Here is a 144179-nt window from a genome sequence, read left to right as displayed (position 1 = left end):
TCGGGATTGCCCATTGCAAGTCCCACCAAATTAACTCCTCTCCAATAACACAAGGTAACAACAAAACAGACCCAGAGGCCAAACAAGCAGCACTCTCAACTCTACCTCCCACCATAATGCTCATCACTAATGAGCCACCAGACCCCCCACAGCCCACAAAATTAACACCTACACAACCACCTGACCCATCAAACACGCCCTTTTACATACCTTCACTCCACTTTCCATACCGGCCCTCAGGCCCTAAAGGCATTCCTCAGTGCTTTCTTCACTTTAAGCTCCTCCGACTTACAATTTCTAAAACAGCTCACGTCCACCTGCACCATCTGCCAACGAACCAACCCACAAACCCCCTTAAGACCAGGACCCTTCCTGACTCACCAGGCTAGGGGACACACTCCAGGGAGCGATTAGCAACTTGACTTTACTCACATGCCCTCTGTAAAAAGGTTTAAATACCTTCTAGTCATAGTCGACACCTTTTCCGGGTGGGTTGAGGCCTTCCCAATGACTAATGAGAGCAGGTACAGTTGCTTCAATCTTCCTATCCAAAATCATCCCACAGTTCAGAATTCCCTCCTCTCTCCAAATTGACAATAGCCCCGAGTTCACATCCCAAATCTCACAAAACATTGCAACTGCTCTCAACATTCCCTGGCACTTTCACATCCCCTACCATCCGCAATCCTCTAGCAAAGTTGAGCGAACAAACCGCACCCTTAAGGAAACTCTAACCAAACTTACCCTAGAACTACACCAAGATTGGGTAAAACTATTACCCACTGCCCTGTTTAAACTTCGGGTCCTCCCAAAAAACCTACCCTGTTGTCTCCCTTTAAAATCATGTACGGCAACATTCTTTTCCCCTTAAACCTGGGGAGTGGGTGTTCTACTCCTTACCAAACTCTACACAATCTATACCCCTAGCCCCAAAGTGGAAAGGCCCCCTCCAAATTACACTGTGCACTCCCACAGCCACCAAATACACCTGCACACCAATACCTGACAATCCCTTCAAACTCCGCATCTCAAAAACGCCTTCACTTCCTCCCATCTCGGAAGACTAACTATCCACCCACATGCATCTTCCACGTTCTCTTCTCTGGCTTCCCGTCTTCTGCATTGCCTCACTGTCATCCACCAATAAACCCTCCTCCCAGCCATACTATCTCTTCACCGTCAAAGAATCATATAACCTAAACAGACGGACACACACCAAATTTATCAGCCACACTCGGTGCTCCATTAATGTTTCCACAGTTAATCTTCCCCTCCGCAAACTTTCCATGATAGAAAATGGGTGAGACCCCCTCTTCCACATGTTTCATTTTGCCATCTGCTTTCTACACCAACAAACCAACACAGCCTGCAAAACCGAATGGCCCCAAAATTATAGTTGTCCATGGTCAAGCTGTGTCATGCAGTGGATTTCCTGAAAAACTAGCACACACACACCCTTTTATATTACACCACCAAACAAAATGCTATTCACATCACCAACCCCACAGACCCCATCTGGGGCCAATATGTTACAGAAGGCATATACCCCAGTAACGCTTGGTCATACCCCACACAAACCATAACCATCTCTCGATCCCTCAAGACTGACTCACAACAAGGCTTCTCCCAAATTATTAAACACATTGCCCAAGGAGAGACCGAGCTACAATCACAACTAGACTCACAAACAAATCAAACCCCCTACCTTCCTCTTGGTTATTCTTAAACCAAGGATTACACCTATTAAATGCCTCCAAAGTCGCCACTTCTGATTGTTTCCTATGCGCCAACCTCAACAAGCCCCCTCTTGCCGCCATTCCCTTGGCTGAGCCCATACCCACCAATAAGTCATCTACCCCCTCAAATAGTTTTACAATTTCTGATGTTCCTCTCCTTACAAACTCCAGTTTCCCTATTTGCTACAATACCAGCAGCTACCACGAGGCTTTTAACACCAGCTTTTGCAAACTCCTCCTTACCCGGCCCCTGTATACCGACTACATTAGTCAACTCACCTTACTCTCCTTCGCCGAAAGCTTACAAGCCTACCAATTCAATCACCCAAGATCTAACTCTCTCCAGACTAGCCGCAATCTTCCTTCCCATCATGCTCGGAATCTCCCTAACAACCTCCCTCCTAGGAACAGGACTCGGCGCCACCTCTCTAGGATATAGTGTTTCCCAACTCTCAGATTTCCAGACGCAAATGCAAGATGCCATTAAGGAAACAGCACAATCCTTAGCTGCCCTCCAATGCCAAATCACATCTCTAGCTGGTGTAACCCTATAAAATTGGCGTGCTATTGACTTACTCACAGCCGAAAAAGGAGGTACTTGTATCTTCTTACAAGAAAATTGCTGTTACTACATTAATGAGTCTCAAGTAGTTAAAACCAACATAAAAAACCTCAACCAAATCGAATGAAAACTAATAGATGTAAGGTCCCAGACCTCCTTATGGGAAGCCCTAAAGACCCCCCTCATAGCCTGGCTTCTCCCCTTTTAGGCCCAGTAATGGGCATCCTTGCCTTTTGTGCACTCCTGCCTTGCCTCATCAAATTCATGAAAAAACAAATTAATTCTATATCTAACCAAACATTTAACCAGCTTCTCCTCAGAAATTATCAACTCCCGGTGACCTGCGAAGACACAGCGGAATCCAGGGACAGTCTCACGCCCTGTTAACTGTCAGCGCACCAAACAACCGGTACCAGTCCTCCAGATGCTGTCCAGCCTGCGTTGTACACCCCATTGCTCACCGAAAGTAGGTCTACCAGGTGCTAAACATAGCTGTCCTTTTCTTAGACATAACTAATGTTTTCCCTCTTTATTTTCTTCTTAAAGCAGATTGCCCTACAAAATGACTACAGCTCCACTACCTACAGCCTACCGCTTTTGCCAGTTCTTAAACTGCCTTCGCACAGATAGCTGGCTCATCACCAACCTCTCCTTACCTCTCAACTGGCTTACGTCATTAGAAGACCTATACCTACAAGGAACATTCATGGACTTATACTGTACCCCATGCACAACTCTGACAGTTCTCCCTGTGCCCCCTCCCCACAGTGCCGCCACTCAGCAAGAAGCAGCCAGATGAACCATGATGCCCATTTTCCTCCATTTAAGAAAACAAAAAGGAGGAATGTTAGGTAACATGGGGTACCTTAAAATGGCGCCGTACCTTAAGATGGGGCCGGTTCTGGGTTCTTCTCCCCTCCTTGACCGGGCACTGTCTGAACCCGCCAAAGGAGGGCCAATCAGAGAGAAGCATCTCCCGCCTTCCCTTGGGCCTGCTCCACGTAGGCCCAAGGGATATAAAACCCAGCACACCAGCAGCCCTCTCTCTCTTCTCTTCCTTCTCCTTGCGTGGTGCCACTCGATACCTCCAATAAAGATCTCTTGACTGCGACCGGTGTAGTTTGGTCTCCGCCCAGCCCCTTTCACTTGGGAAATGAATATAACCTAAAATACCGAAATGGCTTAAATAAATTATATTTGTAAACTATCTGGCCCAATTATAAATACAGTACAACAATGACTATATATTTTTTAAAATTCTATCCATGAAAACAAGGCTTAAAAGACAATAAAATATTAAGAGCAAGTTTGGGTAGTGGGATTATAGCTGATTTCTTTCCTTCATGTTTTACCTAATTTCTCTACTTTTTTTTAATTAGTTCTTATTAATTTAAAATTTTAAGAAAATAGACTGCTGCTCAATTTGGGCAGGACTTTTATACAATCATGACTTACCAAAATGCATTTATATTTAAGTGTGCAATTTGTTGGAGTTTCAAAAGCCTCCCTTCTTTAAAGCTTCCTACAAACTTTATGAAGAATTATCATTTCTTGATCAGCTGAAGAAATAAAGGCACATAGAACTTAAGTAACTTGGCCTAAGTCACACAGTCAGGAAGTGGAGGAGCCAGAATTTGAAACCATAGTTGCTGATTTTAAATTCTGAAATTCATTAAATTATGGATCACTGAGGTCAGGAGTTCGAGACCAGCCTGGCAAACATGGTGAAATGCCATATCTACTAAAAATATAAAAATTGGTTGGGCGTGGTGGTGGGTGCCTGTAGTCCCAGCTACTTGGAAGGCTGAGGCAAGAGAATCATTTGAACCTGGAAGGCAGAAGTTGCAGTGGATTTATTGATATAAAACATATGTAACTTAAAATTTACCATTTTAACCGTTAAGTGTACACTAGTGTCATTAAGCACAGGTGCAGTAGTCACCACTATTTCCAGAACTTTTTCATCATCCCAAATAGAAACTCTAACTATTATTGGAGGAAAAACTGGGTTCTTGTCACATGACCAGGAAATATTAGCTTTGCAGGCACTTTGAAGGGAGAGGGGTATGGAATTTATTGGGCAAAAAGGAAAAAGGAAAAACTACACAGCCAGGTGAGAAGGGTTCCTGTTAACAGGCCCTCATATCACAGACTGAATCCCAGGTTACCACATAGAAACAGGAGCGGAGGGGCCAGGCTCCTCCCTGCTGCAAACAGCCTGAATTTCTCAAAGCCCTACCCCATCCTCCCAGTGTGCAGGCCAGTTGGGGATTCCCCGGGGAGGCCCTTTTACTTGGATGTCTCATTCCCCACTCTAAAGAAGTACATCTAACTGCCCTTAGAATAAGGATAACGATTAGGATAAGAACAAAGACTGATTTTAACTCCTTCCTGCTGACAGGTGTGTACTGTTTTCGGAAAATGGCGGTCAGAGCTCCCGCAGAGGCCTCTCTAAGGGTCCCTGGCAAAAGGGGCCATTGTTCCAGGCTCCAGTTGCATGACCGTTTGGAGTTTGATGACCTCAAGGCAAGAACAGACAAACTAGGCTATTAGAAAACATGTATCAAAATGAAACAAAGTAGGGCTAAGGACAGCTCAAAACTCTTGATGCCTTTTACCAGTTTGCACAGGAAGAGAGGGACCAAAGACTGGTTAAAAACAAAACAAACAAACAAAAAAAAACTTTTATTCTTTTGCCAGCATGTCAGCCTTCTGGGTTCCCTTCCCCTGAGCCCAATCCTAAGCCGACCAGTTTAAGGTTTGGGAAATTGACTCTTCCCACTTTGGAGGATGTATCCAACGGGAGTGCCCTGTAGTACAGAGACACAATTACCTAACTGTGAAGGGGGGATAGAAAAGGAGAAAGGAAAAAATAAGACTTTTTTTTTCAAAGGAGTCCCAGGGGTTCAGGATGTATTCAAAAGGGATACAGATTGAAGATGAATGGCTACGCATCTAGAAAGAGGGGAGCCTTCTCTTCCTAGCAAATACTTGGGGTACATGAAGGAGGGAAAGTGAGGCATTCCTTTTTCCTCCTTCCTTGAATACTTATGTCCTGGCAACCCCAACAGGGTGCCACCCATGGATGTTAAAGTGGCTTTCACCCATGTTAATAAGGGGGTCTGGGGGGTGACAGTATTCACTCTTACCCATGTGCACCTTATCTCCCCTGCTGTCAGTAGCCTTTGAATTCCCTAGACCTCATTTATGCCATGGATACTAGCATGGCCTTTATCCGTGAAATGGAAAGCTTAGCTGAATCAGTAGAAATCAGCCACACTCACCTGCACTGGGTCTTTTAACTTCTGTTATTGCCTGCCTCTGGATCCCTCAGATCCAGTTTTCTTCCCTTGGGATTTGACCCAAAGCTTGTAATTGAGTTTGGGACAAAAATGTGTCTCGGGGGCAGTGCATGAACTTCTTATCATAAGCTGAATGCTAAGGTGAAACTGTGGAATTGAGTGCCCCCTCAACAAGGGAGAGAAAAGGATGTCTTGTGACATGCCCAGATAACTAGTGGCTATAATTTTGCTTGCTAAGTTTTGGGTGCATTGTGCTTGGCTTTGTTTAGTTCCCTTGGTCTTACTTTCCCAAAAAGGAAACCTCTGGGTGATGGGCATCCTATTTATTCACATAACCTGGCAGGATTTACAGGATAATTACTCAGAACTAGAATATCAACCCAGATTTCTACATTACCCATCCCTCTTGTTCCTTCTGAGCTGCAGTTGGAGATTGCTGGCTGGTTCACAGTAACAAGCAGTGTTAGTCTAAAATGTAGCCAAAAACTTAAAAACAACTAAGTTTATAATTTAATGACAAATGTATGATAAGTTTTGAAACATTTCTCTCTCTCCAGTCCTCATTTTTGTTAAAAAAAAAAAAAAAAAATCATGATAGAACTGAGTTATCTGCAAAATAGACTTTAGTCTTATACTTGGCTTGATTATTTGCATAAAGTGCAACAAGAATAATTATTTCTACATAGGTCTTTTAGATTGGCTTTGATGGAACTCTGTTCCACAAGGAATCTCAGATAGGATCTTTGAAAGCAGAGCCCAGCCATGGGTTTGTATCCTCAAATGCCTGTGAGTTGGGTGATATTCTCCTCTTAAGGTCCCAAGATAAACTTGCAGCTCCTGGGCCTGTTAGAAAGTAACACTCTTTACCACCACAGGTCAGGACCCCTGTACAAGAACTCTGTAGACAAGAGTATGAGGCCAGTTTTTTTCTTAAGGAACTTTTATCAGCTCTGCAAGTTGAGCTTGACTCCTTAAAGGGAAGCATATCCTTTCAGTCAAAGCCTTGGTAAAACAACCAGTTTCTCCAATTGTGTTCTGTTGCAAAAGAAAATTGATTTTATTGCACTGATGCAAACAACTATCTTGCCATAAGTTAAGAATATTCGCAGATAGTTTCCAAATTCTAGAGGAACCAGGCAGAGAGAAACCAACACGCTCCAAACTTTGTTCACAGGAGTATACCTTACTCAATTATAAAAGGCTGTAAATAGTTCAAAATAAGTTTTCTTGACTCTGAAAAACATAACAAAGATCAGCAATATTCCGAGCAAAAGTCAGAAGATTGTTTCAGTTTTCCGAGTTCAGTCAATTTAGTTCTTGTTTTGCTTGATATTCATAAATATTCAGCTCTTCATGAGTCCTGTACATTTCTCCTGTACTCAAATATCACAATTTACATAGTTATCAGAAACCTGTATTTAAGCACATTTGTCAGAGTTCTATAGCTTATTATAAACAATGTTTTGAAAAGGATTAAAACAAGACAACAATTGTCTGTGAATAACAAAATGTCCAGGGTAGTTACAGTTAGAAACAAAATTAATGAAGAAATTTAGTTATCTCTGTGGTTTACAATAACTTAACATAACAACTTCAATTATGATTGATAGCATATATCAGATATTAGAATTTTAGAAACCCCAGACAATTTTGGAACATATATTAGTATTATTCACCAAAATATAGCCTAAAGAAGACTGAACACAATTTTGGCAATCCCATGTAATGAAACATGTCAAATAATCCTGCTTACCTCTTTTCTGTATACTCCAGGGGCCCTTCTGAAGCATCCGAAAAGTCAGATGTCAGGAAAGACAATTTTGAAACTGAAGTGTGATTTTGAGAAGCCTGTTAAATATGTTAGAGGTTTAAAACATTTGATGTTATGAAACAGAATTCCAAATTACACAAATTATTTATTTTACCAAAATGATGACTCAGAAACTTTAAAAAAGCAAAAACCTCTTATAACCCTTTACAAATTTTGGTAAAGAGCAGTTGAGTGCCTAAGAGTACCTTGTGTGCTTATCTTAATGCTCAATTTACAGAAAAACCATATAATACCCTTTGAATTTAGTCAGTATGTTCACATGTGGAATTTTTGCAAGATTAATTTTTACAATCCTCCCATCACTTGTTTGAACTTTTAACTTCATCTTACTTAATTTAAAACAATTATTTAACCCTAGGCAAGAATTTACACTTTTATGCCTTCTTATAACCTTTTATTAAAAACACATTTTACTGTTCTCACACACCTTGCATGTAAATCTATTTCCAGCAGCCTCAATTATACATCATAATGGTAACTTTTAGCAATTTTTAACTTTAATGTAAAACCTGGTACGTTGTTTTGATTATGTGCTACATGCAGCCAAGGCTTGACCCCTTCCAGCATAATTAAGGGTGTGGCTATTTCCATATGTCCCCAGGCCTTACCTTCTTATTCTTATGTAAATATTCCTCCACCAGGGAGAAAAGCTTAATTGCTGGGGACAAAGCTGGACTCCCTGGCCAAGGACTGGGAGACTCCATGGTGCATGGCAGGGAATGCCAGCCAGCCACGTGGGGTGCCTTAAGGCCCTGGCAGCAGTTGTGGCTTATTGCTGCCCTGAGTGGCTGTTGAATACTGCACACACATGTGGCAGACATGGCCATGCACCCCAGGCAGCAGGGAAGGGGGAGCAGGGAGCTGCCCCACCCAACCATCCCATGCATGCACCCACCTGTGGCCATTGGGATGGGTGTGGACCACTTCCAGTATTGTAAAAGGAAAGACAGGTGCCATTACTCTCCTGAAAAAAGTAAGAGGAACGTCATAGGACCAAAAGGCTCAGAAGCAAAAGTAAAAGGTTTTGGTTCTCCATTTTCTCACCCTTCCTCAGGTCCCACATTCTGGGCACCAAAAACTATAAAGCAATAACTCCCCATTCTCCCCTTCCCCAAGACCCTGGAAACCAGCATTCTACTTTCTGTCTCTATGCATTTGCTTACTCTAGGTACCTCATATAAGTGAAACCATACAATATTTGTCTTTCTGTGATGGGCTTACCTCACTTAGCATACTGTTTACAAATTTCACACATGTGGTGGCATGTATCCGAATTTCATTCCTTTTTAAGACAAATTAATATTCCACTGCATGTTTATACCAAACTTCATTCATGTATTGGTGGGCATGGGTATTTCTACTTTTAAGTTAAATTAAGTTTAGGCCTGAGGTTGCCTCTATACTTGAGCCCTTATGTGGCAAACTGCAACATTGGTAGACAGACTACTAACTGAAAGCTTAATTTAGGAGTACATAAACTCTTCTAACAACTGGCTCAGTTCTAGTCAATAACAGCAGCTGAGCTTCAGTTAATTGCAGGTGGCCCGCTATTCAAATAAGGCAAAACACTGAGTTGTAACCAACTAAGCTGATCATGCATCACTTCTGTTCTCCGTCCATAAATGTTATCTGACCACTTTGCAGTCCCAGAGTTCTTAGAATCTATTCTGGTTCTGAGGGCTGCCCAATTCCTGAACTGTGAATGAAAGCTAATTAAGGTCTTTAAACTAAATTTGTTGTAATTTTGTCTTTCAATACCACCTTTAGGCTACTGTGAATAATGCTGCTATGAACATTGGTGCAAAATAATCTCTTTGAGTTCCTGCTTTCAATTTTTTCAAGTATATACTGAGAAACTGAATTTTGGTAATTCTAAGTTTAGCTTTTTGAGGAACCACTGTACTATTGTCTACAACTGCTGCTTCATGTTACATTCCCATGAGCTATGCACTAAGGTTTTAATTTCTCCACATCTTCACCAACACTTGTTATTTTCTGTTTTTTTAAATAATAACCAATCTAATGAGTGTGATCATTTATTTTTATACATGTGCCCATTGTACTAAAAGTCCTAATTATCTTTTAATAGAAAATCTAAAGGATGAGATAAAGATACAGTATGAGTACACTTTATCCAAAATGCTCAAAATAGAAGTGTTTTGAATTTTAGATTTTTTTTCAGATTTTGGAACATTTGCATACATATATGCAACTCTTGAGGATGAGACCCAAGCCTAAACACCAAATTAATTTGTTTTATAGCAACCTTGTACACATAGCCTGAAGGTAATTTATACAATAGTTTAAATCATTTTGTGCATGAAACAAAGTTTTAACTGCTTTGACTGCAACACCTCACATGAGATCAGGTGTGGAATTTTCTACTTGTAGCATGATGTTTGCACTCAAAAAGTTTTGGATTTCAGGGCATTTCAGATTTTATAGTTTTACATTAGGGATACTCAACCTATAAAATCCATATTTTAAAATAAATTCAATTTGTATGTATTGTTTCTCAAATATTATGTTTATCCTAAAAAAACATTAATATTAATGGTTTAGGTAAACACAAAGTAACATATAACACCTTGTTATATTCTAAAGCTTAGTTCAGCACTTTGTGATGTCACTGAGTTTTAATGGCTATCATCAGAAAAAAGTTTATTATACATAATATTTACATCCACATGGAAAAACTATGTTATTGGTTGTAAACCGTGAAGTTTATGTTTTTACTTGCATTCACTAATTTTCAATATTTTTCTGTTAAAATACATCTCGTAAATTTTTATCTCTATGATATCAATCTGTTTTCTTATAAATAAATCAGAAAGTATTGTACTTTCTTACTGCAGATTAAACATCCCTAATCTAAAAATCTACAAAGTTCAAAACTTTTTAAGCACTGGACATGATGTCATAAGTGGAAAATTCCACACCTGACTTAATGTGATGGGTCACAGTGGATATGTAAGTACACAGCACAGTTTACTCAGTGTCCCCAAGAAAAAAAGACCCTCTCAGCCCTCTTCAGCTGCAACATATTTTTTTCCATGCATGCCCAGACTTCCCCATGCAAGCATGCCTGCAAAGGGTAATAAAATGCCCCTTGTGCAGGATGAATGCACCAATGGCAGATTCCCTGCAATGGCCCAAATGGACCAGGACCTATGTGCATTACTCACTGTTTTTTTGCTTATTCTTTGCTCTCTGATGTAAAGATACTATTGGACATGTCAAAAAGGCCTGCAGATACCCTATGATAATGGTGACAAGTGAAAGGGGAAGCATTTATGTTTATCTATAAAGCACAGAAAGATAAACGGTTGGAGAAACTGGACAGCAGTGTACAAGTGAAAGAGGAAGCATTTATGTTTATCTATAGCACAGAAAGATAAACTGTTGGAGAAACTGGACAGCGATGTAAGTGTAAAATGTCTTACAGAAGAGTACGGTGTTGGAATGTCCAGTATTTATGACCTGAAGCAACAGACAAATAAACTGTTGAATTTCTATGCCTAAAGTGATAAACAAAAGTTAATGAAAAATAGAAAAACACTGTGCAAAGCTAAAAATGAAAATATTGATTATGTATTGAAAGAATGGATCCACCAGTACTGCAGTGAACACATGCATATAATGATATGCTGATCATAAAACAAGCAAAGATCTATCACGATGAACTGAAGAGAATTGTGAATATTCAACAGGCTGGTTGTAGAAATTTAAGAAAAAATGTTGCATTGAATTTTTTAAATATCAGTAGTGATAAAACATCTGCTGAACATGAAACAACAGAGAAATTCATTGACAAGTTTGCCAAGGTCATCATCAAGGAAAATTTGACACCAGAAGAAGTCTATAATGCTGATGAAACATCACTGTTTTGGCCTTATTGCACCAGAAAGTCACTGACTGCAGATGATGAGACAGCCCCTACAGGAATCAAGGATGCCAAGGACAGAAGAATATTTGCATACACTACTCTGTGTATGCAAGATATCTTGGAGATGGGACCCAAGTTCCATCTGTGCTGGGCTGTGCTAATGCTGCAGGCATGCATACGTAAACGTGGTGTGATAGGCAAAAGCTGTGTCCTTTCTGTTTCCAAGGAATGAATTTCTTACCAGTCCATTATTATGCTGACAAAAAGGCATAGATCACCAGGGTCATCTTTTCTGTTTGCTTTCACAAACATTTTGTACCAGGATCTTATGCTCAGAGCAGGGAAGCTAGACTAGGTGATGACTGCAAGATTTTGTTATTCCTTGACAACTGTTCTGCTCATCCTCCAGCGGAAGTTCTCATCAAAAATGCTTATGCCCTGTACTTTTCCTCAAATGCGACTTCATTAACTGTGACCAGGGTATCCTTAGATCAATGAACAGTACATATGAAAACACTCTACTGAACAGCATGCTACAGCAGTGAAAAGAGGTGTGGATGTGGAAGATTTCAAAAGGAGTTTAGGATGAAGGCTGCTGGATATGTTGTTACCAACCCTTGGAACGCAGTGACTAATACACAGTTGTGCATGCCAGGCACAACCTCTGGTCTGTGACTCTGTTCAGTGAAGATGATAAAAAAGTTGGTGACTTTGAAAGATTCCATATATCAAGTGAGAAAAACTGATGTCTGACCTCCTTACATATTCAAAAAGATATACCTTCAGTGTTCATCAGTAAGCTAGAAGAAGTGGATATTGAAGAAGTTTTTAACATTGACAATGAGTCTCCAGTTGTTCATTCATTGATCAATGGTAAAACAGCTGAAATGGTTCTGAATCAAGATGATCAGGATAAAAGTGACAATGAAGATGAAGTTGTTAACACTGAAGAAAAAGTGCTTGTGGACAATGTGGTGAAAATGTGATGGGGTTATTGAAAGACTAGAGCAGTGTGCATTAATAACAGAACAAGAGTCATGTCTATTTATAAAATCAAAAAGAGACTTTGAAGACAAATATCATTGTTAATGAATCAGAAGACTCTGGAGGAAACATTTTAAAAAGCCATCCATCAGGCCAGGAGTGGTGGCTCACACCTGTAATCCCAGCATTTTGGGAGGCCAAGGCAATTGGATCACCTGAGGCCAGGAGTTCGAGACCAGCCTGGACAACAAGGTGAAACCTTGTCTCTACTGAAAATGCAAAAATTAGCCGGGTGTAGTGGCAGGTGCCTGTAGTTTCGACTACTCGGGAGGCTGAGGTAGGAGAATATCTTGAACCTAGGAGGCAGAGGTTGCAGTGAGCCGAGATCACACCATTAAACTCCAGCCTGGCGACAGAGTGAGACTCTGTCTCAAAAAGAAGAAAAGCCATCCAGCAGAATGGCTCCTTATCCCTAGACAACCTACCACTTCCTGGTCCCTTAATTGCTTCTGATAAAAAAATAAAATACAGTGTGCACTAAACTTTTAGTCAAAACACAACATCATCAGTGGAGACCGAAAGCCTGCTGCTGTTTGTGGTTGCTGATGTTTAACAGCTGGTACAGGTTTTCTGGTGATGCTACTGTGCTGCTTAGTTACCCTGAACACATTATTTTTTCACTGCATTCATGGTATCTCATATTTTTTGCTGTTAAGTATTTGCATGTGAACAAGCATAAGAAAATGATTGCTTTTTAGTAGCACATAAATTCAGAGTCAGGAATGATGGTGATGCCAAACAGCATAGATTATTTACATAGGTGGCTGAGATTGTGACACTTTTGCTTTCTGATAGTACAATGTATACAAACTTGGTTTATGCACAAAAGTATGTAAAATATTGGATACAATTACCTTCAGGCTATGTGTGCAGATGTATATAATCATAAATGAATTCTGTGTTTAGACTTGGGTCCCATCTCCAAGATATCTCATTAAGTGTACGCATATATTCCAAAATCCAAAATCCAGAACACTTCTATTCCCATGCATTTCAAATAAGGGATACTAAACGTGTATTATCAAATAGTTTGAAAACCCATTGTAACTCTTTATTTGAAATATGTTTTTAAATAGACAAAAAATTTACTTGTCAATTTTTTAAGTTTAGATACGAGAAAATTTGTGTGGGACACATACGCATTGTTTGGCAGTAAAATCATGGAACAATGGAAACATTTCCAAACATCCAATTTTAAAATGCTTTGTTCATAGCAGGAGTTTCTTTTGAAAAGCAATTACTTTTACATTCATTGTTAAAACATTACTTTAAACTTAGGGGATGGATTAAGTGTGTTTATATTTTCAAAAAAAAGTCTGGTGGGTAGCATACTATTGACAGACACTTGTCATCACAGAAAAGAGCAGAAAATCTGGAACACTTGTCTTTTCATTTTAAAAAGATGCAAATTATACATCTCTAAGTTAATTGTTAGTACTTTGCCATGATAAATGCAGAGAAACTTTTATGGTAATAAAGATTTTCACAATCTCTTCCCGTCTCATCGCAACATCTACTCTTTTATTTCGTTTTCGTAAAACTAAGTGCACCCGCACAGTCTGCATCACGAACAGGGCAATACATCAGGATAGGATGTCGTAAATGAATGAGTGGGGCAGGGCACTGTCAAGCCCACTGCTTGATATGATTCCCACTCGTAATAAGGCAAACGACCACAAAATATCTCCTTCCTTCTACCCTTTGCAATGTGACTTTGCAGCTCCTTTCAAAGAGAGAAATTACTTCCCCTTCCCTTGAATCTGGGGTAGTCTTGTGCCTTGCTTTGGCCAACAGAGCATGGCAGAAGCACCACAGTACCCGTTTCAAGCCTGGCCCACTAGACTCTGCCTGCTTCTGCTCTTGCTTGTGGAACTCTGCCACCAGGTGATCAAGCATGGGCTTCTTACAAATACGAATCCCCAGGGCACTTCTCCAGAGATTCTGATTCACTGGGTCCAGGGATTTATACTTTTATCAAGCATCAGAAGTAATTCTGATTCAGGAAGTCTTCAGATAACACCTCAGAAAACACTGCAAACCTGGATTATGGAGTGGCCTCAACTCCAAGCATATTATCAGAATCAGAAAATACATATGAACTAGGGTCCACTCAGAGCAGCCTAAACTAAGCGGTAAGGTTGCCTCAGTGTATGCTCCTGGTGCATGTAGGGAGTATCCCACATTGTGACAATATTGATACAACAATTAGAAGGAGGACCTCCAGAGAAGAGCAAAAGAAGTGCCCCTGGAGCTTTTCCTGTGTGTCAACTTTGCAGGACTCCTGAGCTTGACTTTAGTTCTGATTTTGTCTTTTACTAACTTCATGATCTTGTATAATTCCCCTAATCTCTCCAAGCTTTAGCCTTCTTATCTATAAAGTGGGAATTCTAACTGTGTCATAAGTTTATTGCAAGAAGAAAATGAGGTAAGTTGTAGAAAGCACTTAATACAGAACCTGGCATACAGAAGATGTTCAACTATTTATTATTCTTGTTTCATTATGATATTGTTATCCTTAGAAACCTACTCCTCTTAGGATGTGGAGAAATAGGAACGCTTTTACACTGTTGGTGGGAGTGTAAATTAGTTCAACCATTATGGCAGACAGTGTGGGAATTCCTCAAGGATCTAGAACTAGAATTACCATTTGACCCAGCAATCCCATTACTGGGTATATACCCAAAGGATTAGAAATCATGCTACTATAAAGACACATGCACACGTACGTTTATTGCATCACTATTCACAATAGCAAAGACTTGGAACCAACCCAAATGTTCATCAATGATAGACTGGATTAAGAAAATGTGGCACACATACACAATGGAATACTATGCAGCCAAAAAAAGGATGAGCTCATGTCCTTTGCAGGGACATGGATGAAGCTGGAAACCATCATTCTCAGCAAACTATCACAAGGACAGAAAACCAAACACCACATGTTCTTCCTCATAGGTGGGAATTGAACAATGAGATCACTTGGACACAGGGTGGGGAACATCACACACTGGGGCCTGTCAGGGGGTGGGGGGCTGGGGGAGGGATAGCATTAGGAGAAATACCTAATGTAAATGATGAGTTGATGGGTGCAGCAAACCAACATGGCACATCTATACCTATGTATCAAACCTGCACGTTATGCACATGTACCCTAGAACTTAAAAGTATATTAAAAAAAAAGTTGAGGTTTTCCCATTAATTTCCCATTAATAAAAAAAAGCCTATTCATCTCAAAGGGCTAATTTGCATTTCTGGACATCACCAGATCCCTCAATGGAAGCCTGTCTCACATATAGTCAAACTCTGGAATCAGCCATATCTTGGTTCCTGTCCTCAACTCCACCACATGTGACTTCAAGCAAGTCACTTATAAATCTCAGTGTTTTCATCTGTAAAACAGGGACAACAATATTACCTTATACCATAGGGTTGTGAAGATTAGAAGAGTTAATGTTCAATACCTCACACACTGCAACCCACAGCAAATATTAGCAATTAGCATTATTTCCTCAGGGCTATTCTTCATAAATTCTGAAATCCAAATCAAGAAAATGCACTTGCAGGTTTACAAGAAGCAACCCAGAAATTCAATGGTAAGGTCGCATCACTGTATGCTCCTAGTGCAGGTAGGGAGAATCCCTCAGTGTGACAAGATTGGTGGAACAATTAGAAAGAGGACCTCCAGAGAAGGAGGAAAGCAGAATCCTTGGAGTTTTCCTGAGGCACAGACCCTAAAAACAGACCTATCTGGCGTTTGGAGCTGCAGCAAGAAGAAAAATTTGCTTTTGTGGGACTCATATTGCCAAAAGCTCATCTGTGAGTGAATAACGAAGTTGAGACATACGTGGTCACCAAAAACAGACAAACAAACAAACAAAAAAACAGGTCAGGGCTTTGAGGCCCAGGAAGTAATTTAGGAAGAAAATAAAGGTATCCTCCCATCTCTATTACCTCTTTTACTACCTAAACCAGGCCCTCCTGACCTTCGGCCTGCAAAAGTGCAGGACTTTCAACTGGTCCCTCTGCATCTTGCTCTTCTGTTCCTCCCCTCCACTCAGCACACCAAAGCCCAAATTATTTACTGAAAACACCACTTGCCTTACACCATACTCCTGGGTAAAAACCTACAGAGGCCAGGTGCGGTGGTTCGTGCCTGTAATCCCTGCACTTTGGGAGGCTAAGGAAGGTGGATCACTTGAGGTCAGGAGTTCAATACCAGCCTGGCCAACATGGTGAAATCCTGTCTCTACTAAAAATACAAAAATTAGCTGGGTGTGGTGGCAGGCGCCTGTAATCCCAGCTACTTGGGAGGCTGAGACAGAAGGATCACTTGAACCTGAGAGGCAGAGGTTGCAGTAAACTGAGATCAGGCCACTGCACTCCAGCCTGGGCAACAATAGCGAAATTCCGTCTAAAAAAATAAAACAAAAAGCAAAACAAAACAAAAAACCCTGCAGAGGCCACTCCTATTGGGTCTGATGTAAACACTTCATTCTCACACAGTGGCTTCACCTTGCTGCTGTGTCCATGAATTTCTTCTCATTACGGTCATCAATACAAGTAGACCCCCTTTATCCAAGAGAGATACATTCCAACACCCCCACAGTGGATTCCTAAAACCTCAGATAGTACCAAACCCTATATATACTACGGTTTTTTTCCCTACACATACATACCTATGATAAGGTTTAATTAAGATTAAGTTAATCTGACACAACACAATGCTGTCAATCAGAACACATTTCTGTTTACGTTTTCCATCCACAAATTTAAGGCCTTTTCCATTTTAACTAAGCACTTATTGCTTGCTGTTTGAGGTGCCACAGCAAAACTAGCACTACACTACCATGACAGTAGATCTGATAACTGAGAGGACTGCAAAGTGACTAACAGGCAGGTAGGGCATGCAGGGTCAACGCACTGGCCAAAGGGATGATGCATGTCCCAGGCAGGATGGAGCAGGATGGCATGAGATTTCATCCCAATACTTGGAACAGTGTGCAGTTTAAAACAGATGAATTATTCATTTCTGGAATTTTCTGTTTAATATTTTCAGACCATGGGTAACTGAAAATGTGGAAAACAAAACTGTGGATAAGGAGGGATTACCGACTGTAGCCTTCCAACTGACAGAAGCAGGGGGAGGGGGATACTCTCCTGAACATTCTTGTAGCCCAAGTTAGAAGACAAATGTAGCAAAATTCCCCCAGACCTTCACATTTTAGGTCTGATTTAATTGCATTCTAGCCAACGTTAAACAAGATTCTTTAGGTTGTTTTAATTTTGCATTCAGAATAAATCTGCTATAGCTGAACATTTTCCCATGTTGGCTTTTTCACTGGTTGTATTTTATTCTTTTTTTAAATTTTTTTCTTTTATGATTTACAAATATTTCCCATATTCTTATTTTCTATAATAAGATTTTCTCTAACCTTTTAAAATCTATTTTCATTTTTAAATATGTTCTCAGAACCAGAAGTCTTGGTTCTCTTAAAGGGCCGCTTGCTTGGATAGAGCTAAGATTCTGACTTCCAACCTCCCATAGTCATTCCTGTGGGTCACTTCAATATTGGAATCTTCCACAAATGATTTTTGGCAACCAAAGAGGGAATGAGCTGTGTCTAGTGGCAAGGGGATGCCAGCCCCGTGAAGTATGGCAGGGTTGCCTTGCATTCCTCAGAGCTTGAAGCAAAGTTGAGAAAAAAAAAAAAAATGCTAACATTTAAAAGCTTGCCCCAAGGCCTCTGATAAGGAGCATGTTTCTGGTACTGAAGTGTTCCTGTCTTTCATACTTTATAACCTTGCCATTGCAGCAGGAGAGCCATGGAGAAAAAGAGATGGAAGCACGGAGAATGGGAGATTGGCTTTGCCCTGAAGAGAAAATGCCCGCAGTGTGACTTGTTTTCCCATGTTTTCCAGTTCAGCTGAGAGTACAAAAGGAAGCCTACAACACATGGGACTACCTGGGCTTTCCTCCTAGTGTCGGAGGGGCTTGTAAGGTAGGATCAACTTTGGGAGAATCTGGAGCTGTCTATAGGAACCTCATGACGTCTGCTAACTTAAAGGCCTGTTTAATTGATTATGAGGCTTTCAGCTAAGGAGCCTGAGCTCTCTGGAAAGTGTTCTGTCAATTCCTGCAAAAGCCTTGCATTAAGCAAACTATAAATCTCTAGTGGTAACATGGAAGCCAAAATAACATTAAAAATGTTCTTATTGCTATTGTTAGTGGTGGTCTTATCCTGTTCTAAGATTATATGGGCTCTTAGGAACTTCAGGAATTCCTGAGAATTATTTGTGGGAAAGCAAACATTTTTAAGCCTCACTAACAAAGGAGAAACAATTTATCAGAGCCCTAGTTCAGGAGGGGACCATCTTTGTTCTACCCCAGCTTTAGCTGAAAATATCGTGTTTACTCTCAACTTAAATATTCTCAAAATGTCCAAGGGACTAGGGCTTTACTCTTTGATTCTAAATAATAACTTCTCCATAAAATCCTCACTTCTGGAGCCGATAGTCAAGTCCAAATCTTATTAAAGTCTTCATTTGGAATGCATATCCAAATCACAACATATGATAACTTTTTAAAAATTCATCTCAGATTTTATGCCACCAAATACTAAGTTTTAGGTTGCATAAGAATGACACAAGGCACATATTTAAAATGCATATTCCTGGCTTCAATTCAGAAATACCAACCCAGGTGAATTTAATACAAATGGGCCAAGGCCACAATTTGAAAAACATGTCTTTAGGCTTTTCTCAGTTAAATACAACCAAACAGAAATTGCTAAATGACATCCATCACGTCTTGTCATACAGCTTGCTGAGGAAGAATTCTTGAGCCTGCCTACCAGACAGAAAAAAAAAAAAAGGAATTATTTTATGGTTAGCAGTGTCCACTCTCTTTTATAAGGAAAAAAAAAGCCTCCTCCTAAACAAAATTCTATTTAGGTCTCCTGGCCCAAACTTGTCCCATGGCCTCTCATAGCCACCACAGAGCCTGGGAAAGCTGGGAACAAGGCTGTCATGATCAGTCCAAGTGATCATGACCCAACACTAGGGCTTAGTATGTTGCCAACTTCAACAGAATCAGGATCCTGTCTATAAAGAAGGTGAAATAAACGCTAGGTAACTCCTAGTGTCTACCTGAAAAGGGAAGAAAGCAAATAAATGTTGAATACCTACTATTATACATGGAAAATTCTGGAACAGGTACTTTCACTTTTTTAAAAAATTTCATTTAACATAACATTATAGATATTATAGATATAGTGCCTGTAAACAGAGCCCTTTGCTTTTGTCATATCTTCTCTGATGATTTTCTAAAACGATTGCCTTTAAAAGTTTCTATTTAATGTAATTTTAATCACTCAAAACTGAGTTTTCAAGTGTGTCTCTAAGCTGTATTATACTTTAGTTTTCTGTATTGAGGTTCTTTGTTCTCTTTTGGTTGTTTCAGGCAGCAAGAGAAAATTTTTATGCAAACTTTGGGCATAATATTTTTAATCCATTTGAGATATGAATAAAAGGAACCAAATCCCTTCCCTACTTTCCCAAAGACAAAAATATTTTTAAAACCCTAAGACCTCAAATATAGCTATTATGTGGTATATGGTGATTTCCCTGACAGATTGGGACATTAAAATTTTTCTTTTGTTCTCAATTTTTAAAAGGAAACTAAATGCAAAAAAAAATACTTATACAATGCACAAGACGCCAATTAAAACATGGAAGTCAGGAAGCACAAAGGTGAATGTTCTCATAGGAACCTGAGGTCATGTACCCTATTTCTATGCATGATCTGGGTGTTTCTGCTGATAAACCTGACATTCTGTTTGTTTGTTTGTTTGTTTGTTTGTTTTATTCTGTTTTTTAAGATGGAGTTTCGCTCTTGTTACCCAGGCTACAGTGCAGTGGCATGATCTCGGCTCACTGCAACCTCTGCCTCCTGGGTTCGAGCAATTCTCCTAACCTCAGCCGCCCAAGTAGCTGGAATTACAGGCGCCCACCATCATGCCTGGCTAATTTTTTGTATGTTTAGTAGAGATGGAGTTTTATCATGTTGGCCAGGCTGGTCTCAAATCCCTGACCTCAGGTGATCCACTCATCTCGGCCTCCCAAAGTGCAGGGATTACAGGCGTGAGTCACTGTGTCCTGCCTAACCTGACATTCTAGTCATGAACCCTTGTAAATCTGTAACTGCCTGGACAGTCATCATATGTTTAGAAGTGAAAAAAACTACTAGAATAATTGCTTATTAAATTTCATATTTATTTTTATTCCCTTCATTGTATCTGTAAACAATATAATTATCTGTATTTTTATTCTCTGCACTGTATCTTAAAACAATATATTTATCTGTATTTACAGGTCTTTAGTTTCCATTACCAGAATTGGGGTGATGGATCAACACAGTGCTAAAAAACTCTGATCTAGGCCAGGTGCAGTGGCTCACGCCTGTAATGCCAGCACTTTGGGAGGCCGAGGTGGGTGGATCACGAGATCAGGAGTTCAAGACCAGCCTGCCCAACATGGTGAAACCCTGTCTCTACTAAAAGTACAAAAATTAGCTGGGCGTGGTGGCACATGTCTGTAATCCCAGCTACTTGGGAAGTTGGGGCAGAAGAATCGCTTGAACCCCGGAGGTGAAGGTTGCAGCGAGCCAAGATCGCACCACCGCACTCCAGCCTGAGTGACAGAGCAAGACCCTATCTCAAATAAATAAATAAATATAAAAACTCTATTCAGTAAACAGATCAGTCCACAAGGTCCCCCTCTTAATTGAATTGTTTAGACATTTTATAGTTGTAGACATCCAGTCTCACTCTTCCAATAGGAGGCAATTGAACAAGCACCACGCAGATTTCTTTGACTTTGAGGGGTTAAATCTGCTGGAGAGTTTTGGTCTCTTCCCTTTGTCATCTCCCCCTACCCTACTTCTTCCCTCCAAGTCAGAGAAGGGAATAGAAAGGCACGATATACAAACTAAACATTATATGTAATGCTATGTTCCCCAAATCTGTCCCCTTCTTTTAGGTGGAAACTGATACGCGGACCCCGTGATGTAGAATTAATTCTTGGTCTGGAGCAGGGGTTGGCGAACTTTTTCCTTAAAGGGTTAAATAGTAAATATTTTCAGCTTTTCAGGCTGTAAGATCTCTGTCTTGAACTCCTCACCTCTTCTGTTGGATCATGAAAGAAGCCACAGATAATACATAAACAAATGGGCATAGCTATGTTGCAATAAAACCTTATTTACAGAACCAGGCAGTGAGCCAGGTCATTTGCCGACTGCTGGTCTACAGAATTCTAGCTAGTTTGTTTTTCCTCATTGTATTAAGGATATATTCTATTTTATAGTTCAGTAATTCAACCCTATTTTTAAAAAATATACACTGTTGCCTGATTCCAGTTTATTTCTTGACACTACTATTCTTATTAATCTATCAGGCATTCTTCTAATTGTAAAGCTTCTAGCTCCAATTTCAGATTCCTTTAATTTTCTTTACCTTTATCACAACCCAAATTTCCCCAGCCTTCATCTGCTGATGAGTACAACCACAGCTGAGTTAGAACACATTAGCCTTAATACTTGTTTTAATTAGTGTAAGTCATCAGAATATGGCATCCCAAAATATGCCACTTTGGCATAAAAATTATTTTGAGTTGGAGGCATATGAGAATCAACAGATGTGTAAAGAAGTCTTCCTGGAGCTTTCCACATCCAACTAAACGCAGACAATTCTGAGAAGCGAGAACTGCCATGAATGTCCTCTCCTTGATGGCCATGAAGTCTGCACCAAGGTGGACCTGAACAAACAAACCTTACTCCATTCATTTCTCCCACATGTTCACCCTGCCTCTATTTGCCACTTGTCTTAGACCATTTTGTGCTGCTATAACAGAATACCTGAGGGTAGGTAATTTATAAAGAACAGAGATCTGTTTCTTATGGTTCTAGAGGCTAGAAAGTCAAAGATTGAAGGGCTGACACCTGGAGAGGGTCTTCTTGTGGCATTATCCCATGGCAGAAGGTAGAAGCGCAAGTGAGCACTCTTGTGAGAAAGAGAAGGGGGCTGAACTCAATCTTTTAACAGGTACCTACTTCCAAGATAACAACCCACTCCTGCATTAACAGCATTAATCGATTTCTGAGAGCAGAGCCCTCATGTCCTAATCACCTATTAAGATGCTACCTCTAAACACTGTTGCCTTGGGGATTAAGTTTCCAACACATGAACTTTGAGAGGCAAATTCAAACCACAGCACCACCTTTGAAAGCCTGAAACCCTTTTTTCTTTGTTTTGTTTCTTTACCACTGTTTGTTTGTTTGTTTGTTTGTTTGTTTGTTTGTTTTCATTAAAATGCTATTGGCCAGCGCAATGGCTCACATCTGTAATCCCAGCACTTTGGGAGGTTGAGGCGGATGGATCACCTGAGGTCAGGAGTTTGAGACCAGCCTGGCCAACATGGTGAAACCCAGTCTCTACTAAAAATAAAAAAATTAGCTGGGTAGCATGTGCCTGTAGTCCCGCTACTGGGGAGGCTGAGGCAGGAAAACTACTTGAACCTGGGAGGTGGAGGTTACAATGAGCTGAGATCAGCCCTGTCTCAAAAATAAATAAATACAAATAAAACAAAATACGCTATCTAAGCCAAATTCTAGCCTTTCTTTCATTTCAACTACCCATCAAGAGGTTTCTGCCTTGCTGTGCACTGCATCCATTAATAAACTGTTTTTCTCTTGTTAACCTTTTTTTAGTCTAATTTATAGGGCCCTAGCCAGAGAACATTAGTAGATGGAGCATATTTTTTGTCCCCTACAAAAGCTATTGCTGTATAACAAAGCAACCCAAAACTCAGTGTCTCAAGACAACTACTTAATATCTTTTGTGAGTCATTGGGTCTGACGGTTAAGTCTCTCCTCACTTTTTCATCATAACTTTCTCATCAGTTCTTGGTATTTATTATTCCAAATGAACTAATAAAACTATTTTCTCTAATTCCAAAAAGAAATCATTGAGGTTTTAATTGCAATTTCCCCAAATATTTATTTTAGAAAGATTGACGTTTTTATATTGTCTTTTCACCTAAAACCATGATATACCCTTCCATTTTTTCAGACCTTGTTTTCTATCTTTTCCTAAAATTTTACAGTTGTATTCAAGCAGGCCCTGGTTGTTTTTCTTAATTTTGTTCATAAGCATTTTACAAGTTTTATGGCTATCATCGGGGCATTTTCATTTGTAGTCAATTATTATTAATACAGAGAATTTTGATTTTTACACATTTATCTTATGCCTAACCTCTTTACTAAAGTCAAATTTAAGTTTTAAATTTCCCTTTCTACAAAATTATATTGTACTTTTCATTTTTCTTTCAATTCTCAATTTAGAACTCTTGTTTTTTCCTACTCCTTTCTTAATATTCGCCCAGTGTTGTTACAAGCATTAAATAAAATAGTATATGCAAAGCAGTTTGCACAATGGCTGGCAAAAAGAGCAGTAAGCACTCAGTAAATGTTAGGCATTATTAAGAATTTGCTGTTTATTCAAGATGATTAAACTTTATGCTATACTTTGGTCATCATCCTAGTCATAGCCATGAGATCTTTTGACTACGTGAAGCGGGAAAAAAATATATGTGTGGAAAACTCTGGGAAACAGTATACAATTTTGTATTTCATATTCCCATATTCCCAATACCTGTTAATATCCAGACTATACAAATAATGAGCTAACACATGAAGCACCATTTATAGTTAGTTCAATTCTAAAGATTAAATGTATGTAAGATTTTATGTTTTGATGAGAAGTATCAAATTGAATTTTTATATGAAAATTGTTATGCTTATAAAATACAGCTTTAATATAACCAATGAACACAATTAAAGCAGACCTTCTTAATTAAATATAATGTTGAGAATAATCTGTGTTTCTAATTCTGATATTCCACTATCTGTATTGAAAGACACTTGATTCTGCTTTCCCAAAGTGCTATCATTTTTTTCAATTTTTTTCTATTACATTTGAATTTGTCTATGCTTGTTTTAGACAAATGTTTCCATTTTTCTGCTTTTTCCCCTTGTAAAAATATACTTTTTTAAAAAAAATCTAAGAAACACTAGAGAAGTTGGACACAAGGAAAAAGAAGTGCAGCTGAACCAAGAATACTGTGTTTTGACTGCCTTTGGATTTTTATCTACCATGTATCTCTACAGTCACGTGCAGCATAAGGATGTTTCAGTAAACAGCAGACTATATTCCTAGACTGACTACATACCTACAGAGGGTAGTCCCATAAGACTGTAATGCTGTATTTTTACTGTACCATTTCTATGTTTACATACACAAATACTTACCATTGTACTACAACTGCCTATAGTATTCAGTACAGTAACATGCTGTTCAGTTTTATAGCCTAGGAGCAACAGGCTATACCATATAGCCTAGGTGTGTAGTAGGCTGTACCATCTAGGATTAAGTCAACTCTATGATGTTTGCACAATGACAAAATCACCTAAGGACACATTTCTCAGAATGTATCCCTGTCATTATATTTAGTCACTTGGCTCAGTGGGCTAGAGAGTGGTACTATGAAGCAAAGATTCCAAGGTCTAGTCTTGTCAATTTTGATATCACTGTATTTCTTGGCCCAAAGACTCTATTTTAAAATAAGTAATTATTAATAAAAGCAGCAGTTCTTTAATGCAGTATTTCATTTAATTCCTGACTATAACTTTTGCTTCACAAACAAGGAAACTGAAGCCTAATAAAGCTGAAAGTCAAAAACCAAGGAGGAATTAGTGGTTTGACTTCAGAATCTGAATTCTTAAACACAAAACTATATTCTCTTAAACGTTTGTCTTCTGTTTTGCCAAAACATTTTCTCCTAAGTAACTAAACTTTTAACTGATTTCTTACTCAAAATTCTTTATTGCTATGAGTAGCCCATTAGAAATTTCTTACAACATATCAAAAGTCAAATTCCTATATATGTGCCTGTATAGAACATACACATGTGGCCCTGGATCACACAAAATAGCACTGGCCATATGCTCAGGTTGAAAAATCACTTAAAGCAGGCTTCAGGGCAGCCAGATGGTGATTCCAGAAATGTATCAGACATAGCTCAGTCTTCCCTTTGAATTACTCTAACTTGGCTATTTTTTCTTGGAGAAGTGATTATGCAGCAAGGTCCCAGTAAGTTTGCTTTTAACATACAATTACTTTTCTCTTGGGAGGACAAGAGCAGATATCTTCTTGGGGAGAACACATGATTATCCAACCGGATAAGCCAAGGCGAAGGGAAACAGAGAGGACATTGGTCTTCTTATTTCAGTATAGATGTTTTCCCCTTCTTAATAAAGATCATTATAGATGCCCAGTGCTGGTACAAGTCCGGGAGATAAAAGTTCATGATGAAATTTTCCATGCTTCTTATTTCAGTTCCTTAAATCTAGGTCCTAAACTCTGGTGCCATTTCCCTTGGGAATCATGGAGAGCAGAAAGTGGGGATAAGAAGGCTTCAGTCTTACCCTGCCTCTGCTCGGCTACAGTCCTCAAATGCACACAATAAGGGAGGCCAGATTTTAGCTCAGTCTAGAAAAAGACAGACTGAGAGTTAGGTTGGCAGGGTATTTTTTGCACAACTTATATATAATTGTATTCAGGACAAGACTGTGTGGAATAGAGAATGCGATCCTGCAGAAATACAACCAAAAAGGCTTGCAGGCCTTCTAAGAAATACACTCCACACATAAAAGAAGTCCAGTGGGCAAATACCTCCTTACTTTGCAAGCCAACCCACTCCTGGATGTATATGTGCTGATAAGGATATATCATACGTGGGAAGCATGACTTCCGAATTTTCCCTGATAAAGAATTTGAATGCTGACTTCCAAGAGAAAGACATAATTGTTCCCCTCTTGGTTGGAAACGGAACTCAAATATGTGGTCTTGGTTATCAAATTGAAAGAGAATTGAGAGATTTCAAACATTATATTTCTGCCAAGATGATTACACTTTTCCTTCTCCCTTTAAAAAAATATATTTTTCGGGGGGTGGAGCCAAGATGGCCGAATAGGAACAGCTCTGGTCTCCAGCTCCCAGCCTGAGCGACACTGAAGATGGGTGATTTCTGCATTTCTGTTTGAGGTACCGGTTTCATCTCACTAGGGAGTGCCAAACAGTGGGTGCAGGACAGTCGGTGAAGCGCACTGTGCCCGAGCCGAAGCAGGGCGAAGCATTGCCTCACTTGGGAAGCGCGAGGGGTCAGGGAGTTCCCTTTCCTAGTCAAAGAAAGGGGTAACAGACGGCACCTGGAATATCGGGTCAGTCCCATCCTAATACTGCGCTTTTCCAACGGGCCTGGAAAACGGCACACTAGGAGATTGTGTCTAGGAGATTGTGTCCCGCACCTGGCTCGGAGGGTCCTATGCCCACGGAGTCTCGCTGATTGCTAGCACAGCAGTCTGAGATCAAGTTGCAAGGCAGCAGCGAGGCTGGGGGAGGGGCGCCCGCCATTGCCCAGGCTTGCTTAGGTAAACAAAGCAGCCAGGAAGCTCAAACTGGGTGGAGCCCACCACAGCTCAAGGAGGCCTGCCTGCCTCTGTAGGCTCCACCTCTGGGGACAGGGCACAGACAAACAAAAAGTCAGCAGGAACATCCACAGATTTAAATGTCCCTGTCTGACTGACAGCTTTGAAGAGGGTAGTGGTTCTCCCAGCACGCAGCTGGAGATCTGAGAACGGACAGACTGCCTCCTAAAGTGGGTCCCTCACCCCTGAGCAGCCTAACTGGTAGGCACCCCCCCAGCAGGGACAAACTGACAACTCATTCGGCCAGGTACTCCTCTGAGACAAAACTTCCAGAGGAACTATCAGACAGCTGAATTTGTGGTCGCACGAAAATCCACTGTTCTGAAGCCACCGCCGCTGACACCCAGCCAAACAGGGTCTGGAGTGGACCTCTAGTAAACTCCAACAGACCTGTAGCTGAGGGTCCTGTCTGGTAGAAGGAAAACTAACAAACAGAAAGAACATCCACACCAAAAACCCATCTGTACATCACCATCATCAAAGACCAAAAGTAGATAAAACCACAAAGATGGGGAAAAAACACAGCAGAAAAACTGGAAACTCTAAAAAGCAGAGCACCTCCCCTCCTCCAAAGGAACGCAGTTCCTCACCAGCAACGGAACAAAGCTGGATGGAGGATGACTTTGACGAGTTGACAGAAGAAGGATTCAGACAATCAAACTACTCTGAGCTACGGGAGGAAATTCAAAACAATAGCAAAGGAGTTAAAAACTTTGAAAAAAAATTAGAAGAATGGATAACTAGAATAACCAAAGGAGAGAAAGGCTTAAAGGAGCTGATGGAGCTGAAAGCCAAGTTTCGAGAACTACGCGAAGATTGCAGAAGCCTCAGTAGCAGATGCAATCAACTGGAAGAAAGGGTATCGCTGATGGAAGATGAAATGAATGAAATGAAGCGAGAAGGGAAGTTTAGAGAAAAAAGAATAAAAAGAAATGAACAAAGCCTCCAAGAAATTTGGGACTATGTGAAAAGACCTAACCTACGTCTGATTGGTGTACCTGAAAATGATGGGGAGAATGGAACCAAGTTGGAAAACACTCTGCAAGATATTATCCAGGAGAACTTCCCCAATCTAGCAAGGCAGACCAACATTCAGATTCAGGAAATACAGAGAATGCCACAAAGATACTCCTCAAGAAGAGCAACTCCAAGACACATAATTGTCAGATTCACCAAAGTTGAAATGAAGGAAAAAATGTTAAGGGCAGCCAGAAAGAAAGGTCAGGTTACCCACAAAGGGAAGCCCATCAGACTAACAGCTGATCTCTCAGCAGAAACTCTACAAGCCAGAAGACAGCGGGGGCCGATATTCAACATTCTTAAAGAAAAGAATTTTCAGCCCAGAATTTCATATTCAGCCAAACTAAGCTTCATAAGTGAAGGAGAAATAAAATACTTTACAGACAAGCAAATGCTGAGTGATTTTGTCACCACCAGGCCTGCCCTAAAAGAGCTCCTGAAGGAAGCACTAAACATGGAAAGGAACAACCGGTACCAGCCACTGCAAAAACATGCCAAATTGTAAAGACCATCGAGGCCAGGAAGAAACTGCATCAACTAACGAGCAAAATAACCAACTAACATCATAATGACAGGATCAGATTCACACAAAAAAATATTAACTTTAAATGTAAATGGGCTAAATGCTCCAATTAAAAGACACAGACTGGCAAACTGGATAAGGAGTCAGGACCCATCAGTGTGCTGTATTCAGGAAACCCATCTCACGTGCAGAGACACACACAGACTCAAAATAAAGGGATGGAGGAAGATCTATCAAGCAAATGGAAAACAAAAAAAGGCAGGGGTTGCAATCCTAGTCTCTGATAAAATAGACTTTAAACCAACAAAGATCAAAAGAGACAAAGAAGGCCATTACATAATGGTAAAGGGATCAATTCAACAAGAAGAGCTAACTATCCTAAATATACATGCACCCAACACAGGAGCACCCAGATTCATAAAGCAAGTCCTGAGTGACCTACAAAGGGAATTAAACTCCTATACAATAATAATGGGAGATTTTAACACCCCACTGTCAACATTAGACAGATCAATGAGACAGAAAGTTAACAAGGATATCCAGGAATTGAACTCAGCTCTACACAAAGTGGACCTAATAGACATCTACAGAACTCTCCACCCCAAATCAACAGAATATACATTTTTTTCAGCACCACACACCTATTCCAAAATTGACCACATAGTTGGAAGTAAAGCTCCCCTCAGCAAATGTAAAAGAACAGAAATTATAACAAACTGTCTCTCAGACCACAGTGCAATCAAACTAGAACTCAGGATTAAGAAACTCACTCAAAACCGCTCAACTACATGGAAACTGAACAACCTGCTCCTGAATGACTATTGGGTACATAATGAAATGAAGGCAGAAATAAAGATGTTCTTTGAAACCAAAGAGAACAAAGACACAACATACCAGAATCTCTGGGACACGTTCAAAGCAGTGTGTAGAGGGAAATTTATAGAACTAAATGCCCACAAGAGAAAGCAGGAAAGATCCAAAATTGACACCCTAACATCACAATTAAAAGAACTAGAAAAGCAAGAGCAAACACATTCAAAAGCTAGCAGAAGGCTAGAAATAACTAAAATCAGAGCAGAACTGAAGGAAATAGAGACACAAAAAACCCTTCAAAAAATTAATGAATCCAGGAGCTGGTTTTTTGAAAAGATCAACAAAATTGATAGACTGCTAGCAAGACTAATAAAGAAGAAAAGAGAGAAGAATCAAATAGATGCAATAAAAAATGAAAAAGGGGATATCACCACCAATCCCACAGAAATACAATCTACCATCAGAGAATACTACAAACACCTCTATGCAAATAAACTAGAAAATCTAGAAGAAATGGATAAGTTCCTCAACAAATACACCCTCCCAAGACTAAATCAGGAAGAAGTTGAATCTCTGAATAGACCAATAACAGGTTCTGAAATTGTGGCAATAATCAATAGCTTACCAACCAAAAAGAGTCCAGGACCTGATGGATTCACAGCCGAATTCTACCAGAGGTACAAGGAGGAACTGGTACCATTCCTTCTGAAACTATTCCAATCGATAGAAAAAGAGGGAATCCTCCGTAACACATTTTATGAAGCCAGCATCGTCCTGATACCAAAGCCTGGCAGAGACATAACCAAAAAAGAGAATTTCAGACCAATATCCTTGATGAACATTGATGCAAAAATCCTCAATAAAATACTGGCAAACCGAATCCAGCAGCACATCAAAAAGCTTATCCACCATAATCAAGTGGATTTCATCCCTGGGATGCAAGGCTGGTTCAACATACACAAATCAATAAATGTAATCCAGCATATAAACAGAACCAAAGACAAAAACCACATGATTATCTCAATAGATGCAGAAAAGGCCTTTGACAAAATTCAACAACCCTTCATGCTAAAAACTCTCAATAAATTAGGTATTGATGGGACGTATCTCAAAATAATAAGAGCTATCTATGACAAACCGACAGCCAATATCATACTGAATGGGCAAAAACTGGAAGCATTCCCTCTGAAAACTGGCACAAGACAGGGATGCCCTCTCTCACTGCTCCTATTCAACATAGTGCTGGAAGTTCTGGCCAGAGCAATCAGGCAGGAGAAGGAAATAAAGGGTATTCAATTAGGAAAAGAGGAAGTCAAATTGTCCCTGCTTGCAGATGACATGATTGTATATCTAGAAAAATCCATCATCTCAGCCCAAAATCTCCTTAGGCTGATTAGCAACTTCAGCAAAGTCTCAGGATACAAAATCAATGTACAAAAATCACAAGCATTCTTGTACACCAATCACAGACAGACAGACAGCCAAATCATGAGTGAACTCCCATTCACAATTGCTTCAAAGAGAATAAAATACCTAGGAATCCAACTTACAAGGGATGTGAAGGACCTCTTCAAGGAGAACTACAAACCACTGCTCAATGAGATAGAAGAGGATACAGACAAATGGAAGAACATTCCATGCTCATGGGTTGGAAGAATCAATATCGTGAAAATGGCCATACTGCCCAAGGTAATTTATAGATTCAATGCCATCCCCATCAAGCTACCAATGACTTTCTTCACAGAATTGGAAAAAACTACTTTAAAGTTCATATGGAACCAAAAAAGAGCCCGCATCGCCAAGTCAATCCTAAGCCAAAAGAACAAAGCTGGAGGCATCACGCTACCTGACTTCAAACTATACTACAAGGCTACAGTAACCAAAACAGCATGGTACTGGTACCACAACAGAGACATAGATCAATGGAACAGAACAGAGCCCTCAGAAATGATGCCGCATCTCTACAACTATCAGATCTTTGACAAACCTGACAAAAACAAGAAATGGGGAAAGGATTCCCTGTTTAATAAATGGTGCTGGGAAAACTGGCTAGCCATATGTAGAAAGCTGAAACTGGATCCCTTCCTTACACCTTATACAAAAATTAATTCAAGATGGATTAAAGACTTAAATCTTAGACCTAAAACCATTAAAATCCTACAAGAAAACCTAGGCAATACCATTCAGGACATAGGCATGGGCAAGGACTTCATGTCTAAAACACCAAAAGCAATGGCAACAAAAGCCAAAATTGACAAATGGGATCTAATTAAACTAAAGAGCTTCTGCACAGCAAAAGAAACTACCATTAGAGTGAGCAGGCAACCTACAGAATGGGAGAAAATTTTTGCAACCTACTCATCTGACAAAAGGCTAATATCTAGAATCTACAATGAACTCAAACAAATTTACAAGAAAAAAACAAACAACCCCATCAAAAAGTGGGCAAAGAACATGAACAGACACTTCTCAAAAGAAGACATTTATGCAGCCAAAAAACACATGAAAAAATGCTTATCATCACTGGCCAGCAGAGAAATGCAAATCAAAACCACAATGAGATACCATCTCACACCAGTTAGAATGGCCATCATTAAAAAGTCAGGAAACAACAGGTGCTGGAGAGGATGTGGAGAAATAGGAACACTTTTACACTGTTGGTGGGACTGTAAACTAGTTCAACCATTGTGGAAGTCAGTGTGGCAATTTCTCAGGGATCTAGAACTAGAAATACCATTTGACCCAGCCATCCCATTACTGGGTATATACCCAAAGGACTATAAATCATGCTGCTATAAAGACACATGCACACGTATGTTTATTGCGGCACTATTCACAATAACAAAGACTTGGAACCAACCCAAATGTCCAACAACGATAGACTGGATTAAGAAAATGTGGCACATATACACCATGGAATACTATGCAGCCATAAAAAATGATGAGTTCATGTCCTTTGTAGGGACATGGATGAAACTGGAAAACATCATTCTCAGTAAACTGTCGCAAGGACAAAAAACCAAACACCACATGTTCTCACTCATAGGTGGGAATTGAACAATGAGAACTCATGGACACAGGAAGGGGAACATCACACTCTGGGGACTGTTGTGGGGTTGGGGATGGGGGAGGGACAGCATTAGGAGATATACCTAATGCTAAATGACAAGTTAATGGGTGCAGGAAATCAACATGTCACATGGATACATATGTAACAAACCTGCACATTGTGCAAATGTACCCTAAACCTAAAGTATAATAAAAAAAAAAACTATGAGAAAAAAATAAATAAAATAAAATAAAAATGTATACTTTTCCATTCACTTTTCCAGCTAATGGATAGATAAAAATGGCACTGAGATTTCCAAGACCACTTGGCAGGAGAGGTTTGATATGAGGGTTGAATGTTTTAAACATTGGTTTGAGCTCATTTTTATGAACTGGGCAGAGGGAAAATGAAATTTCTGCACATATTAGATTTGTAAGGACTCAAATACCAACCTGTGAACTAGCGGAAATCATTGGTTGATTTTCTTTTCTGTATGGAACATACAAGTTGGTGACTTACCCCATGGGCACAGGAGTCTGGAATCATGTTCTCACCATGTCCCCCTCTGGTGAGCTGGAGGCAGGAGGTCACAGAGGGGACTAGACTAACGACAATTGCCAGATAGAACACATGGTTACTTTCCAGACCATATTTCACCCCAGTGCTGTTAATTTCTCTTCTCATTCTCACCTTAATAAGTATATTGGTGTAGTCTTGAAAGGATGCTATTTCTTGACTGCCAAGTATTTTTTAAAATGTCTTTCCCCCCATCCCCGCCATATGTTTAGCTTTTAAAATACACTGTTGACAGTAAAAATCATCTAGAGATTTGGCAGTATCAAGAATTTTATGAAAAGTACACTTTTTTTCACGTGCCACCTGTCATGGTCAGGGTTCTTGGTAGCAAATGATAGAAACTTACTCCAGATAATTTAGGAGTATCTGTGGTACCCTTCAGTCTTTGTAGAGAATTTATGGGAAGGCTACTTGGTATTTTACAGAATTGATGAAAAATGCAAAAGAATGAGGTTTAGAAAGTGGTTCAAGAATGAAAGTAAGTTGGTAGTAGAGGACCCAGCCAAAGTTATGTCCCTGGAATATTCTAGATAGGACAGCACTGATAGAGATGAGGAACTTGTTGGGAACTATTTGTTATGTTTTAGCAAATAGACTAGTGGCATTTTGCCCCTACTCTAGAGATCTGTGGAACTTGAGAGAGATGACTTAGGGTATCTGGAAGAAGAAATTTCTAAGCAGCAAAGCATTCAAGAGATGACTTGGGTACTGTTAAGAGCATTTCATTTTAAAAGGAAAACAGAGCATAAAAGTTAGGAAAATTTGCAGCCTGATGATGCAGTAGAAAAGAAAAACGCACTTTTTGAGGACAAATGCAAGCTGGCTGCAGAAATTTGCGTTAAGTAACGAGGAGCCAAATGTTCATCCCCAAGACAATGGGGAAAATATCTCCAGCCATGTCAGAAACCTTCATGGCAGGACCTCCCATCACAGGCCTGGAGCCCCAGGAGGAAGTGGTTTTGTGGCCCGGGTATAGGGTCCCTATGCTGTGTGCTGCCTAGGGACTTGGTGTCTTGTGTCCCAGCCACTCCAGCCATTGCTAAAAGGGGCCAAGAAACAGCCCATGGTTTCAGAGGATGCAAGCCCCAAACCTTGGCAGCTTCCACATGGTGTCGAGCCTGTCGGTGCACATAAGAATCGAGGTTTAGGAACCTCCCCCTAGATTTCAGAAGATGTATGGAAACGCCTGGATGGCCAGGCAAAAGTTTACTGCAGAAGTGGGGTCCTCATGGAGAACCTCTGCTAGGGCAGTGTGGAAGCGAAATGTGGGGTGGGAGCCCCCCAACCGAGTCCCTACTGGGGCACTGCCTAGAGGAGCTGTGAGTAGAGGGCCACTGTCCTCCAAACCCTAGAATGGTAGATCCACCGCCAGCCTGCACTGTGCACCTGGAAAAGCCACACTCTTAACGCCAGCCAGCAAAAGAAACCAGATGGGGGCTATACCCTGCAGTCACAGGGGCAGATCTGCCCAAGATAATGGGAAACTACTTCTTGCATCAGCGTGACCTGGAGTCAGAGAAGATCATTTTGGAGCTTTAAAATTGGACTGCCCCACTGGATTTCAGATTTGCATGGGCATTGTAACCCCTTTGTTTTGGCCAATTTCTCCCATTTGGGATGGCTGTATTTACCCAATACCTGTACCCCCATTGCATCTAGGAATAACTAGCTTGTTTTTGATTTTACAGGCTCATAGGTGAAAGGAACTTGCCTTGTCTCAGATGAGACTTTGGACTGTGGACTTTTGGGTTAATGTTGAAATGAGTTAAGACTTGGGGGGCTGTTGAGAAGGCATGATTGGTTTTGAAATATGAGGACATGAGATTTGGAGGGGCCAGAGGCAGAATGATATGGTTTGACTCTGTGTCCCCACCCAAATCTCATATTGAATTGTACTCCCATAATTCCCACGTGTTGTGGGAGGGACCTGGTGGGAGATAATTTAAATCATGGGGGCAGTTTCCCCCATACTGTTCTCAAGGTAGTGAATAAGTCTCACGAGATCTGACGGTTTTATCAGGGGTTTCCACTTTTGCATCTTCCTCATTTTCTCTTGCTGCCAACCATGTAAGAAGTGCCTTTCACCTCCCACCATGATTCTGGGGCTTCCCCAGCCATGTGGAACTGTAAGTCTAATTAAACCTTTTTTCCTTCCCAGTCTCGAGTATGTCTTTATCAGCAGCGTGAAAATGGACCAATACAAGAAACGTATCCCTACTCCCCACTTCCAAACATAAAGAACAGAATGGCAACTTTGGTACTTACTCATAACTCATGGTCACCAATATTCCCAGTCTACTTGCCTTCCTATACCCACAATAGTCTGCATTTCCTAACCCTCCTTACATGTGAGTGGGGCCGTGTGACCTGTTTTGCCCAATGAACCAGCAGGTGATGTGTGTTACTTCTGATTCAAAACACTGAAGAGTTGGTGTGTAATTTTTATGCTCCTTCCCTCTAAAACCTCTTTTTTGACATAGGAACATAAGATGGGAGAACTTCACCCTGAATGACTAAGGTGAACAGAATGTCAACCTGTATGGATCAAATGGCACAAATTTAGAGATGTGTTTCTACAGCATAAGCTAGTTTTTCCTAACTAAAGCAGTATGTACCCATCTATGTTCCAAATCCTTGGAAATTGTTATATAGGTGTTTTAAGAATATTAGAGAAATATTCAAAGAAACTTTTTTTTGGATGGACTAAGAATGCCTTATTATTTTCCCACTTAAAATAATGGAACACAGGCTCCTGCTATCAAAAATTTCACTGTAATACAGTATTAGAAACTAAGTATTAGATTCCAGTAATAAAAGATGCCTGCATTTTCCCTCTTCCATCAGAAACTTTTTCACAAGGAGGAAAGGGTATGTGGAAACAAAGCAATATAAAATAGATCACATAAATAAGAAGCCAAAAAATTAATTTTATTGAGTAAAGAAGTTCATTCAGAGCTTACACAGATCATAAGAGTACTTTAGATTATAACAGCTGGAAAGATCAATAGCTGACTGGAAAGAAGAAAGGAAGCAGTTTCTATTTTCAACGTAGAAAAAAAATCTAATTGCTACAGATGTCTTGTAAAATCCTCAAAACAAGGTCTAGTCAAGTTTATTGTTTGGTAATTTTTTCTTTTTCTAAGGGGAAAAAGGGCAAGATTTAATGTGTATACTACTGGTTACAACTAATATAACAGCTTGAAAAATCATGAGACGGAAGCATAAATATAATATAAAAAGACAAAATTTTAAAATTGTATTGTAGGAATATAACTATAATAAGTGGAAAAGATACATTAAAACCATCAGTGTGTTTGTTACACTTGTTCAAAACAGAACTCATAAGGCAGACCAAAACTGATGCAAGTTAAAGAAAATGGTCTGTTTTTAGGAAGCATGTCCAGACAGACACCACAAAGAAATGCCAACAGAGACTATGTGGTCCCCTCTTGTTACTAGTAACGTGTCAAAGGTGGAGTGACTGGGTTAACAGCCTAAGCTTTCTCCAAGGATTTGTAGTATTCCGTCAGCACGGTCCAAGCCTTCGGAGCCATGAAACCTTCAGGTGGTTTCTGGCCTTCTCGAGCAAGTTTGCGCATTCGTGTTCCTGAAATAAATTCAAAGTCTTCATGGCTAAAGGAGAGGAAAAAAAGAAAATTATTTCATAATTTTAGAAACTTAGACTTTTAAAAGCATTTGTTCCTTCTGTTCATATTAGACAAGCTTAATGAAAAAAATACTGAACATAGTACTTGTGAATATAAATCTCATTTCAAATTTGTCACTGAACAAAAAACAGCACTATTGAATATTACCAATTTTTAGAACCAGAAAAAAATTAGTATTGAAATTTTTATTGAGACCATTGTAGAGTCACATGAAATTGTAAGAAATAATATAGCCAGTCACCATTGTACCCTTTATCCAGTTTCTTCCCAAAGGTAACATCTTGCAAAATTATAGCATATCACAGCCAGGATATCAGTGTGGAAACAATCTACCAATCTTACTCAGACTTTCCTAATTTTACTTGTACTAATTTCTCTTATGCACTTAATACTATACTACTTTATCACATGTGTAGGTTCATGTAGCTGCCACAGTGAAGTTACAGAACACTTCCAAAACCACACCCAACTCACGGGTTGCCCTTTTATAGTCATACCCGCATTGCCCCTCTGCCCTCTCCTCCCCAGCTCCTGGCAACCACTAATCTAGAACTAGATGCTGTAGTTTTTTTTTTTTTCTTCAAGAAAACACTAAATCTAATTTAGCTAGCACAAATTGAAAACTTTTAAAGAAGTTTCAATCTGAAAGGCTAAATTAATACTGGAATATTAAGAGTAAAATTGAATTCTTTTTTTTTCTGGAATAGCAAGTAGCAATAATCAGTACTATTTAATTGACAAGACACAACAGAGGTAGTGTTGATAGTTTTTCTCATCTTCACACATACAAAAACACACAAAAGCCCTCAAACCACTAAGCACAGAGCACGTACAGCTATGGCATATATTGCTTACCTTAAATTCATCCATCCTCTTCTCTCAAACATGGAAACCAACCTAGATGGCCAACTAGGACTTAGCATGCATTCAGAGTCACTCAGGTCACCAGATCACGAGCCTGTTTACTTCTAGTTGGCAGTTCTGTGTTCCTTCCTCTCTTCATTATTTATAGACTTAACCTGAAAACCCAGTGCAATCATAAACTACCAAGTGGCCCTGGCTTCTGGAGGTATGCCAAGTATGTTTTAACTAATAATCACACTTCTACAAACCTAGAAGGAAATAATTAGAGGCAGACAAATATTATGCCTAAGACAGCTATGCGAAAGTCATTTTACAACAGCAAAATACTATAAATAACCTAAAGGCCGAAAGATCCTAAGTAAGTTACTACAGTCCTGAGTAGAATATTACATAGTCATTAAAGTATGGATGGGATAAGATGCTCATGATGTGATTAATGATAAATAAAATAACCAGGACACAAAACTATATACAAACATTGCTATGAACTTATAGGTGGAACCTTAGGGAAGTAATTAGAATTAAATGAGGCCAAAAGGGTGGGCCCCCTATGATGGGATTAATCTCCTTACAAGAAAATAAAGAGACAGGAGATTCTTGCTCTTTCCTCTACATAAGGACACAGCAAGAAGGCAGCCATCCACAACCAGGAAAAAGGGTCCTCACCAGACACCGCATCTGCTGGCACCTTGATCTTGAACTTCCCAACCTCTAGAACTGTGAGAAATAAATGTTTGTCATCTAAGCCTTTCAGGCTATGGTATTTTTTATAGCAGCCTGAACTCAGACAAATATCACTGCTATTTTTAGAAAATACAGAGAGAGAGAGAGAGAGAGAGTGCACACATAAAGAAATATGCCCTATGTAGTCATCGTTGGGGTTTTAAAAAAAGAAGAAATATGCCCAAATGTTAACAGTGGTTATTTCTAGGAAATGGTCTTACAAGTGCTTTTTATTTTGTTCATGTTTTCTGCAGTTTTCTACAATGATCATTTCATCAATTATCAATATTATCAAAATCAAATAAAAATGTCAATTATAATTTTATAATGAGTAAAAATTTATTTTAAAAATCTCTATCCAAAATGATCATTCTGGCCTCACAACAATTATAATGCCTATTAACACACCTGTAAATGACAGACATTAGCAGTAAAAAATACATCTGAATGGTGCTAGGGACACCAAATATATTCAATAAATATTAACTGACCAGTGATAAGGTGGTTTATTATTTAACTAGGAGCTCAGTAAGTATTTGGTGAAATATGAAAGGATAAATAGGTACATGTAAAGGAAAATGGTTCAATATAGCACCATTCATAGCCCTTAATGAGTGACTTTATACTGTGGCAAAAAGGGGAATTTAGCTTTACTGAATACTGAGGTTAATTTGTGCTACTACTTTGTTTTTTGAAAGACATTAATGTTTTATTCAAATGTAACAAATTAAGAATGGGTCTTAGAAGTGGGTGGCAGAGGGTCGTAAGACAAAAAACTAACATGCATTAAGATGGGATAGGAGTGTTGATATAAATAAGTGAACACATAAATACATAACATAAGAAATGTTAGTTACTGAAGTTTGGGCTACTTCTACATTCCCTTTTATCTAAATCTGGACTATTCATATTAGAAGTTTCAGCATGCCCTTCATAATGATCTCATCAATAATCCTCTTCAGATCTGTCTTCTCTCTGACCTCACTCACCTCCACACTAGTCAGCTTTCCACCATCTTCCTTATCACAGTTCACTGAGTCTAGCTATGAGCTTGTGGGCTATCCACTCACTAGGGTGGGCTCTAGAACAAGAAAGAAGTGTTATGATTTCCTTAGTGATCTAGGTGGTATATCAAGCTTCTGGTTTCTTCTGTTTGATGTTTGTTATCTGTGTGCTCAATGACTCAACTGCTCACAGGGTTTATATGAGTCTTGGGCTTGTTTTTTTTTTTTTTTTTTAACCACCGGCCTCCAAGCATCTCCTGTACCTGACCTACCCCTCTGCCTGACCACTGCTGTCAGTTCTTACAATCAACTTGACATTTGGTTCCCGGTCTAGTTCTACCTCTTAGATTCACTGTTGGCTCCAATTCTGGCCTTTCCAACTTCCCAGTGAGGAACCAGGATTTTAGCAAATGTTCCACTCCCCTTTGAAACATGTCTAAGAGTTTTACTCTGGAATGCTATACATATATGATATGAATATAAACTAGTGTGACTCATTTAATCAGTCACAAGAAAAATCAATGTCACTGTTTTATAATCTCATTTCTAACTATTAAGCAGAAAGGTACTACTACTTTAATTCAGATATGTGACATCCTCCCCTAGTCATCCTGTCTATTCTTCCTATTCCCTGCATTACGAGGAAGATAGACATACACATTCAACTCAGTATTTCAACTCTCATCATCTTAGGTAAAACACATTTTACATGTCTACACCAAATTATTAAAGATGATGGATAAAAAGGACAGATTAACAGATACTGCTTCAAAATAAGATGGTTTGATTCAGAGAGTTTATAATGTAGGGAGTATCTCCCAGCTCTATCATAGTCAATGTGCAAGAAATGTCAAGTTGACCATGATATACGGGTCCATGCAGATGAGCTGGTTACTACAGTTCAAAACAAAGTAAACTATCATCTTTATATGACATAAAGGACTATGACTTAAGGGGAGAAAAACAAAGTTACTGCATGTGAAATGAGCCTAGAAAAATAAGCAAGGCTATGAGAGAAGAGATTTCAAAAACAATCAGGAGAGCTGGAGTTAGAAACAATGTATAAGTTTATCAAAACTAAAATAAAAACTGAGTTTGAGAAAATGGAGAAGCTCTCCAAAGAAAGAAAACTCACCAAAAGGCAAAACATTTGTCAACAAGGTAGAAGGAGAACCAAGATGATTATATGTAGTCATGGAAGAAGGGAAACTTAAAAATGGAAAAGCCATAGAGGGCTTAGGAAGATGACCACAGTAGGGAACAAAACACTGAATCTACAAATCAGAATTTAAATCTTCCTTAATAGGAGAGTTTTAATAGATGATAAAAGAAAGAGATGGAGCAGTGAAACGGCAGAGATACACAATGGAGTTCAGATGTGTGTGTGTTTTTTTTTTTTTTTTTTTTTTTTTTTAAGGAAACAAGAGAAGGCTTACCAAGTTACATAGGCAGGAGAAAGTAAGTGGCAAGAATGACAAAGGGGAGGAGGATGAGTGCCAGGAGAAGAAACAAGAGAAACATAGGATGGAGAAGGAAGCCCAGGATGAAGACACAGGGAGAGGGGCTTTGACAAGGAGGAGGGTCAGGAGTGATGAAAAGAGGAAAGAAGGTGAAGGCGGAGTGGGGAGAGAGAGAGAGAAATGATTTGGTGTTAGAAAAAGATGTGGTGGTTAATGCAAGATGGTCTTAATTTTCTCAATAAAGATGTCAGGTTGCCTTCTGAGGGTGTGGAGAATCTGCGTGTGAATGAATGTATAAAATAATCCACCAATGCAGTTAGTTGACTTTATCTCCAGGCCAGAGAGGTTACATCTCAGGACAAGACTTAGCAAGCAGAGCCTAGACAGGAAGTTAAGGGAGTTGACTAGTTATGGAGGGGGTCCAGAGAGCTTTCCAACTGTATCCCAAAATGCTTGCTCTAACCAGATGTAAAATTAAAGCTGGTTTGGTCAATAATAATTTGACAAAATACTGACTGAATGTGTTTCAGTTCCTTAGGAGGTCCACTTATCGGCTCCCTAAATAAGCTTCATTTTGAAAAATGATGAAGCTACAGCTTTCTGTTCACGTAAATTTTAAACTCTGGTTTCAGAAAAGAAAAACTTGTCACTTGCTTTATGAAGTGCTTGTTGTTGAAGGCAATGAAAAAGAAGAGAGCAGCTTGCTGGATGACTCTGCCTAACTTTTCGGAAAAAAGCCAGACCAATTAAAGTCCTTTCTTTCCCCAAAATGCCAAACTGTCTGAAATCCAGAAGTTTGCTTGCATTCCTTCTCAAATTGCAATTTTAAACCAAGGTCTCTGGGTACCTCTTGTCCTGAAGCTATTTCACACTCCATCTGCCCTGCATGCCACAAGCATTTCTTCATCACACGGAATGGGAGTTTCCACTTCCACATGGTGGTGGTTCCACTCCACCCCGGCTACAGAAAACACATTTTTCTCCACCTCATACTTATATTTCTATCTCTGTCACATAAGGATTTTAACTTTTTATCAGAATGTAGGTTCAAGGAGTGGACACAAGAGTCACCATAATCAAATCATATTTTTCACAAGGACATCTTCAAATGGACATTTTTTTACAGAAATAACTAAATTAAAAAAAAACTGAAGAATTTCTGGAATGAGCTAAAATTATCTCTGAACTTCACCCATGAGTAATCAGGAATCTGCCAGTAGCAGGAAAGGCTACTAAATAAGGGACCTTAGGTTTTCACTACAAATAAATTCTAATTTGGGCCATTTCATTACATTAGTTAACCAATCTTCTATGGCACCTGGAAAAAGAAATACAAGTATGTTTGCTTTTTTCCTTCTCAAAACCACTTGGTTACAGATTCTTATAATCTACAGCAGACAGAATGCTAGCTCTTAAGACAAAAGAGAAGAGGTTAGAACAGCAAGGAGGGGAAAAAAACCCGAAATGAGCAGAATATGTGAAACCCTTCGTAACATACTAACCACATGTGGCCAGCATCTTGACGAACTCCAAAGTAGAAATGACTCTCGGCCACTTGTTCAAGATGTTAAATCTTTACAACCATCTGCTGTTTCTCACTCCACATACATGGCCATCAGAGCCACCATTACAAGTTGCTCACATGGACAAGAGCTGGGGTCAGCAGATGGCCCTTCAAGTGTATCTTTTGAAGGTTCATATTTGATTAGACCAGCTTTTTAAAAGTGCTAACTAGGCAACAAGCAATTCAGAGAAGTAAAAGGGAATTTCTTCTTTGATAGGACGAAAAATAATACTGGTAACTTATAAGTGAATCTGTTTTGAGTCTAACTAACTTTTTAATCTAACTTGAAAGTGGGTTACATCAAACATAGTATATATCAAAACATTAAGCATTCTTAAGACTGGGGTTAAAAATTCTCTTCAATATCAGATAAACATTTATGGCTTTCTTTTCAGGAACCTAAGCACTGTTTGACATCATACATGACAAACTTAACAATTTTTATTTTCAAACCAAAGACCAATTGAAAGACATGAAAAATTGAATTATCTAAAATCTAATTAATAAAAGCCATTCATCTGTCCATGTTTTCCCCCCAGCACTCGTCTTTTAAATAAAGGCTAGAGTGTGGCACCTATTAAATATTCAGCCAAATAATGGACTTCCAGGGCTGTCCTAAAGTGTACTGCAAAATCAACTCAATTTCTCAAGAGATGATTTTTGCCATCCTCTTCCCCCTCCCCAAGGCAAACATCCTATAATGCATAGGACAGCCTCTCCAGAACAAAGAATTATCTGGCCCAAAAGGCCAATACTCCTGAGATTGAGAAACCCTGCTAATGGGTATAATAAGAAAGAAAGAAAGATTGAGTTGATAGTTTTATAAAATGTAAATTTCACTCTCACCCTAAAGGGGCAGAAAAGAAAAAAGAGATCTCAAAGTCACAGGAAAAAAGAAAAGCAGGTAACAGAACAAAACATCACTATCTAAGACATATAGCTTTATTGTTATTTCCTCCTAGACCTCTTTACAGTAAGAAAGAAGGTCAATGACTGGACACAGCTCAGGTCTACAGCCTAAGGCAACATCATGGCCAGATCTCAGTGGCATCTGATGGTACAGATACAGAAAAACTATACTCTGTGTTTTTAAGAGGAGTGGGAAGAAATGGGACAAGGAGATGGATGCTACCTGCCCCCAGTGATACCTAAGGAGATGAGTGTGCTGTGAGGAAGCCTCTTCCAGAGTAGTGGGGAGCCTTCATAAACTTCTTTACTCAACTACAACCAGTGAGACTTACGGCATAGTATGGTACCAGATACTGACAAAGAGCCATTAAAATGATAACAAAGAACTTCTAGTAGCATGGAACGATGCTCATGAAAAGTAAATTAAAAAGCAGGACACAAAACTCATATTATAAAATCAACTATGTACAACTGTGTTAGATGAATGTATAAAGAGAATAAAAGCAAACCACACAAAAAGTATTGGTGACATAGGTGTTAATTTTCTCTTTTTAAATGCTCTTGTAATTTTTCTCAAACATATTTTCAACTGGTTGACCTCTTAGGGGGCACTTACTCCATCTACCCCTTATTCACTCAAGAATGCATCGAAATCAGGGCACCCTACTTAGTCACAAAGAAGAAACTTTCTAGGAAGACAGGATTTTTATCTTTTTTTTTTTTTTTTTGAGAAGGAGTCTTGCTCTCTCCCCCAGGCTGGAGTGCAGTGGCACGATCTCAGCTCACTGCAAGCTCCACCTCCTGGGTTCACGCCATTCTCCCGCCTCAGCCTCCCGAGTAGCTGGGACTACAGGTGCCTGCCACCACGCCTGGCTAATTTTTTTTTGTATTTTTTTTAGTAGAGATGGGGTTTCACCATGTTAGCCAGGATGGTCTCGATCTCCTGACCTTGTAATCCACCCGCCTCAGCCTCCCAAAGTGCTGGGATTACAGGCATAAGCCACCGCGCCTGGCCGGAAGACAGGTTTTTAAGAGTGAGCACAAATGGCTAGGACCTATTTTCCTTCCACTGGAGGACATCAAGGGCACTTGTATGGGGAGACCTGGACTGCTCTACATATGCACTAGGGAAAATACTCTTTCAGGAACTGTCTCATTTGCTCTTTTTACTTTTTCTCTGGTACTGATACTTTACAAGAGTGGTCAAACCTGGTCAGGGCTTTAGAGAGAGAGAAAATGACCTTTGTCCTGCTTTGGGTTCAAAGGTACTTTGGCTTCCTGGCATTAAAAAAAATGTCTTCAACGTACTCGATTCCAGTTCACTAGAATTCTACACTGCGGGCAAAGCCCAAGAGTACTGCTCTGTCTTCAACTGCTATTTACTGCTCCATGCATATCTCCCCTTCCCCCTCCCTTCTTTCTCCCAGATACTATGGTTGATTAAAAGCAGCATATGGCTATTGCTGGGTTTTATACCAAAAATATCATAATAACATCTCTTTAATGGTGTCTTATCTATCATTCCTAGTATCAACCACTAAGGGAAAAAAATCACTTCTATTTTATTTCCAGAAAATGTAAGCTTCTCACCTCTCCACAACGGTTTCAAAAGAGGGGCTTATGAAAAGATAAAACAAATAATGCATATTTCCATGTCATCTGTTTCATTACTGATTAAAGAAAGCTTGCCATAAAAACTAGGTAGGAATGTATCATCTTCTATTGTTAGATAATATTCTAAAGGGAGCAAAATACACAAAATCTTTTATTAACTGCTTTACGAAATGTAGAAGCAGACTCTTGCCATCAGAACACTTTTGGAATCAAAATATTTGCTGTTACAGAAAACTTAAAATTGTACACAATAATGATGGTGTGTGAAACACGAACCCTTCACTAATTCCATCACACCTTTATACCTACAGTTCTTTCCATTAAAACTCTCTGCCCATTATCTGTGGAATTACAAAAGACGATACTGAATTAAATTGGTTTTGTTTTGAAATGGGGGAGGTGAGTAGATTTATGTATTTGATAAGAAAAAGCAAAACAGCTTTCATTTAATATAACAATTATACTACAAGTCCTACTGACTGTGCCTCCTGAAGATGCTTTGAAGTCAAGCCACTTCCTCCAGTCTGCCCATTGCAACCCACCCATATGATACTGATACATGCCTACACACTGACCTCCCTGTCTTTCTTTCTCTTTTCTAAACTTCTAGGTCACTTTTATAACTTTTATGTTCCATGTGGATACTTTCACATTTGTCCTTGGTTTTACAAACACTACAAGTATACTGACTTTGTAATCTATATCTGGTAATTCTAACGTGAAGTCTCTGCAGGTCTGCTTCTGCTGACTATAGTTTCCATTTTTTTCTTGCTTATCGTTCTTTGTTTCCTTGTATCCTTTGTCATTTTTGACTAAAACTGTTCATTAAGTATATATAAATATTTATAGGAGTAAGTCGAGACCTAGGATGCTGATGTGCTCCTCTAGGAAGAGTTTATGTTTGCTTCTGCTGAATGCTTAGAGGCCTGCCTACTCAAGAACCACAAAAAACTAATTTCATGATCTGAGGGTTTTTTGTTTGTTTGTTTTAATATCATCCAGGTAATGTAAGTTTGGCCCATTTGAGCAGAGCTTTCAGCTTTCGAGCTTAAAGTAGAATGTACTGCTCACATTCTCCTAGAACAGAAGAAGGAACTGGGTTCATTTCAGGTTCTCCCTTACACTTAATTAAGGTGGGAGGGAGTCTCAACTGAATGGGAGTGTCTCCTGTTGGGCTCTCCACCTTGATCATGAGCAGAGTTGTATTTTCTATTCCCATCTACACTGAGGCATTGAAAATCAATACTCTCAAGTTTGTTAGGTTTACCAGGGCAAAAGCAGCTTCAACACTCAGCTTCTGTGAATTTTCAGCATTCACTTACTGGTTTTGGCCTCACAGTTCTTTTCATCATCTTGTCAGATCCACAATATTTTTATGAAAATGTTTCATTTAATCCAGCATTTTTAATTTCTTCAGAAAGGCAATCTGTTAAATCTAACCTACCTCTTTACTAGAAACCTGAATTTTTTATAACCAATCCATATAGTCACACCACCATCTTTTAAAAATTCTTATCAACTCCAGCTCCTACCTTTCAAGAACTGCCTTATCTGGCCCCTGAATATCCCCCCTTTGACTCTGTTCTACCTCACTCTGTTTAACCCTCTATGATCCTTCTCACCCAAGACTTTGACATGCACAGATCCTTTTGTCCAGAATACTATTATTCCCTTCTTCATCAAAGGAGTGCTGACTCATCTTTTGGAGCTCAGCGCAAACATCACTTACTCCAGGAACCCATCCCCAGTACCTCAGACTTGGTCAAACAAATGCTAACTGAGTTTCCCACAGTCTTCTGCCAAGTACTTACCATCCTTAATTGTATGGTCAGTGGTTTACTATCTGTCTTCTTTCCTAGAATTTAAGTTCCATAAGGGCAATGACAATATCTGCCTGTTTCCAACTATAGTACCTACAACTTAGCAATGACTTGCAAATAGTAAAGGCTCCATAAGAAATTAATAAATGAGGCTGGGCGCGGTGGCTCACGCCTGTAATCCCAGCACTTTGGGAGGCCGAGGCGGGCGGATCATGAGGTCAGGAGATCGAGACCATCCTGGCTAACACAGTGAAACCCCATCTCTACTAAAAATACAAAAAAAATTAGCCAGGCGTGATTGCAGGCGCCTGTAGTCCCAGCTACTCGGGAGGCTGAGGCAGGAGAATGGCCTGAACCCGGGAGGCGGAGCTTGCAGTGAGCCAAGATCGCGCCACTGCACTCCAGCCTGGGTGACAGAGCGAGACTCCATCTCAAAAAAAAAAAAAAAAAAAAAAAGAAATTAATAAATGAATAATGCAAAGTAAAGTCAAAGTTTTGTACTAATTTCAATAGAATATATTGACCTCAATACAAGATCCAGTATATATAAAATATATAATTTGATTTTCAAAAATATATATAGTTATACTATACCTAATTATAATTCAAATGCATACTAGAAGACAATATGATGGAGTTTAAATTAGGTCTTATCTATTAATGATCACGAAGCAACTCCCCACTATAAAGTATGTGCAAAATTAACAAATAAAGGATGAGACTCATTGGTAAATTCACGCAGTTATAGTCAGACTCTACATGTATTCAGAAGAAACATCAAAATTAATAAAAACAAAGCATTTTATGAATTAACAGAAAAGACAGTTTCCCAATACTCTAACAGAAATACTTGTGTATTGCAAAGACTGTGGCAAGAAAGGGAAAGGAAAGAATTCACACAAGAAACATTTCAGTGGTCAACTTGATAAGACTCGGCTATGAAGAGTGAGGGAAAAGGATAAAGGACTTTAAAGTTCTATATAGTATGAGTAAGAAGTAACTAAAGAAATGTAGGATTTGGGGATATTATGAGGGTAAAGGTAAAGCTGGTTTTGGCCATTTTAAGAAATGGCCGAAGAAGAAATAAATTTAGAAAGAAATCAAAGCAGCAAGAAATCTAAGTAGAAATGTTCACTAGTGTGGCAGGCAGAATTCTAACATGGCCCCAGTGACCTTTGCCCCCAGTGTTATTACCATCCTATGTTATTGCATGGCAAAAGAGATTTCGCAGATACAATTAAAGTTACTAATCAGTTGACCTTAAAACAGCAAAATTATCTGTGTGGCCCTAAGCTAATCACTCAGATTTTCCTGTCTTGTAGCAGAAGGGAAGTCAGAGAGATCTGAGGCATGACAGGGATGCAACATGAGAGAGGTTCTACTGCTGAGATGAAGCAGCCCACAAAGAAAGACCAAAAGTGGCCTCTAGGAGCAGACAGCAATGCTCAGCCAATAGCAGAAGACAAGGACTTCAGTTCTGTAACTAGAAGGAACTGAACTCGGCTAATAACAAGGTTCAACCTGACAGTGGATTGTTTTCAGAGCCTTCAGATAAGAACCCAACCTGGCCAGAGAACCCTGTCAAGCACACCCAGTCTTCTGACCTAAAGAACCACGCATGAGGTAATAAATGGGTGTTACTTTAAGTAGTGCTCTGTTACGCAACAATAAAAAACTAATACAACTGGGAAACACTGATGTACAGGTTTAAAAATTACCCCCACAGTAACGACAGGAACGGACGAGCTCTCCCATGGAAAGAATATCTGAAAAAGCCTTGGAGGATGCCTACAGTTAGAGTTTTTTTTTTAAAATGACACTAACAGTACATTATTTAAAGTATACTCTGGGCCAGGCGCAGTGGCTCATGCCTGTAATCCCAGCACTTTGGGAGGCCGAGGCGGGCGGATCACGAGGTCAGGAGATGGAGACCATCCTGGCTAACACGGTGAAACCGCATCTCTACAAAAAAAATACAAAAAATTAGCAGGCCGCGGTGGCAGGCGCCTATAGTCCCAGCTACTCGGGAGGCTGAGGCAGGAGAATGGCATGAAACAGGGAGGCAGCGCTTGCAGTGAGCCGAGATAGCGCCACTGCACTCCGGCCTGGGCAAAAGAGTGAGACTCCATCTCAAAAAATAAAAAAAGTATACTCTGGCATCAAAAACATGAAAGAAATACTCTATTGAAAATGTGGAAATAACCAGACAACAGGCATTTATGTCCACCTACCCATTCATTTACCCATTTCCACAAGGCACTCTCACTCGTTTGTACTGTCTGCTTTTTGAGTTTACTATTTCACTAATCTGAATAATTCTGTATCTATCTACCCTAATACAAAGACTTACTTTATAATAGAGGGGAAAAAAATACAAATAAGATAATTGAATTACCTCTAAAAGTTTATTTGCAATTTCTGAAAGAATGGACTTTAATCTTGTAGTCCTAAAACTAAATTTCCTTTAGTGCCTATTATAACTAATTTGAACCTCCTTAACTTTCTAAATATAAACAGATGATTTTTATCATAATTCTTATCAACAATGTTTTGCCTGAAATCATAAAGTTTGTTTCTTTTCTCCTAAGCATTGTCTTACATTGGTATTTAATCAAATAAAAAACAAAACAAATTCATTAGTTACATAAAAGCTGATGCTGAGTAACATCCATTAATCAAACAAAAGACAACCTCATCTGTGCATAATTAATAACTGTTTTCTCACTACATCAAACGCTATCGCCTTTCCACAAAATTTTAATCACTTTCCAACGTATTACCATCAACTTAATTATTTTTGAACACAAACACAAAAAGTTAGAAAACTAAGGCAGTTTTAAAGCTTCCCCAGTTATTACTTATTAAGATTTGGTAACCCCCAAAAAATTCCAAGACAATGAACCACTCATGCAACTAATATAGAATTCATCTTTGGAAAATCTTATGAGAACTGATGTAATTATTTAGCTTTTGAATGATTAAAAGAGAGACTTAAAGCAATACTATACAGTTATTTAACCAAACATCAAAGTTATCAAAGGCTTACCAGCACATCAGTCAACTACATACAGATGGGGTTTAGGGTCCTGCGTGTGATTAAACCAACTGATCATGCAAAAAGACCACAGTAATGAAACATTTCGGCACAAGAAGTGTAAAAGAAAAGCTCAACTCTTTTTAGTTTGGTTTTCATAACTCATCAAAATGGAAATTCACCTAAGTTTTAAGCATTTAGCCACTAGCAGAATAATTTTATTTCCCTCTCCTTGCTCTCCCTTGCCACTATATTAGCAACTTAAGGAAGTTAATCCTAACTCTCAGAACAAGATTGTGTTCATAATCCCTTATACACAAACTAAATAAATCTCATGCTAGGTGAGAAGCAAAAGGTTTCTGGGCCCAGCATTTCACCTGACATTGTATGTTTTACAGATCTGTAGGAAGGCACTGCTACCCTTTTTTAGTGGTTTTACAGTGGGGAGCTTTTAAAAGAACTACAAATTATAGGGCCCTCCCCAGACTAAGTAAATTAGAATTTTTGACAATGGCCTACCATAAAAGGGCAGAACTGTACCCAAAACTTTTTTACTTCCCTTAATAATCAATTTATATTTTAAAGTTTTAATCACCTTTTGTGGTAAAACAGTTCAAAGTTTACTATAATTTCTTTTTATTCTTTTTTTTTTTTCTTAAAAAAATTTTAAGGCATCCTTTTAGTAGAAAAGGTCCACTGGTAGAAAAAATCCTTTTATAACTCTCAGCACACCGCTTTTACAGTTGCACTTTTTAGACAGTGAAATCATACTAGGTGTACATATATAGTATATATACACATACATATAGATACGTATTTCTTTTAAAGGCAAAAAAAATCCCACATGATTTAGAACTATTTCTAAATGTTTATAAACCTAATTTTGTACAAGGGTAAAAATGTTCTAGTTTGTTGCAAATTTTTCTCTTGGTGTGGTTCAGAAGTATACTCGAATCTGGGCCACATTTCAGATCTTCAGAAAATATAAACTAGAGTATCTCCTGTCTTGAATTATATAGGGAATAGTCAGGAGTCCTTTTACACCTGCCTTTTCTGTTCATTTACTCTCATAAGACTTTCCTGTATTTTAGCTACAGTTCATCTCTCAGAAAAGTCTGCTGTCACCTAAAAGTATGCATTGTCTCCAGAATTATTTCTGTCATTAATGAGAAACCTAACATCCCCCAATCTCCACTGGTAACAACAGTATTTCTTTCTCTGGACAACTTATCATTTATTTCAAATAAATCAAATGACAACAAACTTTACATCCATTTTAGAAACAAGAGAATGTTGTTTTAATTTTTTAAACGTTTCTTTTTCTCTTCTGTCCCCACTATAACAAAATGAGCCATAAAAATGAGGACACAGGGTCAGGGCTGCATTATTCCTAAATGGGGAACCAACTATGAAGTATCATGGGAAAGGATGGCAGCTTTCAGACTAATGGTTATTAGGCCATAGTCAATTTCCAATTAGTACATGTCAGTAGAGCTGACACTGATAAAAATGTAAATTAAAAAAACTATCTGTTTTGCTTGTTGAATTATCTGTTTGCTTGCTGAATGTGGATTGTGATTTGTAATAAAAGAGCAGGTACACTAAATAAAGGTCAAGCACAAAACAATTCATATGTACAAGTACCTACTAAGCTGTAAAAATAAGTAGGTGCTATAGATAATGCAAAGAGCTATACATTTTGGGCTAAGAGGGAATCACCCTGTCTGCTGCCTTTATTCCACAGACAAGGAAACAGGGCAGAGAAGACAGGACTCTCAAGTCATATAGCAAGGACAGGGCTAGAATCCACAACTTCAGAGTTTACAGCTTCACACTACTGCTTTAAACTTACAGAGTGTACTACCTATAGATGAAAGTTAATACAATTCTGTCAGTCAAAGAGAGACAGATACAAGGGGCCTCCAAAAGGTTCATGGAAAACGTTCATTATCAAAAACAACTATGCATGGATTTCAATTTTTCACCAAAATAAACTTACACTAACTGATTATAACATGTCGGAACAGGATCTAGTTTGAGGCACTAAGAAGGGTAAGGCATCAGTATGAAAAGAGCCCCTATCAGGGCAATATGAGTTCTGCTAAAACTGAAGCAAGAACAAACATCAACTTTATGGTGAAGCTTGGGTAAAAGAATGGTGAAATCACTGATGCTTCAGGAAAAGTTTATGGGGATAACGTCCCAAAGAAATCACCAATTTACATTTTAAGAAGGGACAAAATGATGTTGGAGATGATGACCATAGTGGCAGACCACATAAATTTTCAAGGAAGAAATTAATCTTGTCCATGCCCAAGACCAACAATTTTGATAGTAGAAACAAAAGCCAACACCATAGACATCTCAAATGGTTTGGCTTACACGATACTGATAGTAAAATTAAAGTTGAGCAAACTTTCCACTTGACTCGTGCCAAAACCACTACACCCAGATCAGTTGCAGACAAGAGCAAAGCTTTCAATGGACATTTTAAACAAGTGGGATCAAGATCCTGGTAAGAACTGAGGGAGGAGATCAAACTTGAATTTATGAGCACAATCCTGAAAATAAAGCACAACCAAGCAATGATTACGAAGAGGCAGAAGTGGTCCAGTCAAAGCAAAAGTGAACCAGTCAAGAGCAAAGGTCGTGGAAACAGTTTTTTGGGATGCTCAAGGCATTTTGCTTGTTGACTTTCTGGAGGGCCAAAGAACAATAACATCTACTTATTATGAGAATGTTTTGACAAAGTTAGCCAAATCTTTAGTGGAAAAATGCCCAGGAAAGCTTGACCAGAGAGTCCTTCTCCACCATGGCAATGCTCCTGCTCATTCCTCTCATCAAACAAGGGCAATTTTACAGGAATTTCAACGGGACATTATTAGGCATCCACCTCTAAGGTCCTAATTTGGCTCTTTCTGGCTTCATTTCCTAATCTTAAAAAATCTTTAAGGGGCATCCATTTTTCTTCAGTCAAAAAAGACTACATTGACATGGTTAAATTCCCAGGACCCTTGGTTCTTTTTTATCCCTAGTCTCCAGATCTCCAGATACCCTCATCCTTCAGGAATGGATTAAATGACTGGTATCATCACTCACAAAAGTGTCCTGATCTTGATGGAGCTTATGTTGAGAAATAAAGTTTACATTTTTTATGTTTTAATTTCATTTTCCACAAACTTCTTGAAGTCCCCTCACGTATGTTTGATATGGTTTGGCTCTGTGTCCCCACACAAATTCCATCTTGAATTATAATCCCCACATGTCAGGGGAGGAACCTGGTGGAAGGTGATTAGATCATGGGTGCAGTTTCCCCCATGCTGTTCTCAAAGATAGTGAGTTCTCATAGATCTGACAGTTTAAAAGTGTGGCACTTCCCCGCTTTGTTCTCTTTCCTGTGGCCATGTAAAACGTGCTTTGCTTCCCCTTCACTCTCCAGCCATGCAGAACTGTGAGTCAATTAAACCTCTTTTGTTTATAAATTATCCAGTCTCATGTAGTTTTTTATAGCACATTGAAAATGGACAAATACAATGTTCAATACTACCGATAATTTGTACTAAAAGCTTGGGTTTTTTTGCTCTTCCTAAGATCTTTGAAGACAGAAGTTGTGCTGTTAACAATTAAGACCACAGACTCTACAACCAGACTGCCTGGGTTCATCTGCTGAGCTGCCATTTACTAGTCCTGTGACCTTATACAAGCTACTTGGTTTTGTATGCCTCTAGATACTCACCTATAAAATGGAGGTAACAGCACCTAGTTTAGAGATTGTTGTGGAAAATACAAGTTGAGCACCCCAATCCACAATCCAAAATACTCCAAAATCTGAAAATTTTTGAGCACCGACATGACAAAAGTGGAAAATTCCATCTCTGACACCTTTGCTTTCTGATGGCTCAATGTACACAAATTGTTTCATGCACAAAATTAGGTAAAATATTGTATACAATTACCTCCAGGCTATACATATAAGGTATATTTGAAACATAAATGAATTTCATGTTTAGAATTGAGTCTCATCCCCAAGGTACCTCATTCAAATATTCAAATATTCCAAAATCTGAAGGAATCCAAAATCAAAAACACTTCTGGCCCCAAGCATTTCATACAAGGGATACACAACCTGTAAATAATTTAATACTTGTAAATAATTAGGACATTGCCTGTCACATAGTGATTGCACAAACATTAGCTAAACTCTCTCTCCATACATAGATTCCCTGGGCTTACCAGGGTAAACATCACTAAGTCCTCAAACTACTTATGCTCAGTAAGCTACAGCAGACACAGTAGGCAGAGAAATAACAATATTGTCCTTATAGACTTCAAAACAAAATTCCTGAAACCATGAAACTAGATTCAAGTTCTTATTTCTACTTCTAATTTCCACAATATTGGGAAATTAGTTTTCTGGGTTTACCTTTCTCTGACATGGGTACCACAAAACCTGTCATCAGTAAAGAGTAGACAATAAGCTAAATCCCTGGGAGCAGCTAGACCACAGAGTACTTCAAAGATTTGTACAGAGAATGTAAGACTTACTGTTCAGAGTCATAGTAGTCCATACGCTTCTTTTTCTTGTTGTAAGCTGCAACTCGAAAGGGAACTATTTCCAAAGTGATTAAACCAGGGGCCATCGTCAGCACTTTGGCACCATGACTTGGCTCATAAAGATCCTTCCCTGTTTCTGGATGAGGCATGCCAGCAGGGTCTCGTCCAACAATGTAAAAGTTGGCTCCTGCAACCATCCGTGCTCTGCAATGCCACTGGACCTAGAATAAAAGTTTCATTTTAGATAACTTTGCTTTTATGACTATGTACTTAGAAATAGTAAGTGGATAATAAATGCATATGCTTTTTATATAATCACTATCAGCAGGATATCTCAATAAATTTAGACATATCATCCTGGGAAGCCAGAAACAAAACTAACAAAAAACAAAAACAAACCTCCCCCAAACCAAAAGATTAAAAGCATATACCCATAAATATTTATGGATATATATGTATATATATTTATGTATTACTTATAAGATATATGTAAATGTACATGTGTCTAGATGTTTGATTTTACACAACTACCAGATGCCATTTATACAGCTCAAAATCTAATATATGAGGTTAGAAGTCAGGATAATGGCTGATCCCTGGAGGGAGGCAACTGCAAGGAGCTTCTGGAATCATGGTAATGCTCTATTTCTTGATCCAGTATCTGGGTGCTGGTAATTAGGGTGTGCTCACTGTAAAAGTTCATTGAGATATATATACACTTAAAATTTATGAACTTTTCTGTATATTATACTTTAACAGGTTAAAAAAAAACCCTGTTGGATAAAAATGACATGTAAGTACTTATATAAACTTGTACTGAGAAACTCGTATAACTAATATATAACTAATCTTATAACATATGCCCAATACTAGTTAAAAAAAAAAGATTGGTTGTGAGTAAACGGCCATGCTGCATCCAAAACTAGCCATGAAGCCTCCAGTTTCAGACCTAGTAAGACCTATTATTAAAAACAAAAATTAGTCTAACACCTAGAATAATGAAACTTTAGAATTTAAAGTGACAGTAAAAGATCATCTCTAGTTCAACATTCTCCTTAAAATCTGAAGAAAGTGAAGCCCCCGAAAGGTTAAGTGACTGGCCAATAAAGTTTAGGATAAACTCAGGCCTAGAAATTTGGTCTTAGCTTCCTTTCAGTGTAAGCCTCTATCATTTAATAATTTATAAAACCATCACTGTTCCATATTAAAATAAGGTATAAATGATAACCACTACACATAAATAATCAAATCATCTTTTATTGTTTTGTTTTCATTTTCTCTCTCCTGGTAATTTCCTGCATACCAGGTACTTATCTATCTACCAACATAGATTAGAAAGTGCAATAGTAAAGAGGGCAATTCCATACCTCACAGTTGAATTGTTCACCCTGAGGGGTTTCAACCTTTTAAGTTGTTTCTACTGACATTTGCCTGCATGTTTTCAAACAGCATGCTTACACTGTTATGACTGTTCAATTTTACATAGTATATAGCATAGACCTTATTTCCACATCACTTAGACTTCCTACCATATTCGAGTATTTAATGAGGTTCTTATTCCCCAACAGGTACAGTGATATCAACATTTTTGGTAAAATCAATATTCATCTGTAAAGTGAGGATTATAATAGGATTTATCTCATAGAAGTTTTAAGAAAATTAATAAATGAAACATGTGAGGACTTAGAATAATACCTGGCACACAGTAAATATACAATAAATGTTAGCCATTATTATCTCTATTTTAATCCCCTTTTTGTACAATGGTTTTTTCTAGAGTTAATGATTGCCTTGATTTTTTTTCCACTTGCGTAGTTTTCCCAGATTTCCGTGTACCTTGCTCTAACCTGCTTCATGAGCACACAGTTTAACATAATAATAAAACTGTGTGTATGTGTGTAAAGATAAGGGAAAAAATACAAAATTCAGGACAGAGATTATCTGGGGCACGGGGTGGTGGATGATGGAAATGGCAGCATAAGAATGGGATTGGTGGCCGGGCGCAGTGGCTCACACCTGTACTCCCAGCACTTTGGGAGGCCGACGTGGGCAGATCACGAGGTCAGGAGATCGAGACCATCCTGGCTAACACGGTGAAACCCCATCTCTACTAAAAATACAAAAAATTAGCCGGGCGCAGTGGCGGGCGCCTGTAGTCACAGCTACTTGGGAGGCTGAGGCAGGAGAATGGTGTGAACTCGGGAGGCGGAGCTTGCAGTGAGCTGAGATAGCACCACCGCAGTCCGGCCTGGGCAAAAGAGTGAGACTCAGTCTCAAAAAAAAAAAAAAAAAAAAAAAAAAAGAATGGGATTCGTAGGACTACCTGCTAGATTATAAGTCATACTTATCAAGTTAGCAGCAATTCCATGTTGTTCATTAAATAGTCTGTTTATTGGTTTTGAGACAGGGTCTCACTCTGTTACTCAGGCTGGAGTGCAGTGGTGCAAAAATGGTTTACTGCATGTTCAGCCTCCCGGGCTCAGGCAATCCTCCCATCTCAGCCTCCCAAGTAGCTGGGACCACAGAGATGCGCCACCATGCCTGGCTATTTTTTATTTTTTGTAGAGACAAGGTCTTGCCATGTTCCCCAGGCTAGTCTCGAACTCCTGTGCTGAAATGACCCTCCCACCTCAGCCTCCCAAAGTGCTGGGATTACAGGTGTGAGCCACCATGCCTAGCCATTAAATAGTTTTTAAAAATAACAAATACATACATAATCAAGATTAAAAAGAGCAATTAATTCAGGGGCTAATGACAAGGCATCACGTACCACAGATAATGATTAATCCAATTCCGTGCATCTGAGGTCAATGCAAGATATTTTTAGGAAGTAATATTAATTTACATTCCCATCATGTTTTACTTTTTCCAAGTAAATGGTGGCACATTTTATTAAGGTTCAAATTTACCGACAAAATTAACAAGATATGTTATCTATACATCATTTAAAATAATCCCAAACAAAGAAACACATTTCTTAAAATGTAGCTCATACTTTACCTAATTTGGTTCATAGGGTTCCTAACTCACATTACTTAAATGTATTCCAAAGTATACGAACCACAAGATTCTGTATACATTACACAAGTTGGAAAAAAAATTAAAAGATGGCTAAATTTTGCAAAAAATATTCACAAGATCTAAAATTTCTACAATATTCTAGACATCTAGACTTTTTTTTTTTTTTTTTTTTGAGACGGAGTCTCGCTCTGTCGCCCAGGCTGGAGTGCAGTGGCACGATCTTTGCTCAATGCAAGCTCCGCCTCCTGGGTTCACACCATTCCCCTGCCTCAGCCTCCCGAGTAGCTGGGACTACAGGCGCCCACCACCATGCCCAGCTAATTTTTTTGTATTCTTAGTAGAGACGGGGTTTTACCGTGTTAGCCAGGATAGTCTCGATCTCCTGACCTTGTGATCTACCCGCCTCGGCCTCCCAAAGTGCTGGGATTACAGGCATGAGCCACCGTGCCCGGCCTATTCTAGACATATTTTTAAAGTTTTCCTAAAATGTTTCATTTTTCCTTATTTTTTATATTCTATTAGCCTTGACTAAAACATGAATACACTTTTTTAGATAGACTTCATCAATTTCCAGTTCCCTGACCAAAGAAACCCACTGTCTGAAAAAGATAAGTTCCCTAAAGATGACTGCTAAAAACAAAAAGTGAGAGAAAAAACTCGAGGGAAAAAAAATCTTAACTTTTATACTATATTTTATTCCCAAGCATTAATACGGTATACACTTGCTGATCTTTTTTTCACGAGGGTACAGCTTAAAATAAACTAAATGAATTAAAGGGAAAAATATTTCCACAAATATGATTCTTTCTGTCATCAACAAAGCCAAGAAGATGCTCATCCAACATGTCAATTCAATGACCTCTGCATTTAAAAGCAGGCCAATAATTAAAGGAAATAAGTGGAGCAAATAAGGACTGCTTTCCTCTACATACTTCCAATCTCTTACAAACTGTTTTTATGATAAAGTGAGGCAATTATAGGAAACAAAAAGGGAAACAATAGGATGTGACCAGTGAGTTAACATTTTAAAAATAAAACCACTTAAAAAATAAATAAATAAATAAATAAAACCACTAACATAAATTTATATGCTGGTAATAACCCTACAGAAAGAATAGTCTACATGCTGGGACCATGAAACTAAAAAATTACATAATAAACATTACTTTGTAAGACTTTAAAATATTCTTATCACCCGAAATAGCACCAACAGTTGCATTTTCTGGAAGCTGTGGTGTTTCATGGACTTGGTGACATAGGTACACAGAGACCCTGGCTTAGTAAGTGTGCTTCTCTGTTTATCTTGTCAGTCACAAACTTTCAAGCTTCCAGCATTTCAAAGTCAGTGACAAAGCAGGCGTGTGAGTGCACAGTGATTACCTTTTTAAACAGTATTATACTACTTTGCTCTGCTTACGTGAAAGAAAACTGGGTATAAGATATCTGAAAGCCAAGATTTTGATAACATGTCAAAAAACCAAAGCAATTTCAATTCCAGAAATATTTTGAGGCAAATATGCAAAAAGGTTCATTTCAGGATTCATTACGGGTTGTCAAAAGGCAGAAACTAACTCAAAGATCCTTCAATTGGGTGTTGTTATTGAATTAAATTCCTGAACAGCAGGGAACTGTGCCATCATTTAAAAAAAGATCAATATTTAAATTAACATAAGAAGATATTTATAATATAGAAAGGTTAAGAAGCAGTTTTACAATACAAAATACATAATAGAAATGTTGGGGAGAAACGAAACAAACGTTCTAGGCCTTGATCTCTAACACAATCATCATGCCCTAGAGAATCTGATTTTGGAAAATCACTCGCTGAATTTGCTTACTAGTGAAACAACAGCAGAAGCATGCAACTCAAGGAAGAGGAGGAATGAGAAGTGATGAGAAGTATGAATTCTAAGAAACGAAAGGGGGTAACACTCTGGAGTGTAAGGCAGGGCTTAACACTCCGGAAACAGAATAATGAAATCCCCAGTGTGCACCTGATTCACTATGTGGTACAAAATTTCCACACCGCCTTGTTCGAGAAAATGAAAAAGCAGGGGGGGACAGGAGGACCAAATTCAAATAAATAATACTTAGGTTCCACAATTATCTCATTTCACCATTAGACAGGGTTTCAGAATTGTCTTATCAAAATGGAAGGCAGAACATGGGCTACTAAAAATAAATAACTGTAATTAAAATAAACAGATATTTATTTCAAAATTTCCTTCCCAAGGACATTTGTGGAGCTAAGTTTTACTCAAATTTTTACTTAATCTCCATAGTGTGAGTCAAACAAGTAAGAATTAGTTAAGTTTACTATCCAATAGTGAGAATAAGAAAGTAGTTTCTGATCCAAATTATAGCCAATGCTTTAAAAAAATTTATCCATGAAAATTTTTATTCTATAATGGCTTCTCCTTGCCATCCATCATAGGTTAAGATACCACATGACTAATAAGTCAATGATCGCTGATGGATGAGAACCTCAGTTACATATCTCCACACACAACATTTATAATATAAAATCCTTCAGAGTTAGAATTGTTCTAGATTCATCCCAATATGGCATGTTACTGCGAAGAATTTCTTAACCTTTTAATTCATGCCCCTTTTTATAAACCTGAAAGTCTCATTTGTTCCAAATCCATTTGAAAATAGTGTCTATCACTTATCTCCCCACTTCCAAACTTGGCAAAGACTTTGGTAAATTTTATTTTCAGTAGTTTCTAAAACAAAAACAAATTAAAAACCTACTTTTCAAATTTAAAGTTACATTATAAAATTATAAAATGGACTATACCACTTACATATAATACCACTACTACTAAACCATTCTCTCCCCACACCTGATGGTTGAGAAATTTCACTGTTCCAGAAATCTGGCAGATTAGATATATGATATTTTCAATTTTTCTGAATTAAAAATACTGAGAATAATGAATTGAACAATTAAAATTTAAGTCCCACTTAAGTGGCTTATTTCTTTATATCTTCACACCAAAATCTGCATTTAAGTGTAATAAATTTTATTAAAGTCAACATTCTATAAGGCCAACTTTATATACTCAAAGCGTTTATAAAAGAACATCAAGCACAGAAACTATTTTTTTAGTAAATGTTTGAATATTATTTTCTAGACTGTCAAAAACGTTGTTTGTGTTAATGCTATAAAAATTCTTTAGGAAGTCAAGTGCATTACCTAATTTTGCTGTGTAAAAAATCTATACCTTAATTAATCTCGAGTTCCATATTAAAATATCCCTAATCTTGGTTGTACATTATCTAGCATTAATATGTTTTCTTGAAATTCCCAAATCATAGTGGCCTGCCTCTTGATTTTCCAGAGATAGGCATTATTTTAAACTCTTCAAGCTGACTGGAAGAATCTAGACAGGCAAGTGAAAGGCGAGGCTCATCCTCCCATCATACAGATTCCTGATACTGCGGCTTTTGGTCTTCTTTGTATTAATAAAACTGATATTCTAAGTGTTTCAATTAAGTTCTATTACTCTGTACTGGTACTGAACAGTAGTCTCATGAGAGTCACATTTCTAGTTTGCGATACAAAAATTATGAAATTTACTTGGACATTTCATTCTTCATCTTGTAGGAGAGAATTAAACATACCTTACAAAAACTCTCATACAATTTTAAGAGCTGAAAGGGAGTCTAGATCATGGAGTCTGAATTCCTCATTTCTTATATGAGGCCCAATACAAGATATACAGAATTTCCCCAAAATTTCCTTTAAGGATAATCTCTCAATCTCCAAAAAGATATACCTCAAATGTAAGAGCTGCATTTTTTTCAGAACAATCAGCAACCAAACTAATTTTATTCTTGGAAGTGACCGTGCCCTGGCTAAGCCCAGACCCCCAGTCAGGTGAGAACAGTAACAGCCCTCCCAGAGTGGGGGATCAGAGTGGAGACAGCAAGCCCAGAAATGCTCAGCCTCCAGCTCCTCTTCCTGCCTCCCAAACCCAGGGAACCTCAAGAGGCTCTCTGCCCTCCCACTGATTATTATTCTAAGAAAACAGAGGAAGGCAACCACGGTGATAAGGCACTGGAAAGTATTTCATGAGGTCCTTCATTAGGGTGAGAAGAAGAAATTAAAATAGGTAACAATTACCAAGCTCTTCCTAATATGCCAGTCACTGTACAAAATGTTTTATAAATATTATTTAATGTTTACAGCAAATCAATGAGATAGTTATTATTCCTGTTTTACAAATAAGAAAACAGGGACTTGGAGAATTCAAATAACATATCCCAGCTGCAAAATGAACTAGTGAAGGATCAAGTCTTTGGACCTGGGTCTGTGCGACCCCAAAACCCGCACATTCCTATTCATACTGAGCTATTGACACTGTGTCAAGGACATTTAGGGAGGAAACTGTATAGATTACCTAGCTGGGAAATCAGGAAAACCTGAAAAATCAGACTAACAGACAAATCTGAATTTGATACTGCTTTAGTAAGAAACAAGCAAGAACAAATTCTGAACTGAAACTCTATTAAGAGAAAAAAAATGACATTTTTTCCCTATGAAAAGCAACCTATTAACACCTGCAAAATCTGATGCTTCCTAATGAAATAAGTTCAGTTCTCAAGACATATATAAGCTAAAAGTATATAAAATAGACTACAGGGATCCCCAAAATTACTTTCAAAGTAAATCAACACACTCTAAATGCATTTGTGGTACAGGTCCACAATTGCTTTATCTAAAATTCTGAAATCTAAAACTCAGTTTTGTAACTCACTTGGTAGCAAAACCTGATCAAAACTGAGGAAGTTTCTACCAGCCTTTTTGCAGATCCTATTTGTGAGAAAAATCATTTACTTTGCCACAGGAATATTAATGGGCTTTAATATGGGGGTACCATCCCAGACCTATCAGGAGAAACAAGTAATACATAATCCTAAAGATTTTGGAAAAGAGACTGTGAACTGTGTCATACTACTCAATAAACTTTGGAACAAGATAAATGAGAAGATAAAATTATCAAAGACCCCCAAAGAGAGTCAAAGGTACCAGTAAAACTTGGGTGTCTATGGCTTGTATAATTAGACTGAGATCTCAAGAAGTAACATCAGTTGCTAGAGCTCCTGGAAGTGTGTAGAGGGAAGAACAAGTTTATATCCTAACAGACACCCTACTCACTGCTCCAGATACTGGTGTAAAGCATGGACTAATAAAACAAGCACACTGGCATCCATGTCATAGTATGTTCTACTGTCCCTGGTGAAGGGTATCCACTCGCTTATACAGAATCAGTTTCTTTTAAAGAGTCAATTAACAGTGCATGGGTAATTTTCATAGCAAAGGATAATCTCTACCTCCAACTGCATTTTCCCCCAAATTCAACTGATAATCCTCATTAAAACTTCATAAACCGAGGGTATAGCTGTTAGTAACATATATCCACATTCTCAAAAACATCTTACCTTTGACACTTTCATGTCACAGGTCTTAGAAAGCATTATTTATCCTTCACAAAACTGGATTTAGTATTTAGTGAGATGAGACAAATAGAATTTCCTACACAGTCAATTAATACCTCACAAAGACAAAATGTGTATCTATAACACCATTTTAGCATTAGAAAGTTAACACTCCCTCCACATCCTCGCCTCCTCCATTCCTGAAATGGAATTTAGGATTCAAGCAATAGAATCTTTATAGACTGTAAAATCAGGAACATCCTGTTGATAACCAAATAGGCTTAATAGCTGCCCATGGTTCTGAAAAGCATTTGTGCTAAGGAAACAAATCTGGTACCAATGCCTTCTAAATGACCTACAGAAAATGATTAAAGGAAGAGTCGTTTTTATTTTATTATTATTAGTTGGCAAATAAGCATTACTGACAGACTTTTTCCTGATGTCACTGGAAAAGCTACAAAAATGAGAGGTTTTTTTTTAATTACAAAAAAATTCTTCACTTATGGCTGCAAATAAGCCAAATAAGTCAAACACACAAGTTAGGCCCTCGAGAAAGATACTTTTCCTAAGCAGCTCAATCCAACAGCCTAAACACTGTCAGGCCAAAAACATTAAAACACTTCATGGTCTGAAATATTAAGATGGTTACTAGAATTTCCAAAGCTTATTCTTTACAAGTTCAGAAGTTAAAAAACCGCCTTTTGCTCAGGCATCAGAGCTGGGCCTTCCTGAAAAGAACCACATCTCTTACGCTCACAATTCACACTCCAGACAGAGATGTGGAGACAGACACAGCTTTAACGTGCCTCTTGGTCTCCCTAGAAAACCTGGGAGCTCTGTAGGCACTCAGAACAACTAACTTCTTGGCCTTCCCTCCAAATGCCAAAGCACAAAGCTACTTTGAGGCTACTTGGCAGCAAGGAGCCCTAGAAGGAAAAAAACAGGCCCAAGTTTCAGCCCCAGTTCTGTGTCTCTCCTAGACAGAACACTAACTAGTCAGGCTCCTCTGAGCCCTTTAAGCCTTGACCTTCAGTGTCCATCCTTATCAGGCCTGCATTGCCCAACTGTAGCAAAAATCTTGCTAAGTTTGTTTATTAAGAATCCTCTATTCTCAGTATCTGCTCACCCTCATTATCTGATCAAATTCCTTATCTTCCACCCACTTCCCAGGTATCTGATGATCCTGGCCTGCCTTCAGCAAGAATCCCTTTTATCCCAGAATCCCCTACTTCCAATGTTTCCTCTCAGTAATTTTCCATCCACTTACCTCCACCCTGTCCTTTGCTATCAATCCCCACCTGTCCATGCTGTATTCAGAGTTGAGCCCAGTTCTATACTGAGGTCTTTATTCTCCTGTTGCAATATTTCCTGAATAAAGTTCTGTTTTTATTACTTTAATCACTGTACAGCTCTGGTCTTCTTTGACAGACTACAGTTATGTCACTTAGCCTCTCTGAACTTCAGTAATCTCACCGGTAAAACAAGAATAAAACCTTCCTCACCAAGTTGTGGGGTAACCTAATGCATGCATGCAAAGCAGCTATTCAGTGAGTGACACATGCATAGGCACTCATAAAATGGGTATTTTCAATTTCTTTATATTAGCTTTATATATTATTAAACACCAAAGGATATCCCAAATCAGGGCTAGGACACACGCTTTGACATGAAGCCTATTAGGCAGTAGGTCATCCCAGGCTCCCTGCCATAATCAAACTCTAGGACTTCATAGACTTATGAAGCAGCCTGGGGATATAGACAGTTCCTCGGATGTGGGGCCAGAATCCTAGAAATGCTGAGAATTTGCAGCAAAGTAGTTTTTTAAAGGACGCCAATTATATTAATTACCACATATTATCATGAGCCAGGCAATGTGTTAAATGATTTACGTTGATCCTATTTGCTCCTCTCAACAATAGAAACATAGGCAGATATTACCAATATCATGAGTCAGGTATTGTAAGAATACAAAGATTAAGAATACATATTATACAAAGAATATCACAATCCACAACTCTAGGCTCTGATAAAAAAATAAGTTTATTTGGAGATTCCACCTCTAACGAATGTTGCCAGGGCCATCCTAACTCACTATTTTGGAACTCTTACAGGATATTATAAGAATTTATTTCAGTCTTTTCAAAAAAGATGTGGCTACATATTTTTAAAAATATTTTAATGTTATATAATATTAAAAATTATGTGAAATTATAGTACATAGCTCTGGAGCCAGATTACTTAGGTTCAGATTTTATCTCTACCATTTACTACTACTATGTGATCTTGAACATAGTTTAACCTCCCTACTTCAGGTTCCTCACCTGTGAACTGTGAATAATTATAGTACCTACCCTCTTAGTATTATAAGGATTAATCCTTATAACATAAGCTATAAAACCTAACATAAAACTTACAACAAATAACTGAATAACATAAGTTATGCATTAACTAGCAATCTTTATAAGGATTTAGTTAACATATGTAAAGCATTCAGAATATTGTCTGAAAAATACAGTAAGAAATCAATAAAATATGGACTTATATTCTATTTCTCAATCCTTTATAACTACAACTCATTTACTAAGACTCCATTTCAGTGAAACTGGTTCAATGAGGAGATTTTTTGAGGCTGGTTAAGAAATAGGAAAAGTATTACAGAGTGCTTGGCTAAGTAATCAGGACTAAAGGACCAAAATGGCTAAAATGAAAAGGACATTCAAGTACTGGTGAGGCAATACACTGCTGATGGGAGTGCAAAATGGTACAACCACATCAAAAAACTGACTGGTAGAATCTATTAACGCTGAACAAATACATATCCCAGGACCTAGCAATTCTCCTCCCTGGTATAACCAACAGAAATGTCCACAAAAAGACATGCACTAAAACCTTCACGCCAGTGCTATTCTTAAGAGCAAAAATCTGTCAAGTGCCCAAATGTCCAACAACAATATTGGGTAAAATCACACAACGAAACACCACACAGCATCAAGAATGAAAAATCTGCCACTAATTACATAACAATAAAGGTGAGTTTCACAAGCACAGTGTAAAGTGAAAGAAGCCAGACACAAGAGTATATATGCGGTATGATTTGAATTACAGAAATACTAAAAACCAGCTGGATTTAATGCTGTGATGCAATACTCAGGCCTCCTGCATGAAGGGAGCAGGCTCTCCAGGTTCTCAGCTGCCAGCAGACACCCAGCAGCTGTCGCCTCACTCAGAAACTGCTTCTGTTGAAAGGAGCAGCAGCACCCAAAGGTATGCCCCCTCCCATGGGCAGCCAACCCCTTAAAACACGGAGATATAATGCCTATTTCCCATGCAACTTTGGACATCTCTGAAGGGCCTTTCCAGAGCTCCCCATGGACTCAACTAAAGCCTCCACTGAGACTGAACTGTAGCTCGACCTCCCGCTCTACAGAATCCTGCTCCCTTCCTTTCTCTTCCCTTCCAGAGGTGTTGATCCCAAGAGTTCTCCCTAAGAGACTTCCTGAACCCTCACCTCACTCTCAGAGTCTGCTCTCAGGGTATCCAATCTTAAACACAAGCTAACTGGGCCTATGATGTTAATGTGAGGGTACTAATGACTCCTAGGGGGAGGACAAGTAGTGAACAGAAAGGGGCAAGAAGAAAAACTTCTGGGTGATGATAAAAATTTGTTTTTAATCTGGAAGCTGATTGTATGCCTCTGTTCCAATGGGAAAAATTCATTTACTTGCATCTATGAAAGATGTGCTTTTTCTTTTAATGCTTCTGTAACTCAAATAATATGTACTTTTTCATATATACTTTCTCATATACATTATATTTCAATGTGAAGTTAAAAGAAAATAAGACAAATTAGGAAACAATCAGAATGGGACAGAATCTTAAAGAACACTTAGTCCTACCTACACCACTTACTGTGCACTCAAACATAGTCTAGAGAGGTCTCAAGAAATCTAATGTGAGATTGCAAACCAGCTGGTGGCAACCCAGACCCAGAACTGTGCCTGGACTCCTCGACAACAGTCTTGTATTATTTCCACTAGACCATGCTCTTGCGGGTAGTGAGCAGAGTTGAATCTGAGGCCAGGGAAGGACTTGCTGCAGCTAGCATATTGATACGGTTCAGGACACACTACTCCAAAATACGGCACCTTGGCATTTGAGAAAACAGCAGAAGAAAGCAAGCCACTCTCACCTTGCCCTAAGGCAGTCATACAACCTAGCAGATCTTCTCCTGAAGTAGGTCAAAAGACTCTCATTCCAGAGGTGCCCTCCCTATACCTTGAGGAAAGGAATGTGCCTATCTCTGAAAACACAAGGACATAGAGAAGAATTTAAACAAACAGGCTTTGTCCAGCTCCCCTCTTTAACAAAGACCTAGAACGCTGGTAACAGGACAAGATCAGTGTTGTTGTTGTGTCTGCAATGTGGCCAGCAGTTACAAGAGGAGCTGTGGCATACCTTCCCAACCATGCCCAGCCCTGTCTGCAGGGAACATCCCCTACTTCACAACTGGGACCAAGACCCACAAAAGCAAGTGAAACCTCTTCCCACCTTTCCTTTCTCAAGGCTGCCCCTAACATCCAGGGAACATCCCTAACAAGCAGGAGAGTATGTCATGTATGCTAAATGTTTGGAACAGGCCTACAGAGCAGAGAAAAAGCAATCAGACGGTGACACTAGCTGTGTTAGTAAGAGTGGCTTTAACACTGCTGCAGTGAAAATCTTACAAGCAGTCTACCTCAGTTGGTCCGGCATACATCATAGGAGATGGGAAGATGGCCACCACTGTTGTTTCAGGATTCAGAACTCCTTCCTCCAACACTGCAGCATGCTGCTTCATACGCCACATCAAAGGAACATCGTCATCCTTTGTCCAGCCACCCAAAGGGTGGAGGAGGAGGACGGGGCGCCGGTAACCCCTCTCTAGAAGTTGCTTATGGGTATCCTGCATTAACAGGGCATGTCCATTGTGTACTGGGTTGCGTAGTTGAAATGCAAAGACAGCATCTGAAAAGAGAATTTCCAGAGTTAAGAATAGCATGTTTCTAACAGATTACTTTCCAAAGGATATGCAATTTTTCTTAAAATACCTTTTGTTATGGTGATAGAAGAGGGTCAGAATTGAGAATAGATTGGTAAAGATGTGCTATTTGGCTTACAGATTGTTAGAAGAGAGAGGCTGTTCCTCTCCCTGAGTCGAGCTTGGATCAGCATGGCATGATGCTTTGTCAGGTATTGTGAGGGCGGCGAAATACAGAGCTCCTCTAACTGGATTGGAAAGGTTTCCTGCTAGCAAGCACCACGTAGGAATGAACCCAGGGTTGTAAGCAGGAGATAAGGAGTTAACCAGTTTCATCTGTCTAGCAGTTTTCATTGTTTTAAGGGATATTGTTGTTGGTAAACTATAATCCAAAATTCAGACCTTCGATCATAAAACAAAGTATGGTTCTAGTCGAGCAAAGTAATCGTAAGTGAGCATATTTGGACAGTAAGTAAATTTTTGAAACTACAGATATATTTCTCTACTTTTCTGTCTCCCTTAGTAAAGCATTATCTTAGGTACTTGATACTTAGGATTAAGCAAATCCTTGATACTTAGGATTAAGCAAACATATGCAAACTCAGAAATCAGAAAACTGGTAAAAAAAAATGTACTGCTTTGACCATTTAGGATAACATGACCTACACTTCTACTATACAATATTAAGTAAATCATACTTATCTGAGGATATGTAATATAACAATCATGGATTTATAAGAATTACTTTCTTGCATTCATGGGAAATGAGAGCAATCATCAGACTTTCTGGTCCTAATATCCTGGATCCACTGCTTACCATAGATAAACGTTTTTGGTCTGTGCCTCAGTTACCCACCAGATCAATCCCTCCAAAGGACCTAAGATAATGCTTTACTAAGGGAGACAGAAAAGTAGAGAAATATATCTGTAGTTTCAAAAATTTACTTACTGTCCAAATATGCTCACTTACGATTACTTTGCTCGACTAGAACCATACTTTGTTTTATGATCGAAGGTCTGAATTTTGGATTATAGTTTACCAACAACAATATCCCTTAAAACAATGAAAACTGCTAGACAGATGAAACTGGTTAACTCCTTATCTCCTGCTTACAACCCTGGGTTCATTCCTACGTGGTGCTTGCTAGCAGGAAACCTTTCCAATCCAGTTAGAGGAGCTCTGTATTTCGCCGCCCTCACAATACCTGACAAAGCATCATGCCATGCTGATCCAAGCTCGACTCAGGGAGAGGAACAGCCTCTCTCTTCTAACAATCTGTAAGCCAAATAGCACATCTTTACCAATCTATTCTCAATTCTGACCCTCTTCTATCACCATAACAAAAGGTATCACAGGAAGACTGTGGCATCCTACTTAACTGGGATTTTTTGTTTTCGTTTTGCCACATCATGTAAAATCCAAGATTTACAGCATGATCATTACTCTTGGAAGTTCCTCACGTTACCTTTATACATAAACAGAACAGGGCTGGTTTTCACAAAGGAAATAGCTGATAGAACATTAGGTCCAAAAAACAGAAAAGTCTTGATATACAAGCATTTAAAAATATTTTGCTTTGGGATGGGAGGAGGGAAATAGACCTAACATTTTTCTATCCTTCTCAATGTACTTCACATTTTGTTTTACATATGGACATCAAAGATGCCAAAATATCCCTTTTGACCACTAGAACTACATATATATATGTATATATATAATATATACGTATATATAATATATATGTATATATATAATATATATGTATATATTATATATATGTATATATAATATATACGTACATATAATATATATATTATATATAATATATATGTATATATAATATATATATTATATATAATATATATGTATATATAATATATATGTATATATAATATATATTATATGTATTATATATATGTATTTATATATATGTATATATATAACATATATGTATATATATTATATATGTATATATAATATAAATATATATGTATATATAATATATATGTATTATATATATGTGTGTGTATATATATATACACACACACATACACACACACACATAAACACACACACATCTCTTAGTTTTGTCCACTTTTTTTTTTTTTTGTAGGACCATTGTTTGGTCCTACAAACAATGACTACCCAGTGGCAAGAAGCAAAACAAAAGCCCATACATTCTAAATACCATTCCCCACTTACATAAACCATAGCTCCTTGGCAAATGGCAGCTTTTAGAGCTGGGGCAAGAAAAGTACAACATGAGCTGGGGCAAGAAAAGTACAACATGAGCTGGAACACCTTTTTGCACCATTAAGAAGGGAAGTGCTCAAAGAATAATGGGGACATCTGAGGAAGGCTCATCTGACAGACCACAGTCTACACACTGGTGAATAAAGCCACACTATGACAACAGCAAGAACAGGCGCTGCCCTCCCTGTCAAGCCCCTCCCAACCCTGCTCTCAGGTGCCTGAGGTCACTGAGCAGAGCCCTAGGTACTAGTGATTTACAAACCTGGGTCTTCTGACCAGAACTCTACCCAAGCTCAGACTACTGTCTCCCCAACTGCCTCTTAGTGCTCCACAAGCGCCTCACCAGCAATTCACCATTACCTACCTCAGAGGCTCAGCTTCCTTTCTTGCCCTCCACATGTAATGAGTCCCTTCTGTTCCCCACATCTCATTTGCAGCACATTAATTACCAGCACACTCAGCCTTCATCATCTCTTCACAAGGTCTGTCTTCAAATAGGTCTTCTTCCTCTACCCAACTTTACACGACAGCCAGTGACAGGGAAGAAACCCACCAGGGACAGGATGCAAATGCAGTTGGAGACATGCTGAGCCTGAGGGAGTAGTGAAACTGGCCTGCCCTCCTGGGGCTTGCAGTCTAGTCAGAGCAGGGGAGCAAAGACGTTCCCTAAGAGAATAAATACACGTTAAAAGGAATATAGTTCCTTCAACTCCGGCAGGACATGACAATATTCCTTCACTTACTCCTCTACACTATTACCACAAGACTGGTGACAGCACTATCACAGTGTGGAGGACCGAGTTAGGGAAGGAAAGAATGGGCGTCTTCACCTATACATGACACTGCTGGACTGGATTCATTGATTCAACCAATTCCTTCCTGTTCCATCAACAGTGAGGATGAAATGCAAGCCAAATTCAAATGGCACTTTCCTGATTTAAGTGGTCCTTACCTCTCTACTGACTGACATAAAAATCTACACCACTTAAGGCCTTCCAACCCTGGCAACAACCTTTTATATGTCATCTGTCTCTCTATGCTTTTTTTTTTTTAAGTGAAAACCAATAAAATTTAATGAGAAAATCATCCATAAACGCACTGTCCTGAAAGCACAGTCTTTTGTTTTGTGCAACCTTCCAGTTTTTCTCTTTGTTGCATACATTTTTACACAGCTATAATCAAACATATGACATTTCTATTCCGCTTGGCCATTCTGGTCTAACCACCTGTTTCTGACATCTTGTGGTCCTCTTGGAGCCACAAGGCTTACTGCTGGGCCCTATGAAATTCCTTCTTAACAGACTCACTGGAAGCTTACCCCTACACCTGGGTTCAATTACCGCACACATACAGATGGCTTCTCTTAGCCACATCTCTAAGTCCTTCCTTCCAGTTCACCGGACAGACGTATTACAAAAACTATTTCAATATACATTGCTCATTACCTACCTCTTTCCCTCAATTCTTCTACCTTTCCTATTACTGTCACATCTCAAGCCAAATTTGGGTCTGGCCCCCAAAGCCTATTCCTTCTCCTGTACTGCATGTCTATGTGAAGGAACTTCCCAGCAGAGCAAGTCCTCTCCCCTTCCTCTGGATTTCCTATCACCTAGTCCAGGAGCCAATACACTAAGGAAACAAGTAAAGTCTGGATCCCTTTCCTTCCTGCAGGTAGAAGAGGAAGAAGAAAGTGAAGAAAGTTTTCCTGAGCATATATGTGTGACAAGGAAGGAAATGAAGATATCAGCATTCCCTGAACACATGTAGGACAAGCCACAGGCCGCTTCATCTAGAGGCGTTGCCAGCAAGGACTGTCATGACACAATGCAGAGCGACCCAGACTCTACTCTTTCCAAGCTGAGTATCCAAAGACAACTGCAACTCAGCAAATAAATGAATGAGGTGATGAGCAGGGCAGTGCTCCTAAATCCTAGTCACCCTTCCTCAAACTTCCCAGAACTGTGCTTCACATCCCAGCCCACAGCAAGCGCCCCAGTATCCACCCCAACCACTGAACATAGAATTACAACATCTTCTTGCTTCTTTCCTCTTAACTTCACTGTAAGACTGCGCTACATAGAGCAGTAATTAATAATTCCTTTCTTCCCTCCCACCCAAGGTTTCTATCTGCCTCTCTGCCCTAAAGCTCCAAGAACAGACACTTCTGATTTTCCCTAAATCAATATAGTAGCTAAACAAGACAATGGTTCTAGGGTTGCTAGAGTTGTGTGTGTGCTTAATGTTTGTTTTTGTGGGAGTTTTTGTGAAGGGACCTGGAATAACAAAGCAATTTGATCTCCCCTCCTCCCTTGGGATTATCATAAACTAACAGTCTCTCTTTTACTCAAACTGCTTAAGACAGGGGGGAGAAATAAAGGAATAAGAGATGGGTCCCTTGAACAAATATAAAGATATTAGAATTTTTCACAAACTGATAAATTCATATTCTAAAGTATGGCAGCAATGAACTACCTTCTATTCTCATGACTAAAAACACTTCCAAATTAAAGTAAGATGTTCACTATAAAGCTTTGTGCCAACTGGGTTCCATGCCACTTATTTGCCATTCCCCTCCCCATCTATTCTCTGATGTCCTGGGGCAGGGAGCACAGGTGTCCCTCAGGGCTTCCCCTAGAAGGGGCTGTTGTCCTTCTGCCTTGAGAGTGGAGGCATTAGCAGGCAACCAGAGGATGGATGGAGAAAAGCTTTCGGGGAGCTCTTCTCCCCACTATCATCTGCCTCAGCACTGTGATTCTGGCTGTGCCAGTGACCCTGCAACCAGCTTCTGCCCAGTGGCCCTCCCACAGCTGCAGCTCCCACCTGGCTTCAGAAACACTGCTTCCTGTTCTCACCCCTTTGGGACTGGCTAACACTACCCAATGCCACTAGTCCCCAGATACCTCAGCAATTCCTTGTAGTTTCCCTTAACTCTGACCACCTTTCTTTAAATACTTGCTTCACTGAATTATGCTCAAAGCCTCATCTGAGTGTGCCTTCTGCTTCCTGCTGGGAGCTGACTGACACAGGTTCCCCTCACCCAATCTCAGCTCTCTGGCTTGCTGCCACTTATCATCGAGATCCACTATCTACTTCAGAGCCAAACATAGATCTGCTTCTGCCTCAGCTTTCTCATGTATCATCCTCAACTTTACTTAAAACATTCTTCTGATGTCTCCATTTACTCACTTAAAATGTGGTTTGTAATTCAGCAACGCTATAAAGCTTTCTCAGATTTATTCAACACTGTACTACCACACACTAGTCTGAAAGAAATTATGTCAACTCTTCCCTTTGCAATCAGCAGGACACCAATATTCTATGTTTAATAAACACTAACAGGCTCTTACTTGGCTTAAGTGAAATGCATTCTTCCCCTCCAGGATATTGGTCAATCATTGGTAATTCAAAGAACTTGCCATCTGGAAATGTATCACCTTGCAATCACCTTTAATGTGGGTATTAAAGACTTCTCAATCCTTCCCAGCTACAGAATGGTCTAAGAACAGCCAAACTGATAGTGCTGTGCACAGGACAATAGCCCACATGGGGTAATCAAAGTACTTCTAAGATGAGGGGAGGAGAAGGAGGAAGAGGTAAGAAAAGAAATCTTAGATTAAGAAAATAAATAAATAAATTCCCTGCTTTCTCTCCCCTGAACACATCAGAACTGACTTGTTATTGGCTTCCTAAAAGAGTGAACAAGAACTACAAAGTAAACTCCTCGGTCTGTTGCTTATTTGCCTCAGTATAAAAATGGAAAAAATAAAATAACACTCTAATTTTTGTTGTTTGATGTAAGGCTAATAACTGGCTCTCAGCTACTTTAAACAAAGTTGAAATCATTCATTATGCAACATATTCTCTAAATGACTTAAAATGTTTGGCTCACAAAGAAGAGTGCAAAACAGATGTAATATGAAAGTCCCTAATTATGAATAATTCCTTGATAAGACCCTTTCAACAGTGCCAACAATTAATTTACTAACATCAGTTCCAGATACGAATTCAAATTTTGGCAAACATTTAAATAACATGGTCACAGCAAGTCCTCCATTAAACATGTTTCTGTTCACCAGCAGAAAAGGGAAGTGTACATATAATAAACTACCAGATGCTTCTGGTTGCAAATCACAGAAATCCCAACTAAAAGTATCTTAAATAATTTGAATATATGTTATCTCTTTGAATAAGAAATCTGGAGATAAATGACTCCATGGTTGGATGAGAAACTCACAGCATAAGGAAAAAACTTAGCATATTTGGAATTTTCATGAATACAAGAATGGTTGCAGGAACTCCAAACATCCAAAACAGGAAGAAAGAGAAGGGTGAAAAAAACAGAATTTGTCTGGCATAAGCCAAACTGTTGAAAAGAAAATCTTTCCTGAAAACCCTCTTCCTTAGATCTCAATGGCCAGAAATGACTTAATGCACTGACCCTTAAATCACACACTGACAAAAAAGAGTGGGGCATCATTATTAACTTGTATCAATCATTATTCATTCCTGTATACTGGGCCTAAAACATCTTAGCAAAAAAGAAGAGAAATGAGCTGTTATACAGGCAGTACCAAGTATAGCACTCAAAGAAGTTTCTGTATCAGTAATTTAAGCCAAATATTTGCTTCAAATTCAGGAGTAAAGTATAAAAGGGGAAAAGGGATCCCGCACTCAAAAACCCTAAAGGAGCCAAGAAAGAAATGTGAATGAGTTAAGCAGACTAGGTAGGAGCTATGGAGCACTGAAGAGTGGGTGGCCCATCTGAGGCCTCCAGTTCTTAACCCATTTTATTAAGTTCATAACACTTCAAATTTCAGCAGTCTACAGCAGAACTTAGGTATAAACAGATAATTCTTGCTCTAAACTTCACATGAATAAAGTCTAGCTTCAGTTCACACAACAAAAATTAAGGCACCTGTATTACCATGTTGCTATGAAGAAATGCCCAAGACCAGGTAATTTACAAAGAAAAGAGGTTTAATTGACTCACAGTTCCACACAGCTGGGGAGGCCTCAGGAAACTTACAATCATGGTGGAAGGGGAAGCAAACATGTCCTTCTTCACATGGTGGCAGAAGAGAGAATGAGAACCAAGCAAAAGGGCAAGCCCCTTATAAAACCATCAGACCTTGTGAGAACTTACTATCACGAGAATAGCACGGGGGAAACCACCCCCATGATTCAATTACCTTCCACTGGGTCCCTCCCATGACAGGTGGGGATTATGGGAACTACAATTCAAGATGAGATTTTGGAGGACACAGCCAAACCATATCAACAACTTAATCTCTTACTACATACCAGTACAGTTTAAAGTGCCTCACACATCTTATCTCATTTCACTTTTTAAAGTAAAATGTTATGCTTTAGGTACCATCAATATCCTCATCAATTGTCCATGAGCCTTAGAGAGAAAAGTAATTTCCCCACAAACACATAACTGCTAGGTGGTGAGGCAGAGTCTAAACACAGAACTCTGAATGCCTACCAGGAGCATTCTGGAGTTCACCAACACTAACACAAACACAAACGAAATGCCTGCTCTTTCCCAGTTGTTCTGTAGTTGCTTGGAACGAGGGCCTCTGGTTCACAAACATGGTTTGGTGGCCAGCTATATACCCCAAAAAGGCAAACACATTCACCTGCCCTTTCTCAGCCACATCCATCTGATTTCTACACAGAAAATTTGAAAGAGAGCAGCATCAGTGCTTAGGGCCAAACCATCTCTGCAGTGGGTGGGAATTAATTAGGAGCATAACTGCAGGATGCTTCCAATTTTAAGGCTTAAAAAGGCCTCCCCAAATCTACAGTGAATGCTGTTCCCTGATACAGAACCTTGAATTTGCAGGTATAGAAAGAGTATGGGTGCACCAAGGTAAGCACATAATTTACCCACCTCTGTGTCAAAGACCTAATAGCAAGAAGTTTGATATAAAAATCCTGTCCCGGAGTGCTTTATAATATAGAAAGCAGTATTATAAAGAACAGCATCTGTAGCTTCTCTATTCTGCTCTTAAACAACTTTTTCTGTTATTGTTTAATGTCTCTCTCTTCTATACCATAAGCTCCTAGAGTATTTATTTATGGATCTTCAGCACATGGCATACTGGCATATAAAGATCTACAAACATTTTTTAAATGAAGTGAACATGATAAAAGTTCCATCGTTCCATTATTTGCTGCGATACATGACATTCATACATTGGAAGTACACAGTATATATTTGGTGATGTTAGGCTTAACCAGCTGATTCTTCCTTGTTAAGTTTCTTTTACTTCTGTAATTCTATACCAAAAATTTGTACCCAAAGACAGTTTGATGAATTGTTTTGAGAAGTATTTCTACACACAGTGTTGTTTCTTTTAATTTTTGCTTTAAACAACTTTCTCTATTGTTTAAATCATGGTTGTATATCATTGGTACAATGGTATGATACAATGGTCATGTATCATTATTTGCTGTGACACATCACCAAATATATACTGTGCACTTCCAATATATGAATGTCAAGTAAAACATTCGGAGATACATGACATTCATATATATATATATGAATGTAAAACACTGACATATAAAGCATATATATATGAGTGAATTATTCAAATAATATTCTATAGTTCCATTCAGCTTTAACATGCGAGTTTTGTAATAAACGAAAGGTAAATTCTGTATTAGCATCTAGCTTCCAAAGTATTCAAAATAATGTCAAATCAAATTATATCAATATAATGAAACTACACAGGCTAGTTTTGATTGACTACCTTTCTTTACATATTCCACTGCTATATTTACCTGTACTCATCATTGTTTTACATTTTAGTAAGCACTGGAAAAAATCTTCTAGAACTTTATCTCCAAGCCGACCTATATTAGGTAATTAAATCCATGTCTCACCAGCATTCATATCTTTAAATTTCTGCTTTAGCTCAGTAGGAGTAAGACGATACTGATCAAGACCATCATTCCAATAAACTCGATCCAAGACTTGAAGATCTCCTCCAATCAGCCAATCTCCTTGTTCCATAACCATCTAATAGGAAAAAAAAAATTTTTTTAATGGAAACCGAGATCAAAATAAGTAAAAACATTTCTCACATAAGCTAAATACAGTCGTTGTAAGCCACTCTCATCTTAAATGAGGTAAATCTGACTTATCAACTAAATTGACATTAGAGATGCTATAAAATTAGAATCGATTTTGTGATTTCCCAGAAAACTTGTGAATAACTATCTTTACATATGAAAGGCAAACAAAAGCGATGTGAATAATTATACCTTTTCAAGTAACAAAAACATTCTTTTCATTATTATCGTACATTGATTAACAGAACAATTTGTAGCCCTGGGTCACCCCACACTCTGTGTTCTCCAATCCTAACCTTTTGAAGAATTAATGATCACTGAGTTAGATGCAAATTCATGCTTTCCAATCTCCATACCACCTCAAATTTCTTACAATTTTACTACTTTCTTTCCCTGCATCTGAAAGGAGGAGCTATTACCCTCCAGGGCCTGTTCATCTTCACAAGGCAGCTCCAGCCCTACTTCTCCCCATGAGGCTTTGGCTTATGTGCCAACAACGCGCCCAGCTTCTTTCTCAGTCTACCTTAACACACCTAATAACTGACAGAAATTTGACTTCAGTAACATTCCACATACAACATATATATATAAAATAAATGAGGTACTTTGAAGAGAAATTATATTTCACTGCTTTCACATCAAACCACCCTGGTGAGGGCTCCCTTAGCCTCTACCTCACACACTCATTGTAAGTACATTCCTAAGCACACGACAAGACTGTATACTCCAAGAGCTGAAACACTGTGCCGGTGGTGTCCCTGGCCCTGCATTCCCAGCATCAGCACCTAGCCCAGTGCCACGTATATAACAGAGATTTAAAATACGTTTGTTGAATAAATATTTATCTGGACCAAAATGACAAGAGCATAAACACTCATCACACGTAAGGTCCAATCTCCATTCTGCAAAACATTAACAATTCCAATGAAAAGTCAATACACAGAAAATGCCCACATTTCAGCACAAACATCACTGGCAAATCAAGATAAAATGCAGCGAGGTTTTTTCAGCACCTTAATATAGGGGTGGTTCTTGCACGTTGTTCCCCACTGTCGGGCACAGCGCTCCTCTTTCCTGTGCTCAAAAAACTCTGGATTGCGAAGAATGGCCACTCGGCGGCCCTCATACATCAGAGCAAATGCTGTACAGCCATCCAGCCTCTCTTTATCTTCATGAGTCGCAGTCAGAACTATAGGTACTGACAAGTTAATGACACCTCCTGCAGAGCACAAAAGAACATGAAGCACACAGCTTAGATTACTCAACAGGCTTTACTTACATCCACCTTTCACTTCAGGGGACACTTTTCAAATAATAAAAGGCTGTGGGTCCGGTGGCAGTATTCAACTAGTACCTGGCACAGAAAAACGAAAAGACAGAACAAGCTACAAGGTCAGCGAGAATGAGAAACGACCTCCCAAGTTAAAAAAAAAAAAAAAAAAGCAAAAATTAAAAGAATCAAACTGTCTTTGGGTACAACATTTTGGTATAGAATTACATAAGTAAAACAAACTGTTTAACAAGAACGAATCAGCTGGTTAAGCCTAACATCACCAAATATATATTGTGCACTTCCAATATATGAAAGAGACAAAGAACTACGTTTCTGGGCCTTTTCAGGAAAAACTTAAATCCTTATTGATAACAGGATGACATAATAACTACAATTTATGTGGCAAGTTGATTAAGTATACTTGAGTATCCTTGAGATAGGAAGACAGAACTACCCAAAAAGTTTTTTTTTAATACAGTCAAATTCAAACTGATATCAGCTATCACTAACCAAGAAATAAAGACAGTAATGGCTGCATTTAAACCAAAATGTGTTGTCAGTGATACTAAAGGCACAGTCTCAGCATGCAGCCTTGCAAGCTGTAAAAATCTTTTTTCTACTCATCGTCTATGGGTTGGAAAAGTAAAGTGTGCTCTCACATTCATATTTGGACTATTTATATGCTAAATAAATCATATTTTTTTGGACATCATGGCATATCTTCTTTGAACAAAAGATGTCAATGAGAGTAACGATAACTGCTTGGCTGCTTTTCAAATTACTACCACTAGGTAAAGTGTAACATGGAAAATGAATAGGTAGATTTGCACCAAGCCCAAGACTAAATCATTATAAAGGAGGTAGTCCACAAGACTTTGCAATTAGTTCCAAGGAAGAAAATCAAAATGCATTATTTAATCCTTATGTTCCTGTGATAAAGTTTCTTGAGAAGAATGATTAGAAATTATGTTTTCTAATATCTATTTCACCACCCAGTTTAAAGAAGTCACAAAACAAAAAACTTGGTAGCAATTATAGTAGGGTTCTGTGACATTTAAAAATATTTTCATAAGGTAGTAAATTAATCTTACCAACAGTATACAACACAAAATTAAAGGCTGCTGGATTATAATGATAATATATTGGACATCTTTTTTTTTTTTTTTTTTTTTTTTTTGAGACAGAGTCTCATCCTTTTGCCCAGGCTGGAGTATGGTGGTGCCATGATCTTGGCTCACCACACCCTCCACTTCCTAGCTTCAAGCGATTCTCCTGCCTCAGCCTCCCAAGTAGCTGGGATTAGAGGCACACGCCACCACACCTAGCTAAATTCTGTATTTTTAGCAGAGACAGGGTTTCACCATGTTGGCCAAGTTGGTCTTGAACTCCTGACCTCAGGTGATCCACTTCCCTCAGCCTCCCAAGTGCTGAGATTACAGGCGTGAGCCACCGCGCCTGGCCGACATCAATTTGTTTGATGTCAAATTTTTGTTAATGTTTTAAAATAGGAAGGACCACATTTTTAGCCACATATTTCAGAATTCCTTAACTAGGACTCCACAATTCCTCATTAGAAGGCTCAAGCATGGGCTTCAGTACTGCAAAACGCAGCACGTACATGCCCTGGGTGGGAAGCGGCTTTCCACAGTGATCAGGCAAAAACAGCATAGAATAACTGTATGTGTTTTACAATCCATCCTCGGCCCTGATCCCCAGATTTTCCCTCTCTCTCTGCAATAAATAAGAGTCAGGAAAGGGAAAAACGAAAAGGAGATCTCATGATTCACTTAAATAAAGTGTTCGGTACTGATATAACTTAGTCTTATAATGCTACCTCTATTAAGATGTTACCCTACTACTTTTTGTAAACAGTGAAAAATCTCTGCAACTATGTAATTTCTCTTCCATATGCAATATAATTTTGAATGTAAAATGTCTTACCATCCAGAAGACAATCAAAATGAAGGCACTGCAAGTACTCCCTCTCTCTCATAAAGCCATTCAATGGGGTTGCCCAACCTTCTGCCAAAACCTGCACCCACTGCATATCCACCTAGTAAATTTGAAAGTAAAGCAAAATTTTCTATTGCATGTATATATGAGCAAAGGCAGTGATGATCTTTAGGAATTTAATTTTGAAAGCAACAGAAACAAACAGTGTAAAGATGAGTATAGATTATACCAAACTAACAAAGAATAAGGGCACTAGGAAAATATTTCCTTCTCCTATTAAATTTAAATAACATTAGGCCTCCAAGTATTTCTAATAAGGACAGCCTCTCCTAAACTAGTGGTTCTCAAACTTTACCTCAAACCCCTGGAAAGCTTGCTAAAATGATGACTGCTTCATCTGCAGAGTTTCTAATTCAGTCAGTTTGCTGTGGGGCCCATGAATATTTCTAAAATGTTCCCAGAAAATTATAACAGTGATGATCTAACACTTGGATAACCACTCTCCTTAACCAAGAGAAGCTTTACGGCCAGAGGAGGTGGCTCACGCCTGAAATTCCAGCACTCTGGAGGCCAAACAAAGCAGGCAGATCACCTGACATCAGGAGCTCAAGACCAGCCTGGCCAACATGGTGAAACCCAGTCTCTACTAAAAATACAAAAAATTAGCCAGGTGTGGTGGCACATTCCTGTAGTCCCAGCTACTTGGGAGGCTGAGGCATGAGGATTGCTTGGGCCAGGAATTGCTTAAGCCCAGGAGGCAGAGGTTGCAGTGAGCTGAGATCACGCCACTGCACTCCAGCCTGGCAGCCTGGGCAGTAGGGTGAGACCATGTCTAAAAAAAAAAAAAAAAAAAAGAAAGAAAGAAACTTTAAATAAAATATTTTCCAAGAAGTCTCTTACCCATGACAGAGTACTCTTCATTTTACCAAGACTATTATTTCTTGAACTTTGAGATTTCTAGCATATCCCATCAGAACGTCAAAGGACCAATGAACAATGTACTTATCGTTAATGTAAGCTGGATATGCTCATTTTTTAACTGCGCATACAGCAGTGGCTCTCCAATGAGAAAGATAAAGCACCTGGCCGAGTGGAGCACAGTAAAATGCAGCCTACTGTTTATTCCCAGAGTATGTTTGCCAATGTGTTCCACTGCAAAATCAATTCACAGGAAAAAAAATTGTATTCATGAAGAAAATTTTTTTTTTCCAAAACCTTTGATGGTGGCTACTACTTGTCTCTACTGGAATTCAATTCTAGACAGTATCTGTTAGGGACTGAACGTCTGTGTCCTCTCAAAATTCCTATATTGAAGGCCTAACCCCAATGCTACCATACTTAGAAATAAGCATGTGAGGTGGTGCAAAGAATAGCAGTGTGCCTTCCAGATGCTCTGCCAATTGAAGAAATTTGAGAACCAATGAACCAAAAAAACATTCCATTTAGAAAAAGCTACTGTCTTTCTGGATTCTACAATCTGACATGTAAATTCATAGTCATTCATTCTCATTCTTCTTCTTTCTGCCTTTGTCTGTGTGTATACACTCCACACAGTCTGTAAGCAACAAATTCTGTTGTTCTTTTGCAACAGTTCACTTCCTGAGCTGCTCTGCTCTGTCATTCTCCCTTCTTGTCACTCCCTGACATGTCTTGGTTTCTGGTCAGAGACCCAATCACACACACAAAGTGCACCAATATAATTTACTCCCATCAGGGATTTTGGTAACAACTTAAAGAGTCTTTCTCCAAGCCTAGAAGTTTTGTTTTGTTTCCCTTTCTCCTTACTTTGAGATGCAGCACTTCCTTGGGTATTTTGGATTTTTACTATACTAAAAGAAAGGATGGGGAATCTAACTTCTAGTCCAAATACTTATTTCTAATCTCCCTTTTTTTAAAGTATACATAAATGATACAACCTAAAATTCTCTAAGATTTGAAAATGATAAATTATAGTTTCCATTCTCATCATGCTTAACTAAGCAGTTGTATTGGGAAAGACAGCTAATGATATCATCAGAGCTAAGATACACAATAAAATTATTCTTAACAATATAAGACAGAGAGAGTCAAGTTTTGGCAAGGGATTAGAAAACATGTCTGAAGGGGAGAATGTTTACTTAATTACTATGGATTAGTATTCCTTGACCTTTTAGAACCCATTATTTTTGATAAGCCTAAAGATCTCATATAATATTTGTTCTTTGATAGTTCAAAATAAATAAATATTATTACTCAAAGCAAATCAAAGCCATGGTAATTTGGGAACATGGTTGCACAAATTAAACACATTCCCCATCCTTAGAAATTGTGACATATACCACAACATCTTTGCCCCTTACCTAATACCACCCCTGGCCTCAAATACTGCTATAAGTCACAAATTTAACAAACTACTGTATATAAGGCTGTATCACTTAGTGTGAAAAGCAACAAAGAACTTACTTTATTAATTTTCAGGGCTGGTAATGTTTCCGCATCTGTTTTTGCCAAATGAAGTTTATTTTCTGGCACATATAGTTCTTTTACTTCATAAGATGCATCCACAGGTACAATATCCTATATAACAACAGGATTACAATTTAAATGTTTGATTCAAGAATTTAGAGTTCACCAAAGGGTATCTTAATGAAGAAAATCTCTCAAAATAAAACCAAAAAGTAGCATAAAAGAAGGCTGTGAGTGCTATGTTCCCCTCAACTAGTACTCTCAAGCAGATAGTATCCCACATACAAGAAGTAATTAAGTACAATGTCCCATTATCTAGTGGGAAAGAATAAACTCCTAAAATATACTACGTATGTCAAAGTCAGGCAACTACAAATGAGAGGTGGCCTCAAATAAGAGGTAACAACAAAAAGAATTCAGAAACAAGCAAACAAAAACCACCTGAACCATCATCCTTATTATCTTTACCATATCATGAAACCATTTTATTCCAGCTTTTATATATACCTTTATCACCACTGTCAGGAAAGCCACCTTCTACCCAAGCAACACGGTATTCTAGAATGTCAGCTTTACTTCCACCACTGTGGCTTGAAAATCAGAACTTTTTGATCCCACATGAAATGCAGCCTGGAATTTTTATCCAAGCTCCACATATTCATTTATAAAACACTGGGATGCTGTTTTTCCACATTTATACTACAAGTACATATTTGTGATAACAACATAACCATTTACATACTGCTCATTAGGAGCTCTTTACAAGGCTTGTTCACAACACTTGACATATCCCTAAGAATAATTACTAAATGTGTTTAATCACTTTAATTTGCCAAATCTGTCAGATAACCTCTACAACCATGCAAAATTGGCACTGATGGAGGGCTTTTCATAGATGTGTCCAACACTTTGTTATTCAAAATAAAGTAATTCTCAAAAGAATAAGAAGTTAAGCCAGACTGGGAGAAAAATACACTCAAAAGTTACATCTTTAGATAAATGACTGTTATCCAAAAATATACAAAATAAACAATTAAAACTCACCAATAAGAAAATGAACAACCCAATTTTAAAAATGGGCAAAAGACCTGAATAGGCATCTCATCAAAGACACACAGATTATAAATAAGCATATGAAAAGATGTTCAACATCATACATCATTAGGAAATTGCAAATCAAAACAAGATAGCACAACATACCTATGAGAATAGCCAAAATCCAAAACACTGACAACATCTAATGTTGCCAAAGATGTGGAGCAACAGGAACCCTCATTCATAGCTGGTGGGGATGCAAAATGGTACAGCCACTTTGGAAAACATTTTGCCAGTTTGTTACAAAACTAAACATACTCTTACCAGCAATTTCACACCTTCATATTCACCCAAATGAGTTGAAAACGTACCTCCACTCAAAAACCTGCACAGGGTGTTTAAAGCAGCTCTATTCAGAATTGCCAAAAGTTGACAGCAACAATGTGTCTTTAGTAGGTGAATAAACAAACTGTAGAACATCTAGACAATGCTATATTAGTCAAGTCTAAGAAGAAATGAGCTCCATGAAAACATGGAATAACCTTAAGTGAGAACTGCTAAGTGAAAGCAGCCAATCTGAAAAGGGTACAGACTATATGATTCCAACTACATGACGTCAATTTTGCTGTGAATCTGAAACTTCTCTAAAAAAGAGTCTGTTTTTTTAAAACAATACAAAACAACAAAAAATGCAATTCAAGATGAAAGAACTGGATTTTTAAGGACACTCTCCACTATTTTTCCTGAGGAATAGATGTCCTTTAGAAAGAAACTTCAATTTATATTTGGTCTTACATGACATGTTCAGTAGAAAAAAAAAGGCAGAGATGTCAATCAAAGCCAGATGACTTCATGAAAGACCTAGGTGCTACCACTCAATCAATCAACAACTATGGGTTCTGAAAATCTAAGAACTATTCTCTTACATTTCTCCTACTTTCTCACACACCCTGTTTCCTCAAAGATGGAAAAAGAGACAGTTCAGCAATGGCTAAATATGTGCCGAAATCAGGCTCCTCTTACTGGTAAATTCAAAGTCTCTGACCTTTCTGATAATTAAAAATAAATAAATAAATAAGCAAGAAGAATAAACATCAAGGAAAAGAAAAAGTAATGTTAAAAATCAAAAGACAGACAAGAAACAAACACCGCTAGCTACAACAGCAAATTCAGCCTGCTGCGCTGCTCCTGGGGTGTAGACATGAACGGCACTTTCTGGAGGCCCCTTGTCCCTCTAGGGTCTCACTGTTCATAGGAGGAAAGCAGAAAAGTGTGTGAGGCACAAACCTGGCACAGCATTAGACACTTCATATACTTTCCAAATCTTCTGCAATTAAGCTTCCAGCAGGCACCCATAGCTGAAAGCTATCTACTGTGTTTACTGAGGGTAAATAATACAGGAGGGCATTAAAAAATAATGGTGAAGGAAGAAAGCTCCACCAGCTGCTTCTATGTTCTCTTTGTAGATGCACTAATGGGGCAGATTATTTCTAATGAACCCACACTAAAGAGGGCATATCTTAAATTTTGCCAAGGAGTTCAAAGCAGTGACAAGTAAATATACATAGTTTATACATAATACCAGGAGGGGAAACCACATATAGAAAAAAAAAGGACTCTTTCTTAAATCTAGCATGAGATATAGCTTATCTTCCAACTCCAGAATTGTTTTAATATATTTATTTGACATTATAAAATAGCAGTAAAGAGAATCTGGGAAATTCTCTTTATGAGAAAAACAAATCACCCTGTATCCCAGATATGGTTATCACTGTCATTTTTCTGTCTTCCCTTTGATCTGCTCTCCATCCATAGGCACATCACAGGACAAATGATAGTTTAGCAGTCTGTACAAAGCCTATAACTTCATCAAGTAGAAAATAAAAATTCAGAGTCAATTTTTCCTGGAAGGACAATACAATGTGCATTAAGTGAACTATACATACATTCTGTATGTTCAATTAGCTTCTTTGATATGTAAAGCCTCCAAAAATGCCTTGAGGCATACAGATTCTTTGCGGCTACAAAGTAAAAAATTGAAATCCTCTATCCTAGGGGGAGAAAACACTAAACATAACAAGTTACACAAAAAGTCAGGCACTCATTAGGACTTCTGTGAGGAAGAGTATGATACACTTTCACGAGGCACTTAAAATTAAATATTTACATAATCACAAAGCTTTAGGGGCATAACATCTTCAAAACCAACGAGATACAAAAAGCAACAGGGGTCTATAGGTCAGTTATTTCCAATGTTCTTATCACTAAGAACGTGTAGTAAAAAAAGAGGGCAAAGGCTTTTTATATTTAAAATCTGAGTTCCAATTCTAACAGTGCAATCTTGAGCATCTTACAACATGTCTCCCCAGTTGTTTAAAAAAAAGTACAAAAAAGATACACACATATATGTTAAAGGGCTGTTGTGACAAACTAGTGACTTAAAGTCCCTGAAAAGTGGAGGATAACATTAGTGAGAACTGACTACAACACCACACATTGTTCTAAGGGCTTCATGTGAATTTTAATCCATTAATCTTCACACAGTCCTACTAATGAAGGCAGAAGAAACTACTGCTATATCCCCTCTTCACAGAGGAAATCGAGGCCTAAGAGAGGTCAACAACTTGACCCAAATCCCTGCAATACTGTCTTTCAATGGACTTAACACAAAAAGAATACTCAATAATTACAGTACGCTTGCTACATGCCAGGAACTGTTTAAGCACTCTGCATGTATCAACTCATAGAGTCCTCTGCACAATCCTGAGGCAGGCATTCTAATTATTTCCCATTTCATAGATAAGCGAATTGAAGTCCAAGAAATTAGACTATCTCTTCCAAGGTCATATAGTTGAGAAGTATTGAAAACTAAGGTATTAAGTATTTTGTCACACAAATTTTTCTTATTTTCGTGATTTTATTAAACATAATTCCCAAGTTTTTAGTCAGCATGTGATCTTTCAACGCGTTGGTAAGGTTCTAGAGAAAAATAAAAGATATTCAGCATTTCAGTTGGGCCTAAATAGTTCTGTTAAAGACAAGCAAGCAATTTGCAACCGACTGTTCCAAACCCTGCCACTGTGAATAAATCAAGAACCTCCATTTCCACTGCTGAGGATCCCTTAGCAGGATACGCAGTCTGGGAACAAATGACAAAGGACTCCAGAGAAGAGAAGAATCTCATTCTCAACTTCAATGGTAAGAAAAACTCTATATTATTGTAAGGATGGGATATTTTTTGTATGCTGTGATGGGGCTTGACTACTCTCCCCCAGGTTTACTGCTGAAAATTGTCACAATCCTAGAGCAGCAGAAGAAAGCATGCAGCAGACACATCTTCTGATTTTTACTGGCTACAACAAGGCATGTTTAGCTGGTTTCCTAAACTAGCATCCCTAGTTCAGCTCACAAAGACTGAAGACCAGCAGCAGTGTGCACAGTCCACTGCAATGCTCCAGGCACAGGGCTGGGGCTGTTCTCTTCCCTCCACCCTGGAGCCCCCACAACACCAAGGGCACACTCAGGTGCATCTCTGCTTCCTCTGAAGAGATGTTCCAAATAAGAACTCTGCACTAATGAATGTTTCTATAGATGATGTCTACAATTTCCTTCCAACCACATCCCCAAGTTTAAAAAAAAAAAAAAACTGTACAAATAATTTGCGATCAAATCTGTCTCCAACATAACTAGTCTGAACATGAAAAGGGCAATATCTATACTGTAAGCCCCATCAAATTACTGAAATATTTTGTGCACTAATAAAGTTATTCATAATTGAGCATAAATTTATTAATGTGCTACTTTACATGTGTTAACAAAGGCTATAACCACTTTCTTTTCAAGAAGGGAAATTTTTTCATATTTTTTGAGTCAAAATAACTTTTTCATTAGAAGCATTTCATAAAACTCTTCCCTTTTCAAAATTCACACCCAACAATATTTTTAAACGGATTTTAGCCTCATAACTTCAATACAAAATTCTTCTGATACCTAACCAATGCCAAAATAAACATTCAAAAGGTTGCTACTGTTTTTCTCTTCTAAAAAAGATACACAGAGTGAATGTTTTGGGAATTAATGCAAAAATAGCATGAATCAAGAGGAACTGGGAGCATCTGCTCAGTCTGTGGAAATGCGTTATACACAGATTCTATGTGTAAAGACAAAAGGACTCAGTCTCTAACAGGAATATAAAAAGAATCTTAAACAAGCAGATGCTGCCAGCTTCTAGCACATTCCAGTGACAAATCTCAGTTTCCAAAACCACTACTAAACATCTGAAAGAAGCAAAACCCCCTCAAAGTGAGAGAAGATATCTGGACAACAGAAAGTTGGTCCCTGCCACATGAGCTATCCACTTTATTTGGGATTCATTAGGATTTCCACAGACACAGCTATTAGAAACAACGTGCTCTTCTTCAATTTGTATATATAAAACCAGGCCAGGAAAAAGTCTGCACATACCTGGACACCTCACCTCCAATCTGAAAGGCTCCAGTCACCCAGCAGTGAAGGGTAAAGGGGGCTCAGGGAGGTCCTAGGAGTCCTCCTGAGCAGGGGATCAATAAACGACCCACACTCTACTATTAATGAGAGGTGAATTCTGTAACCTGTTAAGTCTAGAGATACTATAAATTTATAAGTATTAGTTTAATTTTAAAATGTAACACCGGGTACCCAGAACTTTGACAGTCTAAGATCTAACATATGTTGTATCCAAAAACAGACAACTGTTTTTGTTTTTACCTGGAAACTGGCAGGCAGGGCAAACAACATGCGCTACATGAAAGTGGTAGCTCTCGCCTCTCATTTTAATCTTCCTAAAGAACTCTGAACATGTTAATACAATGATTCCACATTTTAAGTTTTCCTTTAAATACTTTCTGTACTTTTTTCTTGAGCCAAAGCTGCTCAACAGATTTGAACACAAGGGCACATTCATATTTTTATGTAACTATTAAATTTCCATTATCTAAACTATATGCATCCAAAGCATGAACACCAAACGACATTCTGGCAACACTTTAAAATTGAGCTGCAAAGTCTGGCTTTTATGTGCAGCATAAAACCCATTTCGAGCACTAAACCACCATTTCTTAAAAAGACAAACCCTTAAATAATTTATAGCACTAGTAAATCTAGAGTTCCTGGTAGATTTTAAAACAGTATTTAAAATATCACTTTAGATTAAAACCAGCAGCAAGAAGTCTACTTCCTTATGTCATAACAAGCCAAGTTAAAATGCAATACTAGCAGGCCATCTAGTGACCAATTTAGGGTCTAGGAAAATAAAAAAATTCTGATTTGTTAGTGTCTTCTATTTTCTTAAATAAGTACACACCAAACAAAGAAAATGAAGATGCTGTGAGAAAACGCTGAGAAATGCAGTCTTTATATGAACGACCACTTCATCTATCCCGATTATATTACATAGCCACAGTGAAAGAGAAGGCAACCCAGAAAATGACAGAGAATTCTTAACTTTATGTAAAGTACCCATGGTAACCAAAGGACCCATCATCCTATATTACCCATTGTACGGCATACTAAAAACATTTTTCTTGGACAATGAAATAAATACCGTATCTTACTGAAGACCATTAAACAATTCCAGGTACAATTCACTTCAGAAGAGTCTCTCCAAAGGAATACAGAGGAACAGATAAAAGCAAACTCTACTTACCACTATTTTTCCATGAAGACAGTGCCTTTCAAACACCTGCATTCCCTGGGAAGTCCCAGACCATAGTACTTTTTTCTCTCTAATAAAAAGTGGTATACAATTGGAAATACACACAGTGTTTGGTCTTTGTCCTCAGTTCTTGGCACAGAGCTCCTAAAACCCTTGAAATCCCCTAAGTGATCAATGTGTCTTTGGAGTGCTGAGGAGAGGACTCTTGGCTGAAGGGCTCCTAGACAGCTTCATGATGGGAACTGGGACCAGAAAGTCCAAGTCACCACCACAGGGTTGAAACTTTCAGCCTCACTCTTCTCCCCTGACCTCTGGGGAGCAGAAAGGCATTAGAGAGATTAAGCTCAATCACCAATGGCCAATGACTTAATCAAACGTGCGACGTAAAGCCTACATAAAAACTTCTAAATGATGGGGTTCAGAGAGCTTCCCAGTTGGTGAGCACACGGAGGTACTGGGGGTTGGGGGTTGAAGTTCATGGAGAAAGCATGGAAGCTCTACCACCCCTTCCCTGCACATCTCTTCCATCTGGCTGTTACTGAGTCTATAAGAAACTGGGAGTAGCAAATAAAGCACTTTACTGAGTTCTATGAGTTGTCCTAGCCAATGATCAAACCTGGTGTGGGGACAGGGTAGGGAGGTGAGAAACCTTGGATTTATAATAAGCCAGGCAAGAAAGTGGTCAGCCTGGGCACCCCATTTCGGCTGGCATGTAAAACAGGGCAGTGTATAGGAGTGAGCCCTTAACCTGTGACGTCTGAATTAACTCCAGATAGCTAGGGTCAAAATTAAATTGAATCACTGGATACCAGATGATATTAGAGATCAAGCAAAAAACTGGTTATTGTGAGAAAAAAAGTCTTCAAAAGTCTTAGAAAACTAAGCTTGAAGAGGGGATAAAATTTACTTAGCTTATTTTAGAAATAAAGTTGTCATTATATATAGTATAACCCTTTACCACTTAGATTCAGGTTTTAGGACTTACATAAATAATAATTCATTAGAGAAAATGTGCCTCTTTCCAAGGTAAATTAGATAACCTACAAACACTTTTCTTATTGCACTTACATAGAACAAGCATTTTACACTAGCTGGGCACAGGTATGAGCAGTTTATTTCTTTAATAAACATTCTTTCCAACCCAGATAGTGTTGTCTTTGATCTGCTCAAGTATTTTAAAAGTATTCAAGAAATAATAAATCTTTCCAAGGTCAACGAAATGCCCATGCCTCTCCCATTTCTTAACCCCAACTATAGTTAGGGAACAACTGATCAAGGAATGTGAAAGAGAGTCAGAGAAAAGATTCATATTTCAGAAATAAACTAGAAATGGAAAGAATCTAAATACTAGTAAAGGCAGAGTAGTAGAAACATGAGTGTGTGGCTGCAGAATCAGTCGGAACTGTGTGCAAACCTCTCCCTAACTGAACTATCTGGGACAAATAACTTCACCTCTGGAATCTGCTTCCTCATCAGCAAAATGAAGATAATTATAAATACTTCTCAGTTTCAATGTAAATTAGATGCAATAATGCCACTGCAGTACCTAACACAGGGCCTAACACATAGTAAGAGTTCAACTGGTAAGTTACTGTTGATGGTCTCCATCTCTGCCTGTGATGGTTAATACTGTGCGTCAACTTGATTGGATGGAAAGGATACAAAGTATTGATTCTGGGTGCATCTGTGAGGGCGTTGCCAAAGGAGATTAACATTTGAGTCAGTGGGCTAGGAAACCCAGACCCATTCTTAATCTGGGTAGGCACCATCTAATCAACTACAAGCATCAACAGAATATAAGCAGGCAGGAAAATGTGAAAAGAGAGACTGACCTAGCCTCCCAGCCTACATCTTTCTCCCATGCTGGATGCTTCCTGCCCTGGAACATCAGACTCGAAGTTCTTCAGTTTTGGAACTCAGACTGCCTCTCCTTGCTCCACAGCCTGCAGATGGCCAACTGTGGGACCTTGTGAGCATGCAAGTTAATACTTAATAAACTCATATATATACACACACACACACACACACACACACACACATATATGTATATTCCATTAGTTCTGTCCCTCTAGAGAACCCTAATATACTGCCCATGGCATTTGCTTTCAGCACACACATTTACATATTATTCTACATAATGCTGGTTAATGTAGGACCCCTAACCTTCATCTCCCTACTCCAAACACATACTGTAAACCTACATAAATTTGGTTATTATTCCTTGCTTTAAAGCAACATGGTACTTGATATATTCATTCCCTTCACCTCCCAATCTATATTTAGATTGTACTATGTGTCCTCCCATAGCCCACCTTTGGAAAACTTAACAAATGTCTTTGTGATAACAATGAAGTTAAATGAACTGAATTTGCTACCCCTGGATAGAGGGAGTTTGATATGAAAAGTACACATTATAGCAAGTCACTCTGCAATGAAGTACAGCGGGCAAATGCACAACTGGCATCTCTAAAGATGAACTTTGAGCTGAATGTCAGGTATTCACTGGTGCCCTAATGCCCACTGGGATTCAACTTAGTGAGAAAAACAACCAAAAGAAAACAAATGCCAGATATAGTTGTGTGTATATGTGTATTTCTTCCTCAGTTGCATTTTTAAATTCTACATCATAGTATAAAAGAAGAGAAATAAATGAATCTATATATGCTCATTTTAGTCTATACACTATAAACAAAATAACAGTGGTGAAGACCAAAAATTAAGGGCCATGGGGCCAGAATGTTTATTGTTTAATTCACTGCTACATCCCCAGTGTTCACAAAAGTGCCTACCACATATAGCACTATCTGTTAAATTAACTCAAAAGATCAACTAAGTACAACAGAGAAATATGCATGCTTTCATTGGGAAGTGAAGTCATTTATTCAGAAAAGCATGTAATAAATATTGAAACGGAGGGTGATACTAAAAGAAAGCTATCAAATTAAGGCGGCATTTACATTTCTTCTTTTGTCACCACCCACCTTTAAGATAAAAATTAACAGTTTTTAAAAAGAAAATTTCTCTCTCCTAAATGAACATAACCAGAATCTCTTTCTGGATGTAGATTTAATTACATCTCACTTAAGTGTAAGGAGAACACTCCTGAAAGTAAAAGCCAGAGCTATAAGAAAATTACTGAAATTCTAGATGCAGAATCCAACACGTCCATGAACAAGTTTCTTCATTTCTCTGAAATACTTCAAAGGTTTACTACATGAATAAAATTAAACAACATATGAAAAGAGCTTAGCACAAAGACCACTTGGAAAACTACCACAGTAATTCAGGTGAGAGACAGTTGGAAGCTAAATTAGGAAAAAAGGCCACTTTCCCCCAATTGAAATAAACAGAACAAGTTATTTTAAAAGACAACATACTATAAATATGTCCCTTATAATAAAGACTCAGCAAATGTTAATTTCTTATCTATCCTTCTTTTTCAAGGATAAGATCCTTGAATGAAACTATCCAATCATCAGATTGTCTAGCAGGCATAATATAGAGTAGCATCCATATACAAGGAAGAGCAATTAGCATAATCATTAATTAGGTGCAAATAAATTAGGAGGAAGGCATTAACTAAGACTACAGAGATAAGACAAGCAATAGCACCAAAGAAAGAAAGAAAATACTATGGTGAACTTCATAGAGACACTAAATAAGAAAATACGCAGCATGGAACCAAACTATGAAGAACTGTGAACACAAATCATCTTTCCTCTTTATTTTATCTTATTTTTATTGATGCATTTTATTTTATTTTATTTTATTTTTTCAGACAGGGTCTCACTCTGTCATCCAGGCTGGAGGGCAGTGGCACAATCATAGCTCTCTGCAGCCTCAAACTCCTGGGATCAAGAGATCCTCGTGCCTCCGCCTCCTGAGTATCTGGGATGTGCCACCACACCTGACTACTTGTTAAAAAAATTTTTTGGAGACAGGGACAGGATCTCACTATGTTGCCCAGGTTGGTCTTGAACTCCTGGCCTCAAGCAATCTTCCTGCTTCAGTTTCCCGAAGTGCTGGGATTACAAGTGTGAACCACCACACCTGGCATATAAATCATCTCAATTCTATAAACAATGGGAAAATCAGTAAGTGTTTTAGAGCGAAAAAAGGGAAATGCTTAGACTACACTTTAGAAAGATGACTTTGTGAATATTATAGGACGGACTAAAGGGCACACAGAACTGGAGGTGTGGTAACCAGTTAGGGGAATATGAGATAGTGTGATCCTAAAATCATACAGTGTCAATTTACCTTCAGTTTTCAATCATCAGGGAATAAAAGCAAGATGCAAAGTCCTGTACATCACAAATACCACAGGAATCTGTATTTTCATTATACAGAATTATAGTTAAAAACCAACTGAACCCTGAATACAATGTGGAATCCTGGACTGAATCCTGGAAAAGGAAGAACGTTAGTGAAAAAATAAGTGAACAGCTGCAAAATTTTCTCAAAATGAAGTTGTTTTTTTTTTTTTCAAGAAAAACTTAAAATTATCTTCCTCCTTGAAGAAAAAAAAAGAGCCTACACGTAGGAAAAGTGTCAAACCCAAAGGACACTATTCTAAATAGGGTCCCAAAGAAGTGATTATGAATTTAAAGAGAGAAATATGGGAAGAAGGTGGGAGAAACCTGTGGCACCCAAAGCAAATTAAGCTTAATAATCCCATATACATGTCTGAACTATCTGGAATTTATAGTCAAAGATTAATAAGCCCCATAAAATTATATAAAATGATATCTATTAAATATGTGCATTTTTCTGAGATTTTATAAAACACTTATGAATCAATAACTAGATATAAAAAAATCAAAACAAATAATAAAACTGTACAGTCATCCCTCAGTATCTGAGAGGAATTGGTTCCAGGACCAGAATTTTGAGGTACACCAAAATCCACAGATGCTCAAGTGATATAAAATGGCATAGCATTTGCACACAATCTACACACATCTTCCCATACACTTTATATCATCTCTGGATTACATATAATACCTAATACAATGTAAATGTTATATAAGTATATAATTATATTCTTCTTAAAATTGTATTCTTTTTCATTGTTGTATGAATTTTCCTGAATATTCTCAATCCATGGTTGTTTGTATTTACAAATGTGGAACCCACAGATTTAGAACCCCAGAAACAGAGAGTCAACTTTCTAACACTGATACGGCAAATTTCAAGTTAAAAAAAAGATAGATTCAGTATACAAAAAACTCAAACAAAACTACAATCAAAACGAAAAGGAAAAATACTAGAACTATAGTTCCAATAAAAATGAGATGGAGGGGGGTGGCGCCACAATGGCCGAATAGAACAGCTCCAGTCTACAGCTCCCAGCGTGAGCAACGCAGAAGACGAATGATTTCTGCATTTCCAACTGAGGTACAGGGCGCATCTCACTGGGGAGTGTCAGAAAGTGGGTGCAGGACAGCGGGTGCAGCGCACCAAGCGTTGAGACGAAGCAAGGCGCGGCATCGCCTCACCCGGGAAGTGCAAGGGGTCAGGGAATTCCCTTTTCTAGTCAAGGAAAGGGGTGACACACAGCACCTGGAAAATCAGGTCACTCCCACACTAATACTGCGCTTTTCCAACGGTCTTAGCAAACAGCACACAAGGAGATTATATCCCGCACCTGGCTCAGAGGGTCCTACGCCCACGGAGCCTCACTCATTGCTAGCACAGCAGTCTGAGATCAAACTGCAAGGTGGCAGCGAGGGTGGGGGAGGGGTGCCCACCATTGCCGAGGCTTGAGTAGGTAAACAAAGTGGCCTGGAAGCACGAACTGGGTGGAGCCCACCACAGCTCAACTACGCCTGCCTGCCTCTGTAGACTCCACCTCTGGGGGCAGGGAATAGCCAAACAAAAGGCAGCAGAATCCTCTGCAGACTTAAATGTCCCTATCTGACAGCTTTGAAGAGAGTAGTGGTTCTCCCAGCATGCAGCTGGAGATCTGAGAACCGACAGACTGCCTCAAGTGGGTCCCAGACCCCCAAGCCTAACTGGGAGGCACCCCCCAGTAGAGGCAGACTGACACCTCACACAGCAGGGTACTCCTCGGAGAAAAAACTTCCAGAGGAACGATCAGGCAGCAACATTTACTGCTCACCAATATCCACTGTTCTGCAGCCTCCACAGCTGATACCCAGGCAAACAGGGTCTGGAGTGGACCTCCAGCAAACTCCAACAGACCTGCAGCTGAGGGTCCTGACTGTAAGAAGGAAAACTAACAAACAGAAAGGACATCCACACCAAAACCCCATCTGTACGTCACCATCATCAAAGACCAAAGGTAGATAAAACCACAAAGATGGGGAAAAACAGAGCAGAAAAACTGGAAACTCTAAAAATCAGAGCACCTCTCCTCCTCCAAAGGAATGCAGCTCCTCACCAGCAATGGAACAAAGCTGGATGGAGAATGATTTTGACGAGTTGAGAGAAGAAGGCTTCAGATGATCAAACTACTCCGAGATAAAGGAGGAAGTTTGAACCCACGGCAAAGAAGTTGAAAACCTTGAAAAAAAATTAGACGAATGGCTAACTAGAATAACCAATGCAGAGAAAAGTCCTTAAAAGACCTGATGGAGCTGAAAACCAAGGCATGAGAACTACGTGATGAATGCACAAGCCTCAGTAGCCGATTTGATCAACTGGAAGAAAGGGTATCAGTGATGGAAGATGAAATGAAGCAAGAAGAGAAGTTTAGAGAAAAAAGAATAAAAAGAAACGAAGAAAGCATCCAAGAAATATGGGACTAGGTGAAAAGATCAAATCTACTTCTGATTGGTGTACCTGAAAATGACGGGGAGAATGGAACCAAGTTGGAAAACACTCTGCAGGATATTATCCAGGAGAACTTCCCCAATCTAGCAAGGCAGGCCAACATTCAAATTCAGGAAATACAGAGACCACCACCAAGATACTCCTCAAGAAGAGCAACTCCAAGACACATAATTGTCAGATTCACCAAAGTTAAAATGAAGGAAAAAATGTTAAGGGCAACCAGAGAGAAAGGTCGGGTTACCCACAAAGGGAAGCCCATTAGACTAACAGCTCATCTCTCGGCAGAAGCTCTACAAGCCAGAAGAGAGCGGGGGCCGATATTCAACATTCTTAAAGAAAAGATTTTTCAACCCAGAATTTCATATCCAGCCAAACTAAGTTTCATAAGTGAAGGAGAAATAAAATACTTTACAGACAAGCAAATGCTGAGAGATTTTGTCACCACCAGGGCTGCCTCACAAGAGCTCCTGAAGGAAGCAGTAAACATGGAAAGCAACAACCGGTACCAGCTACTGCAAAAACATGCCAAATTGTAAAGACCATCAAGGCCAGGAAGAAACTGTATCAACTAATGAGCAAAATAACCAGCTAACATCATAATGACAGGATCAAATTCACACATAACAATATTAACCTTAAATGTAAATAGGCTAAATGCTCCAATTAAAAGACACAGACTGGCAAATTGGATAAAGAGTCAAGACCCATCAGTGTGCTGTATTCAGGAAACCCATCTCACGTGCAGAGACACACATAGGCTCAAAATAAAGGGATGGAGGAAGATCTACCAAGCAAATGGAAAACAAAAAAAGGCAGGGGTTACAATCCTAGTCTCTGATAAAACAGACTTTAAAGCAACAAAGATCAAAAGAGACAAGGCCATTATATAATGGTAAAAGGATCAATTCAACAAGAAGAGCTAATTATCCTAAATACATATTCACCCAACACAGGAGCACCCAGATTCATAAAGCAAGTCCTTAGAGACCAAGAAAGAGACTTAGACTCCCACACAATAATAATGGGAGACTTTAACACCCCACTGTCAACATTAGACAGATCCACAAGACAGAAAGTTAACAAGGATGTCCAAGAATTGAACTCAGCTCTGCACCAAGTGGACCTCATAGACATCTACAGAACTCTCCACTCCAAATCAACAGAATATACATTCTTCTCAGCACCACACCACACTTATTCCAAAATTGACCACATAGTTGGAAGTAAAGCACTCCTCAGCAAATGTAAAAGAAAAGAAATTTAAACAAATTGTCTCTCAGACCACAGTGCAATCAAACTAGAACTCAGGATTAAGATACTCACTCAAAACCACTCAACGACATGGAAACTGAACAACCTGCTCCTGAATGACTACTGGGTACATAACGAAATGAAGGCAGAAATAAAGATGTTCTTTGAAACCAATGAGAACAAAGACACAACATACCAGAATCTCTGGGACACATTCTAAGCAGTGTGTAGAGAGAAATTTATAGCACTAAATGCCCACAAGAGAAAGCAGGAAAGATCTAAAATTGACACCCTAACATCACAATTAAAAGAACTAGAGAAGCAAGAGCAAACACATTCAAAAGCTAGCAGAAGGCAAGAAATAACTAAGATCAGAGCAGAACTGAAGGAAATAGAGACACAAAAACCCTTCAAAAAAATCAATGAATCCAGGAGCTGGTTTTTTGAAAAGATCAACAAAATTGATAGACCACTACCAAGACTAATAAAGAAGAAAAGAGAGAAGAATCAAATAGATGCAATAAAAATGATAAGGGGGATATCACCACCGATCCCAGAGAAATACAAACCACCATTAGAGAATACTATAAACACCTCTACACAAATAAGCTAGAAAATCTAGAAGAAATGGATAAATTCCTCGACACATACAGCCTCCCAAGACTAAACCAGGAAGAAGTTGAATCCCTGAATAGACCAATAACAGGCTCTGAAATTGAGACAATAATTAATAGCTTACCAACCAAAAAAAGTCCAGGACCAAACGGATTCACAGCCGAATTGTACCAGAGGTACAGGGAGGAGCTGGTACCATTCCTTCAGAAACTATTCCAATCAATAGAAAAAGAGGGAATCCTCCCTAACTCATTTTATGAAGCCAGCATCGTCCTGATACCAAAGCCTGGCAGAGACACAGCAAAAAAAGAGAATTTTAGACCAATATCCCTGATGAACATTGATGCAAAAATTCTCAATAAAATACTGGCAAACCGAATCCAGCAGCACATCAAAAAGCTTATCCACCATAATCAAGTGGGCTTCATCCCTGGGATGCAAGGCTGGTTCAACATACACAAATCAATAAACGTAACCCAGCATATAAACAGAACCAACGACAAAAACCGTATGATTATCTCAATAGATGCAGAAAAGGCCTTTGACAAAATTCAACAATGCTTAACGCTAAAAACTCTCAATAAATTAGGTATTGATGGGACTTATCTCAAAATAATAAGAGCTATCTATGACAAACCCACAGCCAATATCATACTGAATGGGCAAAAACTGGAAGCATCCCCTTTGAAAACTGGCACAAGACAGGGATGCCCTCTCTCACCACTCCTATTCAACATAGTGCTGGAAGTTCTGGCCAGGGCAATCAGGCAGGGGAAGGAAATAAAGGGCATTCAATTAGGAAAAGAGGAAGTCAAATTGTCCCTGTTTGCAGATGACATGATTGTATATCTAGAAAACCCCATTGTCTCAGCCCAAAATCTCCTTAAGCTGATAGGCAACTTCAGCAAAGTCTCAGGATACAAAATCAATGTGCAAAAATCACAAGCATTCTTATACACCAATCACAGATAAACAGAGAGCCAAATCATGAGTGAACTCCCATTCACAATGTCTTCAAACAGAATAAAATACCTAGGAATCCAACTTACAAGGGATGTGAAGGACCTCTTTAAGGATAACTATAAACCACTGCTCAACGAAATAAAAGAGGATACAAACAAATGGAAGAACATTCCATGCTCATGGGTTGGAAGAATCAATATCGTGAAAATGGCCATACTGCCCAAGGTAATTTATAGATTCAATGCCATCCCCATCAAGCTACCAATGACTTTCTTCACAAAATTGAAAAAAACTACTTTAAAGTTCATATGGAACCAAAAAAGAGCCCGCATCGCCAAGTCAATCCTAAGCCAAAAGAACAAAGCTGGAGGCATCACGCTACCTGACTTCAAACTATACTACAAGGCTACAGTAACCAAAACAGCATGGTACTGGTACCAAAACAGAGATACAGACCAATGGAACAGAACAGAGCCCTCAGAAATAATTCCGCATATCTACAACCATCTGATCTTTGACAAACCTGACAAAAACGAGAAATGGGGAAACAATTCCCTATTTAATAAATAGTGCTGGGAAAACTGGCTAGCCATATGTAGGAAGCTGAAACTGGGTCCCTTCCTTACACCTTATACAAAAATTAATTCAAGATGGATTAAAGACTTACATGTTGGACCTAAAACCATAAAAACCTTAGAATAAAACCTAGGCAATAATACCATTCAGGACATAGGCATGGGCAAGGACTTCATGTCTAAAACACCAAAAGCAATGGCAACAAAAGACAAAATTGACAAATGGGATCTAATTAAACTAAAGAGTTTCTGCACAGCAAAAGAAACTACCATCAGAGTGAACAGGCAACCTACAGAATGGGAGAAAATTTTTGCAACCTACTCATCTGACAAAGGGCTAATATCCAGAATCTACAATGAACTCAAACAAATTTACAAGAAAAAAACAAACAACCCCATCAAAAAGTGGGCGAAGGACATGAACAGACACTTCTCAAAAGAAGACATTTATGCAGCCAAAAAACACATGCAAAAATGCTCATCATCACCGGCCATCAGAGAAATGCAAATCAAACCACAATGAGATACCATCTCACACCAGTTAGAATGGCCATCATTCAAAAGTCAGGAAACAACTGCTGCTGGAGAGGATGTGGAGAAATAGGAACACATTTACACTGTTGGTGGGACCGTAAACTAGTTCAACCATTGTGGAAGTCAGTGTGGCGATTCCTCAGGGATCTAGAACTAAAAATACCATTGGACCCAGCAATCCCATTACTGGATATATACCCAAAGGATTGTAAATCATGCTGCTATAAAGATACATGTACACGTATGTTTATTGCAGCACTATTCACAATAGCAAAGACTTGGAACGAAGCCAAATGTCTGACAATGTGTAGACTGGATTAAGAAAATGTGGCACATATACACCATGGAATACTATGCAGCCATAAAAGATGATGAGTTCATGTCCTTTGTAGGGACACGGATGAAGCCGGAAACCATCATTCTCAGCAAACTATTGCAAGGACAAAAAACCAAACACCGCATGTTCTCACTCATAGGTGGGAATTGAACAATGAGAACACATGGACACAGGAAAGGGAACATCACACACCGGGGCCTGTTGTGGGGTTGGGGGAGGGGGAGGGATAGCATTAGGAGATATACCTAATGTTAAATGATGAGTTAATGGGTGCAGCACACCAACATGGCACATGTATACATATGTAACTAACCAGCACATTGTGCACATGTACCCTAAAACTTAAAGTATTAAAAAAAAAAAAGAAAACACATCAAGTTGCCATTTAAGTATCAGCTGAATGTAAAAAATAAAAAAAATTTTAAAAAATGAGATGGAATTAATATCTATGTCTAGAACTAGAATTTTATGTAAATTTCTAAGAAAACTATATATAACAGCAACAGAGTAAAAGTGAAGAGAAAGGATAGACAATGCATTGAAAACAAAACACAGAGATTCCAAAAGAGAGCATCACCTAACAAGTGAAAAGGCCAGCCAATCTACAATCATAAACTTTCTTCAGCCCACTGCAGAGCTGAGGTGAAAAAAACCAGTGAGATGAACTGCTTCCGAAGAGTGACAAGTCCCACCAAGAAAAGACCAGGCACATGAACTGCTTACCTTTAGCAGAACATGGGAGGAAGAGGTGGCTGCAATAAAGGCAGGTAAGAGGAAAACAGCTAAAATGTCTTTAAAACTTTTAAAGGCTGAGTGTAGACTAGTGTGACAGGCTTAGTACAATGGGGGACCGGGGGGTACCAGACACAAGGGGTCCTGCACTCACTCACAAGCACGCCTATGGGCAGGTGCTCAAAACATAAATCAGGAGCAGGTCTAGAGACTAAAAAGAGTCTTCCTCAGTGGGGCACAGGCAAAAAACTATGCTCACTCACCAGACCCTTCTTTCGTATCCACAAAAGCCTTAAGCTAATGAAAAAGGAAAGGAAACCCTCAAACCTTCCTGGGGTCCTCTGTTTCTGAGTGAGGGGTGGAAGCAAATATGGTCTGCCACAAAGGAGGAAATGAAGGAAACTCTTTTGGGCCCAAGATCCTGCATTCATACAAACCAGGTAGCCAGTACAAAACAGATACAAAACATGCTAATGCATGTGAGGAAAAGAAAACTCCCCTTCAAGCCTCCCAGGGTGAAAGCAGAGATTAGCTGTTATGCAGGGAGGGGAAGGAGCAATGACAAAAACCCACCCCAAGACTCAGGAGCACAGGTCACGCCTAAGACTGAAGGTGGGCCAGGAAACAGAATCATCACCACTTCCCAGTCATGAGCCTAGCACCAAGTGATAAGCCACAGCAGTATGCTGCTGAGAGACAAGCAGGAGGAAGACTCCTTCTGTGGTACAGGCATACAGGGAACACTGAGGATGAAGCAGGAACACTAAGAAAAACCCATGAGCAGGCCAGGCCCCACGCTAAGTACAAGGTAAAAGAGCCCACCACTACAGAAATTTGAAGCCTCTGGTGCATTAAGAATAACTTCATAAGGAATAAAGACAGCCAAATCCAGCTGAGGGCTAAATCAACCTACTACAGTAACAGTATGACAGAAAATGAAACATGCCCATGACATAAACACTACCTCAATCTCTACTGTACATCTAGACACAGTGTCCAGCATTCACAAAAAATTACAAGATACACCAAAAAAGCAAGAAAAACTACCCACTGTCAAGGGATATGACAAAGAAATCTCAACAAAATGAGATTCAGAAATAACACACATGTTCAAACCATGAGGTAGGACTTTTTTTTTTTTTTTTTTTTTTGAGACAGAATCTCGCTCTGTCACCCAGGCTGGAAAGCAGTGGCGCAATCTCGGCTCACTGCAACTCTCACCTCCCAGATTCAGGCAATCCTCAAGATAGGACTTTTTAACTGAGATTAAGTTAAAGGATCTAATGAAAAAGTGGACAGCATGCATGGAGAGATGGAGAATTTCAACAGAAAAATGAATACTATCAAAAAAGTCAAATAATGACAGAATTGTTTTTTAATGATTACCAGAGTTTAAAAATTCCTTCTATGAGCCTATCAATATATTGGATACAGCTAAGGAATCAGCAAACTTAAAAATCAGTTAGAAATTATCAAAGCTAAAATGTTAACAGAAACGGGATGAAAGAAACAGAGCATCTAAAAACTGTGGGACAATATATTATTTAACATATGTGTAACTAGAGTCCCAGAAGAAGAGTGAAAAGGGCAAAGGAAATATTTAACATGGTAATGGCCAAGAATTTTCAAAAACTAATGAAAAAAATATGTATCTACCCAAGCAGGTTGGGGAATTCTAAACAGTAAGAAAAAAGACCTTAATCTACTACAAGACCTAGACACATGACATTAAACCCACTAAAATCCAAGGAGTAACAGAAAATCTTAAATTCAGACATGAAAAAAAATCACATAGAGGAACAAAGAATAGAATTACATTAGACTTCTCATCAGAAAGGAAGCAAATTAAAAAAATGGAACATCTTTAAAGCACTAAAAGAAAAAAAAAATCTGTCAATGCAGAATTCTATGCCCAGTAAAAGTATTTTCCAAAAATGAACAAACAGATGAAAAAGCCCCTGTGCCTCCCAGTATGCCATAGACATAACTGAAATCATGATTTCTAACACACTTCCTAGGAGTTAAACACTCTGTCTGTTTCTACCACTTATAATGTAAATCCCTCAAGGATGGAGGCACAGCTAATAAATCTTTGCATTACTAGTGCCTAGGACTGTAACTACAGTGGTGGGCATTTAATCAATGTGTGGTTGATGACGGATGATGAAAGAATGGATGCTGGGACAGCTTTGGAGAGATAAGAAGGAAGCTACAAGTAGAACAACAGGATTAGAACAAGAGTGCAGAAGTCAGTTAAAAAGAAACCCAGAAGGCAGAGATGACGAAGTATAAAACCTCCTGGGATGTCTCAGTGACCTGCAAATAATGATATCTGATCAGTAAATACAAAGAAAAACATCAGAGCAGTATCAACTTACATTATTCCTATATATTCAGCTACAATGTTTGGATAAAATAAATAAATTAGGAAGGAAAGTCCCATGTTATCTACCTGGTAGATATTTTATAATGTGGAAAAACTCAAAGGCTAAACATTTATAATATATTCAGACAAATTTTTTTAAAGTTGTATGTCTAATATATCCAGTAAGATACACTAGATGAAAGAGGTTTATAAGATACACTAGAAGAAAGAGGTTTATTACAGGATTTTATAGACTAAGAGGGGGTTCGAACTCCAAAACTCAAAAGTTAGGACAGAATGAGGAAAGATGATGTCTCATTTTCTGTGTACCCCTAGGTCAGGACTGAACAGCAAAAAGGGGGAATGCATGACAAGGTGACAGGGTAATCACTGACTCAAGACCTCCACCCACATAGAGGCCAGATCCTCTTCAACTACAGTGAACTATGTGACCCTCCAATGAAACGGGGAAAGGGGATTGAGGGTAGTATGGACAAAGCACAAGGGAAAGAAAACTTCTAAAAACCCAGACTAAAGTCTGAAAAAACTCTGCACTTGTTAGTGGGCCTGAGTACCCTGGAGAACCCCAAGCCTCTTCATGCCTCCATATGCCCAGGCACCCAAAGGTCCTTATGTCCTAGAAACTTACATCCTCCACAGGTCCCTCTCTAGAATCCACCCATAAGGAAATTATCATGTTATCGCAAGGAAAATGTGGGCGCTCTAAATGTCTAAGAAAAGTTAACTACTTTGTATAGCTCAAATTGAAAAATATAGTACTATCAAGTTACAGGACTCAACAATCACAGCTGGATTTTCTGTTAGGTATTTTTCTGCAGTAAAATTACTGGTAAAGTACAAGACTGTTTGACTCCTAAGCCTCCTGAGGTTTATACTGATGGGGATATTTCACATACTGTACATTCATGGTGCTCCCCACAACACCTCACACACTGACATACAGACACAGAACACTGTTGGCATTTCAAAGCATTTAAAATATAAATGTTACTCAATATTAACACCACCATTTTTTTTTTGGAGGGGAAAGATTATGAGAAAGATATAATTTTTCTCTGATGATTCCTTCTTTCATCCTCTCTTACCCGTTCCTGTAGAAGTTCCACAACTTGCTGGACACAGTCATTTACATCACAGGAGTCTGTTTTCAGCACCAACTCAGGGGCCTCTGGCTTTTCATATTCAGAATCGATCCCAGTGAAACCTGCAAAAGGTACCAGATAATAGAGTAGGGTGGAAAAAATTAAAAGTTGATTTTTTCAGTGCAGATCTCTGCTACACTGAAGTTAGTATCTGCGCTGTCCCCCAAGCCACAGGGCTATAAATGAAGCATCTTTCTTGGGAGATTTCTAATTAAACTTTTTTTTTCCTGCACTGGGGGCCATTTTAAACTGTAAAACTACCCAAAATACCACAAAAATGTAAAAAATATGACACCAAATAGGCTGCAAAAAGAATAATTGTTTATGGTTTGAGAACTAAAACCAGAAGGCAAAGTGCTGCCTTGTTTATTTTCGCTGGGAACTGTGTCAGGTGTGTCGGATGTGTCGCACTGACCATGAAAGTGCCAGGAGTATTGATGTGGAGATTACAAATAAATTTTGTCAAGTAGGCAAATTCATAAATATCGAATCCACAAATAGTAAGAATCAATTCTACTACTTTTGTTACCTTTTTTCTTTTTTGTCTTAAGAAAATGCCCAAGCTGCCTGTGAAGATGTACGGAATTAATACCAGGTGATCCAAGGCATCTCAATTTCTCTACAGGACATGGACATAAAACCAAACCTGACAAGATTATTTTTTTCTCAATGCAAAAACTAACACTAAGTCAATCTGTCCAGTACATTCACAAGAATTATCTGTGGCCAAATTGAAGCTCTGCAGGCTTCTTCTGCCATCAGATAACAAGTATTAAGACAAATGAACTACTATTTGCTTAAAATAAACATAATTTAGTTTAATTTAGTAAACTAAATAATAAATAGATCACAAAATAAATTATACAATCACATATAATTTTAGTATTAACTACTATTTAGATTTTTCCTACGGTATATGTGTTACCATATAACTGCTAAGAAAAGAGCAAATAGACAACAATTTCCCAGAGAGGGTTAGCCGAGTTAAAGATATGCTATTCCTATCTTATACCCCTGACCTTAACCCACATGCAAGTCATGCAAGGCTTCTCTATCTTGGAAAGCTTAGGTCATTCTTAGGTTAGAATGGTATGCACGAATTTAAAATTATTACCATTAATATTAAGAAATACAGCTAGCCAAAGAGTTCAAAAATATATACTACAAACCTATAGCCCACTTATTTCATTTTTTTCTATTTCCTATTTCTAAGCATCCCCTGCAGCCCTGAACTCAAGAAAAAATTTCTGCATTACCGGTATTCCCATTTAGCAGTGGGTCACAAGAAAATGGCTGGGAAAAAAAATAATAATTCTGATTAAGAACACTAACTGTTAAGCTCTGATTCTCAAATGCGGTGATATACTGGAATCACCAGGTCCCACCCCGTGAGATTCTGATTTCACTAGTCTGGGGTACAGCCTTGGCACTGGATTTTTAAAAGTTCCCAAGGAAATGCTTACATGCAGCAAAGCTTGACAAGCACTGGGTTAGAAGAGGTGGCTTAACATTTTAGAAGCCCTGGAGTTCTCCTACTAGATAATTTATCCAAAAGTGATTACAATAATAAATGTAAATTGTGAGAAAAAACATATTTAAGCAGGTAATAAAAACTATCTTAAGTAGTCATCATGAAAATAATTGAGATAACAGAACGGTTAACACAAGGATATACTGACTGTCCAATAAATGTCATGTAAAGGTCTAGAAAAGCCTGAGGCCCCCTGAATATACACAATCTTGTCTGTCTTGGAATGTATACCATTACAGCTTTGAAACAGAGTTGATAGGGAACTTGCTAAGCATCATTTACAAGTAAGCTTTTTTAAAAAAATAAGCAAATCTACAATCAGGAACTCCAGCACCATGGCAAACCTAAGTATCAGTGTATGCATACAGACACACACACACACACACACACACACACACACACACATTAACCTAAGGAACATTTTATCAACCTCTACTCAGGGGAATGTAGTCAACAACAGGGGAATGTAGTCAACAATTGAGAAAGTAAACAAGAAACTGGACTAATACAAACACACTCCCAGTTATAGAGTACAAACTGTAAGAGACCCAAGAGCATTGTGGACAAGGTCTTATTCATCTTTGAATACCTGGCACCAAATATATACCTTGCAAATAGAAAGCTGAGGACTAAACTCTGATTTTTTATCTTGCCCAAATTCCTATCTAAGGGGTCTAGGGAGTCATGCCCTACAAACCATACATTTTCATCAGATAGGTTTTATTTAACCCTATATATTATTACTTCTTTTCCAACCTGGCTCTGGCATAACATTGCAAGACAAGAAGAAAATCAAAATATTTTCCTCAAAACATGTTTCTTTGCCATATTTTGAAATGGCCCTGCAAAGCTGTTCTTTGTGGGGGAAAATTTGCACCTTTAAAGAATCTTTATTAACAAAACTGTATTTTTTTCTTCCAGACCCTCCCAATCCTAAGATCTGAATGGGAAACATTTGTCATCTATTGTCTTTAAGGGTAGCCACTGTAAGACCTCAAAAGAACTTTGGTCTCCACAATCTTTATCTTAACCTGAACATTCCCTTTCTATCAATCCCAGTTCTTTAGACAAACTCAACTAATTGTCAACTGGAAAACGTTTAAATTCACCTATAGCCTAGAAGCTCCCCGCACCACCTGGCTTTGAGTTGTCCCACCTTTCTGGACCAAACCAATGTATTTCTTAAATGTATTTGATTGATGTCTCATGCCTCTCTAAAATGTATAAAACCAAGCTGCGCCCCGACCACCTTGTGCACATGTTCTCGGGACCTCCTGAGGGCTGTGTCACGGGCCATGGTCAATCGTATTTGGTTCAGAATAAATCTCTTCAAATTTTTTTTTTTTTTTTTTTTTTAGACGGAGTCTCGCTCTGTCGCCCAGGCTAGAGTGCAGTGGTGCAATCTCGGCTCACTGCAAGCTCCGCCTCCTGTGTTCACGCCATTCTCCTGCCTCAGCCTCCCGAGTAGCTGGGACTACAGGCACCCGCCATCATGCCGGCTAATTTTTTGTATTTTTAGTAGAGACGGGGTTTCACCATGTTAGCCAGGATGGTCTCGAATCTCTTCAAATATTTTACAAGAGTTCAACCTTTTTGTCGCCAAAGCATTGGCAAATGTGTGTTGAACATTCCACTCCCACTCCACCTTCTCATCCATCCAACAAGCATTAACTATGTGTGTGACAGGTATAAGCTTTGGGCAATGTACTGTGCTAAATTCTAAACACACAAAAATGTTCACTATGATCTCCCTGCTCACAAGTAGCTTACTCCAGCCAGGATGACAAACCTTCCTCCCTCACCAATCCATCCTTTCAAAAACAACAAAATCAATTACAATTAAAGTAAGTAAAAGGTTTAGACTTTATTTAGGATCCTGGACACACCATTTTGCTTTTCTGTGCCAAATTTCTATACAAAGACTGAAGTGAAAACTGGCCATTGAGAGAGTAATATGGGAGCTGAAGGGCTAAACGGGTTTTCCTCCAATTGTCATAAATTATTCTGGTCAAGCAGCCTGATCTTTCTGAGTCAAGAAAGTAACAGCTTAATGGGGTAGAGGGTTGACAGGCAGCAGTCCCCATCAAGGAGCTGATTCTCCATAGTGGCATTACCGGAGGTCAGCCTTGCCCATGGAACTAATGTTACCACAGCAGATGGAACCTGACCCAACTGTCAAAGCATTCCCAAGTCCAAATACAGAAGAACCCAGAATAACTACCATTTTCCTTCCCACTCTATCTTTTTCTTTTCAGGGCCAGAAACTGAATGCCAAAATCTATCATTGAGAGAGCTCCTGGGAGTTCCTGTGACAGTCTCAGGCTATCACATTCCCTGCTGGGAAGGCAAACATAAAAGTTACCTGCATGACTCACTGATCCCTAAACAATGGTATCTTTAGTTAGTTTTTTGTTTGTTTGTTTTGTTTTGTTTTTGCCAGCAAGTCCTTTGTTTCTGTTAACAATAATGGAACAGGACAAGTCAAGGGATGTCTACAAGATAAATAGTATGATTAATATCAAAGGCCAGAGCAGAGTTGGGTTCTAAATTTCTCCCTCAATGTCTAAATGTCCATCACAGTTGAAACTCTGGGAAGCGGACCATAAAACCTAAAAAGCAAGGTGTAGAGCTGTCCCTTGGTAATCATGCAGATTTGTTCCAGGACTCCCTGTGAATACCAAAATGTGAGGATGTGCAAGTCCCTTACATAAAATGGTGTACTATTTGCATATAACCTATGTTCATTCTCTTATATACTTTAAATCATCTCTAGATTACTTATAATACCTAGTACAATGTAAATGTTATATAAATAGATGTTATACTATATTTGTTATTTACACTATTTTTTAATTGCTATATTATTTTATATTGTTTCTTCTGGAATATTTGCAATTCACGGTTGGTTGAAACCACACATGTGGAATGCACAGATGTGGAGGGTCAGCTATATATATTTTAATAGAATCAGTGATATGTTAATTCAATCTAATTCAACAATAGTACATGAAATGAATAAGGGACCATTCCAAGGACTGTAATAAAGTACAAGGCATTATCCTTGTCATCAAGATGCTTATAATTCAGGCATTTTTTCCAATAGCTATGGGATTTCCTCCATTTTCCCTGGAACAAAGAAAGTAGAATTGGTGGCAGCGGGCAACTGATGTCCAACTTACTGTTAAGCACCTAATTTTATCAAGTAGGTTTTTGCCAACTCCCAAGCCCCAACTCTGGCTAGTGAACAGGATTCCAAAAGGATCAACAAGACTCATTTAGCCCAGCACCAGGCACTGCTGCTATGCCTGAGAGATTGAACAGTGTAATAAGACTACATTCTCTCCTTAAGGAGCTCCAAGTCACTCTAACACTTCCAATCCCTTAGAAAATATCAATCCTAGATATGGGAACATAAAATATCTAAGCAAAGTGAAACTGGGAAGAAAATATTACTGACCTTTAATTTCTCCTGCCCGGGCTTTTTTGTAGAGTCCTTTGACATCCCTCTGTTCACAAACATGCAGAGGAGCATCAACAAATACTTCAAAAAACGGTAAACTTGCACCCTCATGAATTTGCCTTGCATTGTTGCGATCCTTAAAAAAAAAAAAAAAAGTGATCACACAAATCACAAAGGTACTATACTAATATTAAAGATGAGTAAAAAGTGCTTCTCACCCAATTTAGTGGGAAATAGACAAAATTTATGTTTTTAAATATAAACTGAAAAGAAAATCCATGAAATTATTAGGTTAATTCCTATCATTCATGACAATTTTAAAAGACATACTGTTCTACTAACCCAGGATATTGAGGAGTTACAGAAGGAAAACAATGAATGCACCACAAACTCTTTCACTCAAATTCTACGTGGATCCTGAGCCAAAGCCCAACTTGAATGCAGATGTCATCGGGCTTCTCTCTAATATCACATTCAAACCCAGCCTGAGCTGGCATGAAAGCAATTTCACAAAAAAGATCCATTCAGAATCCTGAGGCTAGTTTATTTCTTTGCCAAATGCAAGCCCCCTGCAGCCACTTCTCCTCTCTAACACTCCCCAAACTTAACTTTTCTGCTCCTAACTCCCAACTCTCTAGTAACCACCCTTGCAGCTCCCTCTAAGCCCTCTCCACTCTGTCCTTTGGAACAATGTTTCCTTTGTAAGTCAACCTTTTCTTCTTTCTGGTCTTCAAAACCTGATTCTCCCTTTCTTCCACATTTACATTCCATTAATCAAAGTGCAGTTGCCAATATTTTCAAAGCTGGTCCTCGCAATTTCTACCATCCTTTTTCCACACAGCTCGTTTTAGCATTTGCCATCTTCCTTATGGTCCCTCTGACAATCCTCACCTACTTCCACTCTCACCAGATTACCGTACTTCATGTTTCAAAAAAAAAAATCTCCAAGCATAAGCTTTCAATCTCTTCTCTTTCAAGCAAAATCACTTCTTTGTTATACAAATTTATCTACATACTAATGATCCTTTTCTCCCTGCCACTCCTACTTTCACATACTAGGAATTCCCTCCCCTTTCATGAACTCCTACAGGACCTTGTTCAACCCATTCTCTCTACTCCACCTAAAATCTTCAGCATTCCCCCTTTGATGGGTTCCCTGCTGCCCAGCAACAAACAAGTCCATTTAAAACAAATGAACTGCTAAGGGAAGTTCATCCATTTAAAACAAATGAACTGCTAAGGGAAGTTCATCCATTTAAAACAAAAGAACCGCTAAGGGCAATGATGTAGCACGCTTATAGTCCCAGCTACTTGGGGAGGCTGAGGCAGGAGGATCACTTGAGCCCAGGGGTTCTAGGCTGTAACATACTACGATTGTGCCTGTGAATAGTCACTACACTCCAGGCTGAGTGACAGAGTGAGATCTTGTCTCTAAAAAAATTTTTTAGCATAATGAACTAACAAATCATATAAAAACTTTCCCTTAACCATAGGTACTTTTCAGTATTTAAAATACCAGGCCTCTTTGCTGCTTTCCCACTGCTATGCCTATGGATGCCTATAATGTTATTCCCTGATCTTTCCTAGGCGGACTCCACCTGGGCTCCCCCTATTTCACCCATCCCTTAACACTGGAGTTGCCCACACTCCCGTCACAGCCCACTGCTCACCTTACATAGTTCTTGAGCGTTTCTCTCAAGTGCCTTCACAGTATAAACTACAACACATATATCAACACTGAAGCTCGAACCCTGACCTGTGTCCTGAAATTAAACACACATGTCCAAATTCTTCCTATGTCCACCTGGATATACAGGTGCCAAAAACTAAGCATGTCCAAAACTAAATCCAGTCCCTTTTCTCTCAAGTTTACATTCTCTCACATGCTTCCCAAATCAAGGAAGACCACACTACACACCCACAATCCTAAGAGTGGTTCCTTCCCTTTCCCACACATTAATTCAGTCACAAAGTCCTTCGGATGTTACTTCTAAATATTACACCAACCCAGTTTGCAATCTTCCCTATTCCCGAGTTCAACCTCACTTCTCTTGTCTGAACAACCTCAACATATTACAGGTCTTCTGGCTTCTAACTCGGATCTGCTCAAAGCCATAATCTACACTGTGGCAAAGGATGCAAATCTGACCATCCTACTAAACTCTTCAGAGACTCCCTGACACTACTGGGGTAAAATCCAAGTTTCTTAATGTGACACATCAGCCCTATACCTGGCCCCACCATTCTCAGTCTTGCACTTGATGCTCTATTAATAATACCTCCCTGGTCAGGCTGTTTCTACCTTAGGCCTCCCCACGCCACAACCCAACCCCTACCAGCAACACTCAACCCCTCTCTTCTGGATAAACCAATGTGCTTCCTCACAGCACATCTCCATGGTGACCTCCTCCAGGAAGCCTTCCCTGCATGCTCAGGCTGATGAGGCCCCTTGCTTTCACAGGGTTCTCAGAATACTCACTATATATGATCATAGATCTTTTTCCAGTATATTAAAATCATCTCATCAGCTTTACAAGTTTAGTGTCTGGAATAGCAATTAAGCTACGATCTTACTATTCTAACTATCCTTTTAAAGGAAAGTGTCACCAAGTTTCTATCCCTGTCTCTCATCTTATTATATACTCTTCTGTATCTAATCGTCCTCATCTAGGTTTCAGCTAATAAAGTTAATGATTCCTAAATCTAGATCTCAATCCTATACAACTTTCCTAAACTCTAAAACCAATTTCCTAGATGGCCCAGCGGTAATCTCCACTTAGACTAACTCCACTAGCACTTCAAACATAACCCACCAAAAATAAAATACGCATGTCCTCCCCTCCTATCCTGTACTTCATAACTCAATCATACCAACCTTTATTCAGAAAGCACCACGGTTCATTCTGCTCCCCTACAAAATCAGCAATCAAGCAGGCACCAGGTCTTACTGATGCTACTCAAGCCTCAGGAGCCCTTAAATACGCCCCCCATCTTTACTAGTCCCATTGCTGCTGCCCCAGTTCACATCCTCTTCCCTGAAGGAGCTGGTGCTATGGCAAGCCTCTGGGCTAGTCTCCTACCTCCAGACCATTCTCATTCCAGGCTTCAAGGATGACCTCACTCAAATGCAAACCCAATGATACCAATCTCTGTTACAATCTCAAACTATTAACTCCTTCTGGGGCAAAATCCTTTCTGAGCAGTCCAGAAGTCACCACCTAGCCTCTGCAAATTGATCAGCTCCATCTCCCCTCACAATCATCCTTCATAGCAGTCACACCAACCTACCTACAGTTCCCCAAAAAACCAAACTGTCTCCCATTCCATTGAGCATACTGTACTGTCTCCTCTGTCTGAAATAGCTTTCTCCCTCTGGTCTAACTAGTATACTCTGATTCATCCTTCATGACTCATTTCAAGCAGCAGCTCCTCTGTGAATCTTCCATAACACCTTTCATATGTATTTACTTCATCACTTGCCTCAAGATATTGTAACTCTTCACATCTCTGCATTCCCACCAGACTACCAACTCCTTAAGAATAGGAACTATCAAGTTAATTTTTAGAACCAATATGCCCAGTTCAGTGGTTGACATGGAAATTCCCAATAAACATCTCTTGAATGAACAAATATCATCATGACTATACAGAAAAATACACATGTCCTGTATTACATGTTTCAATCCAAATATTTTCGTGGATTTTCAGATGCCCTAAACATAGTCCAAACCTCATTATTAGTGCTTTTATAGATGAGGTCAACAAAGATTTTGCTCCACACTATACAAACAAGGGGGCCACAAAGCAGACCAGCACATACTCTTAGATACCCAGGTGTCAGCTGATAGCTCTCCATAACAGGTATTATAGACCTCCCCCTTTTCTGAGAGCTGCAAGATTCCCACCAGAAGGTATAAGAATGCCAATATCACATTTTTATGAAAACTGTGTATATCCAAGGATTCAGGAACTCTAACTCTTACTATGCTCCTGTTATTTATACACTTTAAACTGATATATTGGCAATGACCCAAGGGTTTCAAGAAATGGTTTTTACAGAATGTTTTAGGACTCCTGCCATGGTTCAATTAAGTGAACCTGTGTAAATAATACTCAATCTAACACTTATCCATAATTCTTACAGGTCAAATCTTGTTTAAAAAAAAAAAAAAGAAAAATCCAAGTAACCATCAAAATGTATGATACAGTACTAGAATTGTGCTAATATAATTTCATTTATTGAATAGTTATTACATGCCAGGCACTGTGCTGAGGCTTTAAATACATGACTTACGTAATCTTCAGAGCAACCCTATGTTGTAGGCATTACTTGACCTGCAGGAGGTTAAGCGTGCTGGCCAAGGCCACAGCAGCAATAACTGGCAGAACTGAGATTTTCAGCCCCTTTGTTTCCAACTCCAAAGACCCTGCCTCTCACCTCTATATTAACTCGCTTATTCACTGATATCAGGGCTTCCCAAGGGAGTATGCTATTGTTCAACAAACACTAATCATATAATATGGTCCAAGAGCCGGGCTTGGCATCAAGATTACAAAGGCAAATAAGACACGGTCCCAGCTGTCAAGGAGCCAGTGGGGTTTGGAGGCAGCATAGCATCTAAGCCCAGGAGACGTGCTGTCTGGGTGCAAACCCTTGCTCTTCTACAAGTACAGTGTGTGACCTTGGGCAATGCACACCTTTGTTTCCTTGTCTCCCCACTAGGAGACAAGAATTACTTGAGTTAATTCACATAAAAGCACTCTAGCAGTTATCAGAACACAGTTAAGTGTTCAATAAATGTTAATATTATTACCACTACAGCTACTATCAATATCACCAGTCAATGAATTGAGTTTTTTAAAATAACATATGCATACCTACAAACATCTTATCTTTGACAAACCTGACAAAAACAAGCAGTGGGAAAGGATTCCCTATTTAATAAATGGTGCTAGGAGAACTGGCTTGCCATATGCAGAAAATTGAAACTGGACCCCTTCCTTACACCATATGCAAAAATTAATTCAAGATGGATTAAAGACTTAAATGTGAAACTCAAAACTATAAAAACCCTAGATGAAAATCTAGGCAATACCATTCAGGACACAGGCACAGGCAAAAGATTTCATGACAAAAACATCAAAAGTAATTGCAATAAAAGCAAAACTTGACAAATGGGATCTAATTAAACTAAAGAGCTTCTGCACAGAAAAAGAAACTATCATCACAGTGAACAGACAATCTACAGAATGGGATCAACAAGGAACTTAAGCAAATTTACAAGAAAAAAACATTAAACAGTGGGCAAAGGGTATGAACAGACACTTCTCTTAAGAAGACATATATGCAGCCAACAAACATGAAAAAAAGCTCAACATCACTGATCATTAGATAAATGCAAATGAAAACCACAACGAGATACCATCTCACACTAGTTAGAATGGCTGTTATTAGAAAGTCAAGAAACAACAGATGCTGGTGAGCTCGTGGAGAAAAAGAAATGCTTTTACATTGTAGGTGAGAATATAAGTTAGTTCAACCATTGTGGAAGACAGTGCAGTGAATCCTCAAAGATCTAGAGGCAGAAATACCATTTGACCCAGCAATCCCAGTACTCAGTATATACCCAAATAAGTATAAGTCATTCTATTACAAAGATACATGCATGAGTATGTTCACTGCAACACTATTCACAATAGAAAGACATGGAATCAACCTAAATGCCCATCAATGATACACTGGATAAAGAAAATGTGATATATATATATATATATATATATATATATATATATATATCATGGAATACTATGTAGCTAAAAAAGGAATGATATCATGTCCTTTGCAGGAACATGGATGGAGTTGGAAGCCATTATCCTCAGCAAACTAACACAGAAACAGAAAATCAAACACTGTTATGTTCTCACTTATAAGTGGGAGCTGAATAATGAGAACACATGGACACATGGAGGGAAACAACACACACTGGTGACTGCTGTGGGTGGGGAGGGAGAACATCAGGAAGAATAGCTAATGGATGCTGGGCTTAATACCTAGGTGATGGGATGATCTGTGTAGCAAATCACCATGGCACATGTTTACCAATTTAACAAACCTGTACATGTAGTCCTGAACTTAAAATAAAAGTTGAAGAAAATAAAAGAATGTGTTAAGGTACCTAACCTAAGTCTCAATCTATGACTAGAAGTCAGCTGACACTGTGAAAAGAGGAGCAGGAGGGAGAAGAGTGCTTTCCAGGCAGGGAGGAAACAAAAATCCTGAGATAAGAAATGACATAATTTTTTCAGAGAAATACACAAACATGGTTTGTTGTTGCTGCAGTCTCTAAAATAAGAGGAACTATGATGCAAGCTAAGAACAACAAATTCTGAGCAAAGAAGCCACGGTAGGGCACAGGTTAAGAATGCTAGATTTTCTCCAGAGTTTGACATCCGTCAAGTATTCACTATAGGTTTATTAAGTTGAAAAGTTGAGCTTGAAATAATTTGGCCATTGGCTTGAATTCAATGACTGTGTTATACTTCACGGCTTTTTTAAAAGCAGGTTTTATCAAAACCGGATTTACCTAGAAAGTCACAGCATAGAAATGTTTTAGGTTATTTTAATCCTACGTTACAGGAACAAAGAGATGGTAGCTGGGGAGGAGTAGAGTTAGCCTCAAAGCACATATCAATGTTTAAAGTATGTGCTTTGCCTGATACCATCTTCTCAATAAATGTAATCAGAAATGGCACAAAAACCACATACCTGAGTATAAGGTGATATGAAACTTGTGATGCACACTAAGCCAGCATCTGCAAACAGTTTAGCAACTTCTGCGATGCGTCGAACATTCTCTTCTCTGTCTTCAGGACTAAAGCCAAGATTTTTATTGAGACCTTGACGAATATTGTCACCATCCAGAGTGTAGCATGGAATACCATGACAAACCAGGTACTCCTCCAAGGCCATGCTCACAGTAGTCTTTCCTGCTCCAGACAAGCCTAAAATTAAACAGTCCAAACAGATTCCATGTGTAAAGTTAGAAGGATAACTATGTAGTAATACTTTTTTTTTTTTTTTTTCCAGAAACAGGTTCTTGTTCTGCCACCCAGGCTGGAGTGCAGTGGCTGCATAGCTCACTGCAGCCTCAAACTCCTGGACTCAAGAGATCATGCCTCAGCCTTCTGAACAGCTAGGACAACAGGCATATGCCACCACATCCAACTTATTTTATTATTTGTAGAGACAGAATTCTCAATATGTTGCTCCAGCTGGTCTCAAACTCCTGGCCTCAAGAGATATAAAAAATTGTAATCATAGGATTAAATACATTCACTATGCAAAGCAATCTCTCAGTAATGTTCTTATCTAGTATTTCTCTTTAAGATTTACCTCTTGCCTAGGAAAACACCTACAGTTCAAACATAATTAGTGTTTGTTTTAATGAAATATCTATGAGCAAAGGTATCAGAAATCACTGATAAACTTCAGAAAGGCTTAACTAATTTTATTAGCAGACATGGTTGGGAATTCACTTTGTCCTCTCATTACCACTTTTCTAAAGCTGTATGCCAAATTTTAAAACAAAGTCATATGCCCTAATTATTTCTGGTGAGGGAAGAAAAAGAAAGGACAAAAGTAAGAAATGTTACAAAGGTACCTCCATTTTCCTAGATCATCAGCAATCACAAACCACCTTGATACAATTACCTGGGGGTCCAATTTATAATATAATTAATCTTAATAGAACACCCTCATTTCAACTCACCTTCCATACCAACAGTATTTACTCAGTAAACAAAGAGAAGGAAAGAATATATTTATGCGCTATTACTTGCCAACTTGGCGAGTGTCACAACCAAGATAGTTCTAAAGCAAGAGATAAAATACTAAAGTCTAATGTACCAATGCTCTTGAAAGAATTCATGGCAGTACAGAAGGCTAACTGGAATAAAAAAAAATAGAAGAGAGGGCTCTTTTTTGGTTCCATACGAAATTTAAAGTAGTTTTTTTCTAATTCTGTAAGAATATCAAATGGTAGTCTGATGGGAATAGCATTGAATACATAGATTACTTTGGGCAGTATGGCCATTTTCACGATACTGATTCTTCCTATCCATGAGGCTGGAATGTTTTTCCATTTGTTTATGTCCTCTGTTATTTCCTTCAGCAGTGGTTTGTAGTTCTCCTTGAAGAGGTCCTTCACATCCCTTGCAAGTTGTATTCCCAGGTATTTTACTCTCTTTGTAGCAATTGTGAATGGGAGTTTATTCATGATTTGGCTCTCTGTTTGTCTGTTATTGGTGTATAAGAATGCTTGTGATTTTTGCACATTGATTTTGCATCCTGAGACTTTGCTGAAATTATTTATCAGCTTAAGGAGTTTTGGGGCTGAGACTATGGGGCTTTCTAAATATAGAATCATGTAATCTGCAAACAGGGACAATTTGACTTCCTCTCTTTCTATTTGAATACCCTTTATTTCTTTTTCTTGCTTGATCGCCCTGGCCAGAACTTCCAATACTATGTTGACTAGGAGTGGTGAGAGAGGGCATCCTTGTCTTGTGCCGGTTTTCAAAGGGAATGCTTCCGGCTTCTGTCCATTCAGTATGATATTGGCTATGGGTTTGTCATAAATAGCTCTTATTATTTTGAGATATGTTCCATCAATACCTAGTTTATTGAGAGTTTTTAACATAGATGTTGAATTTTATCAAAGGCCCTTCCTGTGTCTATTGAGATAATCATGTGGTTTTTGTTATTGGTTCTGTTTATGTGATGGATTACATTTACTGATTTGCATATGTGGAGAAAATTTTTGCAATCTACCCATCTGACAAAGGTCTAATATCCAGAATCTGCAAGGAACTTAATGCACAAGAAATAAACAACCCCATCAAAAAGTGGGCAAAGGATATGAACAGACACTTCTCAAAAGAAGACACCTGGGTGGCCAAAAAACATGAAAAAAAGCTCAACATCACTGATCATCAGAGAAATGCAAATCAAAACCACAATGAGATATCATCTCATGCCAGTCAGAGTGGCTATTACTAAAAAGTCAAGAAACAACAGATGCTGGAGAGGCTGTGGAGAAATAGGAACGCTTTTACACTGTTGGTAGGAAATGTAAATTAGTTCAACCATTGTGGAAGACAGTGTGGTGATTCCTCAAGGACCTAGTACCAGAAATACCATTTGACCTAGCAATCCCTTTATTAGGTATATACCCAAAAGAATATAAATCATTCTACTATAAAGATACATGCACATGTATGTTTATTGCAGCACTATTTACAATAGCAAAAACATGAAACCAACCCAAATGCCCGTTGATGATAGACTGGATAAAGAAAATGTGGTACACATACACCATGGAATACTATGCAGCCATAAAAAGGAATGCGATCATGTCCTCTGCAGGGACATGGACGGAGCTGGAAGCCATCATCCTCGGCAAACTAACACAGGAACAGAAAACCAAACATTGCATGTTCTCTCTCATAAGCGGGAGCTGAACACACGGACACAGGGAGGGGAACAACATACACTAGGGCCTATCGGCGGGGAGGTGGAGGCCTCCCACTGGGGGTGGGTAGGGGAGGGAAAGCATCAGGATAAATAGCTAATGCATGTGGGGCTTAAAACCCAGATGATGGGTTAACAGGTGCAGCAAACCACCATGCCACAGGCATGTAACAAACTGCACGTTCTACACATGTATCCCAGACCTTAAAGTAAAAGTTTTTAAAAAAAAAGAAGAGGAGGATATGTTGAGAGCATCGACACAGTGTCAGTTGCTTTATACATTAAAAACCGATATTAATGACTGTAGCCAGCTGCATTTTCCAAAGATGGCTGCAACTGAATATCCCATCCTACAAGTGTCTACAATGTGACTTTACTACTGTCACATCAAGAGGTACTAATTCCCTGCCCTAAAATGTAGGCTGGCCTTAGGACTTACCTGCAGCCAAAAGAATGTAGTGAAATAGTGACACGATGATGTGTGACTACCAAGGCTAAGTCAGAAAATGCTATGCAGCTTTTCTTTGGTCACTTAATTTGGGAGAAGCCAGCAACTAAATCCCTTGAGACCACCACGCTAACGTGATCCCACACAGGTGTACCAGCCACTCTCAGCCCGCTAAGCTCCCAGCTGACAACCAGCAGCATCTGAGTAAGTCATCTTGGCCATCCAGCCCAGCTGAAACTTCAGATGACGGTGGCCCAGGCCAGCATGACAACAACCAAGCAAGCCCTAAGCATAGCTGCCTATCTGAGCCCTTTTAAATCCCTTACCTTCAAAATGGTAAGCAAAGTTAAATGGCAATTGTTTTACAACACTGGGTTTTAGGCAAATTGTTACACAGTAACAGTATGTGGAACAAAGGGACAGTGGCTAGGGTGAAAAAGGCGGTTCTTTATTTCTTTTGAATTGTTGTTTTTAACCACCAATTAAGCATCAAGTATCACGGAAAAAGAAGTTTGAAACTCTGAACTTTTACACAACAAAAACAACCTAAATTATAATAAAAGTGTCCGTTCATACATACATGTGTATTTATATGTTTTAAGTGCATATTTAATTTGAAACAAATAAGCACTGTTGAAAATTGAATTACTGATATAAACAGTTTCATTTAGATAATTACAGTCAACAGAGCAGTCAGAGGAAACTGGTAATACAAGATAAACAATCCAAATCTAAGATACGGATAACTGGTATACCTGAAGAATAGAAACCAGCTCTACTGGGTTGAATAGTGTTCCCCAAATATTCATGTCCACCCAGAACCTCAGAAGGTGACCTTATCTGGAAATAGAGTCTTTACAAACACAATCAAATTAAGAGGAGGTCATACTGGATTAGGGTGATCCAACAGCTGGTGTTCTTACAAGGCTATAAGACAAAAAGAGATTGGAGTGATCTGTCCACACACCAAGGACTGCCAGCCACTAGCAGAAGCTAAGGCGGTAACAGAAGAGATTCTCCCTCACCACTTACAGGAGGAACCAACCTCACCACAAACTTAATTTCAAACTTCTAGCCTCCAGAACTGTGGGAGAATAAATTTCTTCCACCTATTTTGTGGTTAATTTGTTATAGCAGCCCTGGGAAGTTAATATACCAACCAATGTAGAAACACAAAACAACAAAATTTCCCTAAAGTAAAATGTGATAAAAAGTGAAACATGTCTAGCAAAACAGTATACAAAAATCACTCAATAGCTTGGGCAGATCCAGGTTAAGCATCTGAATTGAAAGAAGAAAACAAATCTTGACTTCCATGTCCAACATCATTATCAAAAAACATATATATATGAAGGCTACAGAAGATCTGACACCACAACTGACAAGCTTCATCTATTATACAGAATACTGCACACATCAGGGGAATACATATTCTTTTCAAATACACTTTTACGAAAACTACAAGTTTTCCAGGTCCACACGGAAGGAGCTTGAAAGTCACCACTACATCCAAACAAGTAAAAACCTGAACAGAGTAACTCTTCTTGGATCCATGAGGGGAGGAGAGGGGGCAAACCACTGCCCCCATGAATGGGGAGACAGGCAAATGCAGGGAGTAACTACTGACTGGAGCAGAGACTCACTGTGGGGAAAAGTACTGTGGGAACCAGTGTCACACAGAAAAACCTAAACTGTAATTGATGAATTAATTAAGGCTCAGTGTGGACAAGTCTGAGAGTTAAAAATTTCAAAGGAACCTAGTTACAGGGAGGTCCCCACAACATTGTGAGTTTCACCTCCAGGAGCTCAATCAGGTTCTCACGGTAAATACTGGAGAAAAATCCCCAAGTGCTTCCATTCTGAAATATACCAGAGCACCAGATTTTTTTTTAACAAAGACTGAACTCAGGAGAAACTATTTAACCAAAGCCTAACCTGCTGAGGTTTTATTGGAACCTAACTGACCGGGGGGAAGGGAAATACCAACTCCAGCCAACTGTAGCCATCCCGTCCCAATTGAGGAAGGCATAGGGTGGGGGCAAGGTGATGACTGAAAACTTATTACAAACTAGACCACAGAGCAAGTACCAAAAAATCAGATAAGATTTATTTATAAGTATCATTAGTGATGAAATAAATGGAAAATACCACGTTGAAGAGTACCCAATATTCTAAAGATCAATTTTCCCCCAAAATTAATCTTAGATACAATGCAGTCCCAAACTAAATAACAACAGAGTTCAGGGGAATTGGTTAAATCTATTACAAGATTTAGACAACACTAAGAGCCAAAAAAAAAAAAAAAAAAAAAAAAAAGGAAGTCACAATGAAAAAAAAGGCAACATTGCTGATGAAGAACAAGGTAAGAGGACTTACTCCACTGTCCTTTAAGATTTATAAAAATACAGTAACTAAGAAATGTGGCATTAACAGAGGAACAGACAAATATATCAGTGGGACAGAGCAGAGGGCCCACACATTAAGTGGAGACCTGATATAAAACAGAGCAGACACTGCAGATCAGAGAAAAAAAGACACCCTCATAAATCTATGTTCTTGGGACAAGTGATTATCCACATGGAAAAAAACGAAAATGGATCTGTCCCTCACACTATACACAAAAATCAACTGCAGATAAGGACCTAATTGAGAAAGACAAAAGCCTCTATTTCCCTGTATTTTTACAGGGAAATAAGAATTCCTTAGTCATCCAGATGAAAAAAAGAACGCTCCTAAAAAGAAAAAGCTGATTAGGCTCACACTTCCTCAAGACATTTAATGCCAGAAGACAATAGAGTACTGTTTTTAAAATTCCAAGACCAAGAAAGTATGAACCAAATATATATTTTACCCAGCCAAGCTGGCATAAAAGATAGTCATTCTCAAACATAAAACCTCCAAGAGTTCAGAACCTAATGGAAGGCCATTTTGCAAAAATTATTTAACAATGAAATACAGACAATTAAGACCATTCAAATAAAGAGCTCATGAGTGAACATGTCATAGTAAAAGAACTGATGGTGAGCTATCAACTATTGACCCATTAAGTGCTATAAACCTGGGCAATAAAAATGTAACAATTTAACAACTGTCTGGAATTAAGAATGAGGAAATGGGCAGAATGTGAGAGTGTATCTTCTTTCATACAAAAACAAACAGACCTGTCTAAAAATGAAACATGATTAAAAAAACAAAAGAGTAACTTTTTTGCCAATCAGCACAAATTTTTAAGAACCGGTAACAGCCACTGTTGACAAAGATACTGGGAAATAAACACCCTCCCATACTGCTGGTAGGAGAGTAAACTGGGATAAAATTTTAGTGGGCAATGTGGCAAAATATATCAAAATTTTAAATATAATTCATAGAAGTGAAAGCATCCATCATTTTTAAAGCTACTTCAAAATCTGTATCAATTCAGTCACTCACCAGCCTGCTATGACTAAGCCAAAAGACAGACTCTAGGGAAACAATCAAAGGCCATAGTAAAAGCTGAATAATAGAAATTCACTTTGTGAAAATTCTTACCACTCATTCTTTCTGGTTATACCATGCTATGGTTTGAATGTGTCTCTCAAAGTTCACGTGTTGGAAACTTAATCCTCAATGCAACAGTGTTGAATGATGCAGTCTAATGGAGGTGTTTAAGTCATGAGGGCTCCACGCTCATTAATGGAATAATCCATCTATAAAAGGGATTGAGGCTGTGAGTTCAATCTTTTGCTCCTTCTCATCATGTGATGCCTTCTGCTGTATTACAAACATAGCAAGAAGATGCTAATCCCTCAATCTTGGACTTCCCAGCCTCCAGAACTATGAGAAATAAATTTCTATTCATATAAATTACCCAGTCTCTGGTATTCTGTTATAACAGCATAAAATAGACTAAGACGTATGGTTTTCACTGTTAGCTTCTTAGAGCAGAATCCAGATCTTATTTGTACTCAGAAGTGTGTAGAATTTAATGTTGTATCTACGAAAAAGTAGTTTTAAGGTTCATTGTGGTTTTTACCCTTATTTAACAGCAATCCTATAAAAGAACAAAAAAAAATTACTAACTATGTCAGTTATATGTCGTGATGCTCCAAATACAAGAACACAGCTCAAAATTTAAATATGCTTACGCCTAGTCCAAGGTTACCTATATGCACTGCTTTTAAAATAAACTGCTTTCTCTCTCTTGACCATACCTGTTAGCCAAACTGTACAACCACGAAAGCCACCTCTGGTCCCCACCACCTGACCTCTCTTGTTCCTGCTGACATGATGGGCTTGGTAGGTGACATTGGTTGCTCTCTGCATTCCCTAGAAAAAAAAGAAAAAAAAATTCTAGTTTACATGAGTCCTTTAAAAGGCAAACACATATTCCTTGCAAACACACAAAAGTCTATGTAACACGCCAAAAGCAAAGAAAAAGATAAAATACATATATATTTTTTTCCTTAGAGCACTGGCATGGTGTTTACTGTTTTCCACATGCCAACTGATTTAATCCTCACAACAACCCAATGACATAAGTACTCTTACTACTAAGGTTTTACAGATGAAGATTTCAAATCTGAAAAACAGTTAAATAACTTGCCGGAGATCCCAAAACTAGTGAGTGGCAGACTCCAGAGTCTAGTCCTTTCACACATTCATTTATTCATTCATCCATTCAGACAGTATCTACTGAGGCCCTACTAGTATGCCAAGTGAGCAAAACAAGGTCACTACCCTCAATTAGCTTACATCCCACTGGGGAACAATGTAAACAAATAAAACTTAACTACAACATCAGAGAGTGATAAGTACACTGTAGAAAAATAACATAGGGTAAAAAAGGAAACAGAGTGCCTCTTTAGAGAGGATAATCAAGAAATGCTAAGAAGGTGACATTTGAGTAGACTCCCAAAGAAAGTGTGAAAGAGATGCCTATGGGTATCATGAGATAGCTACTTCTGAAATGAAAAAAGTGGAATGTACTGGTTATAACTTCATGTTCTCCCAAAGCTGCTTCAAAAAAAAAAAAAAAAAAAAAGCATAAAATTACATAGGCTTCAAAGTATCTGAAGAGGCTTTCCTCCAAAGAAGATATACAAATGGTCAATAAGCCACATTATTTAAATAATATTCAACATCACTAGCCACCAGGGAAATGCAAATCAAAACCACAATAAGGTATCACTTCGCACCCACTAGGATAGCTGTAATAAAGACAGATAATAACAAGTACTGGGGAGGATATGGAAATATTGGAATCCTCATATATTTGTCGTTGTGAATATAAAATAGTACAGTCATTTTAGAAAACAGCAGCCCCTCAAAATGTTCAATACAGAGTTATCATATGACCAAACAATCCCATGCCTACATTGTACTCACAAGAAATGAAAACATATGATCACATAAAACTTGTACATACCTATGTCCATAGCAGCATTTTCAGAAACACAGTTATTATCATCACCATGTTGTACAATAGATCTTTTGAACTTATTCCTTGTATCTAAATAAAATTTTGTACCCTTTGACCAACATCTCCTCCAACCATCCTCCTCGACCCCCACTTGACCCCAAATCTCGCAGTCCCTGATAAACACCATTCACTCTCTACTTCTACAGGTGCAACTTTTTTAGATTCCACATGTAAGTGAGATCATATGGTATTTCTCTTTCTGTGCCTGGCTTATTTCACTTAACATTTTATCATCCATGTGGTGACAAACAAAAGGATTTGTATCATTTTTAAGACTGAATAGTATTCCACTGTGTAAATATACCACTTTTTTTTTAATCCATTTATCAATTGGTGAACACTTAAGCTGATTCCATATCTTGACTATGGTAAATAGTGCTGCAATTTACAATTAACATGAGAATGCCAATATCTACTCTACATACTGATTTCACATCCTTTCACTATACACCTAGTAGTGGGATTGCTGGATCATATGGTAGTTCTACCTCTAATTTTTTGAGGAACTTCCATATTGATTTCCATAATGGCTATACTAATATTCCCACAATAGCATACTAGGATTTTGTTTTCTCACATCCTCACCAACGCTGTTGTCTTTTTTATAACAGCCATTCTAACAGGTGTGGGGTGATAGCTCATTGTGGTTTTAACTGCATTTCCCTGATGATTAGAGAAGTTGAGCCGATGATTAGAGAAGCTGAGCCTTTTTTCATATACCTGTTGGCTATTTGTCTATCTTCCTTTTAGGAATGTCTATTCAGATCCTTTGTCCATTTTTTAATTGCATTGTTTTCTTGCCATTGAGTTGTTTGGCTTCCTATTTTGGATATTAACCCCTTATCACATGTATGGTTTGCAAATATATTCTCCCATTCTGTAGGTGGTCTCTTCACTCTGTTGATTGCTTCCTTTGCTGTGGAGACGATTTTTATTTGATGTACTCTCATTTGTCTATTTTCATGTTTGTTGCCTGTACTTTTGGAGTCATATCCAAAAAAAAAAAAAAAATCACTGCCTAAACTAGTGTCATAGAACTTTTTCCCTACTTTTCTCTAGCAGTCTTAAACTTTCTGGTCTTACATGTAAATCTTTAATTCACTTTGAGTTTTTTTTTTTTTTATATGAGGTAAGATAAGGATCTAACTTCATTCTTCTTTACGCAGATATCCAGTTTTCCCAACACTATTTATTGAAGACTGTCCTCTCCCCATCATGTATTGTTGGCACCTTTGTCAAAAATCAGTTAAATATAAATGCATGTATTTATATCTGGGCTTTCTGCTCTGTTCTATGGTTTATATGTTTGTTTCTGTATCGTGCTGTTTTGATTACTATAGCTTCAGAGTGTGTTTTAAAGTCAAGTAATGTAATACCTCCTGCTTTGTTATCTTTGCTCAAGATTGCTTTGGTTATCTGGGGTTTTTTGTGGTTCCACACAAATTTTAGAACTGCTTTTTCTATTTCTGTGAAGAATCCTTGGAATTTTTATAGGGATTGCATTGAATCTGTAGATCACTTTACGTAGTATGGACATTTTAACAATATTAATTCTTTCAATCCATGAATACATATAATGTTTCCATTTATTTCTGTCTTCAATTTTTTTCATCAATGTTTTACAGTTTTCAGTATACAGGTCTCTTACTTCCTTGGTTAAATGTATTCCCAAGTATTTTATTTTTCTGGTAGCTACTATAAATGAGATTGTTTTCTTATTTCTTTTACAGGTACTTCATTGTTAGTATATAAAAACACTACTGGTTTTCTAATGTTGAGTTTGTATTCTGCAACTTTACTAAATTTATTTATTCTAACAGTCTTTTGGTGAAATCTTTAGGGTTTTCCATATTATTTAAAACCATGTCATCTGCAAACAGGAACAATTTAACTTCCACTTTTCCAATTTGGATGCCTTCTATTTATTTCTCGTCAAAGTACTCTGTCTAGGACCTCCAGTACTATGCTGATTAGAAGTGGTAAGAGTGGGCACCCTTGCTGTGTTCCTGATTTTGGAGGTAAAGCTTTCAACTTTTCCTATTTTACCATTGAGTATGACGTCAGTTGTGGGCTTGAAATATGTAGCCCTTATTGCGTTGAAATACATTCCTTCTTTTCCGAATTTGTTGAGAGTTTTTATCATAAAAGGTTAATGAATTCTTTCAAATAATTTTTCTGCATCTATTGAGATGATCACAGGGTTTTCACCCTACATTCTGTTAGTGTGGTGCATCACCTTTATTAATTTGCATATGTTAGCCAGACATGGTGGCTCACACCACTAATCCCAGCACTTTGGAGGCTGAGGCAGGTGGATCACCTGAGGTCAGGAGTTTGAGACTCGCCAGGCCAATGTGGAGAAACCCCGTCTCTACTAAAAATACAAAAATTAGCCGGGAATGGTGGCGTGCACCTGTAGTCCCAGCTACTCAGAAGGCTGAGGCAGGAGAATTGCTTGAACCCAGGAGGCAGAGGTTGCAGTGAGCCAAGATCATGCCATTGCACTCCAGCCTGGGTGACAAGAGCAAAACTCCACCTCAAAAAAAAAAAAGAAAAAATTGCCTATGTTGAACCATCCTTGCATCCCTGAAATAAATCCCACTTGATCAGGATGAATGATCCTTTCATGTGCTATATAATTCAGTTTGCTACTATGTGTTCAGGATTTTTGCATCTATGTTCATCAGGGACATTGGCCTGTGATTTTCTTTTCTTCTAGTGTCCTTTTGTGGCTTTGGTATCAAGATAATGCTAGCCTCATAAAATAAATTTGGAAGTATTCCCTCTTTAATTTTTTGGAAGAGTTTGAGAAAAAATCGTGATATCGTTTGGCTATGTGTCCCCACACAAATCTCATCTCGAACTGTAATCTCCATGTGTGGAGAGAGCGACATGGTAGGAGGTGATTGGATCATGGGGGTGCTTTCTCCCACGCTGCTCTCGTGATACTGAGTTCTCACAAGATTTGATAGTTCAAAAGTGTGGCACTTCCCCGCTTGTTCTCTCTCTCCTGCCACGATGTAAGATGTGCCCTGCTTCCTCTTCACCTTTTGCCATGATTATAAGTTTCCTGGGGTGTCTCCAGTCATGCAGAACTGTGGGTCAATTAAACTTTTCTTTATAGTTTATCCGGTCTCAGAGAGTTCTTTATACCAGTGTGAAAACGGACTAATACAGACTGGCATTAATCTTTCTTTAAATGTTTGGTAGAACTCAACAGTGAAGACATCCCTTAACAAATTATTGTCACTATTGTTAACTGTCTTTTAACATTCATACCAGAGATATAAATTATTGACACACAACAATTACAGTATTAATTCTGAACTTGACTGTGGACTTACTTTTACCAGTGAGTTTTATACTTTCATGTTACTAATTAGCATCCTTTTATTTCAGCTTGGAGAACTTCCTTTAGTGTTTCTTTTAAGACATGTCTAGTAGTGATGAACTCCCTTAGCTTTGTCTGGGCAAGTCTGTATGTCTGTGTTTGTGAATTACAGCATTGTTGAATACAGTATTCTTGGTTGACAGGGTTTTTTTCCTTCAACACTTTGAACATGTCACCCCAGTCTCTCCTGGACTACAAAGTTTCTGCTGAAAAGTCTGCTGCTAGCATTTTTGGAACTCCCTTATATGTGATTTGCTTTTCTCTAGCTGCGTTCAGAATCCTCTTTTATTTCTGACAGTTTAATTATATGTCTTGATGTAGTCTTATTTGGATTGAATCTGATTAGAACTTTTGAGCTTCCTGTACTTATTTATACCTTTCCCCAGATTTGGAAAGTTTTCTGTTGTTATTTAAGCTTTGTAACCCTTTGTCTTTCTCTTCTCCTTGAACTTCTATACCTCAACTTTTTGTACTTTTGATGCTATCCTATAAATCCTGTAAGCTTTCTCCATTACTTTTCATTCTTCTTTTTCCTCCTCTAACTATGGAAGAAATCTGTTTTCAAGTACAATTATTTTGCTTGATCAGTGCTCCTATGGATGCTCCCTATCGCATTTTTCATTTTATTCATTAAATTTTTCAGCTCTAGAATTTTTTATTTTTTTAATAATTTCAATCTGTTAAATTTCTCATGTTGGTCATTTACTGTTTTCCAGAATACACTGAATTATTTCTATTTTATTGAGGTTTGCTGAGCTTCCTTAAACAATTATTTTTTAATTCTTTTTCAGGCAGTTCATGTATCTCCATTTCTTTTGAATCAGCTACTGGAAGGTTATTGTGATACTTTTGGTAGTATTAAGTCTCCTTGTTTTTTCACATTTCTTGTTGTCTTATATCAATATCTGTACAATGAAGAGGTAGGGACTTATTCCAGTCTTTGTAGACTGGCTTCATTTGGGAAGCACTTCACCAGTCAGCCTGTCCAGAGAATTTGGGGAGGCCATCTGGCATGGTGCACAGGCAGGCTTGCTGCTGGAGTCCTCAGGGAGGCTGGCCTGGTATCTGGGTCAGCAGGTACGCAGAGCACAGCTGGTGCTGGAACGGATGTGGAGGCCTAGGTCTACAGTGGTTGGTCTGAAGCCTACCTAGAATCACAGGACCTGCCCTGAAGCCATGGAGGCTGACCTAGATGCTCAGCATATGGGTGCTGGCCTGGAACCTGGGTCCACAGAAATGGTCCTACAGCCTGGGTCAATGGGAGCTGGTACAGTGCTGGGATGTACTGGGATGGTCCTGAAACCTTGGGTCTCTTAAGTATGGGGTTGCAGTAGCCAGCCTGGAGGGTGGGGCCTTGTAATGGGGCAGACCTGAAGCCCAGGGCTGTGTGGGCCAACCTGGCTCTCAGCTGGTCTGAAACCTGGAGAGGGCCTGAAGCTGGGACAGCTTGAAGCCTGTATCCACAGGTGCCTGCCTGTGGGAGCCAGCCTGGTACTAAAGGTAGCTCTGAGCCCAGGGCCACTGGGGCCAGCCTGGCCCTAAGACAAGTCTAAAACTTGAATCAATTGGGTCTGGCCTGGTGGTGGGGGTTGGAGGAGCTGGAATCTTGGGCTGCAGAATCCTGCTTAGTACCAGGGTAGGCTTGAAGGCTCAATCCATGGGTACCATCCTGGAGTCTGAGGCTATGGGGGCCTGCCTGGCACTGAGTTTCACTGGGGTGGGCCTGGTGTTGGGTTCCGAGGCAAAATCTTATGCTCACTGCCCTCTCCCTCCCCTAAGCAAAGGGTATCTTTCTCCACATTGTGCTGCCTGAGGCTGCAGGCTGGGGGCAGTGATATAGGTCATGTAAAACTGTTCTTTCTACTCTCTTCAATGTGTTTTTTCTGATTTCTCTGCTACATCCAGGTGTGGTCATCTCTCACCAGGTTTCCTTAGCTCTTATTAAAGTATTTTTGTGCAAGAATAGTTGTTCAATTAATGTTTCTGTGCGAAGACAAGCACTGGAAAGTCCCATTCTGTCATTTTGCTGACCTCCACCAAGACATAGATTTGATTTTTAAGGAATTAAATTTCTATCCAAATCTTCAACTTCCATGAGATTAAGGATCTCTTTTCCTGCCTTCCCCTTCACAATCCTGTACAGTAGAAATGCCATCTCCCACACATCTGAATCTTATTATCATCATTACCATTACCTGAAAAATCCTCTGGGACCAAAGGGACAATTTGACAACTCTTTTTAACAGGTATGCCACAAAAACTGCACCCCTTCCCATCTACTCATCTCATTAACAATAATTATTTACACAATAATTATTAATACTTTATTTCCAATAAAATACTTTTATATATTTAATAATCACTTACAAAAAATTGTAATGAGTCTCTAGATTCGTTTCTTTTCAATAAACTGATGAAGCAAATACAACTTACCAGCTCTACATTTCTAAGAACTTAAAAAAGAGGGCTTCAGAAGTAGACATTTGTATATCTTGAGAAGCAGTGGCACCTCTTTAGCTTTAGCTCCCATCGATACTGGCTAAGGAAGAAAAGGGAGCTAAGGTCTCTGCTAAAAGGGAATTGCGGAGGATGCTATACACATTTTGCTGCCTATACTGGTAGAACCTGTTTGGCTTGGTCATTTTGTCTGAGGATTTTTCCAAGTTCACTCTTTAGACAAGAAGAAACATATATCTAATGAATTTTAATTGATTTGGGCTCTGTAAAATATCTCCTGCTTTTCTTATCAAATCAAGCTAGAATGCATAAAAATTATCGTCAAGCTATCAACTGCTGAGAATATGGCTGAGAAAAAATACAGACAGGATAAGTAGGGACCGTCTGTTTTAATCTCTAAAAAGAATGCTTCCTCAGTTTCTTGCCTCCTACATTTAAAAAGATTCTGGCAGCAAACATAGTACTCTGGATATAAGGAGATTTTTTTGGTTTATGTATGTTTGATATTGTTAAGTCAAGTTAAGCCTAAAGCTACCTCTTTTACATATTTTAATTCAGCCTAAAGGTTTCTCCATATGTAGTAAACTGTAACCTAGCTGGAAACATAAACAGACTGTAGCCACCTTTGTGCCAATGACTGAGTTTTGGACAATCAAATGTGGCCAACTGTTCAAACCATGTTCAAATAAGCCAAATGCTGAGCTATAACCAATCCAGTTGTTTCTGGACCTCGCTTCCATTTTCTGTGTGCCACTTTCCTTTTTCCGTCCATAAATCTTCCACCACGTGGCTGCACTGGAGCCTCTGAGCCTACTCTGGCTCAGGAGGCTGCCTGATTCACGAATTATTCTTTGCTCAAACTCTTTTAAATTTAATTCAGCTAAAGTTTTTAACAATATTTTTCATATTAAAAAATAAAAAAAACTGCCACATTGTCCTACCTCCCAGTTTTTCAAAGTAAATCAAAGAGCACTTTTATAAAACTACTGGAATTGAAACAGCCTTTGCAAAAATTATAAGTGAGAAAATTGTTAACAGTGAAAAAGATCTGATCTAACCAACCCCCATCTTGCCTTTAACCTCCAAACTGCCCTTAGGTATTGCTGGGTTTGGGTCAAGCTAACTTTGGGAGAAATTTAGTTTTTAGTTTAAATGATAATAGTACTTCCCCAAAAGTAAACCATCTTTTAAAGTTAACAAAAAACCACCAGGTTAGGAGATGAGAGGAGCCTGAATTCTCCCAAGGTGTAAACATAAATGATTACCAGCCACTATTCCAGAAGTCACAAGATTTTCAACTTCCCCAGTTACTCCTGCAGATGACATTGCTATTGTAGAACCTAAGATAGGCCTTTTGAGATGTCTTTTCAGTTTTTTGCATTTCTGACTCTCAATGGCTCCACCTGGACCCACCAACCACCTGTGTGCTTCCAACCGGAAGTGGACTTAACACACTAGGACTATCTTCCACACCCCTATGATTACATCCCCCAACGAACTGGCTGCACCCATTGCCTTGCCAACCAAACTATCCTTAAAAAACACTGGCCTCTAAATTTTGAGGGAGGCTGATTTGTTCAATAATAAAAGTCTCCTGTTCAGCTGGCTCTGCATGAATTAAACTCTTTCTCTATTGCAATTACCCTGTCTTGATAAATTTGCCTGTGGGCAGCAGGAAAAATGAACGCATTGGGTGGTTACAGAATTGCAAAGTGGTAGACTTATGCCTGAATTTTTAGACTCCACAGCCACTTATACATGTAATCTTCTTCTACTTCCCCTTTCCTTCCTTCTGCACCCACTTCAGCCAAATCCCTTCCATAATTCTGCTGAGGAAACATGACATTAATGACTCATTAAGGGTTGAGAATGAGTTACTTCCTTCCACCTCTAAATTTCTATTCTTGGCTCTCTAGGTTGGAAATTTTTTTTTAAAGTACATTTCTATACTGAGTCTTCTGTGCCCTAGTTTCCATACACAGGAGAGAGAAACCAAGCTTACCGCTTCTTACTTAATAGTCTGGGTGCTTTGTAGAAAAATATATATATATATCTGGCTCAGTGTAAGTATGTGTACCTAGGAAGTCCCTATAACCTGTACTGCCCATAACATTCTTTTGTTATTTATGTATCATTAACACATTTAGGTGCCTTCTTGTGCCTATATATTATTTCCTTAGGAAAGCAGGTCAAGGACTATGAGTGTCCTGCTTGGGGTCAAGTTCCAGCTCATGCTGAGGTAGGAAGGGAGTAAGTGGATGAGCAGAGAGCTGAAAGAACACTCTGGGGCACAGGCAAGTGAAAGGTAGTTTTACTCAGCAGCTCTCTCATTAGCAGCTCACTCACATTAGCTCTCTCACGCTGTTTGCCTTGTCTCGACTGCTTAGTCCAGCAGCTCCCACACATAGCTACGCGGCCGGCTCTCCCTTCAGGGTCAGCAGCTTAAATCTCTCTCTCTCTCTCTCTGGGTGTGAGCAAGCCGAGCTGTGTCCTGGCTCGCTCCTGTCCATCTGCAAAGATGGACAGCTCTGGCTCGCTCTCTCCTTCTCTGGATGCAAGCACACCCACACAATGTCAGCAGGGCAATTATACCTTTTACAGACAATAGTGGCTTAGAGCCAAATGATGAGGCTTCTTATGTTATGGCTACATGGCTGTGATAACAAGTGGAGTTATATACCTGCGCTGTAAACTCGCTGAGTCATTCTGGACGTTTGCCTCGGCCTATCCTTGACCAAAGCACAGCCATGTTCTTTACAATGAGTTACAATTATCCATATTTTCCACAATGCCCAACCTTCTTTGTTACTAGTTAGTATTCATAAAAGTTAGATACAAGACATTTATTTTAAAGTATGGTTTGTTTTCTCTGTGTAACTTGCAAATGAAATGATGACTGATATTTGGAAATCTTAAATCTAGCAGAAATGAACAATTCATTGCAAGGCCATTTAATACTTACTACATTTAGAACTAAATGACTAACAATCCTGTTACTAGGCTAATATTGCATGTCCTCTGATATTTGTGGTATGCATTTTCTGTACATACTACAAATTTCCATCCTCATCAATGACACAAGTGGCCCTTTTTGACCCATCTTAATTTCCACATGGCCATTTTGTTATTTTATCCACTTGCCAATAAGGAAAATCAACTTCTCTGTGATGCTACTTAAGAGAATTTCAGATTTTGTGAATTTTTCATGATTTTATAAAGAATTGTGCATTTTTAAGTGAAATGTATAAAGACATAAAGCATATACCAAATACTAAGCATAATTCTGGACTTCCACATCTTTCATCCATCCTACCACCCACCCTAAACTGATAAACAGTGTATTCCTCCAATGAGAAATCCCTGAAATGGTAACAGGCACATTTCTTTTATGTCCCTAGACACAATATGGATAAAACTGTAGAGTTCATAACAATATGGATAAATGAGAGACTGTAGAATACAATGAAAAGAAATCTTTAGTTCACAGAGTTCTTGATAATTAAAACCTTTAGTTCACAGAGTTAACTGATGACTGAAATTAATATTTTAAATATTAATAAGTCAATGATAAAAAGCAAGTGAAGATCATACATCCCTGGAGAATGTTGAGAAAACAACTTGAAAAGGCTACTCTTAAAACTTTGCTACTAAAAAATATACTGTGTGGCAACACTGGCATGGCCTGGCTGCTTGTTAGGAAGCAAATCTCAGGCCCTACCACAGACGTCCTGAATCAGGACTAAGTTACTAGCATGCTTTTCTCATCACTACCATCTGTCATGCATAATACACTCTGCATACACATTACGGCTCTCCAACTATTCTGTTAAAGATTAAAGAACTTTTAAATACTTAATAGGTTTTTATATCAGTACCTTTAATGGAAGGGCCCTCCATTCCATTATCTCCAGCTGGGAATTCTGGCCCTAAGATACTCCTAGAAGTCAGAATGGGCCTGGGACTATCTGTTCATTCATTATTTGTTGTTTGATCCTTTCTAGACACTCAGGACACAATAAAAACAAAAACATTTCATAAAAAGAACTAGTTATACATAGATAAATAAAGAAATCATTAATCTATAACAGACCCTGTCTCCTAACACAAATACAGTGAGGCATTCACCACACGTACAAGGGAGGTTCAGAGACTGGGCAGCCAAAATACACTAATGTCCACCTCAAAGGTTGAAATTAACTATTAAAACCACATAAGAGTATCCATAAAAACTTATGCACAAATGTTCATAGCATTTATTCATGACAGCCAAAAAGTAGGAACAACCTAAATGTCCACCAACTGATGAATAAAGAAGATGTGGCCGGGCGTGGTGGCTCATGCCTGTAATCCCAGCACTTTGGGAGGCGGAGGCGGGTGGATCACGAGGTCACGAGATCGAGACTATCCTGGCCAACATTGTGAAACCCCGTCTCTGCTCAAAACGCAAAAATTAGTTGGGCATGGTGACACGTGCCTGTAATCCCAGCTACTCGTGAGGTTGAGGCAAGAGAATAGCTTGAACCAGGGATGCAGAGGTTGCAGTGAGCCAAGATTGCACCACTGCACTCCAGCCAGGTGACAGAGTGAGACTCCATCTCGGGAAAGAAAAAAAAAAAAAAAACAAGATGTGTTATTATCCATACAACGGGATTTTCTTCAACCATATAATGAATGAACTATTAAAAAAAAAAAAAAAAAAAAAACAGAGTCTTGCTCTGTTGCCCAGGCTGCAGTGCAATGGCATGATCTCAGCTCACTGCAACCTTCACCTCCTGGTTCAAGAGATTCTCCTGCCTCACCCTCCTGAGTAGATGGGATTACAGGCACATGCCACCACGCATGGCTAATTTTTTTTGTATTTTTAGTAGAGACAAGGTTTCACCATGTTGGCCAGGCTAGTTGATACATGTTGTAACACGGATGAAGCTTGAAAACATTATCCTAGGTGACAAAAGCCAGATACAAAAGGCCATAGATTATATAATTTCATTTCTAGGAAAGCCCACAATAGCATAATCCATAGAGACAGAAAGTACATTATTGGTTGTCAGGGGCTAGGAGAAAATGTAGAGCCTGGGGAATGACTACTAATGGATATAAGGTTTCTTTTTGGGGACATGTAAATGTTCTAAAATTAGATTCTGGTGATGGCCGTACAACTCTGGCTATACTAAAACTACTGAATTGTACACTTAAAAATATGAAAGACAGGCCGGGCATGGTGACTCATGCCTGTAATCCCAGCACTTTGGGAGGTCGAGGTGGGAAGATCACGAGGTCAAGAGATCGAGACCATCCTGACCAACATGGTAAAATCTCGTCTCTACTAAAAATACAAAAATTAGCTGTGCATGTTGGTACACACCTGTAGTCCCAGCTACTCGGGAGGCTGAGGCAGGAGAATCACTTGAACCAGTGAGGTGGAGGTGGCAGTGAGCCAAGGTCGCACCACTGCACTCTAGTCTGGCAACAGAGCAAGATTCTGTCTCAAAGAAAAAAAAAAAAAAAAACATGAAAGACAAAGGCAAAGGGAAGGTATGCAAGCACCAAAGTAACTAGAGAGAAGAATAAGAGAAAACAGCCTGCACAACGGTTGCATTCATCTAAAGACAGACACTGAATTTCTCTACCTAATGTCTGGTATTTCCACCATCATTATTCAGTTAAAATTTAACAACTGTGTCTTTAGGAAATATATGTCACAGAAACGATTACCACTGACAAGATTTCTCTCCTTGATGAAACTAGGCAGGCTCCTTCTGAACCCTTTTTCCACTGGGCCCTATCCTCGGGCACGTCTTCAGGAGTCCAATTTTAGCAGAAATCCCCCATCCTCGATAGCTGATCAAACTCTTCAAGCTGCACCATCCCCTGATGATGTCTGATCACCTTGGCCTGCCTGCCTTCAGCAAGAACCCTGTTAAATCGTTTTAGTCAGAATACTCCCTAATTCTTAATGTTTCCTCTTAGTAATTTTCCATCCACTGACCCCCACCCTGCTCCCTCACCATAAATTCCCACTTTTCCTTACTGTATTTGGAACTGAGCCCAGTCTATCTCCCCCACAGCAAAACTCCATCGCAGAAGTCTCTATAGCCACTGCAATAGTCTCCCTGAGAACATTCTCTTTACTACCGCTTAATACCAAAAAGAAAAATCACTCCCTCCATTTGAACTAATTACTTAATCTGATTTCAAAACAATTCAGGATTAGGGTTTTCCTGTCTTGTTATTGGTATGCTATGAGTAACTGATCCATCTCAGAGTAAGAAATGGCAACTTCCAAGCTGATGGGGGAAAAAAATGCCATATCAATTGGATTTTTCAACTGGATTTTACATTTGCATTTCAGATTTAAGAATTTTTTTTAGAAATTTAGGTTTTTTAAGAAATCTTTTCCAATAGATGTTAGAAGAATTATCCCCCTCCATACACAAGTAGAATAGCCAAAAATGTCTCCAGAATTGCCAAATGCCCCCTAGGGCTGGTAAAATCTCACATGATTGAGAACCACTAGAGTAGAGAACTACTCCTCAAAATTCAATGTAACACACCCAGGCTGGGAAGCATATTGACACTTCAAATCTGAAGAAGCAACTACGCTAAGGGGAGGCTAATACTGCTGGACACGCTACCAGAAGCCAGGGTGCAAAACTGCCCAAAACTAAAATTTCAAAGTATCCACTGACTCTGGAAACTTCCTGTTCTTGAGAACAGAGTAAAAATACCCAAATACATAAATACACAGGTAAGTAGAAAAAAAAACTGGCAGCCATCAGAAAGCTTCATCTAGATCTGCACTGTCCAACAGAGCTTCCTGAGATGATGAAAATGTTCTATACTGTGCCGTCCAATTCCTGTGGCCTCTAACCACATACGCAGCTCTTGAAATGTGGTTACTGCAACTAACAAACGGAATTTTTTACTTTCTTAATGTTCATTAAATTTCAATTGCCCCAAGTGGATCATGAACTGGACAACACAGATCTAGACCTCACTATCATTCGTCTTATTGCTGTTATTGGTAGAAGTTTAAGTTTCCCTTTTCATCAGGCAATTTTTTTAGTATCATCTTCCCAGGGTAGAAAGATCAATTCTCTGTTAAACCTGGGGGTGGGGGAAATAAAAGACCAATGCCTGCTCCTGATCACATCCAGGCCAATCCTCTGAAGGACAAGTATATTGGCCTCTTGTCTGGCTGTGTGTTCCACTTCTGTGTTCTTATTTCATTTTTGTAGCATTTGAGTATTCAGCTAAATCCAGAATATGCTGCTGGCCTTCTACGAAAAACATCCACATATAAGGAGACAAGCTGTTTGGAAAAGATAGAATTGGTAAAAGGGAGAATTATTTCATTTATTTATTTGGTTTAATTAACTCTCTCCCAGGTAGAATGTAATATCCATGAAACAGGACACTTTTCTGTCTTTTTACCACTGCATCCTCAGGACCTGGAACAAAGGCACATACAAAGTAAGTGTTAAATATTTGAGGAGCTAATAAATAATAAGAACAAGAATAGTACTCATGTGCCAGGAACCATAGCTTTATAATATATTAACTTCTTTAAACCTCACTATAACCCCATATGGTATGCACCATTAGCCTCACTATGAGGTATGTTTTATTATCTCATTACAGATGAGGATATTGAGAGATGAAGGGGTTAAATAATGTTCCCAAGATCACCCAGATGGTAAGTGACAAAACTGTAATCGGAATCCTCCCACATATGGAGCTTATTCCGTTACTTAAGCTTTTGTAAGATACTAATGAATTACCTAAGGATTTCAATATCAGAGCTACCGAGCCACTTTGCATCCTGCCCCTTATCCCCAATTCTGTTATATCAGGAAAAGCTCGGTGTAGATACAAAACATCTATAATGAAATATGATTACAAGATACATAATAGCAGAGAGAATGCAACATAATGCAGAAGAGCACAAACAATTCAGCCCATCAGCAAGTGAACATATGTACCTATGAGGGCCACACATTTCACACAGTTAAGGTAAAATGGTCCAAGGCTCTGAACATTTCAGCCCCTGATAAAGGGTAACAGGCATCCCAGGGAGAAGGAAAGGCTTGTGTAAAACCATGAGGACGTATGATATGGATGGAAGGTTGGGCTGGAGCTATGGAAATTTAGGGAGTTGTGAAAGGTGAATGGAAAAGCAAACCAGAGACTGCATATGCTTCTTAATGTCACGCCCAGGACATTACTCCACTGTAAGACAGGTCCAACAAGGGATTCAGCCCAATATGATTCTACAAAATGGGTGAATGACACCTGGGCCTGAACTGAGTGTCCCAAATTTCCCTTGGCCCAACTAACACATCCCCAAGGGCAGATGAAAACTGGTCCCATTGGAGAAAGATTCAATTGGATAGAAAATGATATTCATTACATGTGATGCTTTAGCAGACTGAAGTAAGAGGCAGCTCCAAGAGCAAGTCAATTTCTTGGTTTTTCTTTCCTATTCCCACAGGTATATGGACAACTTTAACTTCCTGTAATTCTAACCATTTCCCAGAGCTGTAAGACTACATTTTCCCATCTCTTTGCCTATTGTCTCCCACAAGTACACTTCCTTTACCTAATCCTTAACAGGAGCTATTACCCAAAGCTTAGTATTTGGTCTCACATTTACTTTCCTTATATTCTTTAACTCAAATTTAACCATGAAACCTTTACTTCCAACCTCAGCACAACTCAATTTCTGTAACTATGTTATCCACATGTCCCTACTATTTGAAAAGTGGATAGTATGAAGTGAAATGTGTACTAACTGTAAAAAAAACTCCAGATTTTTGTAACTCTTTATTAATTATGATAGTGTTGAACTTATATGAACATTGAAAAACATACTGAAATGACAGTATTTGGGATATAGTAGGTTAAATACATTATTGAAATTTATTTCACTGTTACTTTTTACTTTTTAATGCGGTATCTAGTAAATGTTGAATTATATACATGGCTCATATTTCCTCTATAGACTATCTCTACTAAGGCTGTCCCTCAAATGCAACAGGTTTAAAATGGGTCCAGCACTAACAAGCTCCATGACATCTCTGTGCCTCAGTTTTGTCATCTATAAAATGGAAATGCTAATTGTAATAGAGGATGATAACAGTAAGAGCTAACCCTAATTGTCACAATATCCCTGTGAGGCTATCATTCTCATTTTATAGATAAGCAGATAGAGGCATAGAGAAATTAAGTGACCAGCCAAAAGTTACACAGTTAATAAATAGTGGAGTCCAGATTTTCAGCCCAGGCAGTCAGCTCCAGGGTCCTGCTTTTAACCACTGTCTCTCATGATACTCACCCTCAGAAATGTAACAAAAACTCAATGGGCTAATACAGGTAAAACATTTCAAACTGTTCCTGGCACACACTAAACTCTCCTTTGTGTTTAACTAATATCGCCCTTACCCCTGTGCCCAACCTACTTCCCAATTTCCACACAGGTAACAACCTTTCTCCCCACTTCCCAGACCAAAACTTGAGGATCATCTTTTAACATTTCCCCCTTTCTCATCCTCTAAATCTAGTCGGTCCTCTCTACTCTTCTTTAAATGTTTTTAATGCAGCTACTCCTCTAGTCCCACTGCCACCTTACCGCAGCCCTTCAGCCCCTCACACTGGATAAACAAGAAGCATAAACAGTGCTCACGTGCCAGGCAGGCTTCCAATCTATTAATTCATTTAAACCTTACTATAACCTTGTCTGGTCTCCAGGGCTTCCCCATCTGGGTCCTACCAGGGTCTACATTTCTTCAGCGGAACATTCTTCCTGGATTACCAATTTTATCCTGTGATAGGAATTTTAAAGGTATATGGGTTCTTCACACTTGTGCCTATTAAGCTGATTTAAGTATGAGAGAGGAAGAGAGGATGGGTGTTCCACGAGGGAGAGAAAAAATTTACAAGGATCAGAAAATTTAAAATTCTAGCCCCATCAAAAATCTCCCATAGAATCAAGTCTTCTCTGCAGCCAAACATAAGAGCATCACGGAGCCCCAGCCTCCCTACTGAACCTTACCTCCACTTCCCAACAAAAACTCTCCAGAGCAGTCAAACAAGTTACGTCAATGTTCCTGGAGTAAAAAAATGGTAATTTTTATTCCCAACACTTATCCACGCAGTTCCCCTCTGACTCAGAAATCTGAAATCCTCCATAAACCCTCCCAAAACGCCCAGGCGAAACTAATCTCTCCTCTAAATTGCAATAAAACTTCTGTCTTACGCCACTCACTGTGGACCACAAAGACATATTCACCACTTGGCAAATGTCACAACCCCAAAACAGACCATAAACTACCAGAAGGCAAGCAGTAAGTCCCACATTTTCCACCACCATGTCTAGCACAAGTCTCTACACAGAATACGCACCATGTGGCAAATGTTAATAAATAAAAGAGTAAATAAATGGACAATGTAACAGAAATTATCTGTAAATACCCCAAGTAAGCCAACCTTATTTCCCTAACCATGAAATACCTTAAGGTAACAGAAGCGAAACTGAGTCTCAGTTTCAAGGCAGTGGTTTCACCGCACATTCAAATTCATGATCTGTCTTCTTTGTTCATCAGAACAATCCCGTGAAGTACATACTATTATACCCTTAAGTCAATTGAGGTTCGAATAAGTAAAGTGACTTTCCTCAAGATCACACAGCTAGTAAATGGCAAAGCTGGGATGAGAGACCAGGCCAGGAGTCCAGTGCTCTTTCCACTGTTCTAATTCATCTTTTAAATCTCCTTCCCCTCCTTACCATCTATAGAGTTAACTAAAAGGAGAGAGGAATCAGTAAACAATTCATGATAACAATAACAACAGATGTGGTAAATTAATGACTTCCAAAGAACATGTGCCTGAAATGGCTTGTTTTTTTTTTTTTTTTTCTTTGATTCATCTAGGGCAAGTAACGTTTTGGGAGACATTGCATTTAAACCTTATTATTCCATTGGACTATGAAATAACATTTCCATCTAAACTTAAAACCAGTGCCTTTCCAGACTCCAAAGATGGGCCCTTCCCTGCTCCACACTTACAAAGGAAGAAGATAAGGCTCTTTCTCATCACAGAGAAATTAAGGAAGTAAGCAACATTATAAGGACACAGCACTTTACAAAGTCAACTGGCAGTCGTTACTAAACGTTATAAAGGACTGGTCCCATACCTGACTGTCACCAGGAATGGGGTCTTTCAAACTCCTACTTGTTAAACATTCCGATTTAACACAGAGACACAAAGAACCTCAGTTCAGGGCAGTCTCAACTCATGAATGACCACATTGTTGGGTACTCTCCCTTCACACTGAAACTCAGAAATGGAAAGACATGGAGATGGACCCAAACCTGGGCCAACCGCACTGGCAGAGCCAAGAAAAACCAAGAACGCGTCGAAGGCGCCCGCCTCCGCCTCCTCTGCAGATCTTCAGGCCACTCCAAGGGATGCAGGAAGCTCCTGTTTCTGCAGCCGCAGGTTTCAGCAGGCGCCAGCTCACGTGTGAAGGACTTTCCTGGGGGTCTTACCTGAGCGGAGGCGCTGGGGAGGGGGGGCGTTCTTCCCACGAACGGTGGCTCGGACCGCACGCTGCGCCAAGCTAGGGCGAGACCCCCACCCTGCGCCGCGCCCCTCTGCCTCGCAACCACTCACGGCCCCAGCCGAGAGGCGCCGCGGCCCCGGAACCCACCTCCGCGCTCCTAGAAGGATGCGGAGGAGGCGGGAGAGAGGCGGCGGCTCCGGAACGAGCTGCTCCCACAGCCCCTCCGCTCCTCGCCGTCTCGCCTTCCTCCCCAACTTACCCAGTTCTGCGCGTTATTGCTCAGCTTGACTTTCTTGCACAGGCTCCCGGGGATCTCCATGACCGCGGAGCGCGCCGAGCAGCCGGGGTTCTCTGCGCCGGGAGGGTAGCAGGAGGAGGGCAGGCCAGCGAGCGGGGCGGGGCTGGAGGGTGGGGCCTCCTCGCGTCGGGGCGGGCGCGCGCTGACGCGCCCGCGCCCGTGCTCGTGGCCTGGGTTGTGCGGCGCATGCGGCGCGCCTCGGAAATGGGTCCGGGGCAGAGGTCTGTGGGGAAGGGCGAAGCGCCGGGATAGAACCGGAGGTAGAAGCTGGGGGCGGAGCTTCAGCGCTCGCGCCGGCGCGAGCGTGCACGGCGCTCCTCCTTCCAGATCCCGATGAAGGGGCGGGGCCTGGAATGCAGTCTTGGAACCTCACGTGCCTCTGCGGCAGCGATCCTAGCTCTGAGCTATCGCAGATCTCTAAGAGCGAGTACCAGCCGCCGGGAGAGAGGCAAGGGGAGTGCGCGGCTCGCCGCGCTGCACTCCCTCAGTAGAGGCTTATTGGGAGGACGCTGACGCGGCTTCCTGCACCTCTGGCTACTCCTCCACAGACCTGGCTGCCGGCCTCCTGTCTGCCCCTTCTGTGCCCATGTCCCCCTGGCCAAATGTTTTAAATGTTTTACAGCTTTGCAAAGGGAAGAATTGATTTACTGAACAGCTCATTCTCCACATTAAAATTCTACTCAAGACACAATTTTGTTTTTTGAGACGGAGTCTTGCTCTGTCGCCCAGGCTGGAGTGCAGTGGTAGGATCTCGGCTCACTGCAACCTCTGCCTCCCGGGTTCAAGCGATTCTCCTGCCTCAGCCTCCCAGGTAGCTGGGACTATAGGCATGTGCCACCACGCCTGGCTAATTTTTGTGTTTTTAGTAGAGACAGGGATTCACTATGTTGGCCAGGCTGGTCTCGAATTCCTGACGTCATGATCCGCCCGCCTCAGCTTCCCAAAGTGTTGGGATTACAGACGTGAGCGACAGCGCCTGGCCTCAAGACACAGTTTTTAAAAAGATATAAAAGCCCAATTTCTTGACATCAATAATTAATATCTCAACCTGGATTAGTGATTACTTATAAGGTGCCTCCCTCTCCGCTAGGAGACCTCACTTCGCATCAGATTTCTGTGCAGTGCTTCTTACCTACCTACACCGGAAAGGGGCTTCTGTATTATTAAGACTACTCAGGAAATCCCTAGAGGACTGAAATCCAGGACCAGGGAGGCCGCAGGTAACCCCGAACAGAACTCCCGCCTACGGAGGGCATTTTCAAATTCACCTAATTATTCTAGGGCTAGTTCGTAGGAGGATGGGCTGGGGGCATGACAGAATTTCCTCCGGGAGTTATCTTCCCC

The 144179-nt window shown here is 39.0% G+C and overlaps 1 protein-coding gene and 1 long non-coding RNA gene across 10 annotated transcripts; both read right to left on the bottom strand.

Annotated features, from left to right (window-relative positions):
• Window positions 1-3275: 3275 nt before the first annotated feature.
• LOC134731622 (uncharacterized) lies at window positions 3276-8397 on the bottom strand. Its single transcript, XR_010114051.1, has 3 exons — window positions 8327-8397; window positions 7354-7448; window positions 3276-3462 (listed from the first exon to the last, which is right to left on the bottom strand). It is a non-coding gene; the product is annotated as an uncharacterized lncRNA (long non-coding RNA).
• Window positions 8398-35848: 27451 nt separating this feature from the next.
• On the bottom strand, window positions 35849-143104 carry PAPSS1 (3'-phosphoadenosine 5'-phosphosulfate synthase 1). 9 transcript variants are annotated; one of them, XM_063611115.1, is made up of 14 exons: window positions 142524-142811; window positions 136343-136459; window positions 134853-134981; window positions 123862-123976; window positions 116461-116696; window positions 109692-109830; window positions 104647-104765; window positions 82644-82757; window positions 80190-80301; window positions 77989-78194; window positions 76787-76922; window positions 67357-67625; window positions 54147-54376; window positions 35849-36574 (listed from the first exon to the last, which is right to left on the bottom strand). In XM_063611115.1, the coding sequence occupies exons 3-14, from the start codon at window positions 134877-134879 to the stop codon at window positions 36436-36438; spliced, it is 1842 nt and encodes a 613-aa protein (XP_063467185.1). In that variant the 5' UTR covers window positions 134880-134981; window positions 136343-136459; window positions 142524-142811; the 3' UTR covers window positions 35849-36435. The 9 variants fall into 9 exon arrangements, with proteins under 9 accessions (XP_063467185.1, XP_063467184.1, XP_063467187.1 ...); XM_063611114.1 differs by having other exon boundaries at window positions 134853-134974; XM_063611117.1 differs by having other exon boundaries at window positions 142685-142806.
• Between the last annotated feature and the right edge of the window lie 1075 nt (window positions 143105-144179).

The sequence above is a fragment of the Symphalangus syndactylus genome, chromosome 10 (assembly GCF_028878055.3).
Source record: "Symphalangus syndactylus isolate Jambi chromosome 10, NHGRI_mSymSyn1-v2.1_pri, whole genome shotgun sequence".
NCBI lineage: Eukaryota > Metazoa > Chordata > Mammalia > Primates > Hylobatidae > Symphalangus > Symphalangus syndactylus.
This window is presented reverse-complemented; position numbering and strand designations above follow the sequence as displayed.

Bases quoted from the DNA above. Each gene is read 5' to 3' on its own strand.
- PAPSS1 (XM_055296805.2), bottom strand. From the start codon at position 142,856: ATGGAGATCCCCGGGAGCCTGTGCAAGAAAGTCAAGCTGAGCAATAAC. The intron at 123,977-142,796 runs GTAAGTTGGGGA...TTTTTTTTCTAG, and splicing joins GCAATAACGCGCAGAACTGG to GGAATGCAGAGAGCAACCAA. The intron at 76,923-77,988 runs GTGCTGAAAAAA...TTTTCCTATTAG, and splicing joins AGAACCACCCCTATATTAAG to ATGGTTATGGAACAAGGAGA.